This window comes from Ursus arctos, unplaced genomic scaffold (assembly GCF_023065955.2).
Source record: "Ursus arctos isolate Adak ecotype North America unplaced genomic scaffold, UrsArc2.0 scaffold_16, whole genome shotgun sequence".
Classification (NCBI taxonomy): Eukaryota; Metazoa; Chordata; class Mammalia; order Carnivora; family Ursidae; genus Ursus; species Ursus arctos.
The window spans coordinates 5,069,582-5,213,760 of record NW_026622830.1 but is presented as its reverse complement, the minus strand read 5'-3'; the positions used below and the strand labels follow the sequence as shown (position 1 = coordinate 5,213,760).

At 49.7% G+C, this 144,179-nt stretch overlaps 1 long non-coding RNA gene across 1 annotated transcript; it reads right to left on the bottom strand.

Annotated features, from left to right (window-relative positions):
- Window positions 1-71,920: 71,920 nt before the first annotated feature.
- On the bottom strand, window positions 71,921-136,173 carry LOC113258762 (uncharacterized). The gene is made up of 5 exons (XR_003317349.4): window positions 136,048-136,173; window positions 110,331-110,413; window positions 75,923-76,823; window positions 74,718-75,127; window positions 71,921-72,715 (listed from the first exon to the last, which is right to left on the bottom strand). It is a non-coding gene; the product is annotated as an uncharacterized LOC113258762 (long non-coding RNA).
- Window positions 136,174-144,179: the final 8,006 nt, after the last annotated feature.

Genomic DNA, 144,179 nt, shown 5'->3' with positions numbered 1-144,179 from the left:
TGCCAGAGGAAGCAGGAAGGCAGCTGTGGTCACCCAGCAGGAGGGACGCTGTCCCGGTGCCGCCTGGACCCCTTTCCGGCCCCCTGCCCCGCCCCCCCCCAGGCTGTGGCGAGGCTGTGGCGAGGCTGTGCGAGGCCAGCTCCTCCTGGCCTGTGAGCTAACTGTCAAATAGCCAGCAATTTTTTGGGCGGGTTGTTACACCACTGGTAGCTTTGAAATCAGCCACAGAGGCAGGAATGACACCGCAGAAACGGCAAAAGCTACAAGTCAGGACTTCGGTCCTCCTGATGAGGGAACAGAAGGCAAGCTGAGGACAGAGCAGAATCTGACACCCTGCAACCCCCCCCCCCCCCATGGGATGTATGTGACATTCCTCAGGCACTCCTGGCTGCCCTAAAGGACAAAGAAATAGCCCTTACTACCTACAGCCTGTTGACAAGTCCTTGAAACAGGCACGGTGACATTCCTGTAGGAACTCAGCTGTCTCAATGTTAATACTTTGCTAAGGGCAAAAGGCAGTCCTAGCCTGACCCCCTGCCCTCCACCAAGATCCTGTAAGCCTACTTTAACGTATAAAAATTCCTTTGGAAACTTCCTTTATCTCTAACCCCCCAAGATACGTATTGGCAATCATCCCCCAAGCATATGGCCCACCGATATACATCTGATGGGTCTCATGACTCAGGTTTTATTAGACGGTAATAAATGACCCTTTCCCAACAGTAATAGCCCCCTCAAGGTCCTGGAGACCTTGCTTCCAAAATTCCTTAGAGACTTATGCTATCCCTAGCCCCCTCCCAACTTGAGGGTATATAATGGGCCATTCCTCACCACTCCGGGGCAGCAGCTCTTTCTGCCCACGGGTCCTGTCCCCGTGCTTTAATAAACCACCATTTTGCACCAAAGATGCCTCAAGAATTCTTTCTTGGTCGTCGGCTCCGGACCCCACCCCACTGAACCTCACGTATATTCACCTGAACCTCATCACTCCCACGCCTGGAAAGCTGGTTTCCCAGCACATTGTCGCTAAGACTCCCGCCCCTTCTCTGGAAACATGTCCTTGACTGGGAGGAGCCTCCCCACCCACCGCAAGGACACCCCGCAGCCCATGACGGACTGACAAGGGGGCTCGAATGCCTCGACCCCCCGAGGCAGCTTACACTCCAGGGGTCCGTTCTCGAGGGACCCGGCTGAAGCTAGACACTAGCTGAGACCTCACCTGCTTTCCTGCCCTCACTGCCTCTCCAGCTGCTCTGGGGAGCTCTCCCGGGTTCGGCACCTTGCACCAGAACCCCCGTCTCAGGCTCTGCTTCCCGGAGCCTGACTGGTGACCCCACCGCCCACGGTTCCCTCATGGGTGTGCCCCCAGGCTCCCTCCAGCCACACCTGGAGCCCCGTAGGACCAGCAAGGGGTCTCTGCCAGGGATGGGGAAGGACCAGAATCAGCAACCGCCAAAGTCAGCCCTCTGCAGACGTGGAGGGCTCTTTCCAACCACCTGGATCTCCGTTTTGAAGACAAAAACCTTTCACGAGCCCCAGCTCCTGAGCGCTTAGAAACGAAAGGAAATTCAGTTTTGAATAACAAGCCTTCAGTCGTTGGGGTGAGATCAGTGTGGAACCACCGTGTCAGTCCCAAAGAATGTTCCCGCCCCCCTGCCCCCCCCCCCCCGTCTTTTCGGGTGACCCAAGATGGAGAGGCCTGCCCATGCAGCAGGTGACCAGATACCAGCCCTCTACTCCCAGCAGCCACTGTGTGCTGGCGGGGGGGGGGGGGGGGGTCCCTCTGGCCATTTCATTTTGATCTGTTTTAAAGCTGTTGGTGTGAGAATCACACCTCCCGGGTGAGCTCAAATCCCCAGGTTCACAGGAACCGGCCTCCGCAGCGTTGGCCGCACGGACACCCGCAGTGGGGACCTGGAGGCGACCACAGATTGTCCCCAGATGCTGTGTGATCTTGGGCAGGTCCCTTCCCCTCCCTAGGCCTCCCTTTTTCCCCCCAAACACAGAACACAAAGCTTTCCCTGGATTAGCATTTTCTGAATCAACGTCCCACTTTTGGCCCCTCCCGCCACCCTTCCGACAGGGCAGCCACTGTCTCTGCCAATCACCTCACATTTTTCACCAACTTTTAATTTAAAAGGAATTTAATTTAATTTAAACGGATTCTTGGTATCACCATCACACCCGGAAGTGAACGTCCCTGGCCATCAATAGAAATAAATGCCTTGAAGTGATTATTTTAAATAATAATTTCTCTATTATTCGTAATTTCTAGAAATAAATATTTCTAAACTAACGTTAGTCCATGCCAGCCTGGCGCTGCTGTCTGCCGAAGTCTTCGGGCCTGGGGCCTCCCTCTTGGTTCACAAGGGAGATTAGAAGCATCAGGAGACTCCAAGGCTTTACATGACAGATGAGGCGTTTCCCCGAACCACCCGGATGGATGGAAAGGGGCATAATTTTTGCACGGCACCAGCCACTCTTATTTAATGTCACATGTATGCATCACTGAAAACCACCTTTCCCCCAACCAGGGACCCTACACTCTGGAAAACACTGGTTTGGATCTTCCCTAAAAAAAAATCTGATTTTGCATAATACTTTGGAGGTCTAGAATCTTGCTAGAGCTCCCCTCAGAGCTCAGCATTTGTCCCAGGGTCTTGCACAGACAGCTTGGATCAGTGACCCAGAGAACCTGTTACAGAGTCAGACTCCTGGACCCCACCTCCTGAGTCAGAATCAGGCTTGGTGGCCCCAGAGTCTGCCTGTCACCAGCCCCCCACCCCTGGATTGGAGTCTGAGGAGTGGTGTTCAGGTTAGAGGAACAGGACAGGTGCTTGTCAGGTGGCTGATGAGAGCAGGCCCATTCTTGACCAGGTGGTGAAGAAGTCAAGTTTCAAGAGCAAGGCTCTGTCTGGGTTCCCCTTCCAGGGTCAGGTGCCGCACGTCCACTTGGAGAAACGGTTCTCTTCTGGGTGGGGGTTGAGCTGCCCGGCGGGCCCTTCCCAGGAGACACAGCAAATCCCTCTGCCTCTGTCCTCAGGACGGGTTCACATCAACCCACCACAAACGCGCCTTCAGGGGAGACATCCTGGGGTTGACTTCTGCTGACGTCAAGCAGTGAACACTCACCCTGTCCCCAGGAAGGATGCGGTCTGTGCCAGGCTGAGGCCAGGTTCCCGGAATGTTGGAGAAAGCAAGAGCTCTTCACACCGAGGAGTGTAAACGCAGAACCCGCAAGCCAGGCTGGACGCCCGGCCTGGCTTCTGCCTGTGCCACCAAGAAAGCAGCCCTCACGCAGCGCTCCCGGCTCTGCCCTCGCCGCCAACGTCAGCTTGGAAGTAGACCACACGCCCGCACTCTTGTGGGCCTCCAGCTGGTCGGTCCGTGTCTGTTTGGTAACCAAGACGTTTCTTCTGGCTGTGGCGTCTGAGGACGCGGGGCGCTCGGAGCAAGCCCCGTGTTGTTCCCTGTGCTTTCATGGGAGGACACCGTCTTGAGAGAAGAATCCAGGTGGGGGCTCAGGGCAGGTTCTGTCTCTGAAAATCACGTGGATTCAAAGTCCAGGCAAAAACAGGGGCCCATCCTGAGGGCTGCCTGCCCCTCCTCACCGTCCCTTCTTGATGTCTGTAAAACACCAAGCCCGAAAACAATAGAAGGTATTCTGGGCTGACCTGTGTCCCCCCAGAGTTCACGTCTACCAGGAGCCTCAGAATGTGACCTCATGTGGAAATAGGGTCTTTGCAAGTATAATTAGTTAAGTTGAGGTCATGCTGGGTTAGGGTGGGCTTTAAATCCAGTGACTGGTATCCTTATAAGAGGGGAGGGACACGAAGACAGAGGGACACACAGGAAAGGGGGCAGGTGACAATGGAGTCAGAGATGGGACTTTACCGCTGCAAGTCAAGGAACAGGCTGCCAGCAGAAGCTCGGAGTGTTGCATGGGACAGAATCTCTCTGAGCCTCCGCCATGCACCAGATTTCAGACTTCTGACCGCTAGAAACATGAGAAAATAAACGTTGTTGTTTTAAGCCGACCAGTTTGTGGTATGTGTAACGGCCATAGGAAATTAATACAGGAGGTAATTTACTGAGCACTTACTATGTGCTAAGCATTTTGTCAAGTGCAGCACAGACGTTTTCTCCAATCTGCCCAATAATCAGATATAATAGGTACTCCCGTTACATTTATCTTACAGCTGGGGAAACTGAGGCTCAGGGTGCTTCGCTGCTCAAGCACCCCCGGGTGAGTGGCCTACCTCCTGTGATGTTCAAACTCCAGGCTCTCTGATTCCGAAGCCTGGGTCTGCTCCGTGACGTGGCTCAGCTCACAGAGGCAGGGGTCCAGCAGGGCTCAGCAAGCTTCCTGGCACAGAGCAGGCCCACGGGAGATACGGGATGACTGCGTTCTGTGATTCAGCGAACTCACAGCGTTGGGGGACTGTATGCCCTTGATCTGTTGAGCCGAGCAATATGCACTGCGGACCTACTGTGTGCCTGGCACTGGGGTCACAGCAGCAAACACCACAGTCGTGGTCCTGGCCCTAGTTCCCAGCCCTGGGGAGTAGGCAGCACGGGGCGGGGACGGACCCCGCGGAAGATAAAGGAATCACTTGCGCGCTAGCCACTGGGCCAAATGCCATGGAGGTAATGAGCAGGGAAGAGCCTCCGAACGGAAGATACTGCTGGGCAGAATCAGTGCCGCTGCTGTCCAGCACTCTCTCCAAAGGCCTGTCTGCCAGGACCATGGAGGTGTGGGGAGCAGCTCCTTTAAGAAGTTTCTGGAAGGGCCCCAAAATTCACCCCCGTTTTCAGCTGTATTGTTTGCTCTTTGGAAAAGAATAAGAGGATAGCACACCGAAGGCCTCTGCTCCAGCTAGTCTTCTCACGCTCCTCTGGGCACAGGGGCCCCACACAGGTGCGAGCCTTGAGCACGGGAAGATTTTCCAGGGAGCACAGCTGGCGGCCTGGTCCCTGAGCACCCCAGCTTCCTGGAGGGCAAACTCTCCTCCCTGCTCACCTCGAAGCCACGTCACTCGACAGCATCAGGGAACTGTTCACATATACACGTCCCTGAACCAGAAGGTCCAGGCAGGGAGGGGCTGGGACATCTCTGAGCAAGGTCTTAGCTTCAGTTCTCTAAAAGGAAGGCAGGGAGGGAGGGGGAAGGGAAGGAGGTGAGGGTAAAAGGGAAACAGGTTGAAAAGGAAGAAGGAAGACTTCTATGTACCTTGGTTTTTATTTGATTATAAAAGTAACACAACTTTGCTATAAAAAATTTAAGCATGAAAGATTCTGTTGGTCCTCAGCCTTTGGTGGGCAAAGAATGTTCTGGGGGAAATGATTAAGACCGCAGGTTCTCTGGGCGACTCCCTGCCCTTGGGTGACTTGGGGGCAGGTGGCCTGTGGGGTGCACTGTGAGAAATGCTGATGGGCAAAGTCAATAGGCACCCCTCCTTCCGAATTAGATGCATCTTGCAGGGAGAGAACTCCTGCCAAGAAAAGACAGACGCATGCAAAACGGTGCAGCCCCAACAGAAAGGGCCGCGCCTGCTGGAGTCTGAGGGCAACCTTGTTGCTAAGTCCCAGGGGACAACAGCACTGCAAATACAATGAAGATCTGCAGGCTGGAGGTCGGAGAAAGTTTCCCAAAACCATTTCTGTTGTCACTCAAAACCGACAGTTAACATTGGCATGGCCTGAGTTAGGAGGGTCTCTGTGAGATTTATTCTTGGTCATTTAAATGGAAATTCGTCACATGATCAGCCCTGAATGTCTGTCTTTCAAGGACACGGTTAGCCCCACTGGCAAGGCACCCAGGATCCTTCTGTTTGGTCCTAAGTAAGCAAGTTCAACACTCCAGCCGGGAGGACTGATACAAAGTTTCCTGCTCCAACGCGGACGGAGCTCGAAGACTCGCTGTCCTCGGTGGCAGAAGCCAGTCACGAGGGACAGGTACTGTGGGATTCGCGTGCAGGAGGGTCTTGGCCCCTTGGGTCTGCTGTCACAAAATTCCACAGGCCGGGGACTCAAACAGCAGACACTCATCTCCCACAGCCTGGAGGCTGGAAGGCCAAGAGCTGAGGGCCAGGCATGGCCGGGTTCCGGTGGAGACTCTCTGTGGAGCTGCCGGCGGCCAGCTTCCGGAGGCGCCCTCACCTGGAGGAAGGGGCGAGGGAGCTCTCGGGGGCCTGTGGTATAAGGACCCTGATCCTGCGTGGGCTCTACCCTCACGACCGGCTCACGAGGCCCCTCCTCCTGACACCATCCCATCGGGAGGTAGGTTTCAATGTGTGAATTTGGGGGACACACAAGCATTCGACCCACTTCAAGGAGGCACCTTGCAAGTCACATTCATGAGGACGGGAAGTAGACCGGTGACGCCAGGGGCTGAGGGGAGAAGGGAGACGGGGGTTGTTCCGTGGGGACAGAGCTTCAGTTCGGGAAGATGGAAAGTTCTGGAGGTGGGTGGTGGTGATGGTGACACAACCTGTGAAATGTGCTTCATGTACTTTATGCCACCAGACGAAACACTTTTGAGGCAAATGTTATGTTACGTATATTTTACCACAGTTTTTTTAAAAAAGTGTCCCCAAAGGCCGCTCTTGACTTTGCAAACATGACCTTTGGGAATTAACAGGGGACACTGATTTGCCTGAAGCTTCCATCAACAGCTTGGAAGCTTCACCTCCTTGCCCGGAACCCGAGTCACCGAAGACTGGGGTCCCAGGTGCCTCCTGCTCTTGCCTCCCCTCAAAGCCCCCACCACGCCGTGGCCCCCAACCACTGAGACCACAGTGATGGATCGCCGGAGCCCGAACCCAGCAAGGCCGCCCCACAGGGCTCTCTGTTCTAGTACCAACGGGATGGGGCCAGGAGCACAGCGCCCAGAGGGTCTGGCTGTTTCCACTCCATGTTTTAAGAAGGCTTTCAGCCTACACTGAAGCCAAGTGTGCTTCAGGTAAATATTTGCTTTGCTTCTCTGCGCCCCCAGGGGACCAGGCCTGGGGCCAGATGAAAGGAGCGAACAAAGAGGAATTTATGCACTGAGAAAAATTGGGCAAGAAGCAAAGCCAGATGTTCTGCCCAGCTGTTCCGGCCACAGCCGGTCACATTCTTGGGGACCATGCTGATCCCCCGCAGCAGGACACGGCTTCGGTCCCGTGGGGAGAAGTGCAAGAGCACGGGCTTACCGTCGGAGGCCTGGGTGCCAGCTCTGCCCTCTGAGCTAAGCCGGAGGGCACAGCATTCATGCAGATGCTAAGGCTGGGCCCCTTGCACTGGGCACAACCCGGGATCCATGGATTATGAGGCTGAAGGGGGAGGAAGAGGAGGAGGGAGGGATGGTGATGGTAGCAACCCTCCGTCCAGCCAATCCTGGTCAGTGAAGCTTTGTGGGCACAGGGCCCCAGGCCACCAGTGCCCCCAAGTGCTGGCTCCATCTCTACTACATGACAGGTGGGGCCGGGGAGGTGGTGGGGACACTCCCCTCAGCTTAGGGGCTCTGCCCTCCCTTGGGGGGTGTCTCTCCCAGGACCCTCCCTGGGGTGGCCCACCCCAAGCCCCGTGGGAAGCAGAAGCCATTCCTAGCACGTCTCCTGGAGGGCTGCGGTGGCCAACACCATGGCTCCAGTCGCTGCACCTATCCTTCTCACCACAGTGGTGGGCCTGGTGGTGGGCAGGTGATCAGATAGCCAGTCCAGCTCTTCCCTTGATGGCTGTGTTTGGAGCTGGAGAAAAAGGCTTCTGCTTCTGGAGTGTGGCACTGTGAGGACAGCCCCATTCCACTACGGAGGAGGGCAGCCTCTTCACTACAAGACAGCAGGAGCCAGTAGAATGAGAAGAGACAAAGAATCTAGAAGACAGAGCTTGAGTCCCTGGATCCAGCCATACCTGCAGCCAAATACTCCTGGAATTCCTGAGAAAAATGAGCCAGCAAATTTCCTTTCATTTCTCAGCTAGTTTACTAGCTTGTTTTGTTTCTCAGCTTCTGCACATGCTATAGAAAGCCTACTGATAAGCAAAGATTGTCTGGAAGGAGAGGATTATCTGCCTGCCGCGCAGGGCCTCTCAGCTGTAGGTCTCACATGACCAGCTCATTCAACACCTTCCTAAGAATTGGGGAGGAAGAGGCAGGGCTCATGACGATCGCCCCCAGTCTCTGCAGCCAGCGGCTCGGTCAGGCCTGGGGTCTGCCGTGCACTAGCATGTGGATTAGGGGAAGTCACTTCAGTTCTCGGAACCCCTCACCCCTGCAAGATGGGACAATGACAGTCGCACCTCCAGGCTCATAGGGCTGCAGGGGGATAGGAGAAGCCATCAGGAGCCTCCCTCGGGCCTCCTATTCCCCATCACAGCCCTCCTCACACTGCCCTGCGGTCGTCTGCAGATTTTCTATCTTCTTCCTTGAACTGGGAACTAGTTTGGGGCAAGGGTCTTGTCTGTCCCATTGATCATAAAGGCCTCCCCACTTTTGAAAGTTTTGCACCCGGTCAATAACTATGTTGCTGAGGCTTTGCGCCCACTGATTTGTGACGGGTGCTCACGCAAGAGATGCCTACACGGGGAAATGATAACTGCCCCCAGGGCCCTCCCTACTCTCCCCCCATAACCTGCAAGATCATCACTTTTCCGTGAACAGCCCCAACAGCCGGCATCCCTCCGCCAACTTCCAGCCAGCGGGTCCATCTGCTCGTGGGTTTGTCTCCCCTGCCCACCCAGGGGTGTTCGGGGCAGGGATGCGGTCTCGTTCCTGTGAGAGCAGAGGGCGGTCCTGGAGGGCAGGGGGTCACTGTGGATTTTCACACTCAAATGTACATTTCTAAAGATCTCCCTCAGTTCTTTTGTGTGTGTGTGTGAGGGGGAACAGGAGGGGGACAAGTGGCAGCTGGGGGACCAGCTGGGAGGCACGATGACCGTCCAAGTAGATATGGACAGCAATGGCCTGGCCTGGGGGGGGGGCAGTGAAGCAGGGGGAGTGGACCAGCCAGGACTGAGTGTGGGAATGGGGACCCCGACTCTGAAACCTGGCAGCCTCACACAGCCTGGACACCGCCACCCACTGACTCACCATCTTTGACAGGTGACTCGAGCTCTCTGGGCCTCTGTTTCTTTACCCATGAAAGGGTGCTCATCCTAGGACCTACGACGTTGGGTTCCTGTGAGGATCACAGAAGCTGACTTTGCAAGTGTTGAGCCCTCCCCGTGGGCCTTACCTCCGCAACCACGCCACAGGGACGCCACCAGCAGGTTCCCGGGGCCTGGGGCAGGGACCGTGCTAGTCATCATTTACGCCCAGTGGCCCACACACAGGGAACAGGCTCCGAACTCTGGACGATCTGCGTCACGTGAAGTAGAACCAGTTCATCTGGGGAACCACCCCAGGCAGCCCGGGCCTTCCTCTGCTGCCGACACGTCCCTTCGGACCTGACCTTCCCTGGGAGTCCACGAATGCTCTCAATCCTGGGGACACCCTCAGTGCTCCCGCTTCAATTTGCAGCAGAGAACAACAGTCGAAATTTTAATTTACAGGTTCTCTGTAAATTACCGCCTGGTCTGATTTATAATTCATAGTACAATATTTATTTCTAAGAGGAAATTAATTTTGGAAACTCAGTGGGTGATTAAATTAAATTGCAGAACCATTCCACTTGCTTGGGAGGGGGGAGTGGGTAACTGGTGATTATATTTAGAGATAGATGGGGAAGAGTCTAGCTCAGAAACCGTGTGGCGGGAGGAGGGGCTGCAGCTCACCCCCGCCCGGAGGAGGTCTTACAGCACGTCCGCCCCTCTCGGCTCCTGCCAGGTGAACTTATCACTGAGGAAAAGAAAAGTGTAGGCCGAAATCGCTTGCACTCCATTCAGTGTCACTCCCCACTTTGCCTCTCGACTGTAAACCAAGTGTTGGGACAGACAGGGTTGGCGTTCGTGCCGTGTTAAGATAATTGGTCTCCGTGGTGGTGAATTTTATGTGTAAAACAGCTGGTAAAACCTCATTTCTCTGTGTGTGTGTGCATGAGTGTGTGTGTGTGTGTGTGTGTGTGTGTGTGTGTTTCTGGAAGAGATTAGCATGGGAACCAGCAGGCTGGATAAGGAAGATGCCCTCCCCAGTGCAGGTGGGCAGCACCCAACCGCTGGGGGTCTGAACACCACAACATGGCAGAGGATGGTGAACTCGTCGTCTCTGCCCAAGCCGAGACATCTGTTGGCATGCCCGGTTTTTGGGCTTTGAGACATAGACCAGGGCTCTTCCACCATCGACCCGGCCAGCTCTCCCACCCCACACCCCACTGGTTTTCAGGCCTTTGAACTAGGACTGAATGATATCAACAGCTTTTCTGGGTCTCTTGTTTGCACTTGGCAGACCATGGGGCTTCCTGGCCTCCATGAGGCAATTTCTACCCTTTATCCTCTCCTTTATATACCCTATTGATCTGTTTCCCCGGAGTACCCAGATGAACACAGTCTCAGAGGGGGACAGACCTGGGATCTAATCCCAGCTCTGAAAATGTTTGGCTGTGTCACTCTGCCCCCATCCCCTCCTCTGCAAAATGAGGCCAATGACAGTCCTTAGGTACTCTGCAAGTTCCTTTAGGATTGATTGGAGAAAGAGGTATTGTACAAGTTACTTATTGTGTCACTAATTACCCCACAGACATTGTGTCACATTTTCTGTGGACTGGGAATTTGGATGGAGCTTATCTAGGTGGGTCTGGCTCAGCGTCTCTCATGAGGTAGGGGTCAGGGTGTCGACAGGAAGCGCTGTATCATCTGAAGGCTTGGCTGGGGCTGGAGGGCCCATTTCCAAGATGGCGCCCTCACACAGCTGTTGGCAGAAGGCCTCAGTTCCTTGCCACGACCATCTCTCTATAGACTTCTTGAGTGTCCTTAACATGGCGGTGTCTTTGTCCAGAGCAAGTGATAGAAAAGAAAGGACCAGTGCCTAGCTCCCTCACCTCTTGGGAAGGACACCCTGGAGGCATGCCCTATACCACCTCCCAGGGGTCCAGAGACATTGAGCCCCAGTTGCCTGCAGAATGACCTGCTCATTAACATACCATGTGTCAGCCTCCAGCCCTACCTTCCCTCACTTCCTCACACCTTATGGGAGCATCCCAGGGTTACCTCCCAAATGAACCCCTTGACTGAAGTCTTTGTCCTGGGGCTGCTTCTGGACAGTTTCAGACAGCTATGGACTCCAAATACAAAAATCCAAGGACGTTAATGATGGATTAGGCTGTGCACACACATGTGTGCATGCACACTACATGTGTACCCACTCACATATATGTGCACCCACTCATACATGTGTGTGTGCGTGCGTACACACACACACACACACACACACATACACAGCAGCCAACAGTGCCTGACCCATAACAGACACTCAGCAAATTCTCCAGATAGGTGAATGAATAAATGATCACCTTTCCTCTCTCCATAATCTCCCTCACACTCTAGCAGTCTGGACATCAGCCAGAGGTGCCTGAACAAACAGGCAGGTTTCCCTAGGGTTAGGGACCCGTGCTCATTCCAGGAGCCTATCTGCTGGCAGGAAGGGACAGAGAGCCCCTTATCTTCCATTTGGCACCCCCAGCAGGCTGCCCAGTATCTGCTGGGGGTTCCTCCCCCACAGCTCGCTTGCTGGGCCCCCCACCCCAGCCCATCTGTTCTGCATGTGTGAGCATTGTCAAATTGTTTGAATAAATTGTCACTCCGATTAAAATGTTTATGTCTGCAGGATGACTCGTTTCTGCTAAAGTGTACCTAAATAGTCTCACGTTTGCTGTAGATATGGACATCTGTGTCTGGTCTCCCCGCTGACGGCCCGCCGGAGATCAGGACCCATGCAGACGCTTCCCTATTCCGTCACTCACACCCTGCAGCCACTCAGGGCTTCAGCCCAAGTCGGTGGGAGGGAGAGCAATGCTGTCTTGCCTACCCTGCCCTTGACCAACTTCATGCATGGACATGCACACACACATGCACACACATGCACACACACATGTGCACACACACATACCTTTAATTTTAATACTTATAATTTTCTTTAAATTTTCTAGAATTTTAAAAATACTTTTAGTTTTCCTGAGACCGGATTTAGATGGTAAGACTCTCCGTGTCTTCTCAAAGCTGGTCAAAGCGGGTCTGCTAATCACATGCTGACAAGGGACATCCCAAGATGGAGCCCATACACCCCTGGCGTTCCAGATTTCACTGTTCAAAGCATCAGCGTGGCTGCAAGATACAGACCTTCCCTGTGGTAACCCTCACTTGGCAGGATGGATGGGTAAATTAATTAATATAACAACAACAATACCATCCAATGAATGTCTGCTGGTGTACATGTGACATTTACATCCATTTTTCTAGTAATAATGGTATTATTTTTCTATGGCTGCATAACATTATTACCACAAACTTAGTGGCTTAAAGCAACACATATTAATTATCTCACAGTTGTTTCCATGGGTCGGAGTCTGGGCATGGCTTAGTTGGGTCCTTCCACAAGGGTCTCAAAAAGCTGCAATCGAGGCATCTGCAGGGCTGCATTCTTATCTGGAAGCTCAACTGGGGAAGGGTCCACTCCCAAATGCAGCGGCATGGTTGTTGGCAATATCCACGTGCCACTGCTGACTGACTGCAAGTTGGAGGCTGGCCTGAGGTCCTAGAAGCACCCGCACTTCCTGCCCCTGATCTACTCTGCAGGCAGCTCACAGCATGGCTGCCTCTTCAGGGTCGCCAGGAGAATCACTCTCCAATCTGCTCAGGCCAAGTCGTATATAAAGAAAATAATCAAGAGGGTGACATCTGCTCATCTTTTGTGATATTCTGTTGGCTAGAAACAACTTGCAAGTTCCACCTAGACCCAAGGAGAGATCACACGGGGGTGCAACTTGGGGACTCACCATAGGGTGTTTCTGCCCCAATTCATTTATCTTACAGACTTTTCCTGAGGGCCCCCCCTGTGCCTGCCCTGCTCCAGGTAAGACCCAGCCATGATGAATGAAGCAGAAGGGTCTCCGTCCTCCAGTTTCTCACCAGCCAGTGCCACAGCCCCATACAGATAAGGACAATAATCACAGTTGTAATCAACGCTGTGATGGGAAACCAGCAGGGGCTGACAAAGAGCAGAGCAGAGCGTGGTTTGGCCAGAGAGGTCAGGATGGACTTTCTGGAAGAGGTGGCATTTCAGTGTGTACAGGTCAAGTGGAGATGAAATTTTATTTTAAATGCAATAGAAAGTAATAGAAGGGGTCGATCTAGGATTCTGTTTAGGTTTTTAGGTCACTTTTGTCTCCATGGAGCAGAGGTGGGGACAGAGAATCCCAGGAGGAGGATTTTGTAGAGAAATGGGGACTGCCTTGACCAAGGTTCCGAGGAAGCAGACCCCCAACCCACCGACTTTTGATAACCACAACTGCCCCCTGCCCTTGACCAACCCCAGATGCCACCAAATGCCCCCAGAGGGCGGGAGGATCCCTGTAGGAGAAGCATGGAGCCCGCATAAGACAGACAAGATCTATGACAGGACCTTGGAGAGAGAGAAGGTGGGGGAAGCTCTCGGCCTGAACTCAGGTCAGGAGGAGCAGAGAGAATATCCCAGGCTGTGGGGTGAGCACAGGAGGCCAGGTGGTGTGCCATGCGGCTGGGCCAGCATCCGTCTCCATGCACGTGCTTGGTAAATACCAGGACGTGAGTCACACACAGGCAGGCAGAAGGCGATGCTCATCTCCAGCCCTGCCTGACCCTGCCCCCCCAACTATCCGATTTTTATCTCCCCTTTTCCCTCCCTCTCCCTCCTCTATTCCAGACTATGTGAATAATCACTATTTGGGCTTCCCCAAACACTTGCTTCCCAGGGACCCCGACACTCAAAGAGGCCACCGCTTGCCACTCTGGCAGCCAGACACCCTGTCCAGTGCCCCCGCCCCCCGCCTGGACTGAAGCCCGTCCACACGGAATATTCCATGAGGGGACGCAGGGCATTTGCACCCCCATGGCCTAGCCCGCACCCGGCTCAGGAATGTCCTTCCCGTCCTGTTCCTGTGCCGTTCTGCTGGGGGTTCCTGCCGCCTTCAGCTGAAATAACATGAGTCCTGCATGGATCCAAGCCTCTGCGGGAGAGGGGCCGTGGAGACAGCCGTGCCCCGCTCAGCCTGGGGAGCCTCTGAATTTCTGTTTACCCGACCCGATGGCCAGCATCCGGCTGTGGGGTTCTGGCTCTTGCTGGGCCTACAGCCTTGCCAACCCAGGTTCAAGGGCTTCCTGTCCGCCAGCTTTCACACCCTTTGCAGCCGTTCCCGGGCACCTCGAACGAGTTCTGTCCTTGCCCCGTCCTCTCCGTCAGCCCCCACCGTGACGGCACAAGGGGACCAGGCCAGAAAGCACAACGGCCCTGACTCATGGAGCTCAGGCATGGGACACAGGAGCCCTTCTGGATACCTGTCGCCCTTGCTCTCCACTTTCATCGGGCTCTGAATTGATCAACAAATAGGTTCTGGTGATGAGCGCTTCTCTCAGAAGATCCCACTGTGCTGCGACCCACACCGTTTCTTACCCAAATACCTGCAATCACACCCCCCCCCCCCGGCCTGCCTGGCCCTCAAGTCTGCATCTCAGCTGAAAAGATCCCATCAAGGGACAAGTTGAGTCCTGTCACTTATTTGCTCATGGTCATCCCAAGGATCCACATCTCATGACATCTTGGCCGTGACCTAGGTCCCACACCGCCGTCTGTTGCCTTTTTGCACGCTCTGCCCACTCTTTCCCCTGCTTCCTCTGCTCCAGCCCACCTGCCTCCTTGCCAGTCTTTCGATGCCCCAGGGTCTTTGCACTGGCTGTTCTGGCCCCTTGAAAGAGGGTCCTTGCTATTCCAGTGGGTTACTCTCTTATTTTCTTTAGATTGTTACACAAATACTGCCTTTCCTTTGAGGCTTTATCTAAACACTGTACATTTAAATGGCACACACACACTCGCACACACACTCACACACACACACACACACACACACACACACACACACACACACACATCCCACCTCCCACCTTCCTTTTCCTCCACAGCACTAATCAGCACCTGGCAGCAGAGAGTCCAACAGCCCCACCAATGCTTGTTGTTTAGAGACAATTCCAGCTCAAAGGTCCCCTTTTTCTATTTATTGACTACTCTGGGCTATGGGGGTCTCTTTCTCATGGTTAAAGCTCTGTGTGACCTAATAGTAGCTGCCGTCTATTCCCGGCTCACTGCGTCCCACCAAATCCTCAAGTCAACTCTCAGAGATTGGAAGGATTATTCTGTGGCTAGGGATGTCGTCCCTCACCAACATTTGAGGATTGAGGACTCACACCCACAGCCGTAGGACAGCTCCCTAACCCTCGAGTCCCAATGCCACCCATTCACATCAGAGCCAGGGCAGGTGGGCTCCGACCGCAGGAAATGACACCTTCAGCCAGGCCAAGCCCAGGCTCTTTGGCTGAGATAGACGCTGGCCTGGACTTTGCTTGGGCAGGGAGGCTTGGCAAGGCAATTGGGGTCTGGGGCATGGGTGAAAGCCTTGCTTGGGACAAGGAACAAGGGACAAGGGAGCTCAGATGTGCCACTCCACCCTCCTGGGTCTTTGGCCAACACCGCTCCAGGTTCGTGGATTCTAAGACTGTCCAGGCCTCCTGGGGATTTCTTCAGTGCTAGAAGAAGAGATCTGGGCCATTCGGAGCAGCAAGGTTGTTGTTCTCCAGGCACAATAGAGGAAACTGGCTGGGAAATCAAAGCTTTATCTACAATCCTTGAGGGATCTGAAGCTCAGGCAGGGTGATTTGGCCTTTAGAGCATTTCTAGCCTTCCGTGTATGCGTGCATGTGTATATTCGTATAATGTATAAATCTCATAGTAGAGACTGTCTGCCTTGTTTTCAGATGGTGCATCATGATAAGAGTGAAATTATTCAGCAGTAATCTTGCGCAGCACTGTGCTGAGCTTGGGGTGTGTGTGTGTGTTCTCTCACTGAATGCTCACAACGACCCCGGCAGTGGGTACGACCACATCCCCATTTTACAGGTAAAGAAATTGAGGCTAAGAAAGCTTGAGTAACTTGCTTAGGATTGCAGAGCTGGGGGCGGCTGTCCCGGCACTCCCTCCTGGGGTCTCCCAGAGCGGGGGTCCGGCTCCCCGGTCAGCCTAAGAAGGGTGGGCTGTGTTCTCCCCTAATATGAGATAAGCACCACCCACAGCCCCCAGGGAAGACCCAGGTGGCACGAAGACAGCGCTGGAGGGAATACTGTCTCTCAGAGAAAGAAAGCTCATTCCCGCTGGTCCTTCCTCCTTTGTGGAGAAAGTCTCCTGGGGTTGCCAGCACGTCTGTAATCTCCTTCTGACACACGAGTCACAACCACCACAAAAAAGGGAGCCTTGGGCTCAGAATCTTCCCGGCCACCCATCTCCAGGCAACATGATGAATAAGTTCGGCCGTATCCTCATTGTCCTTATCTTGAGGAGTACCGGCTGTTGGTGGCACATAATGCTGGTCCCCAAGCGCTGTGATCACGGAAAGTTCCCACTTCAGACACACTTATTTGACTCGAGAAAGCAGAGTGCCTTAATGTAAAGAAATCTATGAAGGAAATCATAGTTGTCCAAAAATAATTGACACCAGTTGGACCCTATTCTAGCCCAAGTTCTGCCAGAATCAGCCATAGGGCTGCCGAGGAAGGGAGAGAAAGGGTAGAGTTCAAGTCTCTCTGCCTGGGCACTACGACGTTTGTGACCAGAGCACTCATTCTTGGGGCGAGAGTTGTTCTGTGCATTGCAGAACGCTGGGCAGCATCCCTGGCCCCTCTCCCCCAGATGCCAGCAGCGCCTGCCACCCCCAGTCATGACAGTCAAATGTCCCCAGACAATGCCACATGTCCCGGGTGAGAACTATCGTTCTAGTGGCAAGAGGGCTGGCGGGGAGGCCTTGGAATCCTCTCTGGCCATTACCGTGCAGAGGAACACAGCAAGAGCTACAAGCTGAGACGGCTGGAGGGGACGGGGGGGGGGGTGCGCAGCCCCAGGACGCACCCACACCGTCGGCTCTGAGCTGCTGAGGGTCACTCTGGGACTCACAGAGCCCAGGCGGGAAGAAGCAGAGAGGCACAAGAGCTATTTAGGACCCCGCCTCTCCCCGGCGTGTGTAGCCCCGTTCCCGGAGAGACTGCAGCTGCACAGTCAAAAATACCCTGGCTGTTGTGACTCGGGGAGCTGCTCGGTTCCTCTGTGTATGCGGAGGGCTCACGGCCGCGCGCCAGCGAGGGTGCCTGGGGTGGGGGGAGACATTCGGGAGGAGAAAAAAAAACAGGAGGAGAAATTGGAAAGGAAATAGGTTCTGAAAGAAGAGAAGGATGAGACTCAAGGATTGTTTTATCACCTGGGAAACTTAGTAAGGGCAGGCGGTGTGTCCTCGGTCCCCACTGGGGGCCTGGGAAGCGGGGCTGCTCAGCGCTGGCTGCAAGGACAGCCGGGCCAGCTGGGAGCAAGGGGGCATCGCCCCCCCAGCCTCCTGCCCAGGGTTCCACACACACCAGAAGGAGGACCGTTTTCTCCTCAAGCTCACAGCCTAGCAGGGCAGTCTCTGGAAACTGCTTGCATTTTATTTCCAAATTACCTTTCTCGGCTGTAAGGACTTGTGTTTCCCTTCCCCTGGGCCGCCCTGCCCCCCGCCCCATTCCGTTCTGTTGCTGTGCTTTTTAATGTTTCTGGCTGATTGTTACCATGTTAGGGGCCATGCCAAAGCTGTCTGAAGCAGCAAAATCCTCCTTATCACTACCTGCTCCCTGAGCGTGGGGCGACGGCACCCTGAGGCGGGCTCTGCACCCAGCAACCTTGGCCCCAATGGCACAATCCCGAACAGCACCGTCCAGCTATGTCCACGCAGCATCACGCATTCTCAGAAGGAGGAAAGAGGTAAGCTCTCCCCCCCAGATACAGACCGACGAGGAAAACGCTGAGCCCAACCAACTGTGCGGGGAAAGTGGAAGCTCAGCATTCCCGGAAGTGGGCGTGGCACAACCTCCACGGCCAGATGTTAACAGATGTTGCAGGAAAAGGGGCTACCCGTGGAAATGCACACTCTAATCAGCAGACGCACATCGCCACTCTCTCAAGGGCACCAACCAGCCAGCGTGTCCCAAGTCGATTTGACACTGCACCCTGTTTTATTCTCGGGGCGAGCGCCCCCCAAGGACCAGCGGCTTTTGCAAATGCTGCAGTGGGGAGGCTGGGCACGCCCAGGAACCCGCCCAGCTTCACCCAGACGCAGACATATTTTTCGACCTTCCACTCTGGTTTTGCTCGAGCAAATACACAGAAGCCGCTGGAATGCCAGGCCCCCAGAGACACCTGGTCTGTCTGGGCACTGCTGTTTCCTGAGTGTCTAGCGAGGCGTTTGGGCACAGTCAGCTTTTAGAAACTGTTTCTTAAGAGTGAATAAGTGTAAGGATACTAACCTGGTGAATGACCTATTTGTCTCTGTGTGAGCCCCACTTGAGATCTTCAAGGAGGCACTTTGTAGGCCTCTCATCTGCTCTGATGCACGAGTGATAGACACCGGGGGCATCCAGCACCACTCTGACCCTTGCTCCCAGGTTGCAAGCAGGCTGAGCGCACAGCGAGGAAGGCTCAGCACAGGTGCACAATGTAGGGAGGTGTCAGCCTCAGGGTCGTGCAAGCCCAGGGTGGTTAGCCCCCCCCTTACGCTTGATCTCACCCAGAGCCGGTCTTCATGGAGCGCAGAGTTCACCCAGAGACTTGCCAGGGAGACTTATTTTTCCTTTAAGAAGATACAGACATGTATTGTAGAAGAAGGAGAACTGTGAGAATTTTCCAGATAAAAACAAGCTCTAGATAAATTCCAACCTTGTAGCCCCTCCCCAGGTCCCTAGGAGACAAGCCCTTGCCTTTCCTTCTAGTGGAATCAGGGTGGAAACGTTAGAGACGTTCGGACTCAGCTGGGATGAAGATTAGAAGATGAAGGGATTATTTAGTTAGTGCTTCGAGCTCCTGAAAATCATGTTGTTGAATGAGAAAGAGCAGGCGTGGGCCTGGGACACCGGGAGGTCGTGGCGGTGTTCACCAGCAGCGCCTCTGCAGAGGGTGGGAAGCAGGGGGAGGGGTGCGGCCGCGGGCCACGGTGAGCTGGCACAGAGAAGCAACGGAAGTCCCGAGGTTGCTGGAGGAGGAGGGGGCGCAAATGGGGAAAGAAGGTGGGAGCGTGTGCTCAGGGGGCTGAACACCACTGCCATTTCTCTCCACGTGCCAGACCCAGCCTCTCCACCTCCCCCTGCACGGCACCACAGTCTCTCACCCCTGCACTCCAATCCCAGGGCTCCTACTCTATCCTTACCCCTGTGTCATCTTCTATATGCCCCCTGGGCCCTGTGCCCCCTGGTTAAATCACCAGCAGGCTTGTGGGACCCTCCTCTTCCCACCCCTGCCAGCCCCTCCCAACTCAGCCTCCCAGAGCTTTCCAGACACCCTGCTTTCTGTCTCCTCCGAGCCATTGTTTCTCCTGATTCCAGAAGATGTTGGACCATTGCCGTGGGCCCCTGAAAGTCCTGGCTTCCCTTGGCCCCGTGCTTAGGGAGAAGTCGGCCCCGTCCCAGGGGTTCTGTTCAGGTTTTCTGAAGCTGCTCACACTTTGAAGGACTGGTCTTCCCACCTGACTTCGCCAACAGACAAAGCCCCAGGCAGCCACTTCGGGCTCGATTCATCACGACCTCGATTAACCAAACTCAATTAGCCAAGCGGATAATGCTGGGGAAGGAAGCAAGCCAGCCCCACACTGGACAGTCTGTTGTGGCTAAATGAGCATGAACGCGGCCATCTGCCTGGGGAGATAAATATTATCATCACCATAAAAGCACGAATGAGTTGTTGAGATTGTAGTAAACACAGAGAAAGTCTGCAGCCACTCGTTGACCGTGAAGCTAGAGTTTAGATGCTAAATCTGTCACCAGAAGCCTCTATCTGGCCACCGTGGGGCTCATTCCAGGGGCAGGCTTATCCTAGCGTCTGTTTTGCCCACATCGCCTGCTAAAATTACTCCAGCCCGGCCAGTGTTACGAAGGAAACTCTGGCTTAGCCCGATTTCTTATTTTACGTTGTAGGTTTTTCTTCAAAAAGCATTTTGATGAAGGAAGCAATGGAGAAGTAATCAATAGGGTTTACCAAAAAAAAAAAAAATAGTATTCTCTCACTTTAAAAAGTAGTCTTGAGTCTCCAGGGTGGTTTAGTCGGTTAAGCATCTGCCTTCAGCTCATGTCATGATCCTAGGGTCCTGGGATTGAGCCCCGCATCGGGCTCCCTGCTCAGTGGAGAGCCTGCTTCTCTCTCTCCCTCTGTTGCTCCCCCTGCTTGTGCTCTCTCTCTGTCCCTCTCTGTCAAATGAATAAATAAAATCTTTAAAAAAAATAAAAATAAAAAGTAGTCTGCCTGTGATTTCTAATTAAAGCTTTTAAAACATGGAGAAACAGACATATCTTTATATACCTGTATGTATATTATATTAATATATATACAGAGATCAGGGGCGCCTGGGTGGCTCAGTCATTAAGCATCTGCCTTCGGCTCGGGGCGTGATCCCGGGACCCTGGGATCGAGCCCCTCATCAGCTCCCTGCTCCGCTGGGAGCCTGCTTCTTCCTCTCCCGCTCCCCCACTTGTGTTCCCTCTCTCACTGGCTGTCTCTCTGTGTGTCAAATAAATAAATAAAATCTTTAAAAAAAAATATATATATATATACACAGAAATCAGTATACTTATATACATGTAAGTACACGCATCTACATGCATATCTGTGTCTGTGTGTTCACGCACACACATACATCTACATGTGATATATATCCTAGATCAGTATACAGTATGTTGCACGTATAGATACAAAATTGACCTGTACATTTACAAAATATATTTTTTATATGATTCCACCACTTTACAAACTTGCTCGGTTGTGCCAAAACCAGCGTGGGCGGGAGGTTGGCCACACCTCCCCACCTCTGTGTCCCCCAATGCGTGGGCGGGAGGTTGGCCGCACCCCCCCACCTCTGTGTCCCCCAATGCGTGGGCGGGAGGTTGGCCGCACCCCCCCACCTCTGCGTCCCCCAACGCGTGGGCGGGAGGTTGGCCGCACCCCCCCACCTCTGCGTCCCCCAATGCGTGGGCGGTAGGTTGGCTGCACCCCCCACCTCTGTGTCCCCCAATGCGTGGGTGGGAGGTTGGCCGCACCCCCCACCTCTGTGTCCCCCAATGCGTGGGCGGGAGGTTGGCCGCACCCCCCACCTCTGCGTCCCCCAATGCGTGGGCCCTGCTTTGCTGGTCACGAGGTGCCTTTTACCACGCTGCTTTATTTTACTCATCAGGTGAGAACACTGAAGGTCAGTGGCTTCTGACCTGCCTGTAGTCATCCAGCTGGACTTGAACTTGGGTCTCCTGACTCCAAATGCCACAGCCCATCAACTCCGTTGCCTCCCCGCGGTGCTCGCTCAGTGTCCCACGAACCTCAAAATTGTCCCAGAGAGAAGACTGCTTTAATTGTTTCATTCCTCTCCCCTCGCATGGAATTTAATCCATAGTTTAAATAGGGCATAAATCAAAGTTGCAAAATTAATGAGATGTCTTCTAGGCGCTGGATCTGCTTTCTGGCTGACTGATAAACGCCAAGACAGTTCCTGAATTTAGGCCCATGATGGATGCAGTCCTGGGAAGAAAATGCATGTCTGGTGAGCCAGCTGAGTGGGGAGAGGGAAGCACTCTGGTGTCATTGAGACACCTCCCGAAGGTTACAGCTGAATAAAGTCATAAAAGTCACCCAGGGCCCCGTGGGCCAGTCACTCCACGTTCTCCACCCCCGGCTGGGCCTTGCCGTGTAACCCGTGAAGAGATCGCCGTGTTCCTGTTGTCTTTACCATCCTCCGTGCAGACCAGAGTGTTCTTCAGACCCACTCGACGGGCCCATCACACCACCGTTGTGTGCAGGGTTCACTCCAGAGCACAGCAAACCCCGGATCGTGCCTGATGCCCCAGTCCCCTAGCCTGAAAAGCCCAGACCATCCATCCCCACTCGGGGCCTCCAATGCCAATGCAATCTTAACGCTCAGATTGGTGCCGGGCCACGAAGGTAACCTCCGTCCCCTGGGGCTGCTGATGTCCCGGCCCAGCTGAGCTGACCTGAACTACGAAGGCAGGCGGGTATCTTAGTGGGGCCCATTCGAGCCCATTCAGGGAGGACAAGCCTTTGAACCCAGCTGAGACGTTCCCTGGGGGGCTCTGATGTATGAAATTGTTAGCAATAGGCCTGTGAAAAAATATATATTCGGAATTGATCAATGTAATCAAGACAATGAGAGACCAGTTTAGAAGTTAACAGAAGAAAGATCTTTTAAAAGAATAATACTCAGAGCCTGGAGGGGGTGGAACAACAGAGTCTCACACGTTATTAGACACACCTTCGTGACGAAAAGCAACTTGTCGATGTATGTGCGCCCGAAAATATATTAAAACACTCATCGACTTTATGCGGTAGTTCCACTTTTGGGAATCTGGCCCAAGAAAATAATCAGGAAATGAAAACAGGTTAATATAAACAGACATTAATCACGGCGTCATTTGGCTTTTTAAAAAATTAAATGTCCAACCCTGCAGAAAAATGGTTAAATAAATTATACAATGTCCTCGTGGTGGAATATTTATATAATTATTAAAACCGATGTCAACAAATCATTCTTAATAAAGGGAAAATAGCATGCTTGTCATGGGAGACTATGGACTCTGAGAAACAAACTGAGGGCTTCAGAGGGGAGAGGGTGGGGGAATGGGATAGACCGGTGATGGGTAGTAAGGAGGGCACGTATTGCATGGTGCACTGGGTGTTATACGGAACTAATGAATCATCGAACCTTGCATCAGAAACCAGGGATGTACTGTATGGTGACTAACATAATATAATAAAAAATATTTTAAAAAAATAAAAAAATAAAAATATAATTTAAACCGTAAAAAAAAAATTAAAAAAAATAGAAGAAAGAAAGAAAATAGCATGCTTGGGACATGATGCTGAGTGAACGCTGGCTCCTCAGCCTACGTCACCCAGAGAAGACGTGTCAGAGAGAAGGGCCTGGGATTAAATCTACTGAGAGAGGAACCGGGGGTTGAACACGTGGAACTTCTCATTCCTCCCTTACACCCTTTGGATTTTTTCTTCCCAGTTTTAAGAATTCACTTGATTTCCTTTCCTCCTAGGAAAAGATCCACTGGAACTATGTTAGTTACCGTCTGGGGATGGAGGAGGGCTTCGAGATGGTGGCTGTAGGAAGCTGCATGTTCTCATCAGGAACACGTCCAAATGAACAGTGTCCTCTCAGGGCCACCGGAAGGGATTACGCAGCTGGTCTCCCCCGCGGTCGCCAGATCTGCAGAAGGATTTGGGGAGCACTAGCCTTGAGCCCAAGTCCTGATTGGCCAGTGACGTCACACCCCGAAGAAGGACCGAAGTGCCCAGATAACACTGACCTTGGGAGTCCACAAGGCCCGTTGACGTGAGACAGCCCGTCTCCAAGCCTCCCAGCTGGTCTGCGAGGTGGGCGGGCCTGGGGAGGGGGTCCCTCCACAACAGCCTGCGAAGCTGATGCTTACAGGGTCCCAGGAGCAGGCTCTTTTTACTGTCCTCTGCGAGATGGTCCTGTGCCCATTTTACAGAAGAGGAGACTGAGGCTCCCCGATGGCCAGGCGACTAACCCAGCTCACACGCAGTCAGTTCTGCCTTGACGTGACCTAGGGCTCCTAAAATCACCATGCTATACACACGATCAAAACTGCAGGGCTTATGGTAAAAACGGGGAGAGGAACGCAACACGCAAAACATCATCAATAGCACATTTTAAAAATATGATAGAAAGGCGCTATATGATAGAAAGTTTGAGACACATGAACCAGGTAGGAAACACCTAAATACTTCGGTGAACGTTCCCTCCACCTTGACGGAGGCCCGAAGTTGGCCTGTGAAGTGACACTAGGAGGGCTGTGGTTAGTGAGTCACGGGAAGTGGAGGCAGGAGGGTCCGACACCAGGATGGGTGTGGCTCCTAAACTTCTAGGGGAGCTGAGGGCGTGCCGGGGGGTGTGTATGCGTGTGCACGCGTGTGCGGAGCCGGCATGACTTGATCCAGCCGGGAGCACTTTTCCACGATCACCTAGTATTTCTTAAGGTCAGTGTCGCATCCGAGCAAACAAGAAAGGCCTGTTACGTTCAGATTGTGCGCTCACGTATCGATCCCATCGGGAAACATCTGTGCTTTCCCAAGCCGCTGTGGGAGCCCCGCTGCACCCAGCCAGCGGCGGGCGGGCTGTCCGTGGAACGCTGGCTTGTTCTCGGCATCCAGATCATTCTTTTCCACGGTACGTTTCTACAGACTTTTCCTGCTTTTTCTCTGTGGCCGCCTGGCTCCGGGGCTTCTGCTGAGGCAGGTGGGGTAGGTGGGAGACTTGGCATGCCGTGGCGGGGAGAATAAGACTCAGCTGAACCCAGCAGAAGGGAGGCCCGTGATGGGGTGTGTGCCCTTCAAAGCCTCAGGATGAGGGACAGTCCGAATTCCACCCAGATCCACCACCTGCCCCAATCCTGGGCTCGGGGCAGGTCCCTCAGTGTTTCTGGGCTCAGCTTCCTGATCTATGAAATGGGGACAGAGGGAGTACCACCCACCCTATGCGACTCTGAGGGTTATATGACATCAGGCATAATCAGTAAACTGAGTCATCTCCCTCCCCTTCCTCCCTCAACAGCTACCTCCTCCTCTTCCTCTTTGCATGCTCCCCCTCTTTCCCCTCCTCCTACTCTGCTTCCTCATCTTCTTCGTCACAACCTTCTTCCCCATCATCCTCGTCAACGCCGTCCTAGTGCAAAGAACTACGGTCATGACCCACCAGGTCCTGAGACTCAAGATGAACACGGGGTCCGACGTCTGAAGAACATCAAGTTCTCTATGCCCTCATGAGTCAGGGGCCTGCCTCCTGGCCCTTCTGGAGGCCCAAGAGGCCACATGTCCGGATTCAAGAAGAAGTGATTATTCTTTGACACGTCTGTGCTGACACCCAAGTGACCATTTTTCCTGGTATGTCCTGGTGGTTAGGCACGCGTGCTCTGGACTCAGAGGAGATGGTGCCAGAATCCCGCACTACCTGACATGGTGGAGTGAGTGGCTTCACCTCTCAGAGCCTCAGTTTCTCTCTCTGTGGTGGGAAATAATAGTAGAAATAGACTGATACAAACCATGTCGTACCCCCAGCACAGTGCACAGCAGGCAGCGAAACCATGGGAAGTGGTATTAGGGACACCATTATGTTTGGGGATGGATGTTGCAAGGTCCCTAATGAATATCCACTCTTTTCTTCCTCACTAACAGAATCTTAATTTTGCTTAGGCAGGAAGGTACCTGTTTAAAAATATTCACCTTCCTAGACCTCTTTGCATTTAGAAATGACCATGTGGTTCAGGACAGTGGGAAGTCAGAAGCAATCGTTTGACAGGGTTTTAAATTTAAAAATTTTTTTTAAAAAAGGAATTTGAGCATTTGCCCTCTTCCCTTCCTTTCTTCTTCTGAGACTATGGATGCGGTGTCTGGAGATGAAGCAACCACTTTGCTCTCATGAGGCTGAAACACACACCACAGGATGAGTGAGAGAAAGAGGGTGGCTGGACTCCTATAGCATTATGGAGTCATTGTTTGCATTACCCGTCTCTGGGTTTTATGTTATATGGGGCCTAGGGGTTGGGGGTGAAGCCCGATTTTGTTGAGATGTTGTTGAGTTCCTGTTTCATGCAGCCTAACACAGTCCAAATCAGCACACCATGACAACGGCTACTGTTACTGACCATTTCTGACACTCACTCAGGGCTCAACCTGGATCCCTGGCAAGCATTTGCTAATATCATTGAGCAGTTTGAAGGAAACAACTTGAGAAATAGAATTGATTGCCAAGATTCCTTGAAAAGTCACAATCAAAAGAAAACATGATCCAGCTATCTATCCACCACTAAAAGCTAACATTTTGACTTGGGGCTCTTCGTCTTTCTTTTTGCAGACACATTTAAGAATTTACTCAGTTATCATGGGGCCATGCACTACACCGTCCCTTGCTACTTTCCATGTAGCTAACGGTAACACTTTTTTTCATGGCATTGAATTTGCTTCCTAATAAGAGCAATAAATCAAGCAATGAGATGAGCCCGATCCTTCTGTTGCTCCAGACCTGCCTGCTAAGCAGCAGGTCTTCACACCTGCTCAGGCAGGCATCCACCCCATAGACACATAAGCGTACACTCCTGTTGGACGAGCACGAGGGAAAGAGGTCAGAGCTGCTGGTGAGGGGTGTTCTCTGGATGGCTTCTTAGGGTGCCTTGGAGGACATGTGGAATCATCTCTCCCTTAACAGATACTCATTATGTTCTTTCCAAGTGTTTCTATAAAAAATTCACACCCATTTTCACAAGGAAGATGCACTTTGGCATAATAATAGGACATGTGAAACTTCAATTCTGAAATTCTACACCACGACCCTCGACGCAGCCCCTGAGCTGGCCCGAGCCTCTCTGCTTTCTGCTTCCGTGCCTGCGTTGGTCCCAGGTCCAGCCCATGTGGGGAGTCCCGTCTTCAGAGGGGCAGGGAGTCAGAGGTTACTTGTGAAAGTGAATCCAATACTGATGGATAACGTGCTGATTACACTGCTAATCTTATGTTGCTCACTGAATAAATAACACAAGAAACGATTCAGAGGAGGCCTTAACTCACTGCCGCGGGGGCCAGGCTGGCTGGGGAGCTCACATTCCCATCCCTCCCCCCAGGTCTCCCCCTCCACCTCCCCCACTGCACCGCAGGGGCAAGTGGTCTGTCCTCAGCCCCAGCGAAGAAGCATCTATGTGTCCCAATGTGGAGCTGGTGCTGCTAGATTTAAGATAACTTAGAAGTATGGATTTAAAATCTTCTCATTTGTAAACATTTGCCACTTCTTAAAAATAACAACACAAAACAAAAAAGGGCCCCAAAGTACAAGTGCTCTACTTCGTGCAGAAAGGGCAGAATCTGTCCGCTGCCTGTGGTCTCCGGGTCAGCGCCATCCCCCCACCACCCCGTCTGGTTAGGGAAGGAGCATACTTTCGGAAGGAGGGACGTCACATTCTGGTAAGAGCCTTTTTGCTTAACACTGGCGTACCCTGTGCTTTAGGCACAAATGAGGCAAATTAAGGACATTCAGCTGGGAACGAGTACACATTTTTTTCCGTTAAGGAGCTGAGCGAGTCATTAAGAGCCCAGGGCCGTGGGAGGCGGGGAGGCCCCTATAAACTCCAGAGGTGCCGACGATCCTCGACCTCATTCTGTCCCAACCCCAGTCTTCAGGGCCGCGGCAAGGAGCAGTGACAGGGCCTCCGCCTCCAGCCCCAAGTGGCAGCAGCAAGTTCAAGGGGGTTGGGGGCTTGCTTTTTATGTCCCCCGCCCCCCCAACTATCCAGGCCTCCAGACCCAGGTCTGGGACATCTAGAGGAAATTCCGAAAAGCAGGCTGAAAATACGGTGTCCGGCAAGGGGGGGTGGGGAGGGGATCCCCTTGTAGGTGCTCAGCGGTCTTCACCGATGGCCTTCATCACGTGGCTTTGGACTGTGTGTGTGTCCGACTCCCCTGAGGCTGATGGAACCTTGGAAGGCAATGAACGCCCCTTCACTATCTCAATATATCCCCGGCGCTAGCACGCCAGCCGCAAAGCCAGGGCTCAGTAAACACCTATCAGATGAGTGAACATTAGTCTACCGTCCGCGGCCACGAACCTTGTTGGCTCAACGATGATACCGTTCCCAGAGCTGCTGGTCCCCAAGCATTTGCAAGATGGTGTCGTTGGCTTTAGCCGATAACTCTTCCACCTTCCAGCTCACTCCATAGTGACTTCTTTCTCCAAGCTGGAGCTGGGCTTCCGAGATCCTGGGCAAAGTCACACACAGCAGGCTAACTTGCGTCTGAAATTCCGGCTCCGCGGAGTCTGGGTTTGGAGCGCAACTGTCCAGCCAGTTCGCCGCTGGCAGCCACTCCGGTAAGGCCGACTACATCAAACAAGACATAGAGTAGGAGCCAACCTTTCGGGTTAGGCTGAGCTGCTTGTCCTTGAAGGAGTCGCCGGCAGCACCAAACCGTGTGTCTCAGAGCATTGCAGCCAGTCACCGTCCCTGAGACTGGAGGGGCCCAGGGAGAGACGATTCTGCCCGATCTGACGGCTGCGAAGGCGCTGGGTCTACTACAAACATTTCGCGGAGAACCGGGCGGGGGCTGCAGCCAAGAGCGGGGACACGCTACCGCCTTGTTGGAGAGCGGCAGGGCTGTTAGGGCCACATCTCTCCCGTCATGAGCCAAACTGAGGCATCTAAACGCTGGGGAGGGTGCTGGGCCGCTCCTGGAACTGATCTGGGTGGGACAAATCCAGGCTCTATGTGCTGACACAGGCACTGGATTGAAAATAGCAGTGATCTAAACAGGTCCAGGCAGCAGGAGGATGCGGTCCAGCAACCCAGCGTCTCTGGTGGAGGGACCAGACCGCGGTGGACAGAGAGTCCGGGATCCCCTGGGTCTTGGTGCTGAAGGGTGCAGGGGATGGGGCAGGTAAGGGAACAGGCTTCAATGACGTGTGTCCTAGGGCAGGTCTCTTCCTGCGTTCCCACATCTGCAGAACGAGCCTGAGGATTAAAGGCGGGAAGGTGGACAGAGGGACGCAGTGATGCCTGGCAGAGCCGCTCTCAAGAAACAAATCCTAAGCATGCCCATTAATAAGCCAAGTTCCAGCTAAGGTGCCCTGAGGCCCCATGGGAGGTGGTAGAGTTGCCAGATTGAGCAAATAAAGATACAGGACACCCAGTTAAAATCGAATTTCATATAAGCCATGAATAATTTTTTAGTATAAATATGTCCCCTATATTGCATAAGACACACTGCTACCAAAAATTTCTTTCTTTTTTGAAATTTGAAATTGAATTTGAAATTCGGGTTTATCTGGGCATCCTGTGTTTGATCTGGCAACTCTACCAGGTGGGGACGAGGTAGGGACAGAGGCTCTAAGGTGGTGGATGGGAGGAGGGACTCGAGGTCTCTGAGCGGAACGTGTCAAGTTCCGAGCACCAACGTATCTGGGCACTCAAACCAAAATTTCTGATTCATGAAATCCAAGACCTAAAAGGAGAAAAAAAATCCTGCTTTAGTCAATAAGCAAACCAGTGTATTGACCCATGATGGGGAAGAAGCTGTCCCATCTTTCCACCTTTAGCTTCTTGGAGGAAGTGTCTCTAGGTTGGTCGGTCCCTGTGCACTCCTGGTCCACTTTGCAGATTCAAAGAGTAAGGCTCAGGCAGGTGGAGTGAAGCGTGAGACCAGTGAGTGGCTGCAGCCAGGGTCTGCCCGATGTAGAAGCCAGTTACCTTCACCAGGAGACCCCACTGCTTGGCAAGATCCCCCGTAGAAGGCCAAAGGGCACCCTCAATTTGGTGGTGGGGGGTGGCAAGTATCAAAAGATATCACAAGACCATTCCACCGTTTCCATTGGGTTGTTGGGTGGCTTAGTAACTTCATGTGCATTAAGCACCTGGACCCCCATCATGACTGGACAAATACTACTTATTAGAATCATTATCAAGGAGACAGCAAAGCTTCATCGTTACAGTAGCATTCATGAAGTCCGACAGAACTGGTGCAGTCCTAGATCCACCTCTTACCAATCTTGGACGTGTCTTTGAATCTTTCTGTGCCTCAGTTTGCTCATCCATAACACGGGTACATTATAGAACCTACCTCCCCGAATTGTGGAGGATGAAACGGAGTCACACGTGGAAAGGATTTGGCACAGTGCCAGGCACAGTCAGCACACAAGGGTGGGCTAGTTGCGTTTTCGAAGTCAGGGAAGTTGGAAGGAGGGCCTTTTTCACGACCCTCCCTGAAGTCTGGACACATGGTGGGTCTTCTCTCTGGCCCGCCCTCCCCAGGCCCACTGTGTCCAGACTTTTCTCTCATGTTTCCAAGAGAGCCCACAGCCCTGCTCTCCTTATTTCCATACGAGGAATAATGCGGACCCAGGAGCCAAGTGCCTTTTCAATTTTCAATTCGAAACTGGGTCTTGAGGAAAACGGTTGTCCTTCCAATAAATCCACACACATCATCGTTAATGACCCTGGACTGCACTGCCCACCCAGAGTGCCTGCCCGTCGGAGGTCAGACAGCGGTTAATGAGCTTGCCATCATTAATTAATCCATGAGGCAATGCTTCTGTAATCCTGCATACGGCCAGGAGGCAGCTCCTCACCCCCTGTTCCTGGGAAAACCCCCCCCCACCCTCTTGTACAGCTCTGTTCTCTACAGTGTCTCAGCCTTACCCAAATTCTAGGCTCCCCAAGGGACCAACGTGTCAAGTGCATTCTCTGAGTTCGAGGGATGGTGTGTTTCATAGACATCTTTACAATTTCATAGACATTGCGCCCAGGAGTGCCCTTCAGCTGAGAACTGAAACTCATGTACTCAGGGCTGGGAGACAAAGAATTCAGCCACACCCAGGACCTCTGGGATAGGGAAGCATGCAGCGAGGAGGGAAGGTGCTCCTGACAGCCCCTCTCCTGGGCAGAAACCAGCTATGGACTCTCCTTACCCCTCCCTTGACCTTCACACCCCGTGAGGTAGTTCTTAGCACCCCTCTCTGCTGAGGATCTCAGCCCTGGAAAGTGACGTGGTCACCCAGACATGCAGGCAAGTAGCAGAGGGAGGGAGGGAATCCATGTGCCAGGCTGTGCTCTTTCTACTAATGGGGCTGGTCCCACAAGGCTCAAAAACATTTGAAGCCCACTGCAGAGCCAAGCTCCGGGACACCATAAGTGCATGCAGCTTCCTTAATACCTACATGGCAGTAACGGTTTTCACGAAATCCTGATGCAGTTAAAGCTGGAGGTTCAATGACCCATTGGTCATCCATTCACCCATCTTTCTGTGCACAGCAAGGCATATTTAGTTCTGCTGATTGGAGGTCCATATTAATCTTCTTACATAGACCACACCCATTTTTACATGATCTAGATTTGCTAATTTCCAACCCTTTAAAGTGAACTAAAGAGGGGTTCCTTGGTGGTTCAGTCAGTTAAGTGTCTGCCTTCGGCTCAGGTCATGATCCCAAGGTCCTGGGATTGGGCCCCACGTCAGGCTCTCTGCTCAACAGGGAGTCTGCTTCTCCATCTCCCTCTCCCTCTCCCTCTGCTGCTCCCCCCCCCACCCTGCTCATGTTCTCTCTCTGTCTCTCTCTTTCTCTCAAATAAATAAAATCTTTAAAAAAAAAAAAGATTTAAAGTGAAGTAAAGAACTGAACCCGGGGGTGTTTGCCTGGCTCAGTTGAAGGAATGTGCTACTCTTGATCTCGGGGCTGTGAGTTCGAGCCCCACGTTGGGTGTAGAGATTACTTAAATGAATGAATAAATAAAAACTTAAAAAACAAAAAGAACTGATGAACATTTGCAAAGGTTCAGAATATAGAATTCATCATGGTTCAGATAGCTTTTAATCTTTACAGAAGTCTCTCCCACGTCTAATTCTCCAGCAAGATTTTTAGCAACTCACATTGATCAAGTCATTCCAAAGCACTTGACTTGTTTTTCATAGAAATGACTATTACCTTTCTTTTCACACTCACAGTTTTTCATCTTGTATAAGAACCCCATTGAATTACAGAATTAAAATTACAAGTGCAACCGGCATAAGCAACTTTGGGAACAAATCCACCCGACTCTTGGTAACCAGATGACTCATCAGAGTCACGGGAGCAGAAGTGGAGGGCTCGCTGGGTTGTCGCTGACCATCCTCAGACATTTACGGTGCTGTGGTCATCCACACGATGTTTCCAGAGGCAGTGCAGAGTTAGCCTCGTGTCTGGTAACACAGAGGCAGGTAAAGAGAGCTTTTACTCCCATGTCCTGATGGTGGTAATGGGAGCTGTGGCCGCTGCAGTGATTTCTACATCTTTAGTGGGAGTGCCACGCATTAAAGTCTGACCTCACAACAACACTTCGAAAGTACCATATTTTCAGTCTACAGATCAGCTGGTGCATATGAAATCACTCAGTTTCACCAAGAATCTTTTCTGAAAAATATTAACTCCGACTCCAAGTCCTCCTAGAGAAGTGCCAAGCAACCAGGAGGACTGGGTTGGAGGTGCCCCTCCCGCTCTTCTTGAGGCCTTCCCACATCTTTGCTGGGGCAGGAGGTGGGCCAGGGGAGAAAGGGGGCACATGGCTGAAATGTATTCTATTCAGTGGCTTAGGGTGGTCTTGATGGTGTCACATAAGGAGGCACCTGAAGAACAAAAAATTAATCTTATAGACTGGCAAATGCAGGATTTTAACCTCCATTTTAAGGATAAGCAGATAGACTCAGAAGTGAAGTGACTTGTCCAAGGTCACACAGCTTGTAAGTGAAAGATCTTAGATTTTACCTCAGGTCTTTCTGACTTTAAATTGTGTGTGTTTTCCAGGGAAAAACTATTGCCATTGAGTTGTGTTGGGTTGAGCTGGGTTGAGTTGAATTGGCTTGAGTTAGGTTGGTTGGACTGGGTTGAGCTGGGTTGGGTTAGATCATGTGGGATGGGGTTAGGTTAGGGGATTAGATTGAGTTGGCATGGGAGGCACTGAGCAGCACTGAGTCACACTGAGCCCTCTGCTAGGTACTCTTGGTCTCGTAAGAAAGAGGTAAAACATCTCAATAGACTTTCAGCTCCTTGAAGGCAGAAACAGGCATAAACACACATAAAACAGACCAGAATTATATATGATTCATCGTTAAATTGTGGTCAAATTATCAAGCTAAGTCACATTTCTCCTCGAGCAACCCCACAGGGTATGAGGCATCCCTATGAGGCTGCGGGGGAGGAGGGGTCTTTTCTGTCACATTGTCCAAGATCTAACTATCCTTCTGGTCATGGGTCACAGAAGTCCCAGTACCAACCCCTTCATGTGCAAATCACACACCACAGCCCATAAGCTCAGCAGATGTTAGTAGAGAGAATGACCTTTTACTGAGTACCTGCCGTGTGCAAGATGCTGTTCACATACCCTCGTGTTCATTTCAAAACCTCACATCAGCTTTTTTTCAGAAGGCACGATCCCTACCTTTTACACACAAAGAAACTTGTCCAAGTTTGCGCAGCTGATCACAGACAGCAGTTAGACTTAGATCTAGGTTGTAGGACTCCCAAAGGCTGGCTCTTCCACATTCTCACAGGCCCATTCAGGAAGACAGAAATCAGCACCAGCAGGCTGGTCCCACCTGGGGCAGCTGGAAGGGCTCCCTCTGGAAGGAGGAGGGAGAGTGGCTTGAGAATGACCTTTAGAGCAAAGAAGCCTGCTGCCCCACAGAACTAGGGACAGACGTGGCCAGCAACCAGACCAAGAGGGTGAAGGGTCCAATGGGCGGCTCTTCTAACCCTCTCTCCAACTGATTTATAATCTCCATGTTCTTAGCCATCTCCTACTGTTGGCATGAGCATAATACGTGTCGGGTGTTTAATCCTGAGCCTGGCAGAGAGTTTATCTTTTCCTTGTGGATTAGGCAAACATTGATGGAGCGTGTACACTGTGCCAGGCTGGGAGGAGGGTCAGAAGGCACAGTCCTGGAGGTGGGGCGCTGCGTCTGGGGGTACATCCCTACCCTGCTGCTTCCACGCTGGGCGGTGATAGGGAGAAGGGTGATAGGACTAGAAGTTCAGGGTGGTTGTGAGGGCTGAAAGCAATGGTGTGTGGGAAGCACGTGACACAGGGCTGGGGCCCAGACAGCCCCTGGGGGCCAGTACTGTTACCACCTTCTCAAACATTGTATTCTGTATACAACTATCCTTTCAAAGTCATGGCCGAACCCGCACAGGGCTGAGAATACCTTCCCTCTGGAGGGAAAGCCACCCAGATTATACGTGTCATTTTAAAGTGTAGTCTGCCTCGGACAGAAGGACGGACAGATGTGTGACGAAGCAAGTGTGGTTCAAGATAGCATCTCGATGGGAGGTATCTGGGAGTTCACCATACGTTTCTGTTGTTTTGAAAATTTTTATGATGCAACATTGGGAGGGAAATGCAGGCTGCCCAGCCCTCCAGGGGAAGGTGGCTAAAGCGGCATTTGCTCGCATTTTTTTTTTTTTTTAGTTTCTTAAAACCTTTTGCTCATAACCACACAGTCTATATATGTTTGAACAATTATTACTGTCAGGCTCACAAACAAAGCCCCCCCACAGCAGTGTGAGCAAGTCTGTTAGATGAGATGATTTTTTAAACCCAGGGCGAGGAGGGTGGGGTTGTGTGTCCGTGAGAGACGTCTCAGACCTGGGCTCTTGAGCAAGTACATTGGGAAGATCTGGCTTCTTAGCAACTCCCGCCCCCCCCCCCGCCCCGAGCTGCCTCTGTTTACCAGCATCGGGTTTAAAGCTTTCCAACCAAAGGCTTCTTTGCAGGAAGCACAATAGCCCTGTTCTCACTGCTGGGTTTTTTAAGTCCAAATGGCTTATCTGAGCCAAAGACTGACCCCAACCCAACTCGGGGACCTAAACGCAGTGATGGAGAGCACAGGGTTTGGGGACTCAGCTTCTAGCCGGACCTCCTGGGTCTGAATCCCGCTAACACGGCGATGGGCTGGCTCTCTCACCTCCATCTCCTCATCTATAAAATGGGAACAACCGTCGTTGGCTCGTTGGAGGACCCACAGAGATATTACGAACAAAGAGCTGAGACCAGATGAGAGCAGCATGTAGCCAGCGACAAATGATCGTTCCCTATTATTATTAATAGCTGGGTAATGTGACTGAGCCTCATTTCTTCATCTCTAAAGTGTCAATGGAGATTATAGACTATGTTTTTGTGAAGATAACAGGACCCTCCTCCTAGGGCTTCTGAAGGATGAAAGCCCATTGACCACGCAGGGGAAGTTGCTTAATAGAATGTCCTGGCTCCGTAAAAGATTGCTACATGAAAGATCCAATTTGAGGTGTACAATGGGACACTTGTCCTCGCCTCTGCCACAGGAAAGCGACATGCCTGAGGCTGAAAATGTGAGCAACACTATGAAACGCACAAAGAGAAAGAGCCACAGAAAGAAACCAGCCGGTCTGCTTCTCACGTGCCTGGGCCCTGTTAGGCTGGCTCCCAGACGGCCGTGACCTCGATACGGTGCGTGCACCGCCGGCTGGCCCGACCCCCCCTTCTCATGACCGCGCGCCTCACTGGGATGACCTACATTTCCACGGTGGCGGCCGGAGCAGACATTCCAGGGTAATTAACACACACACACACACACACACACACACACACGGACACACACGCGCAGGCGCGCACACACACACACACACACACAAACACAGAGCCAGCTCAGGCCTGGCAGTGGCTGGCACGCTCGCTGTCTAGACAGAGCTGGGAGCTGAATGGCCTCCTGCCGTGGGACGCAGCAGCTTGGGGCTGCAGCCGGGGCAGACGCCGCCCCTCCCTGCCTCGCACAGAGGCATCCAGCCAAGACCCTTCCAAGGGAGGCATCCTCAGGAGTCATCAGGCGAGAGAGCCGCGCCGGAAGCTCAGAGCACTGTTGTTTATCATCATGAGAAATGGGAACTCTCCTTTCAAAAAACAGCTAGTTAAGCCTCTTAAAGGGCCTTCCGAAGTGGGACCTGGGAGCAGCAGCGACAAGCCTGTTGGCGGAATCAGCCTGGAGGCACGCAGGGACCATCAGCAAATGTCACGTTTCAAAAAGCAGGATTTGGAACAACGTGTTATTGGCGGTGGCCGCTATGCGTGCAGGAGGCGTGCGGGAGCACCGCCGGGACAGTGCACCCAGGAAGCTTCGTGCTGCCTCCAGGCCTCACAGCTGGGCGCTGGGGCTCTGCACACTTCTGCCGCTGGCCCGTGTGCAAACACAATAAGTACTCGTACCTGTTGGCGTAACACCAAGATTCTGACCCTTCCCCCGCCCCAAATCCCAGGGCACCCCACTGGCATTTCCCAGAGGTTGACCGTGTGGGGACTGCCTTATCAACTCATGCACCGGCACTATCATTTCCTGAGAATTATTCGTTCAGTTGACCCACCCTTTTCACAAAAGCAAACTTATTTTTATTTTTAAAATTTTATTTATTTCATCATTTGAGGGCGAGCACGTGTGCGCACGTGCAAGGGAGGGGGAGGGGCAGAGGGAGAGGGAATTTGGGGGGCGCCTGGGTGGCACAGCGGTTAAGCGTCTGCCTTCGGCTCAGGGCGTGATCCCAGCGTTCTGGGATCGAGCCCCACATCAGGCTCTTCTGCTATGAGCCTGCTTCTTCCTCTCCCACTCCCCCTGCTTGTGTTCCCTCTCTTGCTGGCTGTCTCTATCTCTGTCGAATAAATAAGATCTTAAAAAAAAAAAAAAAGAGGCAGACACTTAACCGACTGAGCCACCCAGGCGCCCCCAAAGTTATTTTTAAATAGAACCCTGTAATCACAGCTGCGGATGGAGAGACGGAAATAGAAGGTGGCTGTAAAGATCAGCACATCGATGTTAAACGTTTTTTTAACTTGCTTCTGATGATCACACCTACCGATGACACACATGCCCGGCAGTGACCAGTACTGTCTGCGAACCACTGCTAATTCAGAGTGAGGACGCTGACATTCCGAAGGGGATGTGTTTTCCCTTGGGTCATTCAGGGATCCAGGAGCCCGGGACTCCGGTTACGGCACGGCTCCACCTGGACCTGACCTGGAGATCATCTTCCCACCTGCCTGCGGAACCGCTGGGGGGGACCTGGTCTGTCTCCATGGAGACAGCAGCAGCCCTATGTCACTGAGCCCCCCCACCCCCCCACACCTGGCCCGCCCTCCCCGCAGACGACCCCCTCCCTCCACGTCCTCAGGCGGGCACATGCTGGCATCCCAGGTGCTCCAAACACTAAGCAGAAAGCCAGACAATAATGCACGAGCTTCATATGAGATTGTTCTCAATTTCACGGTGCTCAGCCTCACAATCTACCCCATTTCACCTTCAAGGGCGCCTTCACCTTCTCTCGTTCTTTCTCCAACAGTTGCGGCAATTTCGTGGGACCAGTGGGGATCCTGTTTGTGCTTGATCATGTACAAACGTGTGGCTGGTCTACACCCTTCTTCTTCCATCTCCCTCATGCTCCGACCACCCCGACAGCCCAGGCACACCGAGGCGGGATGGGCAGGAGGAGCCCGCCTGGCAGGTGGGCATAAGCCAGAGTCACGTTGCCAGATCTGGCTCAGTGCGGGAGCCCATGCCATAGCACAGGTGGAGGGAGCTGCTTCCCTCCTGGGAGGAGACTCTTCCTCGGGGATCCCCTTTGTGCTGATGTCACTGTGCATGTGACCCAAGCTGGCCAATCAGAGTCTTCTGGGGCAATGAAATGGATTCTGCAGGAAGCTTGTGATCTTTTCTCTGACTTCCCCCCAGCTGTGGAGGCAATGGAGGCTCAGGACTGTTGGAGGCCATCTCTGTTGTCATTTGAACCCAGCCTGCTTTGGAATGAAACCAACTAGGAATAAGAAGAGCCTGGAGATTATGGGAGAAGAGTCAAGTCTTGTTGCTGTCAAACGACCCCCTAGATACAACCGTGCCTGAAGGCTGCCAAACTGCTCAGCTTTAAAATTGTGCGTGTCAGCAAATTTCCTGGGGTTTTGTTGTTGTTGTTAATCTAGTTCTTTTTATGTTTCCTTCCCTTGTTCAAGTCACAGTCGGGAAACATCTCTCTGGGTATCTTGCCCACCTTCCTTCCCCTTGATCTTCATGTTCTGTCTTAATCCAGGCACAGCTGAGATGCTAGATGTGACAGAGACAGAGGAACCCTGATGAAACATTTGATCTTTCAAGACTCAGCTCAGGCTTTTCCTCCTCCAGGAAGCCTTCCCTGGTGCCCTAGCGTGCTTTCCCAGACTGGTCAAAATCCCATCTCTCATCCCACAGCCTTCTGTGAGGATAGCACTGTGGGAAAGAGCCAGACTCTGGAATCCAGAAGTCCCCGATTAGAATCCCGGCTCTACCTCTTACCTGCTGTGCAACCTTGAGCAAATAAGTAACCTCTCTGTTCTTTGGCTTCATCATCTATAAAGTGAAAGTCCACATCAGTACCTAAATCACAGGTTCGTTACGAGAATTAAACAGGTTAACCCATGTTACTGCCTGAGAACAGAATGTAGCAGGTGGTTGGTACTAAGTACTGGCCATGATTCTTATGGTCTGTCTCGACCTTTATTGTCATTGCCTTGCACTTGCTTGCCTCAAACTACAGCCCTTTCTCATCCTCTTATTTCAAGAGCTTTGCCCCCATGGGCCTCACACAGTGCCTGGCATGTGGCGAGCATTAAGGAATGTTGGCAGACCGGTGTGTGCCCCCAAATTAACAGGCAAATCCACAACTCCTGTCCTTTCTTCTACCTGTCGAGAAGAACTTTGACTTTGCCGGCTCCTTTCTGGTCCTTGTCCTATAAACAGGATTCACGAGCGATGGAGAGAGCAGAGAAGCAGAAGCAAACGGAATGGAGAGAAGCACTAGGTAGAGGGACGCAGGGAGTGAGAGGAGGGTGGGCGGGGAGCAAATTTGGGGAGGTTTTCCCACTTGCCTGTGCCTTGGGGACACCTGGGAGTTTCAGCAAAGGGGATTCTGCACCCAACCATCTGGGTGGGGTCGACCTGAGGCTGGGAGCCGCTGGGATAGGGGGTGTCACAGAGCATCATTGTGCATCGAGAATGGGAGCTCCTTGAGCGTTTTTGAGAGATTTCAGCAAAAATTGAAATTGCTTTGCAATTATTTCTGCCCCTCAGCCTGTTGTTTATTTGAATGTGACCCAATTTTGAGACTGGGTGCCAAGGTGACCTGACTGATTTGACATAGTGAACAAAGGAAGAGGAGGACCGGCTCCCAACCCTCCCACCAGGGGTCCCAGAGCACGCAGCGGGAGGCAGGGGCAAGAAGCTCAGATAGAGGCACCCGTGGGAAAACAGCATCGCCTCCCTGGTGATCCTGGGGAGGGGACATTTACTGCGGCCTCTCTCCCCTGCATGAAGCGCTAGAGGCCGGTGGCTCCAGGGTTTCCAAGTCTCCTGTAGAGAAATTCGTCTGACGCCCAAAGTCTTGACTAAGCAGCCAGCTGGAAGGACAGACAGATGGTTCTATGGGAACCTCCCTGGGGGAGAGCTTTGGGGGACAGTGTCTGGAGGCGCACCCCCTTCTTCTCCGTCTCTCTATCTCCTTCCTCCTTTCTCCCTGGACTGGTTGTGCCACACGCTCACCCTTGGGAGACCGCTCTGGGACTGAGGGCATTTGCGGGGAAGTATTTGGGCCTGCACCTCGCCGCCCCCCCCCCCCCGTTCCTGCCCTCACCTGCCACCCCTCCGGGTGGCCCTCCACTGTCGCAGCTGCGCGGGCTCTCAGACAGTCCTCTACACTCAGCGAGCATCAGCCTCTCCTGGAGGGCTTATCACCGCACACCTCGATGGATAAGCCCGGGTGCGGCCAAGATGTGTCTCAAGTCCCAGTGACATGGATGCAGCTGGTCTTGGGACCGGACCTTGAGGACCGCTGACCTAGAGCCCTGCTGCGGCATGGGCCTCACCTGGGAGCGTGTTACAAATGCGGTTCCTGGGCCCCTTACCCTGATCCCCAGGTGACCTCTGTGCATGCTATTGTCAGAGCAGCTCGGGGGTGAGGCAGCGCGACTCCTGGCAGGGTTCAGAGAGGGCTCCCCAGGGCTCCCCTGCACTCCATTCCCCTGCCTGTGGGGAGGGTGTGGGGGAACAGTTTTTCACGGGCTTCTGCGCATCTTAGGAGCAGAGGCAAAGACAGCTTTCCTTCAGGATTCTCTTTTCCAGGCAAACAGCTGAGTGCCGAAGGGCAACGTCCGTCTCCCAAAGTCTCTGAGTATGGAGTGCCCCCCCTCTCCACTTCTCCACCCCACTGTCATTGCCCTGGGCAGCCTTCATCACTCTGTGTAGGGAGCCTTTTACTGTCTCACTGCTCCCACCTGCCCACACCCCCTCGTCCACACAGCTGGGGTCTCAGCACAGGGGGCAGTATGGGGGCTACAGTGTGGGGGGTTCCGTCTACTCAAGCACTGTCTTAGATGAGTTAGAACTAGACCCTTGGGACCTGGCTCGAAACCTGGTTCTCCCACAAATTAGCTAGTTACTCTCTGTGCCTCTGTTTTTCTCATCTGTATAGTGGGTATAATACGGTTACTGTACAGATTAAAGGAGATAATACAGATACAGCACTCAAAAATGTGAGCTGTTATTAAAACGTCCTCCAGTCTGTTCCCTGTTCTCCATCTGCACTGACACCACCTGATCAAGCAGCCCTCCTTGCTCCCTTGGGCAATGCTTCCGACTCGTGGTGTCCAGTCTCCAGCCTTGCCCTCCTCTGACCCTCTCTCCATGCAGCAGCCACAGTGAGATCCCCACGCAGCATACAGGATGTCTAGTTGAGTGTGAGTTTCAGATCAATAACAAAAACATTTTTAGCATAAGTATGGACTAAATTGGGACATACTTATGCTAAAAATGTATTCGTTGTTGATCTGAAACTGAAACTTAACTGGGCACCTTGTGTTTTTGTTTGCTAAATTTGGCAACCCCAAGTCGTAGAGTACAAATGAGATCATTTGCTCCTGGCTCAAAACCTTCAGTGGTTTTTCATCACAATTAGACTATAATCTGTATTCTATCCTGACCTGCAGGGCACGCCTGGCCTGGCCCCCGGGCGCTGCTCTGCCTGCATTTTCCTCGTGACTGTTATTAACAGTTTTTGCCGCATCAGTGGCCAGACAGCGCCCCTGTCAGGTCTCACCGCCAGTCCCCCCCCCCCCCCCCAGGATCCATCACTGGCTGAGTCCACGGGAATGCACAGAACCAGGGTCTGGGGGCTTTGTCTAGAGCCTCAGGAGGGGGCACGGGCCTGGGGGCGTCTTGATTCCAGACTCTGAAAGATGGGAGGATAAATACCTGTTGTTTCGAGCCCTCAAGTGTGTGATCATTTGAATGGCAATCTTGGAAAGTTCTCTCTGGCTGAAACCTGCAGAACAAGTTTCCAGGGCAGGGGAAGAAGCAGGGTAACAGCTTGAGTCAAGGCAGTGACAAAGGGGAGGAGGCAAGGGGGACATGGAGATAGGTTTCAATGGTCACAGAGGCCCCCACTTGCCACCCCGACCCTGCCCCCCAGCACCAAGAGCTAATGGCATTATGCAAATTACCATGTTTAATCCTGAGTTCAGCCTGGGTGTCGGTTAAAAACTGAGGACTCAAGGAACAGAGAGGTGAACCGACATGCTTGAGGCCACACAGCTAGAGGCGCAGGGTGAAGACCCCAGCCCAGGCGGTGCAGGGGAGAGCACTCAACGCACCTGCTGAGCCTAGACACGGCAGGTGGTGATGGAGGCAAGGAAATGAGTGACTTATTAATTAATAATTAATGCGGAAATAGGTCTGGGTGGTACTGCTTACAAAGATGGGGCCTGAGAGGTGGGGCCTGCTTGGCCAGCTTCAGGCTGGGGAAGCTGCTTGTCTCCAGAGGGAAAACGGCCCTTGTGCTCCCAGGAAGTCCATCTGGGCAGAACACTCTGGAGCTGGGGCGCTCAAGATGGTCCCTCCCACCGCAGCCAGGTCGGGTGCTCAGAGCCCACGAACCCACTGCCATCGGCTTAGTTATCTGAAAGCAAACAAAGCCTGTAGCTGACTGGTCAGAATCACAGACTGTTTGCGGAAGGTGGATTTGGCTGTGTGTCTCAGAGTTGGTGGTTTTTCTTGGCGTACACGGTGGATTGCTTCCACGCGGGGACTGGTGTTTGCTTCGCTGGGAAGCCATTGGTTTTCCCGGTCCAGCTCTCCTGTGAGTGCTCCTTCTCCAAATCCCTCTACTTGGAGAAAAAAAAGCCACTTCCTGAAATATGAGGGTTGACAGTGAAGTATGAGTAATCGCCATCCCAATGTCGTCCAGAGAGACTACGGGGCATTTTCGGCCACCCTGTCTGCCGCCAGCTTGGTCTCATGACCAGAAAATTCGGGAACGTTTGAGGCTTGCAGTCTATGGCATTGATCTGTAAAGTGGGTCGGAGCTTGGCGGTCTTGGCAATGAAGGGCTGTGTCAGTGAGCACTGAGTGCAGAAATGTCATGAGCAAAACATATTTTTCTTATTTTGAAACTTTAAAAAGCTCTATTCAGATAAATGAGCCCCAGGACACCTGCAGCACTAAGTACATTAGTGCGATTTTATGACAACATTGACGCCCGCCGCCCCGCATCTGGATTGTGGTTCTTAGCCTTGATCAAAGGTAAAAATGGCATCTGTTCATCAAGTCGGAAAATATTACTTTCTGGGAAAACTGAGCTGAAGAAGGAAGGGAGAGGGAAGAAAAATGTTTCAGACCCTCTGTCGGGCAAATCCACATCCGCTCAGCAGGCGCGGGGCAGTCAACAGTGGCTGTGGGCAAATACTCCGTGAGTGACTAACAAATAGAATGTAGTGGGCCCTCGATCTGTACTGAGCTCCCACCATGCAACAAGCTCTCGCTAAGTCCAAGAGAGGCTCGTAGAAGGTGCTAGAAGGAAGGAAGTTAAGGTGCTTTGGGGCAGAGGCCTAAAGAAAAAAAGAAAGGGGTTTCTCACATCTCATGTAAGTCTGGCACATAGTAGGTGCTCAAGGGATGTTTTGGGGATGTTATTGTTAAACCTTTGAGCATAGAAATTGGTGCATTTGGCAAGGCGGCCCTGAAGAAGAGAGAGACTTGCCTGGCTGAAAGCAGAGGTGATGGACAACTGGGGGAGGTAGGAGAAGAATGTTCCAGCCACAGTCTGTGGTCACCCTTCTGATTAGAGGTCCTTGTGATGAGCGCATGTCAGATAGTGGAGTGCATGGGCTGGGAGGGGCCTGTACTCTCTCACAGGCCCAGCGCAGCACCGAGCCCTGGACAGCTGCAGTTTGCTGGAAGGCAAGGGAAGGAGAGAAGGAGAGAAGAGAGACAGCAGAGGAGGGGAAGGGAGGGCAGGAGAAGGGAGAGAAAGGGGAGCAGGGGGGAGGGGAGGAGGGAAGTGGAGGGAAGAGAGGACTCCTCTCTCTCAGGAAGTGTCTTCTTCAGGTCACACAAATAATTTAACCTCTTTGGAGATGCAGCTCAGAAGGAAGTTACTGTTTGTAGGGTGATTGGTCGCTTCTCCTGCAGTCTAGCTTTCCCCAGTGGCTGGTCTGGGGCATTTACCCTTCACACAAGAGGCATCATTTGCCCCAAAGGATTTCACAAACTGCCATGGTCTGGCCCCACTCCCACCCTCATGACCATCTCAGCAGAGGAATCCCAGGACCTGACTGGTGGGCAGGTTTGGGTGCAGGGAGACATGCCAGGAGGTTTTGGGGAGCGGGGCTAGAGAGTGGGGTCTCCCATCTGTGGAGGGGCTGGAGAGCGACCGCCATAATGTGTGAAAGGGCCGCTAGGCCCAAGCCAGCTCTCCCGTGAAGATCGATCAGGTGGCGGGGCTACCCTCGGTGGATGGAAGTCGGTTGTGCACACAGTACGTCTTAAACTCTGACCCCCACCAGAATGTGCAGGGGTTTTCTAGGAGAGCTGCAGTGACTTTATAAACAGCAGATGAGATCCAGGGCTGGGCTGGTAAGCCAGCTCTCAGAGCAAAGAGGGAGAAATCCCCTGGTTGGTCGCGTTTACCAGTTCCCGGGGTGTAAATGCTCTGAATGGCTGATTGAGGCCATCAGTGGTTCAAGAACCAAATATTTAACGGTATACCCTCACGGCCTCTTCCAGCGCAGTTTCTGCCCATAAGTTATCACTCGTTGAATGCAAACGGATGAAGTATACCACCATCTGTAACCCCGGGGGCCGTCAAAGGTCAAGGGGTGGGGCAGAGTCTCTTGATGTCAAAAATCACACTCATAAAACCCTGTCTGTTCTGCTCTGTCCAGCTGTTCCTAACCCTGGAAAACTCCTTCCCCGAGTCCCCCAGACCACAGTCCTCTTTATTCTTTGCTCCTCCCACAAAGAGTGATTATTCACTGCCATTCTCCCCATATCCTCCATGAAAATGTCCCCGTCCCCCATCTTCTGCCACAGCATTCAGATTTCACTCCAGAAATCAGTCACTCAGTCATTCGACAAACATCCACCAGGAATTCATTCTCTTGAAGGTACCTTCTAGATGCTATAATAATAATAAAGCTATCTTGTTTTACATAAACTTTGGGGGGATTACAGTGATAATACATGTTCACAGAGCATTTGGAAAATGTAAAAAAAGAAAAAGAAAAAAACCCTGCTGTTTTGATGTATTTGTATCCACTTATTTTTCCTTATATAAAATGCATGTTTTTAAAAAACTATCATCACCACTTAATAACGCATTATGAACCTCTCCACATCATCAAACATCTTTCTGCACAATGTAATTTTAATAACTGTATTATAGTCCATCGCATGACTATGCCATAATATGTTTACCCAATTTCCTCTGTTAAGCACTTGGACGATACTTGGTTTTTTACTATTCTCAACCACCCCACAATCAGCAGCCTCATGATTAATTTCGCAGGACAAATGGTATTTTCCAGCCCACTTTTGGTGTTCTCTTTGGCCCGAGAATTATTCAGGAGATAATTTTTTTATTTTGGCTTGTGCTCGATTTTATTCATAAGTCTTAAATTCTTAGTACACTTTTTCTTGAAGATTAACATACTTACCAAAACATATCAAACCATAAATGTCAACTCAATGAGTCTTTACCACATAAACGTACGCATGTAACCGGCAGTTAGATGCAGGGACGGGATGGTGCCCTCACCTCCGAAAGCCCACCGGTGCCTCTTCCAGACGCGCCCCACGCCCCACCATCTGGGAATAACCGTGATCGTGACTTCTAACACCATAGACTAGTTTTGCCTGCTTCTGAATTTTACATAGATGGAACCCCAAACGCAAATTCTTTTGTGTCGGTGGGATTCACCCACGGGGCTCACTTTCGCTGCTGCCGAGCGTTCTAGTGCGCGAGAGGCTGCCATGCTTTACCTATCCTTCTACTGCCGATGAACACCCAGGTAGCGCCCACTTGGGGGCGATGATGAATCACTGCTATGAACATTCTCTTCGGGGCTTTCAAAAGGTAGTGTGCCAGCAAATACTCCCCAGATGACAAGCCCCTATTGGCGTTTGCCAATTTTCATGGTGTAAATCCTCCCACCTCCAAACTGCCGTGGTCAGGTCCCTGAAGGTGGGGGTGGAAGACGATGTGGGCCACGGGCTCTGCCCCGTGTGAGCCCCTTAGCACATTGTTGTTTTCTGGGAAGGCGTGCCCGTGTTTCTCTGGCCGCATGCACCGAGGAAGAAAGTCGTGGGGTGGGGAGCAGACATCTCTTCATCTCTAGACCAACTTAGACACACCAAACAGTTTCCCAAAGTGGGTGAATCACAGATACTTACCTTCTTTTTGGATTTTGTTTTCATTAGTTATGACTGGTTTTCAATGTTATGGTCAAAATAGGTCTGCATTATTTTTTTTTTTGGAATGTATTGAGGTTATAGGGTTTATTTGTGGCTTTAAAAAAAATTGTCCCATAGATATCTCATGGAAGAGAAAGTATATTTTCTATCTTTTCATTTTTTCAAATCCATTTTTAGGATCACGTTTGTTAATTAACTTCTACAGACCTTCTGTGGGTCTACTTTTGTCTCTACATCTGCAAATAAAAACCGAATAAGGAATCTAATATCCCCGTCCTGGGATGCGTGTCACGAGGTGAAGGAATCAGCCCAAGGCCACACGATCAGGAGAGGCGGGGAGAGTCCAAACCCAGCCACCGGCCCCAGGCTTCTGTACATTGTGAGGATACAATGTCATAATGAAGTCAGTCTCTCGGCCCAAAAAATGTAAGTCAGTTAAGCATTGACTGCTTATTTTTGTCTTTTGGGGAAAATGTTCAAAGGGGCTGGCTGAATATTGAATGAATAAGGAAAGAATGAATGAACGCGCAAATGAATCCAGATGGCCTCCACGGCGCATGGATGCCCAGTCCTTTTGCAGAAAGGAACTCTGTGGTTTGCAGACAAGAAGAGATGTTTGCTTTGTGAGACTCTGGTGGGTCTGCGGAGGTGGTGCCCCCCAGGCAGCTGGGCCTGCCCCCTCGTCCCCTGCTGGACTGACCAGGCTGCCCGGCGGTTTGCGCCAGCAGCTGTGGCCGCCAGCCCAGCCCAGCCAGCCCTGCAGACCCAGCGCTCGGGGGCCCTGGAGCCAAAGAACAATAGTGGCATTGTCGCCACTTCCCCATCCCCTCGGCTGTCCCAGTTACTCATCAAGGACGTTGGCGGGCCCGGCCCTGGAACACAGTGTGCTTGTCCCTTGATTAAGCCGCAGACACGCTCAGACTGTGGCCCTGCGGGACGTGGCGATGAGTTCATCTCTTGGCTATTCAGACGACCCAACAGCCATGGACTTGGGGCAGAAGATGGGTCAACAGGAGGTCATGCCGGTGGGTCCCCTCCAGAGGTCACCCCCAAAGGGAAATGATGACAACATCCTCTCCCCCAGGAGGGGCCCCGGGGCAAGGCAGATGGGAGGAAGTGGTGTGGCCTCCTTGGGGAGAGTTGGCTCTTGGAGGCACCCGTGAACAGACCTGGTCGCTGCCCCCTTGCAGGGACCGGCTCTGTCTCCAGCTCAGAGGGGCTTCCTTAAAAACAAGCAATGCCTTTTTCAAAAAAATCCATGTTTCATCGCTCCCCACTGAAAGTTCTGAGAAGCTCCCACTGCACTTAGAATAAAATCAGGGGCACCTGGGGGGCTCAGTCAGTTAAGCGTCTGCCTTCGACTCAGGTCACAATCCCAGGGTCCTGTGATGGAGCCGGGCATCGGGCTCCCTGCTCAGCGGGGAGCCCGCTTCTCCCTGTCCCTCTGCCCCTTCCCCGACTCGTGCTCTCACACGTGCATGCTCTTTCTTTCTCTCAAATAAATAAATAAAATCTTTAAAAAAAAAAAGAATAAAATCAAGATTCCTCACACAAAGCCTCCATGATTTGACCCCAAATTTCCCCTCTGCCCTTTGCTCACAGCTGCCTGATTTCCAGCCCCGAGATGCACTGGTCCTTCCGTCGGGTCAGGGCGCTAGTTCCCAGGTGCTACCATCGCACCCCGACACTGGAACAGTGCGCCCCCAGAGAAGGAGCTAGCCCCGTTGGCTGAGCAAATGGATCACCCAAGGGCCAGCCCCAGGCCTGGCGCATAGAAACCTCTCAGGGATGCTGAAGGGGGGGCCGGTAAGGGGAGGAAGGAAAGGACAGAGAGAAATTACAGTGCTACTTAGGTTTGGAGCAGCGAAGGGAGTGACACAGGGGGCGCCTCCCACCACAAGGGGCCCTTCCCTCCCACTCCCTGTGGCCGGAGGCATCCCACCCCCCACCACCAAAGGCACTCAGGGTGGGGGCCTGCCTCAAGGAGTCTGTGGGGAGTTCGTGGGAAGCGGGGCTCCCCGCCCCCATCTCCCATGCAGCCCTGGCCCGTACTTCAGGGTTGGCTTGGTCCCACGACGACCGACAGTGAGGACATCCACTCACTTCAAGATATTCCATAATGCAGACCTGTCAAACATCACGTTTCCCTGTTTCCTCAATAAACCCTTTTGAAGACCTGAAACGCGCCAAGCCCTGGGTGAGGTGCCAGGCCAATGCGGGTCGAGAAGGCACGTGTGGACTTGTCTTTGGGGAGCCCCCCCGCCGGCGGAGCTGGGCCGATAGAACGTTCGGGACACATGGGATCAGCCATGGAGCCAACCTCGTTTTGTCAACCCTTGGCCCTTCTCCTGTGTCCACTGGGTCAGAGTGTTGCCCCAACCAGGCGAGAACTCAGGTAATGCCGGTGACTCGGCTGGACATCCCAGAAGCAGACAGCCCTGTGGTCAGTGTAAGCTGGTCTCATTCAGCCACCGAGGAACGCCCAGTCCTGGGCAATCACCAAAACTTGTTCTTTGGTTTGGTAGGAACCTGCTTCCCATGGGGCTGCAGGGAGCAGGCTGCTTGCGGTGAGGGGGCCCTCGCCCGGGGCCCAGGGGCAGAGTGGGGTGGGGAGGCACAGGAAGGTAGATGGTCCTGCACTGTGTGGGGCTGTCCCTGGGGCAGGGCTTCCACCGATGAACTAAGAGCCCTGGGTGGGAGCAGCGCCTCTCGTAGCTGGCCCTGGCTGCACCCCGGGACCAGGGTCCTGGAGGAGCCCTCTCTCCCCGCACGGCCTGCAGGCTCCTGCTGCCCAGGACCCACACAGCACGGACCATCCCTCCGAGGAGCGGCCACTTCCTAGATGTAGCTCCAGTCTCCGATCCAGGACGACTTGGCCCCATCAGAAATGAGTCCCTTGAGCCCCCCAAAAGCAGGGACACATCAAGAGCTCTCTGAGGGGTCCCACAAAGCCCCTCGCCTCATGTGAAGGGAAGGGCCCTTCCTCCTCTTCCCTACCTGGAGGGGGGGTAACTCCATGTCCCCACACCCATGGAATCAACACCTGGGCTACCAGCCCCTCTGCCAGCCCTCAGTCCGTCTGCTCGTCGTCCTGAGGCTCGTTTTCCTCCTTGTACCGTAGGAATGATGCCCTCTGTGGGCTTTGGGGTACCATGAGACCCTGTGCGTGATCTTGCACACGGCTCTGCAGGAGTGTTTCTATTATTATGGGATGTGTGGTCTTGGCATGGAGGGAAGATGCGGCATGTTCTCAAGAAGCTTCCAGGGCTGAGGAATGAAAATCTCCTGGACGCACAGCCTCGGCTTGGGGAAGGGTTGGCACCAGACCCTGCAACCCCCAGAGCTTACCGCATAGCCAGCCTGATGCGTGACCTCTAAGCCCAGGCCAGGAGCCAGGTTCAAGTCCCCTGAAGTGCTTCCTGGGCTGGGCCAGACGCTTTTCTCCTGCCACGTGCAGCCCACTGTTTGAACAGAAGACGAGGCGTCCCCATCAGAACAAGTTGGTTGTACGCATTTTGTGGCCCAGAGCCGATGGCAACCTGCTGCAGATGAGAAATTCTCTGTGGGAACCCCGTGAACTGGAGGAAGGCCAGGTGCCCCGGGACCAGGGACATGCCGGAGCCCAGCCAGGCCCTGGAGAGAAGCAGCCCTGTGCTCCCTCCAAGATACCTCTGGTCCAGGGTCCCCACGGCAGACTCTAGGAACAGGAGGGAAGGCCATGCCATGCTGAAGCTCTTCCCCAGGGAGCAGGGGGCGAAAGCAGGAATCAGGATGAGATAAGGCTGGCCGTCGTCCCCAGCCCTCACCGTTCAGCCTCCAGATCACTCACGTATTTACTCATCCATGTGCCCTACTGTTGTCATTGGCCACTACTCTGGGCCATGCTATTTGGATAGAGCAGAAAGAGAGCAGACAAGTTCCAAGGGACTTAAATGCTAGGAGGAAGGGGGTGAACAAGAAACCAGGAAGCAGAAACATCAAGGAGATAATATCAAATAAGGCAAAGACAAATCAAAGCAAAAAACGCACTAGAGGGTCTGAGAGGGACGATGGGGGAGGGGCTACTTTAGTGCTCACGCTTCCCCCCACTTCCACCCCAGCCCCCTGCAGGTGGAATGCCGGCAGCAGCCTGCATAGGACAGGGTTCCAGCCAGGTGAGTGCCAGCCCCGGGAGAGCTGTCCAGGCAGAAGCACCAGCAACGGCAGAGACCCCAAACCGGGAGAGCTTAGGGGGAAAAGACCTGGCTTCTTTCAAACTTAGCGACTAGGTGAAAATGTTAGGTATAGCTCACAAGATCAGTAAGAAAAAAAAGTTTTCTTTTTTTCCTATTGCCCATTAATTACTGTATTGGTCACAGTTCTGATAGTAAAAAAGAACGAGTAGGGGGGCACCTGGGTGACTCAGTGGGTGAAGCGGCTGCCTTCGGCTCAGGTCATGATCTCAGGGTCCTGGAATCGAGTCCCACATCAGTCTTCCTGCTCAACGGGGAGTCTGCTTCTCCCTCTCCCTCTGCCCCTCCCTTCTCTCTTGTGTTCTCTCTCTCAAATAAATAAATAAAATCTTAAAAAAAAAAAAAAAAAGACCCAGTAGGAGACAAATAAGGGAGTTATTGCAAGGCGTGGGCGTGGGTGACTGGGGGGCTGGCTAGGCAGGTCTGGAATCCGTGACACGGGCTGCCGGGAAGGGCTGGAACTCTCGGGCACGGGCCGAGGCCACTGTCCACAGGTGGAATTCCTTCTTTATCAAAGAGCCTGAGCCCAGCTCTTAAAGCCTTTCGACTGATTGGACCAGGCCCACCCAGAACATCCAGGACAGTCTCCCTTCCGTAGTCACCTGATTGTGGACTGTAATCGCATCTACAAGATACCTCCGCTGTGGCACTGGATGAGGGCTTGCATGAGCACCTGGGGACTGTCGCCTGGCCAGGTGGACACCTCTGACTGAACTTCATCATTACCTGCACGAAGCCATAAGAATTATCATTCAGAAATCACTCATGGTTTTAACCTTCTTCTGGTATAATTTCTTTTTAAAATCTGAGTAGTTCTGGCCCCACTTTTGGAGGGGTCCGCACAGTGTCGGGCCCCCCGTCAGTGACTCTTTCCCAGGGGGAGGCATCGTGTCCCCCTCAGACACTCCCCGGGCATCACACGTGACCTGTGTAGGGGCAGGTGCAGTGGACGGACAGCCTTTCCTGTACCCCAGAGGCCACACCGGGGGTGCCCACAAGCAGGCCCCCTGATATTGGCCGGAATATTTACAGGCACATTTCTGGAAAAGGCACGTATCCCCATTACGTACAAATGACGCTTTGCACAGCAGAGGGAAAGCACGTTAACTTCACGGTGACATCGGAGGGCCTTCGGGGTCTTCCAAAGAAGTCCACGCTTTTATGTTTTCTTCACCTGTTCATTTGAAACGGATGGGCAATACAGTCTTTGAGAAATATCCTTTTATTTTTATTTAATATGAAACAGAGATAAGTGGCTGGTGGCCTTTAGTTTTAAGACTCTTTGTTTGGCAGCCCTGTTAATACTTCAAGCTAACGTTTAGCGGAGAAGGGCAAATACCTGCCGTGTCTCGGGGACACAAACTTCTCTCTGGCAATCTCATGGCTCCCAACTCCAAGGCTTAAATCGACCTGGAAGTTGTATAATATTTTGTCTAGTCATTAGATTTTTTTCCACTTTAGGGCCTCAGGCACTAACTTTATATAATGCCCATCATGTTCAGGGGTTGGATTTTATTTCCTTCCCATCTCGTTTAGGTAAAGAGAGCAGAAGACGTGACATTCCCTTTGGTTCACGCTCTGCCCAGAAATGACATCCTTGGTCCCCAGGAACTGCACCCCAAGAAACATACACCCCATCTGAAGTGAGCCGTCTTTGCTTCACCGGCAGGAAGCGTCATCAAAGAGGGGCCCTGTGTCCTTTTAGAACGAGGCCTGACAGTCACATTAGGTGGCTGGAGTCTGGCTCCTGGGCCCAGCGGAGAACTTACAAGCCCAATAACTTTGCAGACTCCGGAGCATGTGAGTGACCAGTCACACGGGGCGGGGGAGGGGGGTGTATGTGAATTTAAGGGCCTTTCCCAGGGGAGGTGCCGTTTGAGGCTGGTTCAGCAGAGGGGCTTGTCCGAGGCACCTTCTTTAATGCCCCCGGGAAAGCATAATCAACCCCAACGTACAGGAGAAGAGAGTGACGGTCAGACAAGAGAAGGCATTTGCCCAGAGTCACACCCAGATCCCACTGGTCCCCATCCTGGGCTCTCACTCCTGTCCCCACCGCCCCCCAGGGAGGGAAGGGCCCCCGCCGGGAGGACCTCGGAGATGAGCCTGTGGCCAAGGCTACTCCAGGGGCCCGTGTGGCCGTGGGAAAGACACCGTCCCCTGGGAACACAGTCAGCTGGACACATTTGACAGGGAAGCGCTCGGAAGCTGGGCAGCATCCAACGTGCCGGCCAGTCCCTGGGGCTCCCGGAGGCTGGGAACCCAGGCCTCTGCTCTGTCTGACATGCTACTCAAGCCCCCACCAGGCCCTTTTGTGTGGGAAAGGGACGGCCAGCAGCCGGGCGCCTGGAGTGGGACCAGAGAGGAAGAATCACACGCCAGAGATTCTATGTCGGGACGTTCCGCAGAGGAGAGGCCCCAGGGTCGCCCTGCCTGTCCCAAGGTTGTCGCAAAGGCACAACAAAGGGGAGCCGTGGGTTGCCCGGAGGGGCCTTCATGGGCATTCTTGTGGGAAGCAGATAGACGCTCTGGGAACCAGAAGAGAGTTCCGATCCCGGCTCAGCCGTTTCCGGGCTGGGCGGATTTGGGAGGACTGCGTCTCCTCATGTAGCAGGGTGACAACACTGCCGACCCCACCGCAGGGTGCGCTGGCTGATACAGGTAAGGCCCTGGACACGTCTGAGTAGCAAGAGCCCCCGCTGTGGTCATCGTCCCATATCTCAGATGCGGAATCGTGGCGAAGCAAGGACGAGTAGCCAGCGTGAGGGATTCTCTTTAGCATCAGCTGATTTTCCCACTGACTTTTTTTTGTTTTTTTATTTAAATTCAATTAGCCAACATACACTACATCATTAGTTTTTGATGTCGTGTTCAATGATTCATTAGTTGTGTATAACACCTGGGGCTCATCACATCACATGTCCTCCTTCATGCCCATCCCCCAGATACCCCATCCCCCCCCACCTCCCCTCCAGCAACCCTCAGTTTGTTTCCTAGACTCAAGAGTCTCTCATGGTTTGTCTCCCTCTCTGATTTCTTCCCATTCAGCTTTCCCTCCCTTCCCCTAGGATCCTCTGTGCTATTTCTTGAGTTCCACAAATGAGTGAAACCATATAATAATTGTCTTTCTCTGATTGACGTATTTCGCTCAGCATAATCCCCTCCAGTTCCATCCATGTCAACAGTGTAAGAGGGTCCCCCTTTCTCCACATCCTCGCCATTTGCTGCTCCCTGTCTTGTTTATTTGAGCCATCCTGACAGTGTGAGGTGGTATCTCATTGTTCTCTCACTGACTCTTGAGCAGAGCGAGGAGGGGCAGTGACGTACCTAAGGACGCAGAGCCTAGGATGGGGTTTGACTCTGTCCCCAAACTCACCACTCCAGGCCTGGCTGACTCTGTTGTGAATACAGAACGAGGGAGGCAGGAGGGTGGACATGTAGGAGGGCCAAGGAATGCGGTGGTCCCAGGCCCCCAGAGGGAATGTCTGCATTCAGCTCCAGCCACTTGTTTTCAGGCAGAAATGCAAACCCACTGAGGCCAGAGCTAGAAAGTTCCCAGGAGAGTCAGGACATCTGGATTTTTATGGGAAATAACCTCACTTGTAGAGTTGACAACTAATTTGATGAAAGCATTCACCACTTGCAGGCTGACTCTGGCCCCCAGGCCTCTGGTTTGAGAACTCTTCTCTAGCCTACGCTGCCTAGAATCAAACAAAACACATTCTCTCCTTCAGCAGCTCACACTGCCACATTTGGAAAGCTTTAGAAAGAGCCATTCAGGACATGCCTCTTGAAGAAAGGCTGTTAATGCATCAATCCATCCATGCATCTATCACACACGTGCATTCACCGTTCCAGCCAGCCATTCATCATCGTTCACCTGCCCACTGATTCATCCATCCAACCAGCCATCACCCATCCATGTCTCCATCCACCCATGCATGCACTCATCTATCTATCCACCCATCCATCCATCCACCCATCCATCATCCATGGGTGGGTCCACCCAACAACTGATCCATTCATCCATCTATGTCTCCTTCCATTCATTCATGAAACACATAAAGGTGCAGAGGCACACAGAGATACAAAATGTGGTCCATCCATACAGCAGAATATTATTCAGCCTTAAAAAGGAAGGAAATTCTGACACTAGCTACCACCTGGATGAACCTTGAGGCTATTATGCTAAGTTAGTAAAGTTAATAACCTGGTCACGACAAGACGAGTACTATACGATTCCATTTATATGAAAAACTGAGAGTCATCAAAACCATAGAGACAAAAAGCGGAGTGGTGGTGGACAGCAGCTGGGGGGAGCAGGGAGTGAGGGGCTCTAATTTAACGAGAACAGAGTTTCAGTTTTAAAAGGTGAAAGAGTTCTGGAAATGGTGGTGGTGGTGCCTGCACAGTGCTGGGGATGTATTTAATACCACTGAACTGTGCTCTTAAAAATGGTTTGGATGGTAAAATTCATGTTATGTAAATTTTACTACAATTTTGAAAATTGAGGAAAAGTGGGGGATGAGAAATTTCCAGGTCCAGCCAGCTGACCACTGGCGAACCCAAGGATGGAATCAAGTTTCCTTCCCCTAACGCCACAAACCCATCTCTTTTACCACCCAAACCTACCGCAACTCCCTCACTGCTCACTGGCCCCTTGAGCAAGGCCAGCGTCGCCCCCTCTGAAGAGGTGCACTCCCTACCTGGCCCCCCTATTTCACTTTCCCTCTTCCCAATGCATTCTCTGCACTGCCACTGATGTCTTCAGGAAACTGAATTTATTGTCTTACTCTGCTGCTTTCCCTTCATTCCCTTCATGGTTTCTCTTCATTCTTAGGATTAAGACCAAACTCTGTGAATCGAGACTCCAACCTCCCCTCTCATTCTTCCCTCCCAAACACCACATGCTGGCCTTGGTTCAGACCCATCTCCTGCCCCAGGGCCTTTGCTCAAGATATCCTCTCTGCCTGGAATCTCTTTTTGCCACCGCAATTGGATCCTTCTGCTCTTTCAGGATCAGCTTCAATGTCACCACCTCCTGGACCTCTTCGTAGATTTCCACCAAATTTTTGTGCTTCATAGCCTCCTCACGATTTCTGATTATATATTTGCTTCCTTGTCTGTTTTCCATCTCCTCATAGTGGAATGAAAGCTCTGTGAGAGCAGAGACAGCACCTCGTCTGCCCTGTTAGATCTGGCAGCCCAGTGACCAGTATGCAGTAGGTGCTCCATAAATGTAACCGGACAGATAGAGGGCTGGACAAATGAACAACAAGCCCTTTCTGTACGGCGAGTGGTCACACCAGGGAAAGAATGAGATCCAGGGAGAATGATGGGGAAAAACATCCCAGTAACTACTTTGGTTTGAGGTGACGTCAATTATCAGGAACATGGGGGAAAGCATAAAGGAGATACGTGGAAAATATAAAAAAGAAACCAAACTTCTAGAGATGAAACTAATAATGTCTGACAAGAGAAACACACTGGATGAGATTCCCAGCAGATCAGACACCACAGAAGAAAAGAGGCGTGAACGTAAATACTTAACAATTGAAAATATCCAAAAATGCAGAGAGAACTAAAAACAATAATAAAAAGAAGAGATTTCTGGAAAAGATTTGAAGAGTGGAAAAGAAGCTCTAAGGAAGAGATAACAGGAGGCTCCCAGGACGCCCAGCAAAGCAAGGACACACAACCAACAGGAAACCTCACTGAACACAAGGAGATTGGACCCCTCCTGTGGAAGGAGGGATGGCAATGTTTTAGATCTGAATCGTGGAGCTGATTACATGACTGTCAGACTGATAGAAATGTACAGCATGAAGCATGAATTTCACTGCAGGCAAACTATGCCTCCGTTTTAAAAAATGATTTAAAATTACATACTTATGCGAGGGTACATGGTACCTGAGGATATTCACCCAGAAGGACCATCCCTGGGTCATATTATAAAGTCAAATTGCAAGACTCAAAGAAGTATAATCACATAATTTCTCTTCTCAGTCACTTGCCGCTTTTGCCTAAATGGCCAGTGAACTGGCTGCCAATTTGCAGAAAACGCTGAGGACAAAGGAACATATATGTTAAAGTGCCCCAGACCGTGGGAAATTCCACAGGTCAATTTTCTTGGGCTCTTCTACAGATTATAACAAATCCTCGGAGGGGGTGGTGAGGGAAGAGGAGGAAACTGTAGGTTAAAAGAGATTTGAAAGACGTAACAGATTTTCTTAAATGGGCAGCACTAAACCGTAGTGACTAGGACAGCCCACCCGGGCGGTAAAACTGTAGTGAAATGCAAGAAAGCGGTTGCTGAAAGGCGGGGAACGTTTCCTTCTGGAAGGGGGGGTGGGGATAGCAGAGGGTCTTTGAGGGTGGAAGGCAAAGTTCTGCTCCTTCATTCAGGGGGAGCTACGAGGGCGTTCAGCGTATAGAGACTCACCCAGCTGTGTCGTTGTTTAGTGTGGCTTTTGATCTGCTTTACTTTACAATAAAAGAAGGTTAAAACCCTGCAGACACTGAATCGTCTTGATGGTACTCGACACACACATGTTGGAGGAACAGAAGAAAATCCCCTGAAATATGACAGTGATGGTCTCTGGGGAACGGGATCCTATCTTGCTCGTGCCTTTCCATATTTTCCACTGTGGCCTTTTAATTGGAGGAAAAATTATGGGTCTATTTTCTACTTGTTTCATCTTTCAGCTTTTAATTGGATGTCCCAGAGGGAGGAAAGGTCTGTATTTGGAATTTTCTGTCTTGTTAACCACTATATCCCCAGCACCTAAAACAGTCACCAGAATATAAAGGGCAGTCCAATACATATTTATGGAATAAAGGAATGGATGGATGGATCCAGAAAGTTTAAACATCCTGGAAGGGGAAAGATAATTGGCATCTTCACCTCAGGCCCCTTCAGAAAACACTGAACTCATCCGTCAAAACTCATCGTTGTCTCCCCACCTGGTGCTCTGAGGTCCTGGGCTGCAAGTCATGCTCCTTAAGCACTGGTCCCTCTGTTGAGGACAGCCAGGCTCAGGGACATTGCTGGGTGCGTGTCCCCATGGGAGACATGGGAAGGGCGCAACCTGAGCACCCTGCGTGCCCTCCTCCACATTAAGCCAACCGCCCCCAGACCTTGCGGTGGGTCGGAGCCGAGTGCCGCCAGCTTGTCACGGGTGGTATGGGATTCAGAGATGGAACGGTGTTCAAGTCCCCAACACAGAATCTGCATGAACACCACTCCCCTCGAGGGCAGCATCCAAGGGCTATCTGCTAATTGGAAGGTTGAGGCAGAAAAACACCGTGAGCACCATTCCATCATTTCAGTAACGGCAACGCAGCAAACTGACTCTCAGTGTGCACAAGTAAGGGTAGAAAAGCAGTGCTAAGCAACCTTCAGAAGGTTTGCTATGTGCCAGGCCTGTGAAGCCGTTTGTTGAATCTTACAGCTGTAACCCTGTAGGGCAGGAACCATTATCCTCCCCAGGGTAGGAAACAGAAAGCTGATGCGCAGAGAGGTTAAGTAACCTGCCCAAGGTCACACCGCTCTTAAGTGCCCAGATTGGGATTTGATCCCCCTTCTGTGTAGCTGGGCAGCTTGGAGCCTACATTCTTCATCGGACGCTGGGCATCTCCAGGAAGTAATGGGGGGAGGGGGCAGGACGCCCCCAGCTGCATGACTGAATCGCTTTGGATGTAACAGAAAATCCACCTCTGAATGGCATGAAGACTGTTACTGGCTCTTGTAACAGGACATCCAACAAAGGATGGGCTTCAGCAACCTGGTGATGTCATGCGGACCCTCCCTGGTATCTTCCTGTTTTGTTCTGTTCATTGTGTGCTCGGCAGGTCCTGGGTAGAACAGCACCCACTCAAAAGGGGTGAAAACCATCAGGTTAATGACAGTCTTCTTTACGAAGGTGTGGGAACCACAAGAAGCAGGGCTTCTGCTCTAGACTAGCAACCACAGGAGCTGTTACCCCCTTTTCCAAGGAAGGGCTCTTGGCCCCAGCAGGACCTACAGTTAGCAGTTGCCCCACAGAGACAGAGGAAGGCAGGCGCTGTCAACCCCAGCTCCAAAAGAGGGAACCAGAGGCATAGATCCCCCAGCCCCTCTCTCCTCCCACCCTCTGACAAGTGCCGGAGGCTCCCGTTAGGCAACCCAACCAGAAACCAGAGAGCAAGGGAGCCCGGCCGCACAGCAGTCTTCCTGGATGTGGGAGTCCCCTCTGGCCTCGGTTTCTCTACCTGCCAAATGGGTGTGAGCTGCTGGACATGGTGGTTGGGGCAGCAAGTGAGGCGATCCTCACAGATGGCCTTGGAGCTCTTCAGAAGACGGTCCCCTTGGATTCTGAAGGGGAGCCACACCTGCCTTCCTACTCTTGGATCCCCTGTGCCCCGCACACAGTAGGTGCTCCATAATAGGTATCTTTCAACCCCGCGTGCCTTCCTCCCTCACTGACAGCCGAAGTCCTTACCATGACTCTCAGGCTCAGCACACCCTCAAGCCCTCTCTGCCCTCCCCCCCCTCCCCTGCACCCACTCTCCTCCAGCCCTGGAACCCCCCCTGCACATTCTCAAACGCACCACACTCCCTCCCACCCCAGGGCCTTTGCACTTGTAACTCCTTCCCTCTGTCTGTCCCACTGGAATGATACCAGTGTCTTGTTCTCCGCTTTGCTCCCAGCTCCAGCGCCCATCACATTCCTACTGCACTACCCAAACCTGGAACATTCATTCCACACGCACCGTGCACTGTCCTGGCTTCCGATCAGCTGACGGCTCACGTCACCCTCCCAACATCCCGCATCCCGCAGAGGAGGGTGCAGAGGCTCGAGGCCAGGCCGGCCTCCCTCCCTCAGAAGCACACAGCCAGACCTGAACTTGGGCCGTCTGCACCACGCCCCGTCCAGAACCTTCACAGAACACAGCCTCTTCCCAGAGAGCAGCAGGGCACTGAGTTGTGGACAACGAGCGAGCGAGTGGATGGAGAGGAGTCCCTCTGCACAGGGGAATCTTCGCACTGTTTCTGACCCAGTGGATTTCCTCTGGGCCAGTTACTTGGAGCGTCTCATCCCCTGAGAAGGGCCTGAAGGCTTGGGCTGAGCATAGGCCCCGCTCTGAAGGCCGAGGCAGCCAGCATTCTCTGTATTTTTGAGGAGAGGGCCTCTCTCTGGCGCCCCTGCCACCCCACCTCGCCCTCTGCCCTGCGGCCGGGGAGTGAACAGTTCACAGTGCACACTCGGCTTCCCCTTGCTTTTTTCAGCTTGTTGAGCTATTAAGATGTTGACCGGCTGCCACGGCAAGAGCTGCAGTCAGAAACTTGGCAGCCTCTGCTTTGAACCCTACACAAAGAGGACGGATGCCAGCAAGGGCCTGGGAAGAGGCCGGGCTCTGGACGCCTGCACACTCGTCTCCGAAACCCCCCTTTGTCTCGTTCGCTCTGAGCTCGGACTGCGGGAAGTTCATGGCCTGTCCATCAGCCGAGTGGTACAAGTCGCTAGTAAAGACACATTTCTGACAACGGCTGTGGCTCAGGTCCAGGGGCATGCAGGGGCCCTGCCTCCATCAACCTGCTGGCCGGGCCAGGGTCGCCCTGCAGTAAAAGCCGCTGTCAGGACCTCAGAGTGCTGCAAACCACCCCCCACCCCGTCTGAGCCCTGGGGTTCGGAAGTGAGTCTGTGGGAGCGGGATAATCTGCAGATCCTGATGCTGGCATGGGCAGGGCTTTGCCAGCCCCCGGGGCTCTGTCAGGGACAAAAGGAGGTCACCCAGACCCCAAGCCCAAGCCGGGGCCAAGGGCCGCTGCCGTTGATGTCGCGCATGACGCGCCAGACTGGACCGCATGTGATCTTCTGCTTTTCCCTCAAACCCTGCACAGAAGGAGCCCCTCTGCCTCTGCCCCATGGGAGCCCTGGGCCTCAACAGGGCACAGCCAGTGAGAGGCGAGATGGGGCGTTTCTGCACTCACAACACAGCTCCTGAGCCCGTCTCCCCCCTTGGTTCTTCTATTTGCCAGCCTGCAGTCAGAGCTTTCTAAATGGTCAAGCCCTACAGAGCTCCGTATTCTTCAGGGGCTCCCCAGTGCTCTGGGGGAGAAAGTACAAACTCCTTAACGTGGTTCCCAGAAGAGCTCATCAGCTACCCCCGGCTCCTGTCCAGCCCAGTTACAACCATCCTATATGCACTCTCGTTGTGTCATATTCTCTCTCTCTCTCCCCCCTGTGTCTTTCTCTCGCCCCTCTCTCCCTGCTCTAAGCTTCTTTGTTCCTTTAAGGGTCCTGTCTCCCTGCTTCCAGATTTCTCCAATCACAGCACTTATTGGACTGCGAAGCAAGTGCTTTGGAAGTTGTTGGCACACACAGGCACGCACACGATTGTAAACCCCGTGAGGAGGGCCAGGACCACTTTCCTATCCCCCCTCCACCCCCAGTGCCCGCGTGGTGCCTGGCAGATGGTAGGTGGTCTGTGTGCGTATGTGTCGATGCATCAGTGATAGAAGTCTGCTTCCAAAGTCCTAGCTCTTCCCTCAACATTTTGTTGCCTTCATATGATAACTCATTGTGCATCAGAGGCTCGATATTTTTTCCCTTCTAAAAATGCAGCCCTGTGATGGAAGTGAAGAAAAGAGTGGGCTTAGATAGTTGGGGCAGATTTGCGGAAGAGGATGTGGGTCACCATGATCCCTCAAGGTCAGAAGGATTGAGTATGATTTTGCCTACTGTGTTCCGGGGAACACAAGGTGAACAACACAGGGAACCATTCGATCTGCCCGGTCCTCGCCCTCCTCCCACATGAGACCTGTGTTGGCGGCTACCTCCCCGCCTGTCTGATTTCTAGGAAGGTGGAAGACAGTACATTCGAGCCTCTTTGTTTTAACTCTCTTTTTCCAGTTGTCTTAGTCTGTTTGGGGGGCTATAACGACATCCATAAGTGGGGGCATAACAGCAGACATGGATTTCTCACAGTTCCGGACACCGGGAAGTCCAAGATCAAGGCGCTGGCCAGTGAGTCTCCCGGTGAGGGCGCATTTCCTGGTGTGCAGACAGCCTCCTTCTCACTGTGTCCTCACGTGGTGGAGAGGGAGCTGGGCTCTCATGTGTGGTCTTGAAAGGGCACGAATCCCACCGTGGAAGCTCCAGCTCCACTGTCATGACCTAACCACATCCCAAAGGCCCCACCTCCTAACACCATCACCTTGGGGGTTAGATTTCAACTTCTAAATTTGGGGGACCCGAATATTCAGGCACCATTGTGGGCTCACTGTCCTCATCCCCACTGACCTGTGATATTGCAAGGTCCTAAGACTTGGCAGGCGTGTGAATCACCGGATTGGGGAGCCTCCTAAGAATGTAGACTCCTGGGTGCTGCCCCCACTATTCAAGTTAAAGAGGGCTTGGGTAGGATCCCGGAATCCATGTGCTTTACAAGCCTCCTAATGAAGGCGGTCCATGCAACATACTTTGAAAAACATTGTCTAGGGTGGGGAGGATGCTTCCGTTCTACGCCGTGCTCTAGCCATCATTTCTTTGAACTCAGAAACACCTGGTAACATGTAAGAGCCATATAAATAAAAAGTTGAGTGTCGGCAATGTGTTGCATACAGTTTTTAACAATTTCACTTATTACTACCAACAACTCAACAAGGTGATACAGGTTTCCCCCGCTCCCTGAAAGTAGTCTTTCTATGAAAACTTTCATAAGCAGACATGGCATAAAACCAAGACGCAATTACCATTAATTTATATGGAAAATTCTGTGTTCCCAGACCCAAAAAACAACCTCTCTTAGGTTTTTCTGATACCTTAGGACACACCTTGCTAACGAAGTCACAAAATAAATTGGGATAAAGCACAGATGCCCACAGACACCGTTCAGGTTCTGGAGGCTGGAGGTTGAGAGGCTGCGTGCAGTTCCCCGGGAAGGAGCTGGGGGCCCCACCCTCCCTGCCTCTGTGAAGCCTCAGTGCAAAACAAACGCTGAATTTGATTTTCACTTTTCACTTTTTTTGTAAAAGCGTCAATTCTCCTTGGATTTCTTTCGTTAGCAAACACAGATCCTAACGCAGGTCTTTTATAGAAGAGTCACATGAGGCAAACTTTTGGAAAGTGGGAAATTCCTGTGACTCCCTCTGTTTTCCAGGTTGGAAAGCAGAGGCTCAGAAAGACAGTTTCTTGCCCTGAGCACACAACGTGCCAGAACTTGGATCTGGACCCAGGCGTTGCCCACCAAGGTGCTCGTACTCACAATGCATCCGCGTCGTTTTGTAAAGCCCCGTGGGTCCAGAGCCAAGATGAAGCCAGATGGGCGATCAGGAAGGAGATTTTGGTGGACTCTCCTGGGCTCGGATGAGCCCTGAGTGGGTGAGCAGGTGGTGGACCGTGGACATACACGGTGCTGACCTTGGGCAAGGGGCAGCTTGCTCTGCCTCGGTGCCTTGTCTAGGAAATAGACATCGAATGACAGCTCCATTGGGTTGATCAAGGATTGAAACATGTGTAAGGAGCTTGGTACACAGCAAGCGCTCAATAAAGAGTAGTCATTGTGATGGTAGTGATATGGTGGCTGCTCCCAAGGGGTGTGGTGGCTGACACGTCTCAGCTTAACAAAGTGGCTTTACTGACCCAGACATAGGGTTCCTTTAAGATTTTAAACGAGTTAATTGGCTATTGAAAACATTTAAAAAATTAACCAGTAGAAAAAAAAGTCATTTCTAGTTAATTAGCAACCCACCCCATCACTATATTTCCTGGTCATTTTTCCAACCTGCCTTGCCTTTCTCTGCTCCATTCTATGACTCATTGAAATCTAACCCAAGGTTTCTCTACATCCCATCACACATTTTCGTAAATGTTATTCTTTATCTGCACGAAGTGTTACGGGATATGTTTAGAATGAAAGTCCCTTGGCAAATAGAAGTGAAGTTGACGTAAATTGCATTTAAATCTCAAGTGGGGGGCAGCAGGGGGTGCGAGGGAGGAGTGCACTTAGATGTACTTGGGTCTGGGCTTAGCAAAATCTCCTCTCTTCCTGCCTGGCTGGCCAAGATAATATTACGGAGCAAACTCTCCCTGGGAAGGAAAAAGACCTTCGATGCTTCTGATGATATTGAAAATGAAGAGGTAAGTCGAGAGCTGAGCTCCTTGGCTCCCCCGCTCTGCTCCTCTTGGATACTGGCAGGAGACACACAGACACTTTGCACGTTCTCGCTCCACACCTGAAAATAGGAAGAAGTTCTTGGTGGTGGAGAGAGTGAGAGGAATGGGGCCAGCAGGGCTGGCCCCAGTCCAATCAATCTGGGGCTGGGGAGTGACAGCTGATGGATTTGAAAAACAAGAGTGAAGGTGTTTCCATCAAAGAAACAAACATATGCGTACAATTCTAATTGAGCGCAAACCTGCTTGGTGTCAACTCTTTGGCAAATGGGGGGCCAGGCCAGGGCAGCTGCCTGTGTATCAGGTCCCTAGCTAGAGGTTGAAGGGTCTTCCTCGGTTCTGTCTGCTGGGATGTCCGGGGCAGCTGCCAGGCCATATGGTGTCCTCATGCAAATTCGGAAGCACGCCCCCGGCGGAGGAGGCTGCCCCGCGGAGCGGCTGGAATAGGAGCACCCGGGCTGGATTTACACCCTCTGCTGAGCCCCACGGATGCATGCGTGCCGTGCAGGGAGAGGTGCCTGCCCCCCTTCAAGGAAGGACTGCCCAGCTGTGAGAACGTCCTCCACGAGGTCACGCCTTCCCAGCGCAGCTGATGTTGGCAACTGAGCCACGTGGGGGCCAGAGGTCGGGCTCGAGGCAGGACGCTATGCCGGGCTCACCTGCTGCAGCCTCCCGCTGCCCCACCCCCCGCCCCCCCCCACCCCCCTGCCACCAGCTGGGCCGAGCCTTGCCACACCAGTGCTGGACTTTTCCCTCCACCCAGTCCCGCTTCCTCTGTGTTTGACTTCCTTTGACAGGTGCCGATCCCTGATAAACATGCTGGACTCCAAATTCTGTGCTTCTGAAGAGCCTAACCTGCAAGTCCCTGTCCTGCGCTCTTGGTTCATGTGGGGAGAAGGAATCAAAGACACATTAAAAATGGCAGCTGAAATCCCCGGTGAAGGGGAGCCGGCCCGACCTGCAGAAGGGCGCTGGGCTGGAGCGGGTCTGCAAGGGGCCTCGTCTGGGATGAAATCTGATGGGAGGTGGGGCTGTCTAGGGGAGGGGGTGCTTTGCAGGCTAAGACACAGGCCCAGGCCCTGGGTGGCAGGGGCAGAGAAAAGGCTGGTGTAGGGAGCACAGAACAGGGCGGAGAAGGTTGAGGAGAAGCTGGGAAATTTGGAGCGTCGGGGGAATGAAAGTGAAGAGTTTCGTCTGTATTCTAAGGCTCGTGTGTTTATATGATCTGGTCGTATAGGCCTTGTAAAGAGGTCTTTCACCCACTGAGAGGTGGGATCGCCTCTTGGTGGGAGGAGGTCTGGACTACTTGGTCAACAAGGAACCTCAGGGAACAGCATCTGCCGAAGGCGTACAGCTGAGGACAGGTGGTGCAGAGGGGCTGCAAGGACCTCGCTGGGGCCCCAGCTTGGCTGTTTCTGCAGCCCCCACAGGGCCCTGGCCAGCCGTCCTGCACCGTTCCCTTCTGGGGAGGGTGGGTGTCATCAGTTCCCAGGGCCCGTGCCTCACAGATGAGCTCCATGCTGAGCCCCTGCCTGGGAGGTGGCCTGTCCAGAAGGATGCTGTGCCAGAGTGTTTGCTGGAGTTTGGGAGTGCCAGGGTCAAAGCCAGGTCAAAGCCCATGGGACTGGCTTCCCAGGCAGGAGGCAGCAGTGAAGTAGTGAGCAGCGGAGGCAGCTACGGATCGGGTCACTGCAGCCCTGGGTCCTTATCAGACATCCATCAGACAGACACGGGTGGGGGGAGCAGAGGAGAGCGCGAGACAGGGCAGGGGAATGCGCTGCATGGCAGTCATGCGAACGCGTGGAATTCTCTAGCTGGTGTTTAGAGCTCTGGGTTCTAGAGCTTGAGAGAGGACGTGGACTACACTCCATCCGGAAAAATGTCAGGTATGACCAACAAGGGGAAAGTGGACAACAGCATTGTACACTGTGGGACCACTGACCAGATTACCCTTGAAAAAACAGGTGTCTTAGGGAGGCCACTCTTCCGGGCCAGCCCATCTACACGACCACCTGAATGGCCTGTTATGATCTCCATATACAGGAGGGGAATGACCTTGGAGAAGACAAAGACGTGCTTGAGGCCTCCCAGCAGCAAAGGCAGAGCCAGGATTCAAACCTGCCTCCCCCAAGACACCCACCCACCCTGAGGGCTCCAGGAAGAGCAGTTGAGGCCCCAGGTGCCAGAGGCCGGCGCGCTAGGTGAACACCTGGGCAGTGGGACCCACGGTGCTAGCGGTGAGAAGTCACCACCCCCAGGAGCACTCCGGGTTACAAAATGCGTGCATGCCTGCGCTCCCCCACCTGCCCCAGTGAGGGAGGCAGAACAAGATTTCAAAATAATAATAATTTCTGCAGATGAACTTTCCAAGATTCCTCCTGATGAGCACTAGACCTGTACACAAATGTTAAACCACTGGCCAGACCTAACTAAGGCCTGAGTTCAAGAGGACCGTCGACATGGTCTGCACAGGTCACCCCCTTCTGGGGCAGGGGCGGGTGAGGAGGGAGCAGGGGGTCTGTCCGTAGTCACCCCAGTTCAGAAGTGGCAGAGTGGACAGGAGCCCGAAGCCCAACACCCAGTCAGCCCCCAGCCCCCCCTCCCCCGGCCTCGCTGCGCTTCACCTGGCCCTCTGGATATCCCAGGTATCTGACTGGTACCTGATGGGCGATTCTCACTTTTTCCAAGGTGTTTTGCTTTTGATCACATCTCTTTCTAGACATGATACAACATTTCAGCAAATGCAAAACCCGCCCAACTTTTACCCAGCTGAAATTTTGCATCCTCCCCTTACAGCTAAAGGCACAAGGCATGATTACAACCAGCAAGGAAACTGGAAATAATGGGATCAGATGATGTGGAGCGGGCGTCTCTCCCCAGAGACTGGTGCCAAGTATTTACGCTGCAGCAAGACAAAGGCAGGCCATTTCTCTTTGGGTTTTAGCACTTGCTTCTGAAACAGCAGAACCCAAGCAGGGGGACCAACAGAGGATGGATGGGCGTCTGGCATTGATTGGTACCCAGCCTGAATAATACATCAAGGGCCTGTGACTTCATCACAAAAGCCTTGAGAGCCAGCCTCCTGCAAACCAGACTCCCCAGGGACTCGCCTCAGCAGGTGTCTGCAATTGGAAATGAAGTGGGAAGAATGTTCCTGAACTCCAGGCTGTGAGATGGAGGTAAAGGAGCATTTCCAAGACTCCTAGCTCTCTGGGCCTTCTAACGGGCCCTGTGCCCCCGGGGCTAGGCCCCCACCATTCCTTTTGAGCTCTGCCACCAATAAAGATGAGCTAAATGTGCCAATAAGGCTGCTTCCTGGGCTCCGCACCCTGTAAGAGAGACATAGGCTGCTTAGGAAAGAGGGATGTGGCAGGGGGCCCCTGGGGGCCGGTCTCAGCACTGTAGACTGAGAACAGGGATGCGTATGAGCAACGCATCCTCCCTCCTTTCTTCCTTCCTTGAGCGCTGGCTGAAGTGCCGACTATGTGGCAGGTGATGTGCTAGGAGGCACAGGTAGAGCGTAAACATGGCCACCTCAGCAGCCGCCCCACTCCCAAGAGAAGTATCCTCTGAAGCCCTCTCACTGAATGTCTGTCCGGCACTTACTCTGTGCCACTGGAGCCAGTGGAAGATCAAGCTCATTTTGCAGAATAGGAAAGAGAAATTCCAAGAGGGGCCAGGCTCCGTCATTAACCCTATGACTTGGCCAAGTGGCAGTTTGGACCAACCTTGCCTATTCTACGTCCAGTACACTCCCCTCATGCCTCCTGGACTTCTATGTAGCTCTGTGAAAGGGTCAGATGTCCCAGGGGGAGATGAACTCCTTGCTCTTCCCTGTATTCCAAACAGACCCTAATGCAAACCCAGACACCATAGAATGGAGGGAAAATTCTTGCCCTTTCCAGTCGCGAGCTCCCTCACCCAACTAGGTCTGGCTGCTGTCCGTGGTACCAGAAAGAGGACCGGGGCTGGCTAATGTTGAGTGGCTACAGCCATTCCTGGGAAGCTACAAGACTTACCACCCAGCTCACGGTTTTGACAGTCCCCAAAGTGTTCGACTGAGACCTTCCAACATTTCCTACTTGTCTCTTCTTCCCCTTCCTGAAGAACCTCTCCATTGGCCAGTGGAGGCTTTGTATTAGATGTCTTACCTTTACTGTTTCTTGTTTCTTCCCAAGTTATTCTTAACCCTCAAAGCAGAGAAAACTGACCACCAGCTGCACCCAGTATAGAATACACAGTTCCAAGAGATCCCAAGTTATTCACAAAATATTTTTTTATTCAATGTATTTGGCTCTTTCCTCCATTTTCCTGCATTAAGAGACCCCAGTTGTAATATATATTTCTTGCATCATGTTTCCCAAATATCAAGCACCCGCATACCTCCCACGTGATTTTTGCCATACTCTTATAACACCTACTATTCTATATTGAGTATGTTTCCTAAAATCAACTCACTTTTTAAAAATTTTTAATAGACCTTATCTTTTAGAGCAGTTTTAGATTTACAGAAAACTTAAATGGAAAATACAGTGAGTATTTTCCCTCTCCTCCCTGCACACCTTTTCCCTATTATTACCATTTGCATTAGGGTGATACAGTTGTTACAACTGAATAACCAATATTGATCCATTATTTTTACATAAAGCCCATAGTTTACATTAGGGCTCACTCTTTTTTTTTAAAGATGTTATTTATTTATTTGAGGAGAGAGAGAGAGAGAGAGAGCATGAGTGGGGAGAGAGAAGCAGACTCCCGGCTGAGCAGGGAGGCCGACTCGGGGCTCGATCCCAGGACCCTGAGATCATGACCTGAGCTGAAGGCAGACGCTTAACTGTCTGAGCCATCCCGGCACCCCAGGGCTCACTCTTTATGTTGAGTAGCTCTATGGGTTTTGACAAATATGTAATTACATGCATCCTCCATTACAGTATCATACAGAGTACAATTATTACCCTAAAAATTGCCCTTCACTACACCTATTCATTCCTTTCACCTCTCCATGAAGTTCTGGTAATCACTAATCTCTTAACTATCTTTATAGTTTTGCCTTTTCCAGAATGTCATATAGTTGGATGCATATAAGATGTAGCCTTTCAGACTGGCTTCCTCAATTCACTTTATTTTTTTAACTTAAATTTACTTAAAAGGGAAACTTTTATCATAATCAGGTAGAGATTTAGATTCATTGAACGTGAATAAAAAGTAGACATTCACTTAGAATAAATAGAAGAAAGCCATAGAGATTCAATAAAAATGGCAGACTAAGGATCTCTGAAAATTCTCTATTCTATAAGTCATGACAAAAACTAGCAGAAATGTTAGAATCAACTTTTTCAGAACTATGGAAATTAACCAGAGGCTTAAAGAAATCTAGAGAGCATTTATTCAAGAAAAATGGCTAAATCTCAGTAAGAACAGTGAGTTTCATGGCATATTAACTTGCTCTATTTCCACCCCCACCTTTCCAGCTCTCAGTTAGCTTTGAAAAACAACAGCCTGCAATCACAGTGAAAAATGGCAGTCTGGAGCCACTGGAAGGGGCAAAACAAGGTTGGAGCTCCTTTGAAGTCTCATTCCCAGAGAACTGTCATCACGGGACTTGTCTGGTAGGTCCCTGGATGATTCTACTTGCAAGACTGTCTTTATTTGACCCTACTTGAACCTTGCCCAGTGTGAAAAGCCTGGGCATCTGTCAGAAACTATTAGAAGTAATTGATTGGCTTTCTGGCTCCCTGAGGTGGTGAATAATAGTTGGGGCAAACAATAACCAAAAAGCTTAAAATAAAAAGCTGGAGAATATGCCCACAGGGGCTTTGAAAATTTCCAACATATTCCTGAGAATTTGGAAGGCCATATAGGTCTGTGTAAATGTTCAGGAAAGACCTGAGAAAGCCCTACGATCTCACCTCTGTTTGACCTTGAAGGTTACCACAAGCAGGAAGACAAATCTAAGGCAAATTTGTTGTGTTGAAGATGTGCCCCAACATACACACAAAGTACCATTGTCCCAATCATTTAAGGAAATCTCCGTCCAATCATTAGGTAATTAGTTAGCTAGTTGACCACAGACTGTAGTGGCCACACATGAAAAACAATGCAGTACATCACATTAATAAAATTAAGGGTAAAAGCCACGTGATCATCTCAATAGACAGAGAAAAATTTCTTTCATGATGAAAACATTCAACAGACTAGAAATAAGGAACTTCCTCAACCTGATAAGGGCACCTATGTTTTGTAGTTTCCACAGTTATCATCATACTTAATGTGAAATGCTAGCTTTCTCCTTAAAATCAGGAACAAGCAAAAATTTTTATCTCACCACTCATACAACGTCATCCTGCAGGTTCTATCCAGGCAATTAGGCAAGAAAAGGAAATAAAAGACATCTATAGGGAAAGGAAGAAGTAAAGGCATCTCTATTTGGAAATGACATGATCTTGTGTATAGAAAATCCTAAGGAACCTACAAATAAACTATTGGAGCCAACAAACGAGTTCAAAAAGGTTGCAGGATACAAGATCAATATACAAAAATCAATTATTTTTCTACACATCAGCAATAAACAATCCAAAATTGGAATTAAGAAAGTATAACTCCATTTATAATAGTGTTAAGAAGAATAAAACACTTGGGAATGAATTTAACAAAAGAAGAGAAGATATGTATACTGAAAACTACAAAACATTGCTGGAAGGAACCAAAGAAGACCTGAATAAATGGAATGACATAGTAAGGTCACGGATCAGAAGACTTAATATTGTCAAGAACCTGGATACTCTCCAAGTTGATCTACAGATCCAACACAGACCTTACCCTTTAATGCTTTAGGAGCTGTAACAGCTAAATTACAAACAACCAGAGAAAAAATAGATAAATTGTATTTTATCAAAATTAAAACCTTTTGTGCTTCAACAGACACTATCAAGAAAGTGAAAACAACCTACAGGAGAAAATTTTTGGAAATCATATATCTGAAAAGGGTCTTATATCCAGGATATATAAAGGACCCCTTGCAACTCAGCAATGAAGACACCCAATTAAAACATGTGTAAATGATCTAAATCAGCATATGTTGAAAGAAGATACACAAACAGCCAAAACATATGAAAAGACAGTCATTAGTCACAGCAGCTAAAAAAAAAAAAAAAAAAAAAAAGTTACTTTCTCTCCCCAGTAACCATCTATGGTTGATAAAACAGTTTCATGGAGCACCAAAACTCCTTCCATCTTATTTCTCTGCCTCCCCTAGCGTGTCACCCTTGTGCATATGGAACCAAACACGCCAACATGTCCCTGTCCTGGCAGAGGAAAGGGAGTGGAGGGCAGCTCCCACCCCTTAAAGGACATAACCAGGAACTTGTCCATATGGCTTCTCATTGGCTAACACGTGGTCACACAGACCCTCCCAGCTGCAGGGTCTTCTGGGAAATGTAGTCTTATTCTGGGTAGCCATGAAACCAGTTAACCTACCGGTGATGAGAGAAGAACAGATATTTCTGGGGGCAGGGACAGGTAGTTGTCCTCATTCAACTTGCTCCGAGTGGTTGGATAATGAGGGTTAATTAGGATGCAGTTGGTTTACAGACTGACGCAGAGGAAACTCTGTCTAGGCCAAGGAAATTGGAAAGAGTAATTGTTTATAGCCAGGCCATTAGCAGGAAGAATATAATGATTGAACTCAGTTTCCTGCTGAAAATGTGCTTTAAATAATTTAGCCAGGTTGGTCCTGAAGTTAGAATGACAACAATAGGAATAATAATAACCCATAATGTGTTTGCTATGTTCAGCCCTCAGAAGCATTCTGGGAGTGAAGTACTACTCCCATCCCATGTTTCAGGGGAGGAAACAGACTCAGGGAAATTGAGAGGCTGCCGGGCAAGTGGTAGAGTCATAGTCAAACCCAGAACCAACTGGCTGCAAAGCCTGTATTCTTGGCTTCCTCACAGGGATCCTGTGGGGTGGGGGTGTGGGGGGATAAGACTAGTGATTCCAGGAATGGACGTCAACGCCAAGGTGAAGGTCAGGCTCCTCCCAGGGCTACCCTGGCTTAAAATCTACAGCCACAAACCCATCTCCATGCACATTCCACACAAGGGGAGCTGTGACTGAGTCAGGGGTTGCTTTCAAAGCCTATTTATGCATATCAGGTCTTCTGGTTGGGCATTCATTGAGTGATTTTGGAGGTTTCCAATTGTTAGGAACAAAGAAGAGTTAAAATCCAAAGCTTGCCATCTGAGGCCATCCAGTCTCCTGACATTTGGCTGCTCATGACATCACCACCCACAGTGCCCCTCCTGGGGCAGCTCCTTTGGATTCTGCATGAGTCATAGGACTCGCCAGGCCCAAGGCATAACCAAATGACTTGTTTGTCTGCTGAGGACAGGACCCTGGGGCAAAGTCACTGGTGTTCCTGAAAGAATCTGAATCAATAAGGGATGGGTTCAAGGGTTGGTGTGGGACCCAGAGCATGTGGTGTCCCATGGACAACAGAAGGACAGGGGCATTCAATGGTGGATAGACAAACATACACTGAGTGCCAGCACAACTCAGGGTTTCTTGGGCTTCTTAGGAGCAGTTGGTTGGTTTTATTGAATGATCAGGTCCTCTGCTAGAAACCAAGCCCAAAGATAAAGGCAGAAATAGCCACAAGGAAGGATATGATCATCACAGCACAGCTCTGCTCCTCATGCTGGAAAGAGTGGAACAGGGAAGAGAGGGGAGGGAAAGGAGGGAAAGGGGAAGAAAGAAGAGAGGGATCTAGGGAGGGAGAAAGAAAAGCTAAATGCCCTTAGGAGCCCCGGGGAAGCAGGAGATCATTAACAAGATACAATTCCTAGTTCTGATATCCACAAAACACACCCGGAAACCATTTTGTCATGATCTGGAAGGTCTCTGTGAGAAAGGCACAAAGTTACTGATTGACATACCTGCCCTGTGCCAACGCATGCTGGACTTGGAGGATGCAGGTAATAACAAGAGCAATAGTAGTAATATCCAGAGTTTATTGAGCACTTACTATAAGCCAAGTAACACTCTGGGCTTTTTACATCTATCAGTGCAACCCTTAAGGCAAGAACATTTATTATCCCTATTCTACAGAGAAAGAAACTGAGGGTCTGGGCAGAACCAACCGACCAAAGAAGCCCACAGCCCAGGGAGGTGACCAGGGAGTGGCAAACTCCTCCAGGTAGGATAAGAAGCACCATGATGGACACCCAGAGGCAGGGGTGGAGTGTCACTGAGGGGAGGGGAGGGGCAGGGAAGAAGGAGGACAAGTGAGTCCAGGGATCTGAGCCGGCTGGGACCAGGCATCAGGAGCCAAATGGGAGGAGGCTCCCATGCGGGCTAGGCGGAGGAGCTGGGCTCTCTGCAGGGGTGACTTGGAGATCTTCAGGACAGGGCAACTGGCCCAGGCTCAGCCCCGTGATAATCCTCCTTGGGCTGCCTTGCCTTCTGATTAAATAAGCCTGAGTCCCTCCAGGCTGAAGGACTCCTAATCCCAGCCTGGCACCTGTCCTGCACCCGCCAGGCCCTCTGGCATGCTCTCCTCCAGCCTGGGTCACAGCCCAGGAATGATGGTGGGAACGAGGTCACAGGGAGAGGCGGGCTGCAGCCTGGGGCATGAAGACAGCATGAAGTCACCTTCTCCAAGCCCAGGCCCTTCCTGGTGGAACTTTCCATTTCTCATGTTGACATCATGGGATGAAACATGTTGTTCGAGCTTCTGCAGCCTCTTCTATTCCTCAGATCCACATGAAAGTGTCTGGCCTCGATCACCCCCACTGCAGAAAATAACAATCATAACAACGATGGCGACCATTTATGAAGCACTCCGTGCCCGGCGCTGTGGTTTGCGTGTTACCGCATGAAATCAGCAGTAGGAGGGGCGCCTGGGTGGCTCAGTCCATTGAGCACCTGGCTCTTGGTTTGAGCTCAGGTTATGATCTCAGGGGCATGGGATCGAGCCCCACGTTGAGCTCTGCGCTCAGCACGGAGTCTGCTTGAGATTCTCTCTCCCTCCCACACTCTCCCTCCCACTCTCTCTCTCAAATAAATAAATAAACTCTTTTAAAAAGCTCATCAATAGGAATAGCCACAAATAATAATAATAGCCTCACTGTGCACCAGGCATGCTCCCAGGGACCAGCCATAATACAGCCTGCTAAGGCAAAACTGCTGAGGTCTTCCTCATTCCACATTCTGGGAAACCGAGGAATTTGTCCAAGAGCGCACTGCTGGGCAGAGACCAGCATTCAAAGCAATGACCTCAGTGACCAAAGTCTGTGTATTTGAACTTGGCTTTGGGCAGCAGGGGTTGTCCAAGAGACAACCAACAGTGTCCCTGAGGTCCAGATCGTCTCCTCAGTCAGTGCATTTCCCTCCTATTTTGTGCCATAGTCTCACAGAAGGGGGACCCAGACTGGAAAATTGGATTCATGGCTCCATGATCTAGAAATGAACTTGCAGAATCCCAGCCTAGACCTCATATACTAAGAAGAGCTCCTCAGCTGGGACACTAAGTACTATCTCGGGTGACTTCTCACCACAGCTCCTCCATTCAGCCAGACCTGTTGAGCCCTTACTCTGTGCCAGGCGCTACTCAGCAAGGACTTAGATGCCATTATACCTCTTTTATGAAGAGGAAACTGAGGCACCAGAGGGGAAGGGACTTGCCCAAGGTCTCACGGCTATTAAGTGGCAAAGCAGGGACTTGGCCATTTCCAGAGCTCAGCACTGACTGCCTAGCAGACCCCTCTTCACCAACACTTCAGAGCCAAGAGGAAATCACCCGGTGACCTGCTCCCCCAGACACAGGTCTTCTCCTGTCCCCTTCTGGGCGAGCTGCCCAGGCTGTGTACAGGAGTCTGCCATGGCCCGAGAGAAATACCGTGTCTCTGGGCCTGCTTTCCATGCAGCCTGAGCTGCCTCAAGGTCAGGACCCAGACCCAGTGGCCCTTGGTGTCTTCAGCACAGCCGCGGGCCTGGCTCGCAGGAACCCGCCACCAGCCCGAGTGCACGGGGAAATTGCCAGACCCTCGCGCTGATGTCCCTTCTCACCGTCCCTGGCTCCAGGGCTACGGCTGCCGTGCACCTGCCTCTTCACCCCCACACACGTGCAGTCAGCTGTTTTGTTTTTCTGTTCTTCCTCCACCCACGATTCTGAGTTCAGCAAGAAGAGCTGCTGGGTCTTTCAAAGGCAAGTGTTCTTTCTTGTTGCCACTTGATACTTGATTGGATTTGACAACAGAAGGTGCCAGACACGAATACGTAAAGCTAGGGGACAGTATGCCTCGAGGGTCCCTGGGAGAGGGCTCAGCGTGCCCCAAACCCGGTGCTCACTGCTTGGGCCAGCTGCTGACAGCCTGCTCTTGGTTCCCGCTCAGCCCTCCCTGCGGATGACCCAAGGCAGGCACCTTAACCTTTTCTCATCTGGAAACAGGTGTGGAGTAACAGCATCCCCACGCCAGGCTGCGGTGAAACTTGCATGATATCAGAGCAGAGCTAAGCGCTGTGGGCTCAACCCCCTCTCTGTGCCCTTGCTGCCACTGTGGCTACCGTTATCCCCCGGCTTCAGCAAGCCCAAGATGCCGCAGGTCAGCAGCCTGCAAACACGGCCCACGGGCCAAACCTGCCCTCCCTGGGTTCCTGCACGTCACGCCGAACTGGGGCACGGGCACGCCTGCTCTCTCACTCGGTGTCCCCGCTGCTTCCTTGCTACAGTGGCCGGCAGAGTGGAATTGTGACAGACACCAGTGGGCTCTCAAAGTCCAAAATATTTACTACCTGGCCCTTGACGGAGGAAGCTTGCCGACCGAGCCACAGACTGCGGGGCACACCGTCGTTTCAGGCATCGCTGAGAAAGAGAAGGGTTCCACCAATTCAACGATGACCCACCATCGGTGTGCGATGGATCCAAATCTCAGAGATGATAAAATGTGAAGAAAAAGAAAGGTACTTGGGAAGTTCAATGAAATATACTGTCATGTGTTTTACTAAAGGACTTGATGAAATGTTAATTCCTCATTTTTTTTTTCTGCCCCCAACAACATGTTTAGACTTAGGAACCCTTTCAAGCTTCAACGCTGAACACAGAAGACAGCCTCACGTCCGGTCCCTCCGCTCTCTACGGCCGCATACAAGCTGTGTGATCTGGGGCAGGCGCGTTCACCTCTCTGACTTTCATTTTCCTTCATCTGGAGAAAGGAGAGAGAGTGCCTACCTCACGCTTCTAGAATAATCAGCACGTGGTTCACAGACAGTAAGCACTCTGTAAAGCAGTGGAAATTACGATAACTAGTTTGAACGTTCACTTATCTTGACCACGGTATTTTCTGCCGAATGCCCAGAAATCCAAAAGCCCCACAGGGATCCCCAAAACAGCACCCGTGGACACAGTCTTGCTCTGCTTCTCGGCCAGAGTGAACACTGCAAGTTCCCATGGCCCCCGGGAGTCCCCGCTGCTGGGGGGGCTGTCCTGTCCTTCTCTGTCATCTTCCAGCCGACCTGGGGTCCAGCGGTCCCCAGGCTCACCATGGTATACGGCCAAGATGGCAGTTCTGGGAGAAAACTGGTTGCTTTTTCCTCAGGAGATTTTGGTGTTTCTGACTTAGATCCTGTCTCTTTGGCTCCCTTCACCAGAGCAGAGTGGGTGAAAGGTGGGCTTGGGGACACTGACAGTGGCTTCCTCCCCCTTGGGACCCAGAGTGACCCGAGTGCTGGAGATCCTTGAAAATGACAGCAAAGGACCGGCACCAGGGGCAGCCAACAGAAGCTCTTTTGTGTCGTCAGATGTCACTCCACCAGCATCTCTGAGAACACCTCTGGAAACTTCTCTTGAAACCACTGTGCACTTCCCGGCAAGATGGCTCAGGAGCTCAGCCTTCAACACGGCCCTGCTGCTCCAAACACTCAGCTGGGGCTGGTCCAACAGGAAAACAGGACGCCAGACACCCAGATCCAGCCCTCAGGGTGTAACGAATTAGACTTACCCTCTGCCGCCAACAGCTGTAGAACGAGGAATTCGTAGGAAGCGACTGTTTCATTGGACAACAGGCCGTAGAGCTGTGATCTTCGAGTGGTTTCACATAAGGGAGCCCCATGTTTATCTAGACTCACCGACTGGGGGATCTTTACACATTTTGGTGCAGGGAAGAGGAGTGCAAACACAGCAGTGTTCCCACCGGACAGAGCAAATAGAGCTCGGCATCCGGCACCCCAAGGCAGCTGGGATATGCAGAGCAGAGAACCCCAGAGGAGACAGCTGCATACGGAAGGAGCTCCAGAAACCTACATGAGGAATCCCTCCGTCTCTGGCTGAATATCAAGCTGCATATAAACGGGCGAGTTTCTATGAGGTCTGGAGGAGATTAGCGGGGAGCCAGAGAAGAGGGGGTGAATAATAGAGAGTCTAATTTTGTGCAGAGCTAGGAGACTCTGGAGTTGAGACCAACCCAAACAGAGAGGCACTGTGTGCCCTCAATCAGGGGACAGCCCACAAAATCCACTCTTGCAAATAGAGGATGGGGTTACTGCACACTTACCCTAAGAAAGCCTAAAACCAGCCACAATAGACTGAAGGTGATCTTCCAGGAAATTAATTTCTTGCTCTAATGCTCTGAAAAAAATACTTTTGGAAATGCTCTTTGAAAAAAAAGAAAGACGAAATTTCCAGACTCTCAATGATATACAGCATATAGACAAAAACTATTAGATGTACTGAATAGGATTAATGGCAGCTTAGACACTGCCAGACAAAATATTATTGGACTTGAAGTTGTAACAACAGGAACTAACCAAAATGAACCTCACAGAGATAAGTGAATGGCAGGGGGAGGAATGAGCAGAGGCTCAGTCAGCTCAGTCATGCCAATATACGCACACTTGCAGAACCTAAGAAGGAGGGGAATAGAAAAAAAAAGATTAGAAGAATTCGTGGCTGGGATTTTTTCCCAAATCTGATGAAAACTATAAACCCACAGAACCAGGAAGCTCAATGAACACCAAGCCCAAGAAATATGTTAATAAGGTACGTCGTGATCAAGTGGCACAAACCAAGTAATAAAAAAAGAAGTCTTTTTTTAATGTTTTTTTTATTACATTATGTTAGTCACCATACAGTAAAAAAAATAATAATAATACTGTGCTATATTTTTGAAAGTTGCTAAGAGAATAGATCTTTAAAGTTCTCATTACAAGATAAAAATTATAACAATGTGTTGTGATGAATGTGAACTAGACTTATTGTAGTGATCATTTCATAATATACATAAACATTGAATCATTATGCTGTACACCTGAAATTAATATAATGTTATATGTCAATGATACCTCAGGAAAGAATTTTTAAAAAGCTTTTGCATTCAACTTTATAACTCTTTGCCGAGCAACTTTATTTTTTAGTAACTTTGATAATTTATTTACACTGAGATGTATCAAATTATGTATGAAAATTAGTAATTTTGTAACTGTGATAATAGCAGGGTAATCAGTTTTTAAAAATTATTCAAAGCTTATTTTTCCAGCAAAAGTAAAATGAACGAAAATTTAGTTTCTTAAAAATTATTTTGAGTAAACTTAATTATTAAGTGTTGCTTGATATGAAAAAATACACTACATCAAAAATTAATGATGTACTGTATGGTGGCTAACTGAACATATAAATAAATAAATAAATAAATAAATAAATAAATAAATAAATAAATAAATGTCTTAAGAGCAGCCAAAGGAATCAAGCACATTACATAAACAGCAACAAACATAAGGATGGCAACAGGTGTCTCATCGGGGCAAAAAAATGTAAGCCAGAAGACAACAGAGTAGCATCTTCAAAGTACTAAAGAAGGGGCGCCTGGGTGGCTCAGTTGGTTAAGCGTCTGCCTTCGGCTCAGGTCACCATCTCAGGGTCCTGGGATCGACCCCCACAGCGGGCTCCCTGACAAGCCGGGAGTCTGGTTCTCCCTCTGCCCCTCCCCCGGCTCATGCTCACTCTCTCTCTCTTAAATATATAAATAAAATCTTAAAAAAAAATAAAGTACTAGAGAAAACAAGAAAACTAAACCTATCCTTCTATACCCAGAAAAAAATACCTTTCAAAAATAAAAATGAAACAGAGACTCCTCAGACATAGAAATGAGGAAGGAATGCGACGCCAATGGTCCTGCATTGCAATTCAAGCAGGCTGTCGGGCAGGAGATACAGATGGAAGGGCGTCTATTCTAGCGCCTTCACACTATCATATAAATTTTAGAAGTGGCTTGTCCATTTCTACAAAAAACTTGTTGGGACTTTAAAGAAAACTTTAAACTCATGCTGCCTGATTTCAAGATTTATTATAAAGCTACAGTATTCAAGACAGTGCAGTATCGACAGAGAGTTGGACAAACAGGCCAATAGGACAGAATAGACGCAAGAAATAGACCCTTACTTGCAGAGTCCAATGATTTTCCACAAAGATGCCAAGGTAATTTAAGGGCACACTTGGATGACCCTAGAAGTGAGTGTCTCCTTAAATTTTGTGCCCTAGATGCCCCCCACCCCTGTTTCTCCCTGGTCCCTGTCCTGCTGTTGAATGATCACAAAGAAGGTATGGTTGATGAAAATGCTTACTGTTTTGGGAAGGTATCAGATTGGTGTCCCCAGACTCATGCACATCCAGTCTCTCAGCTTTGCCCCAGTGGCATCACCTGGGAAATGGTCCCCTTCTTTCTCAAGCTGACCAAGAGTCTTTGCTGGTTTTTCATTTCTAGAAACAGCCCCAGCTTCCCCCTTGGAAATGTCTAATAACACAAACTGGGCATGATGTCCCTGCTTCCTCAATCAAGTGACAGCAGGTGTCAGTGGCTGAGGCTCAGCCCATCACGGCCAGCTTCAGTGGACAGTTGACCCTGCAGCGTCTTACCACAAGCACCTGCACCTCTCTGCCCTGGTAAGCTTTGCCCAAGCACCATAACACCCTTGCCCCTTGGTGTGACTATTCCAGGGAGTGGTCCACATAGTACCTTGGAGGGATCCCAGGAGGACTGCGTCCAATTACCCCCAGCATTATTCCCCCATGGATTGGTTTTCCTCCCTTCCCTGCTTCCCTTCCCTTCCCCCTCCCTCACCATGCTTCCTGGATCACCTCCCAAGTCAATTACTTGTACCCAAAGCTTGTCTCAGTTCTGCTCTAAGAGGAACCTAACCTAAGACATTAACAAATATGGGAGTTCCTACAAAATTCCAATTTGTCAGAGCAAGGGGCTGACTTTTCTTATTAATATGGGCATCTACTCTAACATTTATGAACCGAGCTGAGAATGTCTCCTGGGTTTGCCTGGCTGTCAAATGGACTATATAGCAAAGGTCAGGAGAAATCTAAATCCAAACGAAGTACTGTTACATTGCTATTGATTAATTTCACCTTTACAAAGTCATAGTGACCCTTGTCGAATCCAGGCGGGGGCATGTGACAAAATCCATACTTGCTCTCGGTATTCACTCATTTTGTAGAAGTGTTTTTTGTTTGTTTGCTTGTTTTTAAGATTTTGTCTATTCATTTGAGAGAGAGCGAGCACGTGAGAGAGAGCGTGAGTGCGGGGAGGAGCAAAGCAAGAAGCAGACTCCGCCCTGAGTGGGAAGCCCAACTCAGGGTTCGATCCCAGGACCCGCTGACCTTTGGGGTGCAGGTGCAGGTGACTTGTGTGTTCACTGCACTGGGGAAGCGCCAGTGTTGAGGATGGGAGGTGCTTTCTGGGGTGTGATGGTTAGTGCACAGAGTCTGGAGCCAGGCCGGGGGGATTCCAGTCCTGGCTCCATCACTTGCCAGATCTGTGGCTTGGGGCCAGTCCCCTCGGCGGGCCTCAGTTTTCTCACTGGTTAGGCACCTCCCCGACGGAGCTGCTGTGAGACTTACGTGGACAGTCAATAGAGAGTAACGCAGCGTGCACGATAGCACCACGGCGGGCCACAGGAGGGGCTGCGCACATCTCAGCCAGCATACAGTCACCGCTGCCCCAGTCTGAGATCAGTAAGCCGTTCTGGGTTTTTACCCGCACTTGGAAAGTTGTGCACTGACCAAATATTTCGGATGCGGAGTGAGCAGTCAGTCGGGGTCAGAGAATCAAAGGTCTCAGCTTTAATAGTGTCACCAGAACAAGTCACTCCATGGCTGAGCCTCTGCTTCCCCACCCAGAAAATGAAAGAGAATCTTTTACTCTTGTGGTTCCCAGGTGGGCATCCCCTGGGGAGCCTTCATCATCCTGGCACCTGGGCCCTACCTACAAAGTAGGTAGTGGCCTGGGGTGTGCCCTGGGCTTCCCGAGGTTCGGAAACTTCCCAGGTGCTCGTCATGACCCACCAAGGACGAGCAAGCAGCACGTCCTCAGGCTTGTTCTCCCGGGACCACCTCCCACAAGGAGACCCGGGATACAGTGAAAACCCACAGGGATTTTTTACCTGCAGGATCACTGTTTAAAGTACATCACAACGCCCTGATATATTTTGGTAGAAACTGAATTCCATGCGCTGAATCAAGATCTACGCCCACCATGGTCATGTTGGTCTCCACCCCACTGACAAATCACATTTCGTCAGCACAGAGCTCACTCCATATGGACCTGAAATCCATTCTCTGCTTCTTCCAAGTAGCTTTTGCTCTGGGTTTGTTTTATTTTTAATTTGTAATTGACCTGTGATTTTTCCTTGGGGTGAACTTTATAAAATACCTTCAAATCCTTTAAGAAACTAGGAGGAGCATAAATCTTAAGAAAATGTAACTATAGATGTAATTCATCAGCAGAGTCTGTGAAATTTCTGCAAATCATTTGTGGAAGGGAATAGTACATAAATCCCAAGTAATTGGACTTACATATGTAATTTATCAGCAGGGATTGATAAGTGCACTGCCTCCGAATTTTCTGGCCGGTGGAAGAGATCTCAAGACTCTTGACAGACAACCCATTGCAGGGGCACCAGGGAGAAGACCAACATCCTCAAGCGGTGGGGGGAGGGTGATTTCCCAGCACCATGGCAAGCTCTGTAGATGGCACCACCCCAGCATCTTCTCGCCTCTGGAGGGTTCACCAGCTCCCCTCATAACTAAGTTGCCGGATTGAGCGATAAAAAAAATACAGGACACCCAGTTAAATTGAATTTCAGATAAACAACAAATAATTTTTAGTGTAAGTATAGCCCATGTATTATTTGGGACATACTTATACTAAAGAATTATTTGTTGGATAGGCATCTGTATTTTATCTGATAACCCTACTCATAATCTCCCAGCCCAGATTAAATTCCCCAGTCTCAAGGGGGGGGAGATGGTGTCAGAGATAAACTGTTCCAATCACTGCTTTCCACAGAACTCTTGCCAGCCTCCTTTTCCTATCTGAAGTGGAAACCGCTGGTTTTTCCCTAATACCAGTCTTTACTTCTACTTTAGAAACAGAACACCATCTCCCACTGACACAGCTAGGTTTGGGGATATGATTAACTTCTGGCCAAAGGGACAGAAGAGGAAGTGTTGTAGGGTATGCCTGGGCGTAATTCTTAAAAGAAGCTTCCCTTCCTCCATCCTATTGTTTAGAATGTTGTTGTGTTGGCTGGAGCTCTAGCAGCCGTATTGGGCCACATAGACAAGGGTCACATTCTAAGTATGGTGAGGTAGAAAGCCTGGTCCCTGGTAACCTCATACAGCAGAGCCACCACATCTGCCCTGGACTCCCACCTCCAGACATCTTTTACAAGATGAAAAAATTAAATTCTATCTTGTCTTAGCCAATGGTATTTGTGGCTTTTTTCCAAACCAGAATATACCATCCTTTAATCCAGCAGATTTCATCATTTTCCAGTCAAAATTAAGTCAATCCAGTTTAAAAATCCAATCTTGGGGTGCCTGGCTGGCTCAGTTGGTTAAGTGTCTGCCTTCAGCTCAAGTCATGATCTCAGGGTCCTGGGATGGAGCCGCACATCAGGCTCCCTGCTCAGCGGGGAATCTGCTTCTCTCTCTGCCCCTCCCCCCATGATCTCCTCTCTCTCTCAAATAAGTAAACAGAATATTTTTTAAAATCCAATCTTATATTCAATTTAAATCCTATCTCCTTCTTTCCACCAGGCCTGGTCATGTTAGAGGCTCTTGGGTGAGAAAGAGTAGACAAGATGTAAGTAACTCTTAGGAAATGGGGCCCAGGGCATTGACCAGTGCTCGCCAGAAGAAGATGAGTCATTTTGATGGAGGATCACAGGAGGCTTGCAGGAGATGAGGGCACTTTGAGAAATTGGGCAAGATTCCAGTGGGTGGACACCGTGTGGGGTAGGGGCTCTGTCCCCAGTGAAGGTGTGAGCACTCACGGAGGCACGAGCATACAGACAGGTTTGGGAGTGGACACTGGGGACATGGGGTCCACTGAGAGGTCCACCCAGGCCATGTCCAGGGCAGAGAGCAGGGCTGCTGGCACCTACCCTCTGGCCACTTAGCATGACCCTCCCCCCTGTGGCTGCCAGGAGCTCCATGAGGCTCCCCTGCCCCTCAAGCTCTCCAAGAACAGAAGCCCCCTGCATTCTTCTAGTTGGGTTCTTCAACCCAAATTCGAATGACCATGTCTGTTCATTCTCACCCTCTGATTCGCAAATCTGAACGAGTCTTTCACCCAGCTGCAAGGAAAGCAACTCCCAAATCTGGGGTTTATTTTGGGGGTATTGAAGTAGAGTGGCCCGGCAGATACCTGCCCCCTCCCTTACCTAGCCACACATGGTGGCCAGTTTTACCTTATGGGGCCCTGAGCTTCTTGGTTATGGCTGATTGGACAGGAATGGATGCCTGTCCCTGACTGGACCGATTGGAATCTTTCTTTCTTCTGGTTAACTGGAATTGGGACTCAAGAGTCCAGTATAGAGTTTGCCTGAAGGGAGAGCCCCTAACCCGTCCAGTTCCTTCTCCTTCAGGGTGTGGCCTCTGCTGCTTGCACGTATCAGAACCATGGAAAAGGACTTGAACCACGAGAGAGCTTCTAGGCCTCTTAATGCCTTGGTCTCTCCATCAAAAGATTGGGAAAGGCAGCGACCAGGAGCCAGTCCCTCCGCAGTCACCGTGGGCCTACTATGTGCTCACCAGTGTGCCAGGCAATGGCTGCCTCCTCCAGGGCTCCAAGCCCCTTGCAAGCATCATCAGAGAGGGTAGAAGCGCGAGGCTGCCTGTGTACATGACTTCAGCACCGGAACTATCATTGCTTCTCCTGAGAGCCATTGAATCTCTGGCACGCGGAGACCCTTGGAGTCAGTTTCATTAGAGGAAAAGCCAACTTAATTCCAGCCCGGCGAGGAGGCTCTGAATCAGACGGCTACCTTTTCCCTCCAGCGCATCTCCGGGCTGACCCCCCGGGTGCCTTTCTGTCAGGGGAAAAATTGGACCACCCGGCAGTTATTGACGGAGATGGCAGACAGACATTGATTGGGAATATGGAACAAGTCTCTTTCATTTCCAAGTGCCAGCTGCGAGCCGGTGATGGACGGAGCTCAGTGTGATCTTGCACCTCCTGGAGCGGGGATACAGGGAAGTCGGTGAGCGAGGTCTGCCGGTCTCTGTACGGTTCAGGGACATAATCAGCCTCAACAAGTCACCGACCTTAGAAGGAGGAAAGTAATACCATGACCTGGCAGCAGCCCCTGACTCGTGGGTTTGCAATAGTGAAAAGGTAAGAGTTTAAATGACTTCACAGGAGTGGCTGTCTGCTTTCCCCAGCACAGATGCTCTGCCCCTCCTTGAATCCTCCTGCCCGCTCCCCCTCCCCCCGCCCCTGCCCTGCAGACACTTCTCCTGGAAGGTCACACAGCTGGCCTCCCTGTCCCCTGACGCTGTGCATGCTGGTTCATCCCAGAGCACATGCCAGGGAAGAGCAGGTCCCCAAAGGAATCAGGGTGCTCACGGGGAAAGGAGAGGGCATGGTGCTGGGCAGGCTGGCTTCAGAGCTCCAGGGCGCTGCTGACTCTGAACTCAGCTAGGTTTTTAAGGTCCTCCCTGATGTCACCGCTGCCTGTCACAGCAGTGACCAAATTGTGTCGCATGCCTGCTTTACCACCGTGACCTCAGCACTAAACCCCAGACTCCTCCCCCTTCCCCCAATAGTGCATGTCTGGTGAGTTTCCAGAAAGGTTCTGGAGAATTCCTGTGGTCGCTGGCTTCAGCAAGGCTCCTGAGACTCAGTTTCCTTCTCCAGACCATAGCTCGCTCTTGCCTGGCTTACTCAAAGCCATTTTCCAGCCCTCCCAGCTGCATAGAAAGCCTTTTAAGCACAGATGCCCTGACTTTCCGTGAAGGAAATCGAAGTTCCCCCACCAGCCCTGACAGCGAGGGTTTGAAGATTTGAAGATTGGTGAGAGTCAGCCTGCCTCTCCCTCCGCCTTCCTCTCTGCTGGGTCTGGGAGAGGGGAGAAGGGGAGGGGGTTGTCAGATTGATGGGTAGTGAAGTGCCTCTGGCCACTGAGTTGTCTGCTTGCTGTTCGGATTTTCACCATTTCTTTGACTTTTCTTGTAAGGCCTCACACTCCTTTTGGAACTAGGCAGGGATATAAACATCACATAAATACACAAAAATATCAAAAATAGAGATGTGTCATTGGGACCCAAGGGCTGAGTGGCCCCACACCTGCTCTACTCAGGAAGGCTGTAGTGACCGACTCTTTCACAAGGACCTTCCTACTCAGAGTGGGCTGAACTGAAGGCCGCTGGCTGCGCTGGACCACGAGCACCAGCAGGCAGGGCCGTTCTGCCTCCGCTCGCCACCGACCCCTACAGGAGCAGCCGACAGAAAGAATGCATGCAGGAATGAGTGAACGCATGGACCACGTTCCCATCAGGACAGGGGGTCTCCCGGAGAGCAGCCAGAGCCGGGGAACCTGAAGCCCGTGTCATCGGTCTTCCTGGAGGTGGCCAGGGGTAGAAAGGGGACACCTGCCAGGTGCATCTCATTGGGAAAGTGCCCACGAAAGAAAGACCTTTGAGGAATCAGCATGTGTCCCCCTCACCTTCCCCCAGCCACCCCCGACCTCCCATACCCCCCCCCCACCAGGCCACCTTCCCCTCACCTGGTCTCCTGCTTCTCCCCTCCCATTTCACTGTCCATTCTCCTGACCACAGCCAGCTGATGCTTTTAAAATTGGAACTAAACTTTCAGAGGCTTCTCATTCCACACAGAACAACATGCAGAATCCTTCCTCTCCAGGGCCTAAGAGCCCCTGGGATCTGCCCCCAACCCAGTAAGTCACGTGGCTCACCCCCCTTCCCATCACCCACTCGGCTCGCCCCAGCAAAGACCCTCTTCGGGGACCTTGCACCTGCGATGCCCTTTGTCCAGATCGCTCTCCCCCACACCCCAGTAGTCCCATTTCTCTCCCTCGCTTCCTTCTGTCCCTGCTCAATGCTACCTCCTCTGAGCAGCCTTCCCTGATTGCTCAGGTAAAACAGCTGCATAACTGCCAGACTCTCCATACACTTACCTCGCCCTACTTCCTTTAGGGCACCTCTCCCTGCCTGGAATCAGGCTGCATAGACTTGTTTGTTTATTGTTGTGTCTCTTATTGAAAAGAATAAGCAGGAGAAAACATCCAGTGGAAAAAAGACAGTCTCTTCAATAAATGGTGCTGGGAAAATTGGACAGCTACATGCAAAAGAATGAAACTGGACCACTCTCTCACACCATACACAAAGATAAACTCCAAATGGATGAAAGACCTCGGTGTGAGACAGGAATCCATCAAAATCCTAGAGGAGAACACAGGCAGCAACCTCTACGACATCGGCCACAGCAACCTTTTTCATGACACATCTCCAAAGGCAAGAGAAACAAAAGATAAAATGAACTTGTGGGACTTCATCAAGATAAAAACTTCTGCAGAGCCAAGGAAACAGTCAAAAAAACTAAGAGGCAGCCCACGGAATGGGAGAATATATTTGCAAATGATACTACAGATAAAAGACTGGTATCCAAGATCTACAAAGAACTTCTCAAACTCAATACGTGAGAAACAAAGAAACAAATCATAAAATGGGCAGAAGATATGAACAGACACTTTTCCAATGAAGACATACAAATGACTAACAGACACATGAAAAAATGTTCAAAATCATTAGCCATCAGGGAAATTGAAATCAAAACCACACTGAGATACCACCTTACACCAGTTAGAATGGCAAAAATTGACAAGGCAAGAAACAACAATTGTCGGAGAGGATGTGGAGAAAGGGGATCCCTCCTACATTGTTGGTGGGAATGCAGGTTGGTGCAGCCACTCTGGAAAACAGTGTGGAGGTCCCTTAAAAAGTTAAAAATTGAGCTACCCTATGATCCAGCAATTGCACTACTGGGTATTTACCCCAAAGATACAGACATAGTGAAGAGAAGGGCCATATGCACCCCAATGTTCATAGCAGCATTGTCCACAATAGCTAAATCGTGGAAGGAGCCAAGATGCCCTTCAACAGATGACTGGATTAAGAAGTCGTGGTCCATATATACAATGGAATATTATTCCGCTATCAAAAAGAACGATTTCTCAACATTTGCTGCAACATGGACGGCACTGGAGGAGATAATGCTAAATGAAATAAGTCAAGCAGAGAAAGACAATTATCATATGGTTTCTCTCATCTATGGAACATAAGAACTAGGAAGATCAGTAGGAGAAGAAAGGGATAAAGAAAGGGGGGTAGTCAGAAGGGGGAATGAAGCATGAGAGACTATGGATTCTGAGAAACAAACTGTGGGCTACAGAGGGGAGGGGGGTGGGAGAATGGGATAGACTGGTGATGGATAGTAAGGAGGGCACGTATTGCATGGTGCACTGGGTGTTATACGCAACTAATGAATCATCGAACTTTACATCAAAAACCAGGGATGTACTGTATGGTGACTAACATAATATAATTAAAAAAATTTAAAAAATAAATAAATAAATACATAAAAATAAAAATAAAAAAATAAAAAATAAAAAAAAGCCCCCCCCCCAAAAAAAAAGGAAAGAAAAGAGAGCTTTGTGGGGACAGAGACCATGACTGCCTAGCTTGCCTCTAAACCTCAGTGTCCAGCACAGGGTACCATGCAATCCATATATGTTGACTAAGTTCATTCCCATTTTAGACATGAAGTGACTGAGACTGGGAGAGGTGATGAAACAACACCAGAAGACGAGTGTAGACACTAGCCCCATCCCCTATCTGCTGGGCTCAGATTCCCGCCAAATCAAGACCGCCGGTGGCCGCCCCAGCAGGCCCCGAGACCCGAGCAATGCAGCCCCGGGATAGAGGACCCTCAAGGCATTGCTCAGAGAATGACTTTTGAGAGGTTTATTATATTTGGCAAGAGATAATTAACTGTGTCCTTTGTATCAAAGATATTGGAGGAAGAGTAGCCCTGGCTTCTGCCGGTGCCCGGGCAGTTTTGCAAACCAAATTATTACTAAATATAAATACTTAATGAGGCTTGTCCTGCAGCTCTCCCTTCTTTGTCCACAGTCATTAAATACAATCTCGCCGCCGAAATTCAAATGGGGCTGAGGCTTCTGTGGGAGAAGGGAGATTTCAAACCCATTCAAGATCCCAATTAACTTTCTTTTTTTAATCTTAATAGCAAATGAAGAAAGAAAGCAGATAGAAAGAGAGAAGAAGCCAACACTTCTACAAAGTCCTATCGGGGATTGCAGTGGCCCTCAAAATGCCTGTCCCCCCAAACCTTAGAAGGTGACTTTATTTCGAAGTATGGTCCTTGCAGATGGTTCATATTGGATCAGAATGGGACCTAAATCCGCAGACTGACATCCTATAGAAGAGGAAAGAGGCACCCAGAGACACATAGAGGAGGAGGCCCTGCGATGACACAGGCAGAGACTGGAGTGATGTGGCCACAAGCCAGGGACACCAGGAGCCACCGGAAGCTGGAAGGGGCAAGGAATGGATTCTCCCGCGGAGCCTGAAGATGGAGTGCAGCGTGACCGACACCTTGATTCGGGGCTTCTGGGCTCCAGAACTGTGCGAGAACAAATTTCTTTGTTTCAAGCCACCCAGTTTGTGGTCACCCGTTCTGTCACTCCTACTGGCTCTTTGGAATGTTCCCCAGGGCCCGCCTGCACTCCTTTCCATCAGAGAGTTGAGTGGGGCCGGGAGCAGGAAGCCAGCGGTGGTTTCTGAGTAGGCGCTGGCCAGCCCTGCAGCTGCACCCAGACTGCCCCAGCCTCTCCCCCCGGCCCTCGGGAGGCACCCTCAGCTCACTCAGCCTCAAGCACCTGCCAACTCTTACTGGGTTCCCAGAGAACTTCCTGTTCCCCTCCTCACTCCCCACCCCCTTGGCCAGAGACTGCACTTGGGATGAGCCTCAGCTGCCCCCACCACCATCAAAGGAGGTCAGCCCTGACCTCACCTGCTGGCTCACCTGCTGAGGGAGAGGGGACAGATGTCAGTGCCATGCCACTCACCCTGAGATGTTCCCGGAATGCCCTGGGTGGCCCGTCCAATGCAGGTGCTGATGCGGTGTTGGGTGGGAGGGGGGGGCGACACTATTTCTAACAAGCTCCTGGCCACTGCTGCTAGTCCAGGGAGCACACTGGCTAGAGAAGGTCTGCAGAGGGCTCTCTGCTCCTGAATCTCTAACCGGTCTGTCCTGAAAGGACCAGATGCTTCAAAGACTGTAGTGAAGAGACACACCGCAGAAGGTATCACAGAGAGACCACCTCTGCATGGGCTCTGGCTTGGATCTGTTCAAACAGGGAAATGGGCTTCTTCTCTAGCAGAGGAGAGAGCACAGCACAAACAGCTCTAAAGAGAAATGAGGGTGAATGCTCTCTTCTCAACAGGAAGAAGGGGATACGTAAAGTTACAGGTACATAAAGTTGTACGTATTCGATCCCACTGAGGGCTCTTAGAGGGGAGCACCTGTGAAAAATCCTCATTTCCCCCCCACAGAAACGGACTAACATTAGTTGTGCACTCTGAGCTGTCATCCACTGACTTGTTTAATATCTAGGAGCACCCTGTGAGATGGGTGCCAGTGTCTCCATCTTGCAGACAGGGAGACAGAGTTTCAGAGAGGGTAAGTGACTCGCCCGAGGTCACACAGCCCACACATGCTTCGCAGAATCGAGAGCCCTGGCTCTTTCCACTCTGTAACACGTGTTGAGGGGTAAGCAACTTCCAGGGATCATTTCCCACCTGAATGATCCTGCGAGCACAGACAGAGGAGGGAAGACTGGGCGGACCTGCCAAGAAATACCAAATTTGGTTACCAAATGAAACTTTTTGGTAAGAGATCAAGAGGGAGGAGATGTCTTTGCCTCCTGGGAAGGAAGGAGCCTCCCTAAGCCGAAAGAGTGGGAAATGGTTAGAGTGGGGTGGGAGGACAGCGAGATGGAGCCTGGAGAAATATGGAGAAATTTCCCAGCGTTTCCAGGAACTGCCACCTCCCCCTTCCTGAGTCTGTCCTGGGAGGAAAGAGAAGCCCCTGTTCTCCTTCACTACACTCTGCAAGGCTGAGGCCTAACCGGGGGGCCATGGAGCTCAGTGAAGGCCACAGTACCCCACAGGCTTTGGAGGGGATGTTGAATTCCCATTGGAGGGATCAGGGCTGAGTCTGGCCAGTGTGACCTCGCTTTCTCATCCTTCATCAGGACAGCCTGGTGGAGAGCCAGCCCAGGCGCTGGCCAAAGCCTGGACTCTGGACTGAGACAGACCTGGGTCTGACCCCTGGGCCATCATCTCCTGCGTGCTCAGCCCCAGCGTGCACAGCCTTCACGGCTGGGAAAGGGGGTAACTGGCCTAAGCAAAATAATTAAGCAAATTCACCCCAACCCAGAGAAACGAAAGCAGACAAAGGGGTCCTCCCCATCGAGACTGGAGCTTCCCCCGGGGCCACACTCTGCAGCCACCTGCCGGTGCCCCACCCCCACCCCCAGCCTGGAGGTTCCTGCTGCCTCCTTACCAAGAACTTCTCTCTAGAGACCTGGGTGCCGAAGGAATAAATGGCTCAAATGCCCCCTCTTTTTTCCCTGAAGACAGATCCTTAGCACGAGAATGGGTGCAGACTGTGAGCTCCACCAGACCCGAGACCATGCCCATCTCTCTCTCCCTCAATTGCCAGGGCCTGGCACGCAGGATATGCTTGAGAAATCACTTCGAGTTTACGGAAAAGTGAACGTCAGAGCCAAGCTCTGGAAATCCCAGGCGATCTTAAAAAGCCGGCAGTCGTGCAAATCCTCCAGCCGGGACTGTGACCGGCGCTGTAGTCGGAGCGCAGACACGCCGGGGCCGGACAGCCGCTTACAAGGACAAACCCTTATCAAGAATTCCGACCCTTCGGTGCGGCAGCACTTTATCTCCCGCTACAGAATGGATTGATCTCGATGTCAGAACCGAGCTCACCTCCAACTAACTCACACCACAGATTAGAAGCTGATCAGACGCTCTGTTAACGCGGCACTTTAATAACAATATCGCTTAGATCTCAAACTGCTTAATTAGATTTTACTCATTGCCATCACTCGCCTCATTTGAACGGCTCGTTTATAATTTATGGTCTTTAGGCATTTGGTTGTTCATTTGTGAAGTGGGAGGAAAACAATCACCAGGCAAAAGGAAAGCTTAAGAAGAAAAGGCTCTGACTTCTCCCAGGGGCTGAGGGGCTGCAAAAGAGCCTGCAGTGCGCCTCTGCTGGCGGGGGCTGCGGGGTTCCTCTACACGGCACCCCCCCACCCCCGCTGCCAGCTCTAAGCCCTGGGGCGGGCCCACTCCTCCAGCGCAGGAGGGATCCTAGGACGCAGGCCCCGCCCATCAGCTGGTCTGACTCCAGTGGGGCCCAGGCATTGGTTTGGGATTAGGCATGTGACCCAACCCAGCCAATGAGAGTGAGCCCTGGGATATTTGTGGCAACCACTGGGAAAGAGACGGTCACCCCCTCCCCCCATCCAAGGCTGCCAGACAACAGTCTGCAGCTGCAGGAGGCCAGCTTCCCTCCCGAGGTGGGCGTCCCAGGACTGAGAATGGCGCCAACACACAGGGAAGCAAGACAGGGACATGGGGAGGACAGATTCCTGGCAACGTTTCTGAGCACCTGGCTTCAGCCATGCTGGGACCACCCCTTGGATATTTTAATTTTGTGAGTCACAATGTTCCCCAGTTTCCTTTAGCCTATTTGAGCTGAGTTTCTTGCACCTGCAACAGAAAGAAGCTCAACTAATTATAATGTCAGAGACAATCCTCATGAGAAGAGTCTAGTCACCAACTCTTCTGCAACCCCATTAGCCACTAATTTCTAAGCATTAAAAAATGTGAAAAGTGCTATCAAGATGCCATTTTGAATTCATAGGGAAGAGAATAATTGTCTTAGTGAGGCTTTCTCTGAGTTACCCAGAATTTCAACATCACCCCAAGCCCCCAAAACATAACACATCCCTTTACCCTCCTTTATTTTTTCTCCTTAGCACTTACGATCAAACCCACCAAAATATTTCACTTGTCTACCTTTTTATCATCTGTCTTTCCCCAGCAGAATGTCAGGTCCATACATAACATGGAATATTCTATGTTTTGTTCACTGGTATGTTCTTGTATCAGTGAGAACTGATACAGAGTAGACATTTAGTAAATAATTGTTGCATTTGACTATTGAATGAATGAATCTCTTGTAGGAATTATACTCAGCTACTAATAGGCTATGAAAGCAAACAGTATGAAAGTTTACTTCTCCTGCACATAAAAGAAATCCCAAGCTAGATGGTCCAGGGTTGCTGTGGCAACCGCACATTGTTCTCCAGGACCCAAGTGCTTTCTCTCCTTGGATTCCCACTGACCTCAGTGCATAATTTCTTTCTTCAAGGTCATCTTATGGTCCAAGATGGCTGCTGGTGCTCCAGCCATATCATCTGCATTCCACGTAGGGAAAAAGGAGAGACTCTACGTGCATTCCCAGAGAGCAAAGAAACACTTTTATCTCCATCTCACTAGTCACCTCTGGCTGCAATAGGGGTTGGGAAATGTAGTCTTTTAGATGGGCACATTGCCACCCAAGATAAAATCAGTCTTCTGTTACTAAAGATGTGTCTTGGGTAGGCAACTAGCAATCTCTGTGGGGGAAAGACAGCAACAACAACAACAACTAGAAGCCATATAAAAAGGTCAATGATAGCATATCTGTATACTAGAAAACTGTTTAGCCATCAACAACTTAATTTTTGAACTCTTACTAATGTGACAGAATGTCTATGATATAATATCACATGAAAAAAGAGGGGCTATAAAACTACCCATAGATCTCCATATTTGTAACCACACTTTACACACACACACACACACGTGTGTGCGCGCGTGACAAAGATGTCAAATAAATATACCATGATTTTGATAGTTTTCCTATAATTAGATCAATTACAGGAGGCTTCTCTTTTCCATTTATGTTTTACTTTTTTTTTTTTCCTCAGACGCTTTCACTGAACATGTTGCTTCATGGTGAAAAAGGACACGTCATTAAAATTTAAGTAAAAAGTAGATGTGAGTGCGAACCTCACTCCCGGTTTAGCCATTTCACCAGGAGGCAAAGCCCATGGTCCCAGAGGAGAGAAAGAGAGGGAGTAGAAATGCAGAAGGGCAAAAGAAAGGGAAAGAAGCTGAGAGAACAGAAAGGAGGGGCAGTGGCTTTGAGGAAAGAACATTCAGGAAGGCAGGGAGGGAAGGGAGGAGGGGAGGAGAGACAGGGGAGAAGGAGGGGAGCAGAGGGGAGGGCAGAGAAGACAAAAGATCCTTGAGACGCTGCAGTCTTTGCTGGGATGAACTTCAGAAATAGCGCTGGAGTTGTGTTTCCTCCACAAACTCCCAAGAGCCCGTGCGCCCCACCCCTCCCTGGCCATGACCCCCTTCCCCTCAAGCTCTAAGCAGGCCCTTGGGTGTTTTCTTTGATCGCAGAAGCAAGCAGCGAACCCCCAGCTGGCCCTGACTCATTCCCTCTCCCCTGCTGGTCCCCTGCCCAAAGCCTCTCTTTGCTCATTTTTGGCAGTCCCTGGTTTCTCCGAGTCCTGCAGCTGTTTCAACTCAACCCTCTCCCTCCCCCAGACTCCACCCCCGGCTGTTCTTGCACTGGGTAGGGGCTGGAGATGGGTTTCCTCTCTAGCTTAGCTAAGCCCCAAGAAGAGATGGAAATCAAAACCAATAGATAAATAGTGTGGTTCACCAGCCCTTCCAGACATCCTGCTTGGAGCAGAGTCAGGCCCTGGAAAAGTTCGTGGGAAATCCTGGGGCTCAAATGCTTATTCAGCAACCACAAGCTGTATCTTAGATCTGAATCCCCAAAACAAAAGATCTAAGTTTCTATTAAGACGCTCTCCCCTCACCAGCCAGCACACCATCTAAAATATAGGCATCTCCAAACACAACCCTGAAACAGATCTTGAAATTTAAATCACATTCTCAGAGCTTGTGCAGTCAAAACACAGGTCGGCTGCCCCCAGAGACTTTAGGGGCGATGGCAAATAGGGTCCCTCGCACGCCCCACCCTCCGCCCTCAGAGCTTCCAACCCCCGAGACCTGGGCCACCCAGTTCGGCCGTCACTAGGGACACCTGGTCTTTGAACACTTGCGACATGGAAGCTGCAACTGGAGAACTGAGTTTTTCTATTTTATTTACTTTTAATAAACTCGAATGTGAAAAACGAACAGTAAAATATGTTTCTGTAAGACTTTGTTGTTTCGTAGAACTACTGTGTTCGTTTCCTATTGCTGCCATGATAAATCACCAGAAATTGTGTAGCTTAAAAATAATACCGATGTTTTCTCTCGCAGTTTTGGAGATCAGAAGTCTGATGTGGGTCTCAGCAGGCTACCATCAGGATGTCCGCAGGGCTGTGTTCCTTCCCGGAGGCTCTCGAGGAGGACCCCCTTGCCTGCTTTCCCAGCTTCCAGAGGCCACCCACATTCTTGGTTCTATCTCCCTCTGTCTTCAAAGGCGACAGTGTGGGATCCTGCTGACTATACTTCCATTGTCCTGACTCCCTCTGACCACAAAGCGTTCTTTCCTTTTAGGGACAATTTTAATTTTATCGGGCCCACCCTGATAATCCAGGACGTCTCCTCGTTTCAAGGTCAGCTGATCAGCAACCTTCATTGCATCTGTGACCTTATTTCCCTTTGCCATGTAAGGGACATAGGCCCAGGCTGAAGGGACTAGGATACAGACATCTTCAGAGAACCATTATCCCAGCTACCACGGTACAGTTCGCAAGAACCTTTCATCCCATCGGACGCTGTTGGAGCATCGTGCAGGTGTTGGGCAAGGGCACGACTTCGAATATTGCACATAAACACGTCATGGACCTATACGGTATCCATGGATGGATTCAGTCGGGATGATTATTTTTCTACACACAAATGTAACACTGTGATGTTTTTATCTAAACATTGTATGCAGATAGCACAAATTACCATGATAAGTATGTACTTAAATGGAAATTCTTATTATTTTAATTTTAATAGAATTGTTATTTTTCTAGTTAAATAGAAGTATAAACAGATTTTTAGGTTTAAAATGGAGGAATCCCTACTGATGCAGAATCTAGTAGACATGGAGAACCATAAAGACAATGTGAGATGTCACAAATTTTGGGATGAATGGTAATTGCAATTTGATTTGGTGAGGGAAAAACGTTTTTTGTTTGTTGGGTAAAAGATAGTAAAGTGGACAATAGTAATAGACACTTTTAGCAAACACATAATGGATTTGAAAAGAAATTTCCTCCCAACAGTCAAAAAGAATCAACAAAAGCCAACTAGAATCAGAAAGAAATAAAATTTCTAAATAAAAAAAATTTTTAATGAATTTTAACAGGATCTGAGCTTGCAACTCTGGCCAGCTATAAAATGACCCAATACTTGCACAGAAAAAGGAAACCATTTAAGGTGGAGAAATGATTTTTTTAATTATTGTGTCAGTTAAAAAAACTTTTGTTAGAATATGGGGAAAACATTTAAAAAGGTATGTTGCCAAAAGGATAAGATCTTCAATTAAACCAGCAAACAGTTGACTATAGAATTCAAAACCTTTCTAAAAATATCAAAGATTGGAAGTCTCAGCTAATGCAATAAGGACAAGAAAAGGAAACAAAAGGTATAGGGATTGGGAAGGAAAAAATAAAACTGTCTTTGTTCACAGATGACATGATTGTCTATGCAGAAACTCTGAAAGAGCAGATATAAAAAAGCTGAAACTAATAGCAATTATAACAGGGTTGCTGGATACAGGTTAATATGCAAAGCTCAACCCCTTTCTTATACACCAGCAATGAACAGGTAGAATTTGAAATTAGAAACACAATACTACTTACATTAGCACCCCCCAAAATGAAATACTTATTTAGAAATTTCACCGAGTATGTTCAAGATCTAAATGAGGAAAACCACTACATTCTGATGAAGAAAATCAAGGAAGAACGAAATAAATGGAGCGTGCTCCCTGTGGATGGTTAGGAAGACTCGATATTGTCAAGATGTGAGTTCTTCCAAACTTGATCTACTGATGCAATCCCAAGTCATTTTGTGGAAATTGACAAACCGATTCTAAAGTGCATATGGAAAGAAGACCCAGAGCAGCCAAGACAATCTAGAAGAAGAACGAAGTTGGAGGACAGACACTACCTGATTCCAAGACTTACTATAAAGCCACAATAATCAAGACAGTGTGATATAGATGAAGTAATAGACAAATCAATGGAACAAAACAAAGAGCCCAGAAATTCACCCCCATAACTCTAATCAACTAACCTTTGAAAAAATAACAAAAGCAATACTATGGAGCAAAAATAAGTTCTCAAAAAATAGGGTTGAAACAGCTGGGTATCCACATGCCAAAAAAAAAAAAAAGGTATCTAGACACAGACCTTATACTCATCACAAAAATTAACTCACAACGGATCATAGACCTAAGTGCAAACTGCAAAACTATAAAACCCCAGGAAGCTAACACAGGAGAACACCTAGATGCCCTTAGGTTTGGCAATGGCTTTGTAGATACGACACCAAAGGCACCATCTGTGACAGAAATAACCAATCAGCTAGATTTCATTAAAATTAAAAACCTTTGCTCAGTGAAAGACAATGTCGAGGGAATGAGGAAACAAGCCACAGACAGGGAGAAAATATTTGCAAATGACACACCTGATACAGACTGTTATCCAAAGCATGCAAAGAGCTCTTAAAACTCAACAATAAGAAAACAAACAACTCAATTTAAAAATGGTCCAAAGCCCTGAACAGACCCCTTACCAAAGAAGATGCACAGATGACAAGTAAGCATGTGAAAAGATGCTCCACATCATAGGTCATCAGGGAAATGCAAATTAAAACAATGAGATAGCACCACACACCTCTGAGAATGGCCAAAATCCAGAACATTGATGACACCAGATGCTGGCAAGGACGTGGAGCACCAGGAACGCTCATTCATGCTGCTGGGAATGCAAAATGGCACAACCATTCTGGAAGACAGTTTGATGGTTTCTTACAAATCTAAACATACTTTTACCATACAATCCAGCACTCATACCTCCTTCTATTTACCCAAAAGAGTAGAAAACTTACATCTACACGAAAACCTACACATGGGTATTTATAGCCACTTTGTTCATCGTTAGCAAAACTTGGAAGAAACCAAGGTGTCCTTCAGTAGGTGAGTGGATAAGCAAGCTGTGGTCCATCCAGACAATGGAACACTATTCAGGTCTAAAAAGAAATGAGGTATCAAGCTATAAAAAGATGTGGAGGACTAGTAAGTGCATAATACTACGTAAAAGAAGCCAATTTGAAAAGGCTACATCCCGTATGAGTCTAACTGTATGACTTTCTGAAAAAGGCAAAATTATGGAGATAGTTAAAAGACTAATATGTGTCAGGGATTGGGGGGCATTTGCTGGGAGGGATGAAAGCAGAGCACAGAGGATTTTCAGGGCATACCATAAAGATGGACACGTGTCATACCCATAGACAAACCCATAGAATCCGTAGAATGGACAGCACCAAGAGTGAACCGTAATGTAAACTATAGACTGTGGGTGATTTTGATGTGTCAGTGTAGGTTCACCAATGGTAACAAGAGTGCCCTTCTAGTGGAGGGCGCTGCTAATGGAGAAGGCTGGGGGAAGAGGGGGGAAGGGGTGTAGATGGGCAATCTCTGTACCTTCGCCTCAGTTTTTCTGTGAACTTAAAATTGTTCTAAAAAATTATCTTGGTTTTAAAAACATCAAACTCTTGGCATAGATACTTTTGCATTTTCTACATCTGTCAGAATAGAATTTCAGCTAGAAATAACAAATTTCGTTTCTATGACGACAGATGATGCTTCAGCTTTGTTAAATCAAAAATTCAGATTTACTGGAATTTTAAAACCTGAGACTGATGTTTCCCTTCATGTTCTGTTTCACTCTGTGATACACATAAAATATTTGCATTCCGTTTCCTGGAGAAGACTCTGAAAAGTGTCATGGATTCAAGACTTAAAGTCATTTAGGATTTATGTACAAATTCTATGAATCATCATCAGTTTATAGAACTCAGAAAGAAGGAGAAGACAATAAATTTAACGATCTTGTGTTCTTTGCTTATTTGTCGAGTCATGAGTTTTACACAGATTTGCTGTAACGTTAATTCCAATTCAAGATTTCTTTGAAACAAAAGATATGCCTGCCAAATATTCAACAATCAAAGACTAAAACCAACCAAACAAAAAATGGTGGTTTGATTTAAAGTTTTCTCATTGTTATCACACAACATGAGAAAGAGCTAAACTTTAAGCTCCAAAAGAAGAGAAGCTTGTACCTCGCTAGACAGGTACAAGAATTTATGCTGAGATTTAAACCTTTCATAATCCAAATCAATAAAAATGACTCATATTTCTCCAGCATGAATCAATATGTAGAAGATTTTAGTCGCAATTGACAGCGTTATGTAAATTGGCTGCAAAAAAAAAAAACTATAAGAAAAATTTGAAGAGCTCTTTGTTGATAATGATAAATTTAAAGTTGCTTTTCCATTGAAGGGATGCTTTTATTGAATTCAGCGTTGATAACACTGAGTTAGCACAAGAGTTAGTAAATTTACTTACTTCCAACTGTTTTTAAAACTCATCTGCTTTTGCTTCAAAGTCAAATTGCTTTTTAAAAAGATGGTCCAGTTTTGTCAATGGAGATGCAAATATTAAAGGAAAATGACATTTTATGCACAATTTAGTTATTGGAAAGCTTTTTGGCATGTTTGGAATAATTTAGATCTAGAGTAACTAGATATAGGAGTCTAGTTTTTTCAACTGTAAACTTTAAAAAAATCTAAATAGAGATCAACTTTTTTTGATAAAAACTTCGTGGGTAAATTGAAGTATAAAATACGCACACTGGATTTTCAAGAATTCAAACAAAACAAAAAGAAGGCAAAATATCTCACCAGTAATTTTTCTATTTTTACATGGTGAAATGATACATTTTGGATATACATAAAACATATTTTAAAAATTAGGGGCGCCTGGGTGGCACAGCAGTTGAGCGTCTGCCTTTGGCTCAGGGCGTGATCCCGGCGTTACGGGATCGAGCCCCACATCAGGCTCTTCTGCTATGAGCCTGCTTCTTCCTCTCCCACTCCCCCTGCTTGTGTTCCCTCTCTCGCTGGCTGTCTCTATCTCTGTCAACTAAATAAATAAAATCTTTAAAAAATAAATAAATAAATAAATAAAATAAATAAAAATTAATTTCATCTGTTTCTATTTTTAGCACATTTTCTTTTCTTTTTCTTTCTTTCTTTTTTTTTTTTTTTGCTAGAAAATTTAAAATTATACATGTGGCTCACATTATATCCCTACTAAACAGTGCAGAATTAGGCTTTCTTTTCAGAGAAACTGAAGGTGACAGTGAGGACCAGCATCTTTGGCTCCCTGCTTCAAATCATAGGTCCAAGACCATTTGAATAAAAGTTGCAAAATGGTGTACAAAGCCAGTCAGCAAATTTGCTTTAGTCCATGTTGGGTGTTAAAAAAAAATGCATTTGTTGCCAACACAGAAAAATTGGAAAATGACACACAAACATTCAATTGTTGGCCTTCTTTGAAAAACCAGATGCTGCCAATCAGAGCCCATATTTCCAAGTGGTGATACCTGGGCCAGAACCCAGTGCCAAGCGGTCCTCCCTTGCCCTGTGAGGCTTTGTTTGTGAGCCGGTTTATCAAAGTGGGCTGTCCAGAGTTTTCCAGCCTCATTAAATTAATTGAGAAGATTTTGCTCTTTTTCAATGATCTGATGAAGTTCAAATGGAATTCTCTCTTCTTTGAAGATTAGCTTGAACCCACATAAAATCAAATTCACTTCGAGTATTTTTTATGATAGATCTCTGATGTACTTTAAATTTCTCCTATGGTTGTTCTGGGTAGGGATTTTTTAAGTCTTCTGTGTCAATTTTACATATTTATACTATTTAAGAAAGTCCTTTAATATTTCACTAGATTTAAAAATATTTGCTTATAATTTTTAAAATCTTGTGTATATCTGGGATCATATATACTTTCTCTTTTTTATGTTGCAAATATTTGTTTTACTCTTTTTATAACACAAGTTTATGAGGTGGTGTCTATTTTATTAGTCTCTTGAAATAATGAACTATTTATTAACTTTATTATTTTTCCTTTTTTTAAGATTTTATTTTATTTATTTGTTTATTTGACAGAGAGAGCAAGCAAGAGAGCACAAGCAGGGGAAGCAGCAGAAGGAGAGGGAGAAGCAGGCTCCCCACTGAGGAATGAGCCTGACACGGGGCTTGATCCCAGGACCCTGGGATCATGACCTGAGCCAAAGGCAGACGCTTAACCAACTGAGCCATCCAGGTGCCCCAACCTTATTATTTTTCTTTATTAATTTCTGCTTTAATCTCTAAGAACCTTCTGTTTCCTGGTTTATTTGTATTGTTTCCTTCCTATATTATTTGGTTGAATTGTCAGTTCATTCATATCCACTCATTTTTTTTTTAATAATAAAAATATTTTAGGCTACGGATTTTCCTCTGAATATAGCTTTGGCTACATCCAAGTTGTTGCTATAATATATGAATATTTAAAAGAGCTAATATTTAAGGATTTATTTCCTCCTTGATATAAAAATTATTTAGAGGAGTATGGCTTAAAATTTCCCAGTGAATTTGTCTATCAACTAGAGAAAATTTCATTAAATTGTAGTAAATTCATACAAAGGAATACTACATAGAATTAAATCACGAGAATGATACATACAACAGAATGGATAAATGTTATCCACATCATGTGGAACAAAAGAAGCCAGACACCGCACAGAACATGCTACATCATTCCATTTGTGTAAGATTCGAGAACAGACAAACTAATCTGTGGCGATGGGTTAGAACTGTGGCTGTCTCTGGGGAGGGAACACTGACCAGGAAGCAGTTCAGGGGAATCTCTAGGAGGTTCTAGGTGGTTTCACATGTGCAAAAATTCATCAAGGTGTACATTTAATGTTTGTCCCCTTTATTGTGTATAATATATATTTTCATTTTTTAAGGAGGGGGAGAGAACCTGGTTTTCTTACAAAAATCATAAAACATTATTGGCAGAGGAAGTGGCCTGTAAGTAATCTCCTTTTGGAATTTGTTAGCATTTTCTTCCCAGCCGGAGTCATGGTCTCCACAGATTCCTTTTCAGCATTCTTCTCCCCTTCCTCCCTCCCACCCCAAGCTTAATTTTGCCCTAGGAGCCCCTGTCTTTGGGCAGCCCATAGGGAAACTGACTCCATGCAGCTCTAGGGGTGGGTCATGAGTGATCTTGGCCGATCATGATGATTCCATCTATCTTGCCCTAGTTTCCAGGGTTAAGCCAATCTGTCTCTTGGCAAAATTGTTTAGATTCAAGGGCAGGTATGTGACACCAGTTAGTTCAAATCTGACCAAAAAGAAGGACTTTTATTCCATGATTGGAAGAGAAGTTCCTCCCTCTTTCCCAGTGGATGGGAACAAAGGGGCTTCTGCCTCAGTTGTTAATCCCCTCCACAGCCTGAGGATAGAGGCATTGTCAAGGACAGGAGAGTGCAGAGGCAGAAGACCCCTGTCACCCTGGTGCCCACCCTTCCCAGACCTCCTGCATGTGGGCTCGCACTTTTCCTCCTAGTTTAACCCTGTGTGTGAGTCCAGGTTTCTGCTCATTGCAGCTAAGAGCCTACCAGTAAGCCAAGGCCATTACTTAACGTTGAGAATACTCAGTAGCAGAGGAGAATGGGGTTGTTCCTTTGGACAAAGTTGTGTTCATAATTTATTAATCAAGCTTGTTAATTGTGTTGTTGAAATTCTTCATCTGCTTTTTGGTTCATGTGATCTACAGAATTCCGAAAGGGGAATACTGGAGCCTGTTATTACCATGATCCTGGCTCTGTCAAGATCTCATATTAGCATCTGCACTCAGTGAAACGTTTGGTGTGTTAAGATTCATGCCTGTATGTCTCCCTGGTGGATTGTAGATTTTATCAATACAAAATATTTCTCTTTTTCCTGTTTACTGCCTTTGGCCTTCAGTTCTACCCAATCCAATCTTAGCGTTTCCACCCCGACTTGCTTTTCCCATTGCGATGCCTAATTGATCCTCAGTCATCTGTTTATCATTAACCTCTCTGGGTCATTCTATTGTATGTCTCTTGGTAACACTTTGGCTTTGCTCTTTAAATCAAATCTGAGAGTCTCTATAAATCCACCTGTTTGATAACATACATTTGCCATCAAGTTTCGTTTTATTCTTACTATGTGTTTTCTTTCCTTTATTTTTACTGAATTAAGTTTTCCTTGTTTCCCCCTCTTCCTCTTGGACTTTGGAAATCTGATTACTGTTTGTCTTTAAAGGTTTTACCAAATACATTTAAATCTATATTTTTCTGTTGGTATCAAAAATTTTAAAATATTTACAAATAAATATTTTAATTATTATTAATAATTATATATTATTAATTATATATTATTAATAATTATAAATATAATTAATATTTATTTTAAAATAAATAAATATTACCACCTCTATCCCCAAGGCAAGCCCTCAGGCCACGTCCTTGAGCAAACTATTTACAAAAGCACCCCTCCCTCCAAACTGGTACTTCCTACCTTCCTTCCTGACCTATCTCCTCCATAAAACTTAGGGCCTCCTGACCTGCTATAGATTGGGTTATTTGTCTACTATCCTTCTGCACCAGCTCCATGAGGGCAGGAATATTTACCTTTTTTCAGTCTGTTATATCTCAAGGGCCTGGCATAGTGCCTGGCACATAGTAGGCACTTTATAAATATCTGTTAAATGAATGAATATATGCCTTTATTGCTTTCTCTTCCCAGGTCATAAGTGATTTGGAATTTTGATCCCAGGATATTGACAATTTTTTTCCTTGTTTATGTGATCTACCCACAGAACAACCTATGAGGTAAATACAGATATTATGCCCCATGTTGTAGGTGAGAAAATATAAGTACAAAAAGGTTAAATAGTTTCAGGGTGACACAGCTTAGTAACAGCCAAGCTGGGACTTGAAGTCAGATTTGCACCAGACTGAAGTTTGCATTCTTAAGCACACTGCTGGGTGTGCAAACACACACATGCACGCACACGCACACGTGCGTGCACACACACCCCACGTGGTAAGTGCTTTCTTTATGTCACTTCTCAGCTCAGGTGGAAAGAGCTCGGGGTGAGACCCCACCAGCCACCCTGATTAATGACACCCGCTCCTCGGGGTCCAGCTGCAATGCCCCCTTTTCTGAGATCCTTCTCCAGCTCCCATCAGTCAAGATAAATCTGAACTTTTTATCTTTTCTTTGTTGCCTTTATCGACTTCTTACATTATAGCTATGTGAGCATCCTCTTGGGTCCCCAACCAAACTGTACCCTGCCCCAAGAGGCACCATGTGATGTCCCTGTCTTGCACCTACAACAGGATCGCACCACACTGGTGAACTGAATTGTGAAGTTGGCACAAGTGACCTTGACCCATCCAGACCAAGATCCACCTCTACCAGGCAGCCTTCCTGGACTACTTCTAGCTGCACCCCAACTCTCCTTTCTGAGCTTTAACTGCTGTAAAAATTAATTCTAAGGATTCTAGTACTTTCTTGTTCTTGGACAGAAGAGAAACCAGCCAAATGAAAGAGTCTGACTGCAAAATCCCTAGGGGAGAAGGCAACACATACCTGAGAGCATCATCTCTCGAGTGCTGCCCCCTCGTGGTCTGAGCCCAGAACTCCAGCCAGGTGACCAGATCCAAAGCGCCATTATTTACTTATTCTGATTCTATTGCTAGCTGGCCAGCCCAATGTTGCTTCAGAAAATCATTACAGTTTGTTAAATTTTTTGAAAATCCTTGCTCTTTTTCACCCCAGAGCTCACTACTTAGAGTTGCCTGTGTATGTTGCAGCTCGATTGCAAAGCAACATCTGCATTTTGCAGCATCTGCTACAGTGACTTCAGGTCTGTGACTCATTTTTGAGCATCCTGCTTATTTTCAGAAGATACAACAATGAATGGGGCAGATATATTCCCTGTGTCCATGAGCACATGTTAATGGGGGAGACAGACATCCATAAAAATCCCGTGATCACGGGTTGTGAAGCCTGCTGTCTGGCACAGAAAGCTAGTGTAGCATGACTGTGGCCCCAAGTCCCTGTGTCCTGTGCTCTGTGCTCTCCTCTCAGATGCAAGAACACTGAACACACCAGATTTCCCTGGGAGGAGAGACCGGTGCTGAGTTGTTCAAAGCCTGGATTCAAGAAACAAACTCTTTGCATCCTCACTCTGCCTCTTGTCATTTATCTGACCTTGGGCAAGTTATTCTGAAAAGCCTGAGTTTCCTCATTTGCATAGTGAAAATAAGAAGAGTACACGTCATAGCGTTCTTGAGATAGAAACTAAAATCCTGCCTTACCGTCTAATTGTAGGCATACAGTAAGCACTTAATAACCATCACTCCTATTTAACTCATGTGTCCACAGTGCTCAGTGTAGAACCTGGGTCTGGTCCTTCCTGACTGATTCGCATTTATGTGTAGGTAGACCGTTCTACAGGGGAAGGTTCACACCAGCCACCTCTGTTTTCCCCAGACACTGGCAGGTCAGTGTTGAGGACAGCATAGCATAGGAGATACTCCCAGATCCCTGCCCAAAATCCATCCCCTTTCTTCTTTGTGAACAGATCCCAGGTGGGATTTGGGCATCAACAGCTAGCAATGGGACATGAAATATCCAAGCCAATTCAGAAATCCGGCTTCCCATTCTTTCAGCCTCCCTTGCAGGTAGGAGTGGTCTTGCGATTTGGTTCCAAGTAAAAATCTGATGGTGGGTTTTCTGGGAAAACTTTTCTTTTTTTGTTAAAGGAGTCATGTGACTAACACAACCCTCCCCACTTCTTGCCTTGAACTCACATGCAACACCTGGAGCTATGGCCACCATCTTGTGACCATGAGGCAAAAGCATGAGAAAAATAAGTCAATATGCCAAGAACGGTGAAACAGAAAGATAGAAAAGGCTGGATCCCTAAGGACATAGTTGGAAGCTCAGCCCAGAACCAACAACTCGTCTACCCATGGTCTTGCTTATAGAGAACCCAGGGTGGGTGGAGCTGCTGTAACCTACAGCTGAATGCATTCTTTAGGATTTGCTTTGCAAGAACCTCAAGGAGCAACTCTCATCTCAGGGACTTTTCTGAGAACGGCATGTCCCTGCTGTGGCCAGTTCCAAGCCAGACTGGAAGGTTGGACTCTTCTGTTTGCCCAGACAGTGCATTGACCACTAAGAAGAGATTTCTTATCAAGAGGGAACCCACCAGCCTAGGTATTTCTCTGCCTTCCCATGCCCTGCATTGGACCAACCTAAAGGAAGATATCGGAACAATTCAATAAGATGTTTTCAGTTGTCCTCACCAAGATTCATGGAAAACACACAGCAGACTCAGTGGCCCCAGAAAAGAATTCTGGGAATCTGTGGGCTCCTGAATTCCTGTCCACCCCTTCAGATGGGCTCCCCATCTTCTGCTCAAGGTTCGTGTTTATTATCATTAAAAACTCATGGTGGTTGGCCAACCACATGAGCTGCAAAATTCCTAGAGCCTGGGGAGTGACATGTTGAAGAAGTTTTACTATCGTCATGCTTCAGGGTAGAGAGGGTTGGCACGCCCCAAAGAGCAGCCAAATCCCTCCCGTCCCCCTAGTCTGCACACACGCAGAGGGCACTCCCCGACAGCACACAAACCTACCCTGGTCCTCCTTTCCCCACTGGGATGTCCTTGGTGCAGAATTCCTGAGCCCAAGCCCCCATCCCAAACCTGCCCCTCCCCCTCCTCCATCGCAGTAACTGGCACCAGCATCCAGAACCCAGGAGTCACTCCTGAGACGCTTTCCCTCATCCCTGCATCCAATTCAGTATGAGTCCTACCTGCTCTACCCCAAAAGCATCCATCAAAACTTCCCACTCCTCTGTTGCTCCACCACTCCCTCCTAGCCCAGCTCACCAGCCGCGCTCAGCTGGAGGGAGACGCAGCACTTCTGCTCTGCGCACCTCCCACCCACTCCCCAGCGACAGCCACACGGACCTCTGTACCACCCACAACCGATCTTGTCGCTTCTTTGCCAAAGCCCTCCAATGGCTTCCCCTGCCCATGAATGCACAGAAATGCAGGTGCCTTCATCCCCACCACTCTGCTCACTCTGTTTCACCTTGTTGGCCTCCTTTCTCCTCCTGGGACATGCTGGGCTCCCTCCCACCTCCCGGCCTTCATACTTGCTCTTCTGTCCTGGACCATCTTTTCAGGACTGGCTGCTCCCCCTCCTCCGAGTCTCAGCCCAGAGCTGCCCGCAGAGCCGCCCGCCCTGCCCGCCCACTCTGGCTCACTCCCACCCTCATCAACCCACCCCCATCAGTCACTGTCTTATTTTCTTCAGGGCGACTCTTTGCCAGCGGCATTTGCCCTTGTATATTTACCAGATGTTGTAGCTTTGCACCCACTCCCCACCCCAGCCAGAATATACAGTCCTCGAGGGCAGGGGCTCTTTCCTCCTGCTTTCCTGGTGCCCAGAGCAGCCCTGGGAACATAGAAAGTGCCCCAATAAATCCTTGACACTTCTGTGCCTCTTGAAATTGGAAGAAATCCTCCCCCAAAATCATCTAGTATAGGATAGCAAGCTTTAGTTGAAAAAAAAAGTGCAATATGTGAGTTAAATTTGAATTTCAAATAAATGATGAATAATTTGTTTAGCATAAGTATATCGTATATAATACTGGGACATATTTACACTAAAAAACTGTTCATTGTTTATCTGAGATGCAAACACCAAGTGGGCATCCTGTATTTTTTCTGGCAACCCTCGTCTAATAGAACCATCCTTTTCTGCTAAGGCATTAGTTTCCAAACCTGGCTGGGAAGCTTCCTAGAAGTATCGACCCCCAGGCTGCACCCTAGACAGATTGATCAACCTCTGGGCTTGGGCCCAGCTGCTCCATGATTCTGAGTATTGGCCAAGTTGGAGGAGCCTGGGGCTGAATGTCTCGGCACACATGCAGCAAGTGGTTCCCCCAGCTTCGAGGGGTGGGAAACTCACTGTCGGCCATGGGGATCTCTGGCTATGGGGGAAAACTCCCATTGTCCTCTCTTCTCTGGACGGAGGGAAGGCAGCCCCAGCCCCGGACCACCTGGCCTGTCCCAGTGCTGTTCCAGGGATTTGGTCCTAACTCCCAGGGGTGGGTAGAAAGGCAGCCCTCAAAGGATACGTCCAAGCCATACCCCTGGAAACTTATTTGGAAACAGGGTCCTTAGAGATGTAACCAAGTTAAGGAGCTCAAGATGACATCATCCCGGACTTAAGGTGGGCCCTAACGCTGGTGATCTGCACCTGGTGAGGAAAGGGAGATCGAGACACAAGGACAAAGAGAGGAAGTCTGTGTGAGGACAGCGATAGAGGGGGGCCGGCAGCCACCAGCAGCCAGGAGAGGGGCATGGAACAGGTCTCCCTCGGAGCTTCCAGAAGGAACCAACCCCACCGACATCCAGTCTCAGACTTCTGGCCTCCGGAAATGTAAGAGAATACATTTCTGTTGCTTAAGCCACGGGCTCGTGGGACTTTGTTACACCAGCCCAAGGAAAGGAATACAGGCCTCAACCGGATGAGGGGCCAGACTGACAGCACCAACTGCCTCTGACTCAGAAAACCCCCCCAGAGTGCCTGGCATTTTCCTAAGGATGCAGTAAGAGCTTAATAAAGACCCAAAGAAGAGCTGAGTCCAGTTGACAGCCATTTCCCATAACACTCTAAGATCTTAGGATCAGATAAAGGAAAGGCAATGTAGGCTTTGGCGGCATCACCCACGACGGGCTTTGCTGGAGATTGGTATTTGTACAAGGTCTTGAAATGCGGGTCCCCATGTGAAATGCACCCACATGGTCACTCTACGGCAGGGGCTCTCAAACTTGACCGTGCATCACCCAGAGGGCTGGCTAAAACATGGTCTGTCTTGCCAGACCCACGCCCCAAATCTTCTGGTTGAGTAGGTCAGGGATACACCCTGTCTGCATTTCTAACATCCTCCCAGGTGAGGCTAAAGCTGTTAGTCCGGGACCACACATTGGGAAGCGGGTAGAGGGATTTCTGCAGGAGCTGATGGATGGGAAGAATGCATCTTTCACTCAGGAAACGTTTGTGGGTCCCCTGCTCTATAGCAGGAACTATGCTCAGCCCTGAGAATGTAGAAAGGAGCACGGCGCCCCAGACATCTCCGCAGCCCCCACAGTCTCAGCCTGAGTGGGCTCCCTGCATCCACACCTCCTCCTCTCAGGGTGCTCTTGGAGCTGTAACCAAGGTGATCTCTGAAAACCCCAAATCCTACAGTGTTACCTGTCCTGTTGCCCTCGGCCTGGAGAAAAGACCACAGGCATCTTTGGAAAGCATTCTACATATGGCCAGGGCTGAAGAACACTGCCCCGTATGATCCAGTCCCGCCTCGTGCATTTCCATCATACGGATTCAGTTTCCCCACCGGTCATTCATTCAACGGATGTTTTACGAGGCATCAACTACATGCTAAGCACTGAGTGGTGACCAGGAGCGTATGATCCTGTGCAGAAGGGATACACTAAATAAGTAGAAGGCAAATATATAATGCAACGCGAAACAAGTCTGAATACCAGGAAGAGAGCAGGGGAGGAATCAAGTAGGAGGGGTGGGACATGGAGAGGTGGGAATATGGACATGGGGTGGGGAGTCCTCTCCCCCTCCTTAATGAAGTGAGAGAGGGGAGCAGAGGGGCATCTGGGCAGAGCAAAGAGAACAGCATGTGCAAAGGCCCTGAGGTGTGAGCAAGTCAGTGCTTTGTCAGTGACAAGAGCAGAGTGAATGGGAAGGGAGGCAGTAGTGGGTCACTGGCCTTTCAGGAGAGGTCAGGAGTGTGAACACCTGCAGCAGGGAGGCTCGGAAGGCTTTGGGCAAACACATGATGTGATCTGATTTTTCTTTTCACAACCACTTTGGTTGTGGTGGGTCAGGCCAGGAGGGATTAGAAGAGCAGCAGGGATCCCAGCTGGGTCCTGGGCCACAGTAGCCCCATGGAGGTGGGGAGAAGTCTCAGACACAGGACACACTCTGCTGTGGAGTAGATAGGCTCATGGGGGCGTGCTCCATTCATCATTCCACCCACGATGTGCAACACCCCCTCCCAGCTGCACGGGGCTCCTCTGCCTCCTGTCATGTCACGGCTCCAAGCTTAGCTGCTGCCACCCCCAAGGAAGCCTTCCTGACCCAGGCTGGGCTGGAGTCCCCTAGAGCCACTCTGCACCCCACCTTGTATCCTTGAGGCCTCTCCTACCTCCCTCCCCAGCCCACTGCCCAAATGGAGGAAAAGGAAGCCCAGGAATTCAGAAGTGGGGAGGAACGTATGGGAGATGCCTTCATCAGGACAGAGGCAAGCAAGGTCCACACCAGACTGAGGGGCCCCAAGGTTCATGATGAGGCCCCACCTTGCCCTCAACCTTCACCCCCTCCCATGAGACGTGACCTCCGCCACCAGCAGGAAGAATTCCAGATGAAAAGACGCTTTGACTTTCCCCAGCAGCCCAGGCAATGAAATGTCTCAGACATAAGACACCGGGATTTGCAATCTGTGAGGAGGTGCAGAGGGTCCAAGGAGAAGGGCCTGCCCAAGAAAGGGGCGAGGAGGAGGATGGAGACCCTACAGCTGGGACCCTAACTCAGCAGGTGGCTGTGGACATCAGGACGTCAGATACCCTCCTCCTGGGCTGGGGCTTCAGGGGCCTTGGGGAACAGCCGCCAACAGCTGAGTGACCTCTTTCCACTCCCTACTTCCCCTCCTCAAAGGGCAGCAAAGAGACCCTCCACGGGACACGCTTTCATGGGCTCTATCCAATCATGGCTAGCTAGTCCTGTGGGTAACCAGTAGTCATTTTAGAGTTCCATCTAGTCAAGGAAAGGAGGGAGGGATGGAGGGAGGGCAAGGACAGGCCATTTTTCTGCAATAGACAAACACTATTAAGCACCCATAGCTCTCTTTTGGGTGGGGTCACAGGCCCCCCCAGGCTATGTGGGGGCTACAAGAAGGCAGGGGGGTTCTCTCTGGAAGGAAGTTGAAAAGCCCTACAGAGAAGGTTCCATCTGAGCAAGCAGGCACCACCTGGCCTCCTTGGCCTGGGCACCACCTGGCCAGCTCACGCTGGGGACTGGGCCTCCTCAGGCGGCCTCCAAACAGCCCCCAGGCCTGTGATGGGCCCCCTACTTTCATTCCCTGCCGAGACCCCCACACCCCTAGTTTTGGCCACAGGCTGTCCTAATATCCACCCAACCCTGTCATCATCCCAGCTCTGATCCTCCCACAGCCCCCAACCCCCAGGACAAGGAGGGTCCCTCAAAGGACAGAGGTCCTGGGCAGTCATCAAAGGGCCCTTTCTCCCACCCTGAAGGGCCCTATTGTCCTCTGCTGCTCACAGGACTTCTCTGTGTCGGGGAGAAGGCGGGTGAGAATCATAAAAGAAGCTATGAACTGACTAGTCCCTCCGTTTACTATAAATCAGAGCATGTCCCCCAAATTCCAGACAGTTCCCCAGATTACCTTGTCCTCCACATAGCTATGTCTTTATAGGACTGCATAGGGCAACAGCAGGAGGAGGCAGAGGCGGGGGGTCAGCACGGAGCAAGAGGCAGAGACCATACTCAGGGATGACCAAGTCTTAGCACTGAAAGTCCCTCCCCCGCCACCCAGAACCTTCTCGGTCCTGGGAAACCTGACACCGTTGGCCCCCCTACCTGGTTTCTCCCACTTCCAGCGTCCTTTGGCCTCAGTTTCCTGGCCAGTAAGTGGGAATGGAGAGGGAGTGTGGGGTGGAGTTTACACACCTGTTCTCTGGAGCCTGGATGGAATCTCCCAGGCACCACAGCCACGCTGAGACCCCGGCTTCTCTGAGGTTTGGTCTCTTCACCTGCAAATGAGCATAAAAATTCCTACCTCAGAGTGTTGCTTCTGGAATTCACGGATTTACCATATGTGAAATGCTTAAAACAGCGACTGGCACTGGCAAGTGATGCGGTGGCTGTTAGACAATTAATTATTTACTTAAACATTCACCTAAGTGGCCCAAGCCCTCACTTCACCTATAATGAGAATAAAGGGCATTGAAGGTCATCAGTGGCGTCCAAAAGAATATCTGCTTATATGCTGCTTACAAGAGACATACCTAAAATCAGATCACACCATCCCCAGACAAAATATAAAGAGGTACACACCAGAGATACGCAGAGACACACACAGGTGTATATTGTGTGTGTGTACATACCGCGAACCCAAAGAAACAACTCCAAGAAAGGACTCGTGGGAAGATTAAGCAATAGAATTCAAGGCATAAAGTGTGACAAAGAGTTTATTTTGTATTGATGTATCTAAAAGCCAGCAACCACAATGATGATACAGTAGTCAGGAACCTTCACGCATTAAATAACGTAGTGCTAAAATTTAGGAAGAAAACAGATTCGAGACGTCATTAAGCTTAAACCTTCTGGGATGCCTCCCGGCGTCTATGAACACTCTACCTGACTCATCACAAAAGGTATGGTCAGTATTTGTAACTACCTGTTTAACGGCCCACAGGTATTTTAGCCCCGTTGGCGGCTGCTGGGGTGGGGGGCTCAGACAATGTCTGTCTTGCTCATTTTCTTCAATGCCCAGCGTAATGCTCACCAGTCCACCAATAAATATTTGTGAAATGCATGACACATAGATACGTAGTCAACTCTGTATCCCTAAGACAGAGGACATACAATTTTTTTCACATGTTCGTGGGTGTTTATAAATATACATCATACACGTGGCCAAAAGAAAACTTTAATACATATCAACATGAAGAAGCTAAACAGATGACATTCTCTGACCTTACAGCGAAAGGATAAAGCAAAATTTAAAAAACAAATAAAAAATTCCAACCTGCCAGAAACCAAAAATCACTTTGTGAAGTTCCTTCAGCCAAAGAAGAAATCGAAACTGAAATCAGAAGGTTTTTTTTTTTTTTACAAAATATGATAGAAACAACAATCCACATAAAAATGTATGGGATGTGGCCAAGTCTGCGCTCTGAGAAAAGAAATGAGAGATTGAAATGTTTTCATATTTGAACAAGAAATAACGAAACTAAATGAAGAAAGCAGTCAAAGCAAAGAGCTAAAAAAAGAACAAAATGAACCCAAGGAGAGCAAGAGGGAATTAATAAAGATAAAATAAAAATTAAGAAATTAGAAAACAGAGAAAAACACTGAATTTATAAGCATATCCCAGAACACGCTCTTTGACAGGCACGTGAAGTAAACATGTATATTGAACGTTCAACATATAAACATATAGATATGGTCTTTTCACAACCGCTTTTTTTTTTTAATTATAAAATAGCTAGGAGTAAACTAAGAAATAACCTCAAAATCTATAGGAAAAATCCCACAACATCTTATTAAAGAACATTCTAGAAGACCGCAATACACAGAGAAGCAAACAGTGTGTCTGGATGGGGAGACTCAATATTTGTAAACATACCAGTGTTTCCTGAATTAATAAGTGAATTTAATGTAATTCCAATCACAAGGGGGTTACGGGGTCAGAGAGGGTTTGAAAAGGGGTATTCCATTTTCCTAGGAAAACAAAGGCATGAGAAAAACAAAGACAGCTTTGGAAAAGAAAATGAAGGAAGCTGGATAAACAAATGGTATGTGGGGGGGGAGGGGGGGGTGCCTCCAAGGCTGTGGCACAGAGTGACCATGGAGGAAGGAGTGGACATGATCCTCGGTGCCCTGCACTCTGTCCCTCCCACATCCTCCCAGCCGGCCTGACCAGACCAGCACTCAGCCAGCCGGTCACCCCACAAAAAATGCTCTGATCACCCACAGTCCTTCTCCCAGATGAGGCCAGCATCCTTTCCCTGCCCCACCCCACTTGAAATTATGCCAAAGATTTAAAATTTGGTGCAGATGTCTGGGTCCTAATTCAAGGTGTGATCCTGTCGCAGCTGCCACAGGGCCAAGGAAAAGAAGAAAACCATGAAAGTTGGGGGCAGACCCAAAGCAAGAGAAGGGAGTGTGACCCTTGCAAAATCAACGGACTTACAGGGCACATCAGTCAATGCTGGTGCGTGCCTGGGGCTCGGGCACAGCCCCCAGCCAGAAAGTGGGAGAACATCAGCTAGACCAGTGGGGACCAGAGTCCATTGCTGCTGGACTGAAACCACCTGTGCCAGGGGAAGAAGCGAAGACATTGACGATGCCCAGCTTGCTACACGTTTTGCAAATGGAGGCCGAAACAATTGAGCAGCGTCGTTCCTGCCAGGGAGAAAGGGTTGGAAGAACGAGAGCCTTCGCAGTCAAGAATGGAAACTGTCGAATGACTGGAAGTAACCAAAAACATGAAATGCCAGGGAAGCTTTTTAATCCATACTTGATAGACACATCAAAAGGTCTGAAATATGAATTCCCAGATGCTTGGAGTGAAAAGAACGTTCTAGGGTCCAGTCCCCAGAGAAGAAAACAACTTCTTCCCTGCCAGTCCCAGCAGAAGTCCAGGTTCTAAGCTCTCATAGGCCAAAACTTGGTCACCGCACACCCCTGAGCCCATCACGGTGGGCAAGGGGATGGACCCGGCTGCCATCCCTGAAGATGGGTGGTGCCGACTCCACGGAGACCATGCGGGCTCTAAGGAGATTCCAGGTGTGTTTGGGGGCAGGCAAACAAGGCAGGTGTGAATTACAGGAGAAAATACCCATCAGAGTTTACTTCCCCCAGAAGAGAAATGCAAGGTATGGCCTCACGCCTTGGGACAGCTCATCTTTCACTGAGATTCGTTTAGAAGAAAGCATTCAGAGACGTTGGGGTAAGGCTGCCCTAATGACCCACCCAGCCACACAGTGGTCCTTCCATGAAGGCAGCCCCTCGAGCCCACGGCCCTCAGCGTCTGGGCAGCCCACACGGACAGTGACAAGAGCCCACGTGGGCCCAAAGTGGAAGAGGGCATTTGCCACTTGCATCTGCCATGACCAGGACAACAGCCACTGGCCTTCCCGCTGGGGAACAGCAGGAGAGCTCTCAGACGCACCCAGGGGCGCTAAGGAAGCCCCTGAGCAGTCCCGGCGGCTGCCCAAGGAAGGCGTTTTGTTCAGACCACGTAGAGGACTGTGTCCGAGCATGAGACTGAAGCGCGTTCCTCTGAAGCGTGGCAGCCCGCTGGCTAGCGGCGGGGTACCCCGGGGGAGGGGCAGAACGAGCTCTCACCCCAGAAGGTGGCAGAAGACGCCTCCACCTGCAGCCAAAACTGCGAGGTGCTCCATCAAAATCTGCCTCATTTATGAATTTTCAGCAACTGGCGTTCAGATGAATAGGATTTTATTGGAACAGATCAAATGTTCAAGGGAGACGAGTATGCTCACAGTGTCATTGGGAGCCCAACCTCCAGGCAGCCAGCAAGTAAGAGGCAGGGGTCGATCCGCACGCCAGGCAGCCCACACGCACCTCTCGTAGAGCACGTGGCTTGGCCTCTTTTGGGGTCAGGTCTGTCTCCCTGACAGCCCATGACTCCCACGAGAAAATGGACCTTGTCTTCTTCCCCTTGGAATTACTCTAGTGCCCAACACAGAGTGCAGGGGCCAGTAGGTGCCTGACTAATGTTTGTGGACTGAAGGGAAAGAGGAAGGGAAGGAAGAGAGGGAGGAAGGAGGGAGAAGCAGGGGATGGAGGGAGGAGGGAGAGGGGAGAAAGGAGGCGGAAAGGGATGGGAGGCAAGGGAGGAAAGAGGAAGGGAGGAGGGAAGGGAGGAGGAGGGAGGAAGGAAGGCACACGCAGATGTCTGCGCTCTTCAACCAGAAATCTGGTCTGTGTGCACAACCCACCCAGATCACATGGCCCTTCTGTGGCTGAATGGGGACCCACTTTTTCTTAGTTTTCTGAGGATAATCTTCCATGGAACTGGCTCTTTCCTGAGTGTCTTAGCAGCAGGAAGATGGAGCCCCCAGACCAAGGCTCCTGAGCCAGAGTCTGGCCCCCATCTTCAGCCCTTGCACATCCGCCCCCACCCCAGGGCACCATGGGAGGGTGTTTCCCCTCCCGGTCATCGTCATTGTCCTCACTGTCCAGGTGCCTCCATCCCTCTGAAACAGCTACAGCCACAGGGGAGGAACTCCAGCCTCAAGTCTTCATAGAAACCGACAGGTTTTTTTCTGGTGCCCACTCCTCCATTTCTTTCCAGCCCCTCCTCCCCTTCCAGGGATTTCCACCTTCTCTTCCTGCCAGAGGGAACCTTCTGGAGAACATCAGAGCACTGGGGCCAGGTGACTTCACAGGAAAAGAGAATATCATCTTGGCATCCTCCTTCTTCCAGGAGGCGATCTGCAGCTAGTTCCCTTTGAATCCGAGGCCAGCTATGGGGCTGCTGGAGGTCCAGGTTTCCAGGGCAGCTCCCCCCTCCCTTTCCCTCCCTCCATCCCCCTCCCCTCCCTACCTCATCCTATCCTGGAAGAAAGACACATTGCATCTGCAGAGAAAGTTCCAGCTCTTCCGTGGGGTCACAGCTATGTCTTCCCTAGAGGTTGCTGCTGGACAGAGCCCCTTCTAGGGGCTCGTTAGAGTGAGGGGGTGGGGAGGCGCTCCCAGAGAAATCACTGCATTTCCACTTGTTATTTCAAAACAGCCTCAGAAAAGACAAGCTGTCCTAGGGAAATAGGCTCAAGGAGTATTCATTTCGGGAAACTTGTCCACCGTTCTTCCTTTACAAAGTCCAGGGGCTGCCATGGCCACACGGCTGTGCAGCAGGATGGATTTTGGCCAAAGGCTGGTTTCAATGCAGCCCTGCCAGCGCCCAGTGGCCTTTCCAATCGATCTTTCTCTCTGGGTCTCCATGTCTTCCCTCATGGTGGCAGAAACTGGGTCATCATCCCTAGGATTAATTAATAGTAATAAGTCGCATTTATGCTGCAGCTTATATTTTAAAAACACTTTTATTGTATGTCCCTGGCTTGCGCCTGTAAGCCAGGTACTGTTCTTATCCTTGCCCTACAGATGTGGACACGGAGGCTCACGGCTGGGTGACCGGAGATCCAGGTAGCCACGGAGAAAGCACTGAGCCGACACTGACGGACACCCAGTCCTGGCGGAACAGACAGCATTTAATCCCACACGTTCATTGTAAAACTAACAACAACAAACCTAAATTAGCCTCTCAAACCGATGCTGCATTCTAGTGGGATAGCCACCAGGTTACTTTTCTTACCAAAATTGGATCCTGTTGCAAATACTTGTTTGTAATTTGCTTAGTTTCCGTTGTAATCCCTGGCAGCATGCCGTTTCCTCGTGAGGCTATTAGACATGGATGCGAGCAACTCCTGTTGTTGGTTGTTTCCAGCTTTCCACTGCAGGATGTCTGGGCCCATCCTCAGTCCTCCCCGAGGGGCTGGGGGCCCTCCCCTACAGGGGTCCTTGTCACAGTCATTGACTCGGAGAGGCTTTGCAACTGCATTGAAAATCGCAGTTAGCCTGACCCCGTTGACTTCTTGTCGAACCCCTGAAGGGACAGGAGGAATGAAGAGAAGGACCCAGTGATGGTTCTGAAGCCCGGATCCCCCCAAACCCACCCCCATCCCCACCCCAGGGTCCTTCTTCGGGCTACACCGGCCGCTCCTGTGCGCGAGGCTCCCTGGCAGCCAGGGCCTGCCCCATGTGGGAAGCTCTGTGCTGGTAAAAGGTTCACAACAGGATACGTGGGGGGAGGAGAGCCCCGATTTGTAGCATTTGCTGATTCCCGTGGTGTGGAGTCCTACCAGGGCCCATCTCAAGCAACCAGTGCGATGTCACTGGGCGGGCACAGAGTTGGGGCGAGCCGAGCACATGGGCGCCCTTCGCTGGTAGAAAGTGGACGCACCACCAGTTGGGATGACTCAGTCACGCGCTCCACACTGGCTTCCAGAATGTCCCCGGGGGCACAAGCTCCAGGTGCCCACAGCGATCATTGACTTGATGATGCTGGGCTTCCTTCCCTTTGCTGTCCCCTTACACCCATATGGAGGCTCCCGGATTCACGTTCCACATGAACTATGTCTGTGAGAAACCGTGTCTGGTGGGGAATCAACCTGAGACCCCCGCGCACCACCACCACCAACACAAACTTCAGAACAAAGACAATTTTGAAGCTGAAATCGCAGTGGGAAGGCAGGAGTTCAAGGCAGGGATGGGAATTATCTCCCACAAATGTTCCATCAAGAAAAACTCATCTCAGGCCGGCTACGGCAAGGAGGTGCCCATGAAACTTGGGGATCGGCTGCAGGCTGAGCAAAGAAAGGACACATCCCTGCTGAAGCAGCGGGCAGGGGCATCTCCCAGGGTCTGGAACTCAGGGAGGAAGAAGGTATTTCTCAGCACTGTCCCCGCCCTGCACCTGCCCCAGTTCAAGCCTCCCTCACCTCCCACCTGGACCAGAACAGCAGCCCCCACATGGGTCCGCTTTCTGCCACACGCTGCCCCCTCATTTTCCACCCTGAGCCAGGGTATCCCCTGCTAAGACATATGACCATGCTGGCCTCTTTTTCTCCTGCTGAAAACCCTTCAAAGAGCTCCACTGCCACACCATGGCCTCTGGAACCTTCCGTCATCTGACGCTGCCTCCCTCTCCAAACCAGATCCCAGGCCAGACCCCATTACCCCCGACCCCTTGCCTCTCCTTGTGCCACCCCCAGTGCCTAGAATTCCTTCCTTCTCCTCTTTGCTCAAATCCTGCTCATCTTTTTAAATACAGCAGCAAAGGTATCCTCCTCCAAGAAGCCCTCCTAACTTCTCCTGGCCTGCAGCAGCCAATATTCTATTCTTTGGTTCCCAGGAGTCCCTGTGTACTCAACACACTGGGTGGTAAGTATGTGTTCATGCCTCAGTTTCCTCTAGGAGGCTGTGACTTCCCTGAGGGCAAACTCTTTGCTTTAATCTTCTCTGCAGCTCCTAGCTCAGCATCCTGTTTGGGAGATGGTGGGTACTTGGTAAGAATTTTATGTCCATTCATTCCTTCAGTCCTTCATCTCTTCTGGCTGCAGCGATATTTCCATTCCTTCCACCACAGGTAGCTGAGTAATGAGGTAACATAGTGTCGTGACACCAAAGTGTTTGCAAGTTTGTTTTGCTAAAGAAGATAGTGGGGCCTCTGGGTCTTAAGGCGTGGGGTCCCTAACCCCAGGGAGTCTACCAGGCGATCGGATGTACATATCTAAGTGTTGGATCAAGACACCGCGGATTGTAACCTACACACAAAGGCCTGGGATTCATGCTAAAGTGCTTCGCGTTCAACCGGCCTGGGGTCGGCCCAGGGTTCTGCATTCCTCACCGGCTCCAGGTGGTGCCACCCGCCGGCCCGCCCCTCGCCGTGCAGAGCCAGGGCCCAGGCACTTCAAAAACAGTGTGGGCCAGGCCGGAGCCACAGGTGGGTCCACGGCACATCCCCTGCGACCCCCACCCCAAACCTGGTATTTTCCTTTAATTCTCACTTTTGTGTCCTAACTATATTTACAAGCCAATTTTAAATAACTATCTTAAAGAAAAAACAGGCCTCACTTTCCACAAACAAAACCCACACGTAAACATAAATACAGTGGAATTCCCTAACTGGGATGCCCTCTGGCTACGTGTCCCACCTGAAGGTTCTGAGCCTGCGTCCCGCTCCATCTGTGCTGAAGGGCAGAGGGGCACGTGTGAGAGAAGCAGGAAGAACAGACTCGCCGCTCACTGAGACTTTCCCCTTGAAGCAGTGAGAGCGGCTTGAAAGAGTAGGAAAGGGATGGCGTCTCCATCCGTGGCTCCCAGCCGTGTAGCCACACCTGTGCGCACAGGCCACAACAGGTGTACCTCAGGAGACCCTGCACTGGACACGTCCAAAGGCCACTCCGTCCGGCCCGGGAGGGCTCCAGGCTCCGGAGGGCCTCCGTCAGTCTCAGAGCAAAGCAGGAATGTGCAGGGTGGGTTGGCTAAGGATGGGAGGGAGGTGAGACTAGACGCCGTTTGGCTCCAGAATCTCCGTGCGTGGTCATCACCCAGCAAAACGCCTTCAGCCGTTCAAGCCTCGCACCAGCTGATCGCACTTAACGACGTTACCCAGCACCGCACGCAACAGCCTCACTCAGGTCCAAGGTTCTCCCCACCTCCCAGCCCATTATAATTGCTTCAGGGAAAGCCTGGCCACAGGCTGCAAGATGGAAGTAACAAACGTGGAAATCGATGATGTTTCTCAAGCAGCAGAGGTCTAGCTGTGGCTCTGTGTGGGGAGCCCACAGCATGGCATAAATTATGGTGACACTTACCCAGCGGTCGTTGCAACACCAGGAGACTTGTGCCATCATCCCAGGCTGCAAGGCGGGGAGCTGGGACAAGGGTGAATGGACGACTCGGAGTCACAGACGGAGGGGCCAGGACCGACGCCATCACTCAGAACCGGCAACAAGAATGGACCGAGCTGGTGCACCTGCCCTCAAGAGGCGTGGCCAACGGAAGGGGCGCCCACTGCTGGTCTGGGGAAGGCTGTGATCGCAGACTCAGCCTGTGAAGAATGCAGATGAAGCAGCCCCTCCCACCCTGGAAACCTTGTAGTGATGGGAAGGACATCTTCTGGTTTTGCTTGCCCCATGCCTTGTTCCCTCTGGTGAAAGATTCCTGGTCTTCTTGGGCTGAGATGGGGACTCGCCCGCCCCGTCTGTGACGGGTAATTTGATGTGTCAGTGTGGCTGGGCCATGGAGTGCCCAGGCATTTGGTCAAGCGTGGTTCCAGGTTGCATCTGGGAGAATGTTTCGGGGTAAGACTAACATTTGAATCCACAGCAATGTAAATAGGTTGCCCTCCCCAATGTGGGTGTGACTCAGCTGATCTATTCAGAGCTCAAGTAGAATAAAAAGGCAGAGGAAGGTTGAGTTGGCTCTCAGCCTGACTGAGGGCGACTTAGATCTTTCTCTGCCCTCAATGTTCCTGGTTCTCAGGCCCTCAGACGCAGGCTGGAATCTACACGGGCGATGCACTCGGGCCCGGGGAGGACCCTGCCAGCTCTGGTGCGTCTCTAGCTCCAGCTTGCAACCGTCAGGTCACAGGACTTCTCAGCCTCCATAATACCATGAGCAGATTCCTTATAATAAATTATATAAACATTATTGGCTTTCTTAGGAGAACCCAAATACAGTCTGCTTGGTAGAGGACCTGCCCCAGGACGCCATCATAACTCTAGGCTTCCCGCTTTGGGGCCAGAAACACGATAGACACTCTCAGACATTTGGCGAGTAAATAAATATTTCAAGAAAGTCACTTTGACCCCATGAATGACACCCCCATCACTGCAGACCCCACTACCCACACTCGGTAAATTAACATGTCACAAAGCCTCCTTTACTGTCACTGTCCCCTAATTTTTTAAGGGTCAGTGGGAGTCAGTAAGAGTTGCAGCAAATACCCACGCTGTCAGTCGGGCTGGGTGAATAGCGTCTGAAGATAAACTAGGACAGCATTTTCTTCAAGTTTCTCCAATATTTTTACCCCAGTCTGTCTCTTTTCCTTTTGCTTTTGATTCGGAGAGAAACACAGGCCCACCAGGAGACGGAGAACACAATGCAAACCCCAGGTGCTGATTTCAAAGCAAGCATCAAGCTCTTCAGCCTCCTTTTTGGCTGGTAAATAGAAACTCCCGACTCTTCTCGAGACAAGCCGTGAAGACAGTGGAGGCCCCGTTGCTAAGAAAAATGACAGGTAAGGACTCTGCTTTGAGCCCCCGGAAGCCGGAGGCCCCCAGGGTGGGCTACCTGTCTGGGTATTACGATGCTGGTGGAGCAGGCTACCAGATGGAGCGACTCAAATCACCAGGGAAACCGGGTTCTGCCCACCTAGCTGCCTTTCCCCTGACCTCTTTCTCCCCGTGAAGGTAAAATGGAGCCTGAAAGCTGAGACTGGATGGGGAGGGGGAGTGAAGTTTACAACTGCCCCGAAAAGACGAGTGTTTCATGGAAAGAAATCCAGACGAAGATTTCTTCAAAGATTGACTGGGTCAAAGTCTAGAAGCGAACACCACCTCTGGCCAACCCAACTGCCTTGGCGGCCAGCCAAGGATGTCATGGTCAGTGAGCTGGACAGGAGAGAAAAGAGGGGATGGTGACACCACAAGGGACTGAGCCCGCTGGTCCCCCTCCCAGAGGACCCTGCACAGAGCTCCAGACGATGCTGCCTCGTGGAGAGCACAGCCCGGCACCAGACCTCTTGATTTCTCAGTAGAAATAAGGTATCTGTATTAATTCAGATCTCCCAACGATGAGACCTTGTCACTTTTTAAAAAAAAATGTCCAGGTGCTGGACCCAGGGAGCCTCAGAGGGATTCTGCCCTCGGGCCAGATGTTCACAGAGAGTTTGATCCATGACGTTTGGGGAACAGGCATTTGCCGGTGGCGTGGCTCACATGGTCGCACGTCGGCTTCTCTTGGTTTCTCATTCATTTCCGGGTGGCGAAGCAGAGTTCTCTCTGTTACTGAAAAATGTGTTTGAACAAACTTGCGAGTGACCCACTCATCCTGGGTTCTCTGGGACTGTCTGGATATTAAAACTGAAAGTCCTGCGTGCCAGGTCCTTCTTGGGCGCCGAAACAAAGAGACGCATGGTGAGCCAATTGGGTGCCCGCTTGGGAACTCGTTAGTGTGAAGACGAAAAGACCCTTTGGGGAATCCTGGCGGTCAGCAATGGGGACTGTGCCAGGGCTGAGATCAAATTTTGATGATGTGAAGCCACTGAGATGGGGGGCCCAGCATTTGGCCTACTCAGACCAACAGGCTAGGGGCCTACTTTTTTGGTCAGCAGCACCCCGCCTGTGAGTGCCCCACCCAAGTTAGACCCACTGAATTTCCTCCCCCAAAGAATTTGGCTTTGGCACTCGGGAGCCTAAGTTGTCTGTACTGGCAGATAAGTCCAAGCAGGAACCTCGGGGTGGTCAGATGCTCAGAAGACAGGAGAGAGCTGGTATAAGGAGCTGAGTGATACCCCTCCCGGTTCGTATGTTGAAATTCTAACCCCCAGTAGCTCAGAATGAGACTGTATCGGGAGGCAGGTGAGTCTCTTATGCAGGCGACTACGTGAAAATGAGGTCACCAGGGTGGGCCCTAATCCAATATGGCTGATGTCCTTATAAGAAGAGATTAGGACACAGACATGTACAGAGGGATCAAGATGTGAGGACACAGAGAAGAGAGCCGTCTGCAAGCCAGGGAGAGAAACTTCGGAAGGAACCAACCCTGCCAGCACCTTGGTCTCGGTCTTCTGGCCTCCAGAACAGGGAGACCATTCATTTCTCTTGCTCCGGTCCCCCCAGGCCGTGGTCCTTCGTTATGGCAGTGTGAGCTGACTATTAGAACCAGCCAGCGGGGAAGAGGAGCCTGGAGGCAAGGCAGAGATAGGAGTCGTGTGTTCCAGAGAGAGAGAAGAATTTTTCCAGTTCCTCGTTCTGAGCCTTCATGGGGTCTGACTCTACTTCCTGCTCTTCAGACCTCAGCAGTCACAAATCCCCTCTTTTTCTTAAGCTAGACAAGTGGGTTTCTGTTACTTACACCCAAAAAAGCCTCTAGCCATATAATTTGGTCTTGGGATTCCAACCGTTACCAGGAGACCTTATTCCTGGGAAAGTCCTTAGCCCATCAGGAAAGCGAAATTTAATGCAAAATGCTTTTGTGGTAGACAGGATAATCACCTCCCAAGGTCCACATCCTAATCCACGAGACCTGTGCGTTTGCCACCTGACGTGGCCAAGGGGACTTTGAGACGTGATTCAGTTAAGGGTTTTGAGATGGGAAGATTATTCTGAATTCTTTTGATTATCTAGGTAAAGCCAGTGTGATCACAAAGGTCTTGTGAGAGGAAGAGGGAAGCGGGAGAGGCAGAGATGGAAAGATTAGAAGATGTTAGCTGCCCGCTTTAAAGACGAAGAAGGGGCCCCAAGCCGATGGGTGCAGCCAGGCTCTAGCAGCTGCAAAGGAGGAAGACTACCCCCTCTCCCCGCCCAGAGCCCCCGGGAAGAGTGCAGCCCTGCCAACACCTTGATTTGGACCTCCAGAGCTGGAATAAATTTGTTTTTTTGTTTTAAATTTGTTTAAATTTTGTTTTAAGCCACTACGTTTGACTTCATTTGTTCAAGCACTAATATAACTTTGCATAGTGGGTGGTTCATGAGCCCAGACCCTAAATTTGTTTCAATTCTTGTTTCCTTTCCCCCTAACCTATTCATACTAAGGATGAGTCCATTTAAAAAAAAAAAAAAAAAAAAAGCACCCAAGTTTTGAATTCTGGCTGAATTCAAAAGAAAAAGCACTTAATGGCTAGAACCAAAATCTCACAGCCATGTGAATCTTCAAAAGCAAATTCCCTATCCTTTCTCTTGCTGGCCCCTTGCCCTCAAATGGTTTATTTTGGGAGCAAAACAGTAGGGATGTTGGAGAAGAGCAGTAGCTCTGCCTTGACCTCCCACCTAGGTCATGGGCCATCCAGGGCACCCCGTCCTACGGGAGCAGGGCATTTCAAAGGGGCTGCAACCCGAATGGGAGGAACACAACGAGAGAACATACCGTCGGCTTTCCCAGGCACCGATGCTTTGGGCTGGTTCTCAGCCCTGCCTCCCAACAGGTCCCCCGCCCCCACCTGAAGTGACATTGCGGGCTCGCAGAGTGGGCTGCAGGGAGAGATGCTGTTTTGCCCACGTCTGTGCGATGGGTGCAGTCACAAACCCCTCAGACTGGAAAAAGCAGACAGCTGCGCCCGGCAGGCTCACATGTGCTAGTTCCATCTGCTAAATCATTACAACGGAGCCTTGGCAGTCTGCAGAAAAACACATTTGTTTTCTCCATAAAGAGGAAGAGTCAACTTTCCTGGCATCCTCATAAGTTTTTGCAATTACTTTAATGTGCAAAGTGCCTTGTACAAAGGCAGGAACAGGCTAAAGGGCCAACACACAGGCTTTCATTTAGTTATATTATATGTTAAATTAGCCGCTCGCGAGCTCTGGGGACTTAAGCCACCTATTTACCGTAATAGGACACATTATGCCAAAGCTCACAGCAACGTCCTATGCTCAGCGATTTGCCTCCCGTGCTAACACCGGTCTAGGGGTAACATCCTACACGGCGGGCTCTGGGATGGCCGCTCAGAGAAAGTAGGCTATCTTGGGGACAGGGAGTCACACACGGTGCTGGAGTCACCCGGGAAAAGGAGAATGAGTCCATGAAAGCTGAAAAGTAAGGGTGTCCCAGCTTTCGAATCCAGAGAGATGCCTTTCTTCCCATCCTTTTAACGTGTGATAGAAAATCCATCCCCGATGGCAGATTTTACATACCGATTGTACCCCCAGCCCACCCTCACCACTCCCCCAAAGTGGAACTGACTGGAGCCATTGAGACTGAATTTCCACTCTGTCGCTTAGTGTGTGACTCAGCTTCAAGTTTCTCATCTGTTAAATGGGCGCATCCATTGTAGGTCCTCCTCAGATCTGTGGAGGGAAGCCGGGAAGATACTCTACACAAAGGACTTAGCACGGCTTGTTTCAATTCTGCTCATAAATACCTGTTATTATCACCATTGTCACTTCTCTGTAACTATGACATCAGATACCTTCCAAGCTCACGTCACCCTTTCAAATGCAGCCTTGGCCGTCGTTCTACACCTGGTACCATTGACTGTGGGACTTAGAGCAAACCTGGGCTGGTGGGCCGACCCTGCTGGCCACCTGGCTTTGTGCATCTGTTGAGCTAAATAACAGCTTTTACTTTCATTAATGGACAGATAAAGATCAAAAGAAGAGTATTATTTAGCGATGTGTGGAAATGAAATGAAATTCAGATTTCAATGTCTGCAATAGTTGTATTGAGACCCAGCCACGCCCATTTACTTATGTATAGTCCATGCTGTGAGCAGAAGAGCAGCGCTGAGTAAATGGCCACAGAGACATGTGACCTGTAAATCAGAAAATATTTACTATATGTCCCTCACAGGAAGTTTGCCGACACTCGTCTGAGGGAATAAAACCATTATCTTTGGGGTCTTGCTCAATTTCACAGTTAATGTTGGAAAATTCCAAGACCTGACCTTTAGGATGGATGTGTGAAGCAACTAGAAAGATAGACGTTTTTCAGCGTGCAGTTGCATCTCAACCAATGACAACGCCAAGAGGGTCTTGTGCCTTGGATTAGTGGGAAGGACCCCAGCACTGAACCCCAGGACTACGTGTCTGAAACCCAGCTTTGTCCCCAGCAGGCCGAGTGAATTCAGACTGGTGACCGAACCTCACTGAGCTCTCTGCTAGAAATTGAGGTATCGGTCCCTCTGGCCCAGGGTCATCGGGACAAGGGAAATAAATGGCATTTGCTCTGCAAAGGATTGGATGCTCTGCTGCTGAACGAAATTTGTTGGCGCCCTCCTTCCGAAGTTTGTCTCTGTGGTCTGTCCAAAAAGAAAACCTACCAAACACACACGTTTTTTTCTAAGGCATGAAAACCGCCATGGGCTTCCAGTTTCAACTCCCACATGTAAAGACTAGCCTGGGAGTCGTCACTCCCATCCTTACAACAATAACAGCAAATAAATACAAAGAAGCTTGAACAAACTGAAAAATTGATGACTTTTCTTGGACCCACCAGAGAACTGAGCTTTTGAAATAAACTGCCACGCTGAACCCTGGAAAGATGGGTGAATCCAGAGCCACAGCTGAACCGTGCTTACCTGAAGCAGAAAGTGCTGGAACCATCAGTAGTAGGAAGAGTTCATGCTAATTCTCCGGAATTGCTAAAGGCTGAATATAAACTGGTGAGAGTGAGGAACGTGGGGGGTGCTGCAGGCTTGGGGAGGGACCCACAATTTTATGAGCTTTTTTTACCAGGAACTCCACCAGGTTCTTACTGGGGAAATCCCAGAAAGTTCCCCAACTCGCTCTGGCAAGGGAAGGAAAGAGTAATCCCCATCAATGACACCCTAGAACCTTCTCCATAAGTAAAGCCTACGCTCCAGGGAAAGGACCTTGCCAGAGCCTTATCCCAGTAGAGGAGGGCACTCCTCAAACTCCTACTTCCTCCAGCCTTCCTGTCTCACCCAAGGAGGGGCGTGTGGGTGAGACACACTTGTGACGGTCAGGCCAGACACACAGGCCCGCAGGAAGACAGATTTCCCTGAAAATTATAGAACACGCCCGTCCCCACACTCCTTAGCACCACACCAACGGGGCTCCAGTAAGTATAGCAGCAGGGATTACAACTGAAGGCTCTAGGACACACGATCTCTAGGGGAGGAGGAGTTAGGGAAGTTCAAAGTCAAGCGGGAATTAACAAAGAGTCCAGAGGAACGTGAAGCCTCTGGCACCTGCAGCTATAGCAAACATGAAACACAGTGAACTCTGAGCCAGATTTTTTTTTCAAAGATTTTATTTATTTATTTGAGAGAGGGAGAGAGAGAGAGAAAGCATGAGCAGGGGGCAGGGGGGCAGAGGGAAAAGCAGGCTCCCCACTGAGTAGGGGGCTCAATGTGGGACTTGATCTCACAACCCTGAGATCATGACCTGAGCTGCAAGCAGACACTTCACCGACTGAGCCACCCAGGCGCCCCTGAGCTAGATTAAAATAAATCCTCACACTAAAGGCCCATCTGCCTCAATATCCATTACTTGATACAACATGTCTGGCTTGCAACACAAAATTGCAAGTCACACCAAAAGAAAAAGAAAAGAAAAAAAAAAAAAAACCAGCCTGAAGAGATAAAGCAGACATCAGAACCAGACTCAGATATGACACAGATGTTGAAATCATCAGACAGGGAATTCTAAATAACTATGATTCGTATATTAAGAACCCTGATGGAAAAAATAGACAATTATGCAATACAAATGGATACTCCAGCTAGAGAAACAGAAATTCTAAGAAATAATGACAAGGAAATGCTCAAGATCAAAGCCACTGTAAGTGAAATGAACAATGCCTCCCATGGACTCAGCAGACGGGACACGGCTGGGGAGGGAGTTCGTGATCTTGAAGATACATCAGTAGAAACTTCCCAAACTGAAACACAAAGAGAAAAAAGGATAAACATGGAACAGAACACCCAAGGAGCGTGGGAAATTTTCAAAAGATGTAGTACGTATGTAATTAGAATGCCAGAAACAGAAGAAAAAGAACAAAGAACAATCTTTGAAGAAGTAGTAGCTGAGAACATTCCAAGTTAACGAAGGATCCCAAAGTATAGATCCAGGAAGATCCAAGAAACTCGGGATACCGAGAAGCTATGCACCTGAGCAGATCATAATCAAACAGCAGAAAACCAAAGGCAAAAAGAAAATTTTGAACGAAGCCAGGGTAGGGTAGAAAAGCCTTGCCTCCGAAGGAACAAAGATAAGAATTATACCAGGAACCATGCAAGCAAACAAGAGTGGAGTAAAATATTTAAAATGTTGAATTTTAAAAAACAAAGGCCAACTCAGAATTCTATATTCCAATAAGTTCTCCTTCAAAACCACAAGAGAAATAATTTCTCATACAAACAAATACTAAGGGAATGTGTTGCCAGGGTTCATGCTCTCTGAGAAATGTTAAGAGATTTTCTTCAGGCAAAAAGAAAATTCTAGAGGTTGGAAACTTGGATCTACATTTTAAAAAAAGAAAAAGAAAAAGAAAGGGCATCAGAGAAGACATAAGTGAAAATAAAATCCTTTATTTTTCTTATTTGTATTTAATCTAAAAGATAACCATGTAAAGTAGTACTAGTTTTTTAGTCAGCTTGGGCTGCCATAACGAAAGACCACAGGGGGGCTCACCAACAGACATTTGTTTTCTCAGTTCTGTAGGCTGAAAAGTACAAGATCAAGGCTCCAACTGCATTGTTTTCAGGCAAGCGTCCTCCTCCTTGCTCTCGGATGGCCACTTTGTCCTCACATGGCCTTTCCTAGGTGCATTCGCATGGAGAGAGAGCAAGAGCGAGCTCTCTGATGTCTCTTCTTACCGCAACACCAATCCTTCGGGATCAGGGCCCCACCCATATTGACCTCATTTAACTTTAAATATCTGCTTCTAAACCTTGCCTTCAAATACTGTCACACTGGGTAAGGGCTTCAACATTTGAATTGTGGAGGAGGGGGAGACAATATTCCCTACAGAAAAACCAGTAACATTGTATTGGGTGATTAGAGCATATGGATAAGTGAAAGACAGGACAGGAATGTCATAGGGAACAGGAAGGAGGAACGGAGAATACTGCATAATGAAATGTCTGTATTACACATGAAGCTTTACAGAAATATTTGAAGGTGGACTTATATTAGTTAAACATGTATCCTGTGAACTCTAGAGCAACCACAAAAAAAAATGTTTTTAAAAGAAAATCGACACTGAGAGGAGATAAAATGGAATTATATTGTGGTCGGTTAAAACCCAAGAAGGCAGAAAAATAAGTCTCTGGTAATGGAATAGAAACCAATTTTATTAATACAATTATATCAGTGGTTGATGTTAATAAAATTATATAAATGGTTGATTTTAATAAAATTTTATCAATAGCCCATTTAAATGTGAATGTCTAATACAATTAAAAGACGGAGGTTGTCAGACATTGTCAAAACAAGACCCAATGTATGTTGTATATTAGAAATACACTTTACGCGTAAAGACTGATGGGTTAAAAATGAAGGGGTACTAGAGAGCATTCTGGGAAGCTGGTGGAGCTGGAAGCACCAGAAATCTGTCTCCCCACCTAGAAACAATGGGTCTGGCAGAATCTGTCTAACATAACTATTTTGGAACTCTGGGGTCTACTGAAGGTTTGCAACTTCCAAAGAAAGGCTTGGACAGTAAATTTTGGTTAATTTCAGTCAGTTTCAGCTCTTACCATTATAGCAGGTACCTATCCCCACCCAAAAAATAGTGCTAGGAAACTGGATAGGCACATGCAGGAGAATGAATTTGGACCCTTAACTAGCCCCATATACAAAAATTAACTGAAAGTGGCTCAAAGACCTAAAGGTAAGTCTTTAGGAACAATAAAACTCTTGGGGGGGGGGACAGGATAAAAGCATCATGATGTTGGATTTGGCAATGATTTCTTGGATAGGACACCCAAGACAGAAATAGCAAAAGAAAAATAGACAAATCAGACTTCACAAAAACCATGGCCTCTCAGGATCTGTCACCTGCAGTGCCTTCCCAGCCCGGACTTGCAAGTGCATGTTGTGTATTCACACAGGAAGACACGGATCTACACAAAGACATGCAGAGTGGACTAAATGCACATGTGCTGATTGGGGACACACTCAGACACAACACACACAAACACAGAGAGTTTGCAGACACACATTCTGCATGCCTATACAAATATGCTGCTCTTGTAATGATAGCTAAGATTTATACAACACTTATTCTATATCTTAGTTCTGTGCCCCCAAAAAAACAGAGCCTGAGAGAAGGACCTGTGGTCAAATAATTCATTTGGGAGGCAATCCTAGGGAGCAGGAGTGTGGGACTAGGAAACAAGGGACACATTGTCAAGGTCTCCCAGAGGGTAATTGTGTTCAGTCCTGCCCCTAGCTTTCCAAAGCACATATAAAATGCCTCTCAGTCTTCTGTTTCTCACTGTGACAGATGAACCAGTATTGTGCTAATCCTCCCACCATAAACAATATAAAATTGGACAAGATATACAAAGCAACAGTTTCCAGGCAATGGACAACAAGCAGTACAAGACTACAGTCCCTGATAAAGGAAACCCATGAAGTGAATGCAACCAATGCCAATGTATAACTTGTGACAATTCTTAGCCATGGTGCAAGAGGAGCCCATGTAGGATTTGATAGACCCACAGAGCTGAGGAGGCAGAAAACAGTTCAAGCAACCGAAACAACTACAACCTATGGATTTGGGGCATCAGAAATATGGACGCTTGTGCCAAGGACCCCAGAGGTCCATGTGGGGACCCCCTCCTTAATTAAAGGTAGGTTCTGAACCATCTGAGGTCTACCAGGTAGTGGCTGTTGTGTGATTGAGAATAGAGGCATATTAGAGGTTGAACAGTACTGCAGATGCTGTGGTTCTAGCCTTCCCCAGAGTGAAGAGAGTGTATTAACAGCTCATTTACATGTCTGACACCCAGCTGAGATACACATTATTCTTAGGTGTAAGAAGAACACCATAGAGTAGAGCCTACTTTAGAACTTCCCTAACAAAACTTATAATCAAGCTCTCACATGATATACAGAGGGCTGCAGTGCTTAGAGGTTTAAGTCACACTCAGTTAGAGGCTTGGGAAGCCCCTGTGTCTTGTACAGACTCACAAGAGGAAAACATAAAACCAAGCCTACAAAAAAATTTCAAGAAAAACAGCCAGCAATTGAATAGCCTGATAAAACAAAGAATACTCTTTAGAGGAAGATAACTGAACCCAGAGTCTCTACAATACAGTTTCCATACCTCTGCAATTCAATTTAAAACACACACAAACACACAAAAGACCTACAAAGAAAGAGGAAAATGTTGATCATAGCAAAAAAAAAAAAAAAACTCAATAGAAACTGAAACAAGGTGGTGCAGGTGTTGGACTTAGCAAAGACATTAAAGCAACTTTTATAAACATGTTAAAAGAATTCAAGGAAAATATGGTCTTAATGATTGCTCATGTAGGGAATTTCAACAGCAAAATGAAAGTTATAAAAAAAAGAACCAAGGCCATATATGAAAACCCACAGCTAATATCATCCTCAATGGGGAAAAACTAAGAGCTTTTCCTCCATGGTCAGGAACAAGACAGGGATATCTACTGTCACCATTGTTATTTAACATAGTACTGGAAATCCTAGCCTCAGCAATCAGACAACAGAAAGAAATAAAAGGCATCCAAATAGGCAAGGAAGAAGTCAAACTTTCACTATTTGCAGATGACATGATAGTGTATGTAGAAAACCCAAAAGACTAAACCAAAAAAAAAAAAAAAAAGCTAGAACTGATACATGAATTCAGTAAAATCACAGGATACAAAATCAACATACAGAAATCTGTTGCATGTCTATACACCAATAATGAAGAAGCAGAGAAATCAAGGAATTGATCCCATTTACAACTGTACCAAAAACCATAGGATACCTAGGAATAAACCTAACCAAAGAGGCAAAAGATCTGTACTCTGAAAACTATAGAACACTTATGAAAGAAATTGAAGATGACACAAAGAAGTGGAAAAACATTCCATACTCATGGATTGGAAGAACAAATATTTTTTAAATGCCCATACTACCCAAAGCAATCCATGCATTCAATGCAATTCCTATCAAAATACCACCAGCATTTTTCACAGAGCTAGAACAAACAATCCTAAAATTTGTATGGGACCATGAAAGACCCTGAATAGCCAAAGCAATCTTGAAAAAGAAAAGCAAAGCTGGAGGCATCACAATTCCAGACTTCAAGCTACACTACAAAGCTGTAGTCATCAAGACAGTATGGTAATGGCACAAAAACAGACACATAGACCAATGGAACAGAATAGAAAACCCAGAAATGGACCTACAACTGTATGGCCAACTAATCTTTGACAAAGCAGGAAAGAATATCCAATGGGAAAAAAGACAGTCTCTTCAACAAATGGTGTTGGGAAAACTGGACAGCAACATGCAGAAGAATGAAACTGGACAACTTTCTTACACCACACACAAAAATAAACTCAAAATGGATGAAGGACCTAAATGTGAGACAGGAAACCATGAAAATCCAAGAGGAGAACAGAGGCAACAACCTCTTTGACATCAACTGTAGCAATTTCTTACTAGATACGTCTCCAGAGGCAAGAGTAACAACAGCAAAAATGAACTATTGGGACTTCATCAAGATAAAAATCTTCTGGACAGTGAAGGAAACAATCAACAAAACTAAAAGGTAATCTTCAGAATGGGAGAAGGTATTTGCAAGTGACATATCTGATAAAGGGTTAGTATCCAAAATTTATAAAGAACCTATCAAACTCAACACCCAAAAAACAAATAAACCAGTTAATGGGCAGAAAACGTGAATAGACATTTTCCCAAAGAAGACATACAGATGGCTAACAGATACATAAAAAGATGCTTGACATCAGTCATCATCAGGGAAATACAAATCAAAACCACAATGAGATACCACCTCGCACCTGTCAGAATGGCTAAAATTATTAACACAGGAAACAACAGATGTCCATGAGGATGTGGAGGAAGGGGAACTCTCTTACACTGTTGTTGGGCATGCAAACTGGTGCAGCCACTCTGGAAAACAATACAGAGTTTCCTCAAAAAGTTAAAAATAGAACTACTCTATGACCCGGCAATTACACTACTAGGTATTTACCCAAAGGACTCAAAAACACTTATTCGAAGGGGCACATACACCCTGATGTTTAAATTATCAACAATAGCCAAATCATGGAAAGAGCCCAAATGTCCATCAACTGCTGAATGGATAAAGAAGATGTGGTAAATATATACAATGGACTATTTCTCTGCCATAAGAAAAAGAATGAAATCTTGCCATTTGCAACAATGTGGATGGAGGTAGAGTATATTATGCTAAGCAAAATAAGTCAGAGAAAGACAAATACATATGATTTCATTCATGTGTGTAATTTAAGAAACAAAACAGATGAGCATAAGGGAAAGAAAAAAAAGGAGAGGGAGGTAAATCATAGAGACTCTAAACTATAGAGAACAAACTGAGGGTTGCTGGAGGGGATGTGGGCAGGGGGATGGGTTAAATGGGTGACGAGTATTAAGAAGGGCACTTGTGATGAGCACTGGGTGTTATATGTAAGTGATGAATCACTAAATTCTACCCCCGAAATTAATATTACACTTTGTTAACCAATTAGAATTCAAATAAAAACCTGAAACATAAAAAAGAAGAGCCAAATAAAAATTGTAAAACTGAAAATAGCAATAACTGAAATTTTAAATTTTCTAGGGTACTTAACACTGCATTGAATATGGCAAAAGAGTTAGTGAACTTGAAGACGGATGACTAGAAATTATCTAACCTAAAGAACAGAGACAAATGGGATTGAAGAAAATGAGTAGCACCTCAGGGTTCTGTGGCACAACGTCACATAGTCTAACGTACGTGTATTGAGTGTCTCTAAAAGAGAAGAAAGTGAAACTGGAGCAGAAAATATATTTGAACAAATAATGGCTAAAAACTCCCCAAATTTGATGGAAAACATAAACTTACATATCCAAGCAGCTCCAAAAAGCCCAAATAAGATGAATACAAAGGAAAAAAAGATGAATACAAAGAAAAATCCACTTTGGCACCTCATCGTTAAACTGCTGAAAACCAAAGATAAAGAAAAAAATTTGAAAGCAACCCACGAAAAGAAACACTTTATATATAGGGGGATGCGGGGAAGAATTTCACTGACATTTCTTTTCAAAACAATGGCGGTTAGAAGGCGATGGAATGACATCTTCAAAGTGCTGAAAGAGAAACCTCTCAGAATTATCTACCCAAGGATCTACCTGGAGAATTATTTATTCAGACGCTCCGGTTCCCCATTGCTTGAGGGTTTCCCCTGGGGTGTTAACTTCCCTGTGCTTTCAGGTGGAATGTGTGTGATGGGGGAGCACCCAGCAGCGGGTGCGGCATCAGGACTGGCCAAGGCAGGGGCGTTAGTTAAAGCTCCATGCCACACCTGGAGGCTGGATGCTCCGAGGGTGATGTGAGTGAAAGCTTGCAGAACCCACAACAGACAGAGCTGAAATTACAAGGGAAGCAGGAGGTTAGAAGTCAGGGCACAAAGATATTTGCTATTCTGTGTGCCAGGCACTGTACTAAGCACTTGCCATACTGGAGTTGGTACTAGTATCAGCCGTACTTTGCAGAGGGGGAAGTGGTGTGGTCATGTGCCAAGATCCCTGGCAAGAGCTGGTAGATGTGAGAGTTGTCAGGCTCAGCCACTACCCCACATTACTTCTTGAGATGCATTGCACACATTACCATGGCACAAATACCTACCATAGGCTCAGACCTCCGCACATGCATCCAAAGACACAGTTCACCCATGCAGGCATCTAACTCAGTATTTGTTGCCACACTGCCGTCCACATGCACGTATGCGCACACTCACACACAAAGGACCGAGGACATGGCCATGCACACACTCAAGCCACGTATGCATGCAGCAGAAATCTATTCATTAGGGAACCACTCCAGCATTTTCCTGGCTCTGGAGACAATGTAATTGGGCTCACACAGGTGGAAAATGAGTAGCCCTACTCTGCCCACAGGCAGAAGACCTCCCTCCTCCTTGTCCTCCCCATGTGTTGTGGTTTGCTAATCCCTGCCAAGGATGTTATTCATTTCCCCCCAAAGACACCCCCTCACACAGACCTCTCCTTTGTCTCACTCACCCCTGGCAGTCTGCCCACCTCCACCCTCAGCCCTCCCATGTGCCTTCCTGAAATCCCTACCTCTCTTCTGTCACCCGCAGTCAGAATGTAATTCATTATTCTAAACCCCAGCATCTCAGCTGCACGCTGACAGCTGGGCAGGCGGGGAAGGAAATGCCTCGCTGCTGGCTCTGTTGTTTCACAGAACTTGACCACAGCCTCGGAGGTGCGGCGTCCACCCAGGGAGGGGCCACTTCCGGCCAGTTCCCGGGAGCCGGACACGTAACTGCCCCCCGGAACTCTAAAGCCTGCCATGGCCAGTTCTTCATGAGCCTGGCATGAGGGTGTGGAGATGCCTTCTAAGCATCGTATCATTTGTTGTGTCATACATTTACTCAACAAACATTGTGTGAACAACTACTGTATACCAAGCACTGGGGTTCCAACAGGAACCATTCCTATTGTTTTACTCCCAATGCCAAGCCCAGGGTTTGGCATGGGGCAGGTGTTCCATTCATGTTCATTGGATGATGAATGGGAGGATGGACGGAGGGACAGATGGACAGATGATGGATGGACGGATGGACGGTGGGTAAGTGAACAGACAAGTGGAACAGGCCCTACACAGAGGGTTGTAGGCGGATAAATAAGACACGGTCACCCCCTCAAAGGAGTCCTCTCTCATAAGACTTTGCTTCTGCCGCCCAAACCCCGGTTACTTGTGTGCCGGGAGGGAAGAGGGGAAGTAGGGAACGAGGGAGCGGGGGAGAGAGGGGTTACACCTGGCTGGGGTATTTCAGCCAGAGCATTTGGCAGAAGCCTTCTCAAAGACCTCAAGGGCAGTAAGAGGAACAGTGCCCAGGCCCTGCCACAGAAATGGTCATCCAGAAGCATCCTTTTGGGGGGTGACCATAGGGCCACAGGGGCCACTGGAGTAGAAACTGGCATTAGCTGGTTTAACAAGGTGCAGCCAGACCTGCGTTCCTCGCTATGTCCCCCGGCTTCAGCGTACTCCCGGTAAGTGGGCAGACTCAGAGATCCATCTCATCCCAGTCACCCCATGGCCACATCTGCACCCACATGTGCACACATGCCTTCAGCCTCTGCACCCTGCATTTCAGTACCTGCCCCTCTCTCGTGTGTGCCCTGCCCTTCCGGGAGTCCGCGCCTTCCACACGTCCCCACCTCCTGGGCAGGCGCATGTCACTCCAGGTGCGGTAGTGATTAGAAATGCCCGAACAGGGACGCCTGGGTGGCTCAGTCGGTGAAGCATCTGCTTTTGGCTCAGGTCATGATCCTGGAGTCCTAGGATCGAGCCCAGTGTGGGACTCCTTGCTCAGCGGGGGGCCTGCTTCTCCCTCTCCCTCTGCACCCCCCCCCACTGTGCTTTCTCTCTCAAATAAAATCTTTTTAAAAAAAAAAAAAAAAAAACAATGCCCAAACAGATCCAATTCCAGGTCACCCCAGAAGTATAAGTCACCTCTAGAAAAGCCAGCAAGACCAACTGCCATGAGATCCATTCTTATTTTTAAAAACTGGAACCCCCAAGCAGGTGGGCACCTCAAACGCCTCTCTGCCACAGCAGAATGACTCCAACCCCGAGTGGCCCTGTGCATGAGGGAGCAGCTCCATTAAGCTGAAGGTTGGAACCTGCTCCAAATGTTTGTTTCCCATTTAATTGGCAGTCACAAAAAAGTCATGGATTCCAACAAAAAAAAACCATTCCACTCCATCAATGCTGTTGTCAAAATCGCTCCTCTTCCAGAGCTCCGACCGCCTTGTCGTCGGTGCCTGTGATGGACAGGCTGGCTTGTTTCCCCACCTAACAGGTCAGAATTATCCCAAGTGCCTCCACATTCCAGGCATTGAGGGAAATTCAGGGTGAGTACAAATGCGTTTAAAAATGCAGCTCTTCCCTACAGCCCCTCTGGAACTTTTGAGCTGTTAATAGGGATCTCATGGTGCCAAGAGCTCCTTAAGCTTTTCTGCAGCCTCCCAGGGGTTGGTAGCAAACTTAGAAGGTTGCCATGGGACTTCGTCAGCCGACCAAGTGCAGTGGAGAGACTACGACCCACGCAGAGATGCCCCCACCCCTCCCCTCGCCCTCCCCCAGCCCTGCGACTCTCTCTACTGGCTGTAGCGGGGCTGTAGCGGGGCCGCCCCCCCAGGTTTATGCGAGCACTTACCACCTGGCAGGATCCTCAGATTAGCTCAGCTGGTGGCACTACTGGCTCCCGGACCACACCCTTCCCTTCCCTACAGCCACGCAGAGCTCCAGGGGGCAGGGACTGAGACCCTTCTCCTGTCACTCTGTGTATAATGGCTCCCTGGGTCTATAAGCCAGTTGCCTAAGGCTTGTGTACCGAACATAAATCTACAGCCGCAAACTCTGGGGCCAAGGAACTGTCAGGTTCCTTTCGTTTTCCTTTAAAGCAAACAAAATCTCCCTCTGAGCTCCCATCTTCAGGAAATGGGGTCACCACCCTCATAACAAATGGCCTGGGGTCTGCAGGAAGAAGAGGCAGGAAAGCTGGGCAGGGTGTGCTTTCATTCACTAGCTGAGGGACCCCAGGCAAGTAACTTAACCTCTCTGAGCTCCTGGTGGATAAAGCGGGAATGATTGCACAGACGGACACACCACTCGTGCCCAAGATACAATGGGTTCCAGAACTTCGTAATCCGAGGCAGAGTCCAAATATGGCCTGTTAGTTCTATTACAAAAAACAAGTATTTTCACATTTTTTTTTTGGTCTGTGTCTCCTCCGGATCCCCCCTCCTCAAGAACTTCCTTGTGATCAGTCAGCAGGGACCTTACGGGCTGCAGCAGGCCCATCCGAGGAGCGGCCTGCCCCAGGCTCAGAGCTAGCGCTCTCGTCATGCCCATTTTACAGCTGAGCACACTGAGGCCCAGAACAGCGGGAGAGCACAGCCGGGATCAGCCACTGCTAAGTACCAGGTGAGGGCAAATTCAAGCTGGCATCTGCAGGAAGCCAGCCGGGAAGCAGGGAGAACGCGTGGCACAGAGACTATAAAGTACCATATTTTATGAAAATAAAAAACAATTTAAAAAATTCAGCCTTCGAGAAGCCTCTAAACATTTTGGAAGACTTCAAACTTTTTCCCTCTGTGGCTTCATACCAGGAAACCATCCCCTTCTGGGCTTGAATAGAGTGAGTGAGTGAGTGAGTGAGGGGACCCTACTGTCTCTCGGTTTCCTTCCCTCCCTTCTCCTCCCCTCACCGCTCCCCCCCCCGCGCCCCCCCCCCCTGCCGCCCCCACCAGTCTGTCAAGCGGATGCTGAGTCATCATTTTGCTGATGACTTTGAACTTGGCCTCTCAGGGGGCAGCTTCCGTGGGAAAATGAGAGCCTCACTCAGACGGGGTTGCAGTGTTGTTCCTCTGCTGAATTCTTTTCTTATTTTCATCCTCCCTGGTTCTTTGCCACAAACTGCAAACGTCTTACTTTTTTTCCCCCCTTCTTTGCCTTAGTTGAATTAACTTAATTAGGGCATTTGCTTTTGACAATGCTGGGAGATTTTTAGATACTGAACACTCCTCAGGAGACCGGCAGAAAGTCTGACGCTCTCTGCCTGCAATTATGGAGCTAATCACTGGAAACACACTCACTTGTATCTATTTATATCTTGGGACATAAACCTGCATTTCCATTTTCTTGAGCTCTGCCATGTGTGCCTGGCAGTGAGCTAGTTACCAAGGGCAGGAGATGAGCCAGTTTATTACAGAGCAGCTGGGAACACTGACAGTAACAAATAGTAACACGTAGAAACACATAATTACAGGATGGCAGAATGCCACCAAGAAATAACACTTTGAAATTGTTCCTTGTCTCCGGAGTTCTTCAGAAGATGGTGAATGGGAGCACACCTTAAAACCAAAAGTGATGCTTTTTGAAATAGTCTGTTTGAAATCAAATCCATTCCCCATGACAGTCAATGGAGGGCTCAAACATTCCTTTTGTTCACAGGCTGCATCCCGTGTCCCCCAGTGTCCAGCCCTGAGCCGGTCACAGGACACTCAGAAGAGGAGTATTTCAGCAAGATCACTTCTAAAATTCACACCAAAGCTACAGTATCTGAACTCCCTGTGCTTAGACATATTTTCCTGTTTCTCCTTGGGTCACAGATGTACTGTTTTCTACCCAACTTGTCAAAAAGACAAACCTTTCAGTGTCAGGGGAAAAAGTGCCGAGATGAAAAAAGAAGAAAAAAGTAATCACAAGATCAGAGCCTTCATTTTTTCCCAAGTTGCGAGAAACAAACAACATCTTTCCCAGCAGTGACTGGCAAGCACTCCGAAAACTCCACCAAACGATCACTTTTTCCTTATTAAAAAAGAAGAAAGAAAAAGCAAAGGGCATTTAGTTGTCATTAGTAACAACCAAATTTCTCTAAATATTCCAGTGCTTCTCAAAATACTACAGTGACAAATGGAAGTAATAATTAAAAAAAAAAAAGTGCTTTGAGAGTTTTGAAAAATGTCCGGTTAGGGAGATGGACGTCTCCTTCTGCCGGAGTCCTTGGAGAATGTGTTCCTTCTACCAAGACGGAAGAGCTGGTCGCAAACTGTGCTGGCCTTGAGGGCACTGTCGTCTTCTTCCATCCAGTGCCATCAAAACAGCAGTTCTTGCAAGGGGACAGGTCCCAAAAGGGAGGTCAGAGGTGGCCCTGGAGGTGCGGGTGGCATCACAAAGCCTGGAAACACGATGACAAAGTTATTCCCCCGTAATCCCCCTGACTCAGCGAAGAGCATCTCCACTGGGGGCTACCTTACTTCTAACCAATCCCCAACGCTGCCAACGCCGTGTTTAATAAAGAGAGCACGCGGCTGCAACATTGAACTAGACCTTCACCACCTTGGTGTCCGTTACCTTTACGACCGCCTTCTCTATACGGCAAATGGCAACTGGTTTTCCATTTATGGTAAGGATTTGAAGTTTCCTTTTTAAAGGAATGTATGCTTTTAAAAGTGTGTGCGAAAGAAAAGATTAAGTAAATAAGAGCAGAGATATGGTGGGGGGAGGGTGTGAATGACAGGTTTGGGAAAGAGGACGATCAACAGGAATAAAATCCAAGGGGGTTCTCCTGCTTTCCCTCTGCTGCAGCTCAAAAGAAAACTGAAATTAATTCCTTTTGCAGTGTGATGAAGAAGAAAGAGCGTCTGGAAGGAAATTCACAAACCACTAAAAGCGATTCCCCCTAGGGAAGGGGCTTGGGGGCTGGGGGAAACATTCACTTTTTACTTTTAACCCATCTGGATTATTTGAGTGTTTGTGTTGCCTAGAAATTAACCCTTTGTCTGACATGTAAGTTATAAATATCCCCCCCCCTTAGTCATGTGTGTACTGCCTTTGTGATATCTTTGGCATGGAAAATTTTTTAATTTTCATAGAGTAAAATAATAATAATAATCTTTTCTTTATAGATTTTGGGTTTGCCACCCTGATTAGGAAGCTCTCCTCAGCCCCTAGATTGTATGTTCAGTATCGTAAATTTCTTGCAATGCTAGTACTATTGTTCTATTACTCGGTAAGTCTTTAATCCTTCCAGAATTTATTTCTGTATATGGAAGATGATTGGTTCCATTTTTCTCACATTTGTCAATGGATCCATGCTTCCTCCTCGAAAGTGAGCCTACACATTGCCTGCTGTGTACACAGCTCCTGAGGTACACCGGCACGTAGCGCTAACATGCCAAGGGCCCGCACCACATACTCATATCTGGAGGGATAAATCCCCATCACTGTCCTTATTTCTCACATTTCCCTCAAAATTTTGGGGTCATTTATTCTTCCATAAGAACTCTAAGATCATATTTTTATGCATTACTGATTTTTCAAAATAAAATTTCTTTCGTTACTAAAAAGGGGAAAGGAGTCTTGCAATGTCTCTTTCTTCTACACCAAGAATGAAGATATACCAGCATTTGAAACTGAGTGTGGCTGCGGGTACATCTGGCCCGAGGCCCTGGTTCCCCCACATCCCCCTCCGGGAGCGTTCCCGAAACTTCCTGCTCCAGGAAGTTGGGAGGCTGGGGACTGGAGGATGGAGCCCACATCTGGCGCCCAGTCCCCTCCTGCAAAGTCATCTTCAGACAAGCTAACACATGGTGGGGCACAGGATTGTGACCCAGAACTTCACAACCCCCTTCCTGGCTGGGAGCTGGGTCCCCTTGCTAGAAGCCTGTGGACACGGCACTGGCCTGAACACGAATTGGCTCCAACTGCAGAGAGCCCAGGATGGAGCCTGTGTTCTCTCTCCAAGGGTCTGCAGCACTCAGGAGTGCCCCCCGCCAACAGCCTGCAGGGACAGCCAGGAAAACATCCACTACACAGATAAAAATAGGGGGCCGAGGACACGGGGCACCCACTGGTGGCCACACAGTGTCCTACGCCACATGCTGCTCACTACCCCCAACCCCCCACTTCACAGAGAAGAGTCAGGAGAGCTTCCCTCTCATCCACATCCATAAGGCTCAGGGGCACTGAGCTCAACGCTGCTCCACACCCACCACCCCTCTGTGCAGGGTCAAAGCCACCAGAGCAGGAACCACCCTGGAAGAAAACATGGAATGTCCCTGGGCTGCACACGGACAATTTGGACATTTAGGAACAAAGGCACTCAATGCCAACACCTATAAAAACCAACCGGGCTGACCCTGAGGAGCCCTATGAGAAGCAAATGGATACAGTTGCATCGACGCCAGGAACCAGCAGCAAGAAGACAGAGAAAATAATGGCAGTCATTCTTTCAACATGTTTCCCCATCACACCCAGAATGTGTTCACCCCATCACTATTCTGTGAAACAGGCCCAAGCTTAACCCTAACCAATAACCCTAACCCTACCCCTAACCGTAACTCCAACCCCTAGCCCTAATCCTAGCCCTAAACTAATTCCTAACCCTAACCCCTAACCCTAAGCTTCACGCTAAACCCCAGCTCTGACCCTAACCCTTACCTCGACCCTAGCCCCTAAGCCTAGCCCTGCTGACACACAGCACGGCGAAGTCTTCATTATTCCCCTTCCACTTGCTGAAGCTCAGAGTCCTCACGAGAGAACACGGAGACCATGAAATGAATAAAGGGTTCTGGCTGCTTCTCTTTTCTGGACTTTTATAAAAGTTTGGTGTCCGAGTGACTCAACACACCCAGACCCTAACAATGATATTTTGTGCAGAATTCTGGGATCAAAATACAATTTCAAAAATAATATATTTTCTGACATCCCCCAAGAAAAAAATTACTGGTTTCTTCCCTCTAAAAGGATTTCGACGGAATAACATCTGTGTTGAGAATATTGTGAATCTGTTAAACTGACAGGCAGTCTCGAAGGCGCTCTGCTCATTAATGTTCTATGCATAAAATTAAAACTTGAAATATATTTTTAAATCCATTTTGAATCATTTAAGCAATTCTCCCGCAAAGAAACTATTGTGCTGAAATAATATATTTGGAGCGAGGAATATGAAAGCTATTAAAATGTCTTAGACCCCCTGCCTTTCATGGGAAGAAGGGGGGGAAATGTTCTCTCTCTTTGATTTGAAACATGCTCTGTATAAAATATATCCACCAAAAAAAAAAAAGTAGTTTGAAATTACACTAAGAGTTTGATTTAAACCCAAAGGAGCCAAAGAACTCCAAGTTTCATCTTTTTACTTCTGCCTTAACGTGCACGGCCCAGCCAGCAGTGTTTGGCGGGGGCCTGGGAGGGCCCAGCTGGGGGGTGCACTTTCCCTCGGCCTGCAGCACACACCCCTGGGAACTAGAAATCCCCAAGGAGGGAGGAAGACAGAGGCGGAAAGACAGTCTTGTCCTGTTCCTCCCTTGTCCTGAGTTCTGCAAACACCTCCGCGTAAGGTCAGCACACCGATCACCAGCCGGTTGGTATGAGCGTGCGGTAAGAAGAGCTGGTCGTGGGCACCTGGTGGCTCTGTCGGTTAAGCGTCCGCCCTCAGCTCGGGTCCTGATCCCAGGGTCCTGGGATCGAGCCCCTCGGGAGCCTGCTTCTCCCTCTCCCTCTGCCCCTCCCCTCTGCTTATCACTGCTTGGGGAGCAGTGAAAGGGGCCAGGTGGGGGCTCATCAGGTGAGATGGGAGGCGAACAAGGTCAGGGGGCCCTGGACATGCTATTTCCCACCCCAGTGCTGTGTCACTGGTTCTCTCTGCCTTCACGATGTTCTCCTGGTCCCCACTGCTCCCCAGTGCTTGCATTTTGTGGCTTAGCTACAACAGGACGTGCCCTCCCCACGGTGGGCTGGGAGGGCAGGTCTTTGATGGAACACTGCACTCCCTCCTTCACTGCCCACATGCGACTGGACATATCCAGCCATCCCGCAGCCCGGGAGCTCTTGGAGGCTCAGGCCGGAGCTGACTCCTGCCATACCCCACTGTCCACGATGGGCCTCCCACCAACTGGGACTTACAGAAAGGCCCCCGATGGCAAGGACCACACAAGCCTTGCTCACCTATCCACGTGCATGTGGGAGGCTCATAAACATTTGTTGAATGAATGAATTTCAGTGTTAACTGAACTAAAATAGAGCCATCAGGTGTCATGAGCCTTAAGCTTCCAGAATTGATAATGGCAAAGATTTCTGACACTTTTTGGTTAAAAGTCAAGGTTCTAGGAGACTGCCAGGTTGTCGGAGCCACCTGAGAACATCTGACCCTCCTGCAGACCCGTGGGTGTCCCTCTCTCATCCTGGATGCATTCAGGTAAGATCCAGACCTGCTTCACAGAACCACATCACCAGCGGCCAAGTCCCTGGTGGTCTCTGAGTGGTGGACATGCTCTACCATGGGTAGGTGGCCGCATTTCCCCATGAATCCACACAGATGGTGCACGGAGTTACATAACCCCTGCCTGGCTCTGTGGAAGGGCTCCCACCTGCAGCTCCTGTGTGGTTTTGGGTGATTATTATTAGAGACAGAGTTCAGGAGCAATGGCATCCAATCATCCTTTGAGCCTGCGCCCTTCCCTGCTTTTGAACCACAGACAAAAGAGGGGAGCCGCTGAGAGTTGGGGACCAACCACAAGCACAGGGACCTGAAGGACAAGTGGAGACCCTACGATCCCAAAGGACTTGATGTCAGTCTTAAAGGGTGAGGAACCTGTGAATGGGAAGACGCATTTGTGTGAGAAGACCCAGCAAAAGGCCACAGGTGGGTTGGAGCCCCACACGCGGGGTGGGGAGGGAGCCTCATAATTTAGCCACCTGGCGTGAGCTGCCCCGACACACCCAGACACGTCCCTGAGCTCAGGCTCTGACAGTTCCCCCACGCAACAAACTTACCAGCAAAACGTTTGCTTCATTGGGGAAAAAAAAAAAAGTTGCTTTCCTGTAAAACCCATCCTGATTATCGTCAGTGCGATAAGCCGATTGTCCCAGGAGATAAAGAGCAAAATTACTCGGGCTCATCCTTTTTCCCTGAACGGGGAGCAGTGAACACACGGCTCTGTGACAAGATCTTAAGTAAGAGATAAAGTGGAGACGACAGCTGAGTTTTCGGCAAACAAAGGCCAGGTCATCACAAATCTGTAAATCAGGAGCAGCGACCTCGGGCAGAGCCACACGGTTACTCTGCTTTCATTTTGTCCAAATGTCATTGCCTCTCACCTCCTTGTGGGCAGGCTTGGCTCACGGCACCCAGCTCCAGTCCCTGGTCACATCTCGGCGTGATGCTCTGAGTCACCTGTAACATCCGTTCCTGCCCCACACCCAGGGCCCCCCCACCCCACCCTGCGCATGGGTAATTGCCAGGTTTGCCTACCTGCACCTTGACCGTCTCTCCCGCAACCAACTTGCCTCCCTGTCCATCCAGGTGTTGGAGTGGACACATGGCCCTAGCCCATCGATCAGCTCCTTCTGTCACTTGCCACAGTGATCCTGTCACAGATGGCACATGACGTGTGATAGCCCAGTCTAGTCAGAGAGAACCCAGAGATTTGTGGGGAGCAATGGGGAAAGAAGACCCTCCACCCAACCTGGAGGCTGGAGCTGCTGCGGCCAGAGAGGACCTGCCTGAGATGAGCCAGCCGGGAGGTGCACAAAGCCAAGGGGCAGAAGACACCCGTCCTGAGGACGCCACTGAACTCCTGGATACAGCCTTACCTGAAGCCTCAGAACTTTCCACATATAGGAGCTACACATCTCCCTTTTGTTATTCATGCTGATTTGAGAGGCATATCTAACACTTCCAAGGAAGAGTTCTGGCTAATACATCCCATATTTCTCCCATACCCCACCATATCCTCTTCGCCCCACCCCAAATGCCACTCCTCTGGGCCAAGGCCCCACTGC